Source organism: Phoenix dactylifera, chromosome 6 (genome assembly GCF_009389715.1).
Source record: "Phoenix dactylifera cultivar Barhee BC4 chromosome 6, palm_55x_up_171113_PBpolish2nd_filt_p, whole genome shotgun sequence".
Lineage (NCBI taxonomy): Eukaryota > Viridiplantae > Streptophyta > Magnoliopsida > Arecales > Arecaceae > Phoenix > Phoenix dactylifera.
The window spans coordinates 13,738,219-13,881,713 of NC_052397.1; the positions used below are offsets into that span (position 1 = coordinate 13,738,219).

At 39.0% G+C, this 143,495-nt stretch overlaps 11 protein-coding genes across 23 annotated transcripts in view; 6 read left to right on the plus strand and 5 right to left on the minus strand.

Moving 5' to 3' along the window:
- The first annotated feature begins 4,652 nt into the window (after positions 1-4,652).
- On the plus strand, positions 4,653-6,287 carry LOC103707365 (3-oxo-Delta(4,5)-steroid 5-beta-reductase-like). Its single transcript, XM_008791819.4, has one exon. The coding sequence runs from the start codon at positions 4,809-4,811 to the stop codon at positions 6,009-6,011; it is 1,203 nt and encodes a 400-aa protein (XP_008790041.2). The 5' UTR covers positions 4,653-4,808; the 3' UTR covers positions 6,012-6,287.
- A 13,742-nt stretch (positions 6,288-20,029) lies between these two features.
- LOC103707390 lies at positions 20,030-22,294 on the plus strand. Its single transcript, XM_017842861.3, has 2 exons — positions 20,030-21,938; positions 22,023-22,294. Exons 1-2 carry the CDS (start codon positions 20,108-20,110, stop codon positions 22,088-22,090), a joined length of 1,899 nt encoding a protein of 632 aa, XP_017698350.2. The 5' UTR covers positions 20,030-20,107; the 3' UTR covers positions 22,091-22,294.
- Positions 22,295-27,935: 5,641 nt separating this feature from the next.
- Positions 27,936-37,339, plus strand: LOC103707391 (pentatricopeptide repeat-containing protein At5g02860). Of its 8 annotated transcripts, XM_026804778.2 has the most exons (4): positions 27,936-30,804; positions 34,560-34,693; positions 34,799-34,920; positions 35,001-37,339. In XM_026804778.2, exon 1 carries the CDS (start codon positions 28,072-28,074, stop codon positions 30,577-30,579), a length of 2,508 nt encoding a protein of 835 aa, XP_026660579.2. In that variant the 5' UTR covers positions 27,936-28,071; the 3' UTR covers positions 30,580-30,804; positions 34,560-34,693; positions 34,799-34,920; positions 35,001-37,339. The 8 variants fall into 8 exon arrangements, with proteins under 8 accessions (XP_026660579.2, XP_038983408.1, XP_026660576.2 ...); XM_039127480.1 differs by adding an exon at positions 34,295-34,438 and having other exon boundaries at positions 34,524-37,339; XM_026804775.2 differs by adding an exon at positions 34,295-34,438 and having other exon boundaries at positions 34,560-37,339.
- A 1,620-nt stretch (positions 37,340-38,959) lies between these two features.
- LOC120111081 (vegetative cell wall protein gp1) lies at positions 38,960-40,895 on the minus strand. Its single transcript, XM_039127481.1, has 2 exons — positions 40,089-40,895; positions 38,960-39,310 (listed from the first exon to the last, which is right to left on the minus strand). The coding sequence occupies exons 1-2, from the start codon at positions 40,812-40,814 to the stop codon at positions 39,236-39,238; spliced, it is 801 nt and encodes a 266-aa protein (XP_038983409.1). The 5' UTR covers positions 40,815-40,895; the 3' UTR covers positions 38,960-39,235.
- A 5,840-nt stretch (positions 40,896-46,735) lies between these two features.
- LOC103707367 (protein TRI1-like) lies at positions 46,736-52,197 on the plus strand. Its single transcript, XM_008791820.4, has 2 exons — positions 46,736-47,171; positions 51,829-52,197. Exons 1-2 carry the CDS (start codon positions 46,854-46,856, stop codon positions 51,946-51,948), a joined length of 438 nt encoding a protein of 145 aa, XP_008790042.2. The 5' UTR covers positions 46,736-46,853; the 3' UTR covers positions 51,949-52,197.
- A 6,205-nt stretch (positions 52,198-58,402) lies between these two features.
- Positions 58,403-61,181, minus strand: LOC103707369. Its single transcript, XM_008791821.4, has 3 exons — positions 60,349-61,181; positions 59,773-60,120; positions 58,403-59,646 (listed from the first exon to the last, which is right to left on the minus strand). Exons 1-3 carry the CDS (start codon positions 60,847-60,849, stop codon positions 59,032-59,034), a joined length of 1,464 nt encoding a protein of 487 aa, XP_008790043.1. The 5' UTR covers positions 60,850-61,181; the 3' UTR covers positions 58,403-59,031.
- A 26,453-nt stretch (positions 61,182-87,634) lies between these two features.
- On the plus strand, positions 87,635-107,464 carry LOC103705263. Of its 5 annotated transcripts, XM_008788915.4 has the most exons (10): positions 87,735-87,865; positions 89,286-89,352; positions 96,597-96,652; positions 96,738-96,853; positions 99,683-101,183; positions 101,377-101,823; positions 101,902-102,096; positions 102,974-103,030; positions 106,819-106,881; positions 106,985-107,068. In XM_008788915.4, the coding sequence occupies exons 3-10, from the start codon at positions 96,626-96,628 to the stop codon at positions 107,066-107,068; spliced, it is 2,490 nt and encodes an 829-aa protein (XP_008787137.2). In that variant the 5' UTR covers positions 87,735-87,865; positions 89,286-89,352; positions 96,597-96,625. The 5 variants fall into 5 exon arrangements, with proteins under 5 accessions (XP_026659745.2, XP_008787136.2, XP_008787137.2 ...); XM_008788914.4 differs by having other exon boundaries at positions 87,690-87,865; positions 96,597-96,853; XM_026803945.2 differs by lacking the exon at positions 89,286-89,352 and having other exon boundaries at positions 87,754-87,865.
- Positions 107,465-114,903: 7,439 nt separating this feature from the next.
- Positions 114,904-115,870, plus strand: LOC120111082 (peamaclein-like). The gene is made up of 2 exons (XM_039127482.1): positions 114,904-115,098; positions 115,352-115,870. The coding sequence occupies exons 1-2, from the start codon at positions 115,011-115,013 to the stop codon at positions 115,540-115,542; spliced, it is 279 nt and encodes a 92-aa protein (XP_038983410.1). The 5' UTR covers positions 114,904-115,010; the 3' UTR covers positions 115,543-115,870.
- A 5,053-nt stretch (positions 115,871-120,923) lies between these two features.
- LOC103705329 (FRIGIDA-like protein 3) lies at positions 120,924-126,135 on the minus strand. Of its 2 annotated transcripts, none has more exons than XM_039127484.1 (4): positions 125,913-126,135; positions 122,365-123,450; positions 121,976-122,142; positions 120,924-121,723 (listed from the first exon to the last, which is right to left on the minus strand). In XM_039127484.1, exons 2-4 carry the CDS (start codon positions 123,419-123,421, stop codon positions 121,109-121,111), a joined length of 1,839 nt encoding a protein of 612 aa, XP_038983412.1. In that variant the 5' UTR covers positions 123,422-123,450; positions 125,913-126,135; the 3' UTR covers positions 120,924-121,108. The 2 variants fall into 2 exon arrangements, with proteins under 2 accessions (XP_038983412.1, XP_038983411.1); XM_039127483.1 differs by having other exon boundaries at positions 120,924-121,720; positions 125,913-126,017.
- Positions 126,136-131,202: 5,067 nt separating this feature from the next.
- Positions 131,203-139,115, minus strand: LOC103705260 (protein RBL-like). The gene is made up of 5 exons (XM_026803941.2): positions 138,627-139,115; positions 138,369-138,467; positions 131,927-133,017; positions 131,593-131,854; positions 131,203-131,464 (listed from the first exon to the last, which is right to left on the minus strand). Exons 1-5 carry the CDS (start codon positions 138,643-138,645, stop codon positions 131,241-131,243), a joined length of 1,695 nt encoding a protein of 564 aa, XP_026659742.2. The 5' UTR covers positions 138,646-139,115; the 3' UTR covers positions 131,203-131,240.
- A 1,218-nt stretch (positions 139,116-140,333) lies between these two features.
- Positions 140,334-143,495, minus strand: part of LOC120111083 (metal transporter Nramp2-like) — a 5,255-nt gene continuing 2,093 nt past the window's right edge. The window contains exons 3-4 of the mRNA XM_039127485.1: positions 143,045-143,495; positions 140,334-141,025 (exon numbers count right to left, since the gene is read on the minus strand). The exon at positions 143,045-143,495 is cut by the window's right edge and continues 202 nt beyond it. Coding sequence (XP_038983413.1) covers positions 140,819-141,025; positions 143,045-143,495 — 658 coding nt within the window. The 3' untranslated portion in view covers positions 140,334-140,818. The remainder of the gene's footprint in view (positions 141,026-143,044) is intronic.

The window sequence follows — 143,495 nt, forward strand, 5'->3', positions numbered from 1 at the left end:
GTCGCCCTCCAGCTACAACCAGCGTACCCAGATGATCTCTAATCATAAAGCTCACACCTCCATGTGCTCCGTTCGCCGACCAGCTACCATCGAAGTTCACTTTAAGATGACTAGAAGATGGGAGTACTCAAGAAACGAGGGCAAAATCAGGCGTCGTAGCAGCGGAGTGAGTATCCCAAATGTCCCTAGTCATTCTGGAGGTGAACAACGAGATAGTCATGATGATCTCTGTTGCATGGCGGCCCTGCCCACCACAAAACTCGGTGATGATCCCCTATCCTCAAACATGCGAGCATTCTTGTCCGACCAAATGTAGTAGGCCACGTATGCCCTCATCATGACCCCTGCCTCGACATCCGGTCATACCCTTTACCGTCCTTTATATAGTGATCTGTGAACTTGGTTTGCCTTCTGAGTCATGGATGGGGTAATTGTATGAATTATGTGGCTGTGGAAATGGAAGAATATGAGTGCAAAGCTCTTCTTGGCTGCGTCATTGGTGTTATGATGTATTCGTGATGCTAAACTCTTTTTTTTTTATTGTTATTCATGATGCTAACTCATAGGTAGTGAACCTTGTTGTTTGATTCGTTGGATATTTCAAATGACATAGTTTATGGGGTTTTGATGCCTGTGATGTAAGTTGATGAGTGGTGAGATAAAAAAAACTAAAAACTTTAGTTGCCTTCGCCATACTCCGTTACAGGGCATGTTTGGTGTCACTTCTATTTCGAGTCCAGAGTTGGACGTTTGGATTGGTGGGCTGTGTATAAATGTATGTTGATATCAAAGAGTAGCGAAACAAGCGTTACGAGGCTGGAGAAACACTTAGAGAATATTATGAAATATTGGATTTTTTTAGATTAGGTGGGACTCCACTCTATTTCCACCTCGCCCCTTGAGGGCCAACACCAACAGAAGCTAGCACCCGCCTTGTCACCATTTGGGCAAAAGATGATACCATTCTAGCAATTGCTCAGTGGTAGATATTGAATTTTTAAAATTATATATTTTATGTGGTTGATACAATATCCTTTGTTATTTCATTTTTATCTAATCTTCTTCTTCTTGTTTTTTTTAATCTAATCTTCTTCCCCTTCCTAATTTGATAGGTTATTCTTTGTTATTATTCTTTATGTAGAATCCTAGTAAATATTTCTGTGGGAGAATACTATTTGATTTTTTTTTTGTGATAGAGAAAAAGGGAAGGAGATACACCCCATATTCTGGAGGTTGCACCATCCAAAACTTGAGCCCATAGCCTTTGGTTTCTAACCAAAGAGATGTGAGGCCATTAAGATAAAGCCTCTGTTGGGGGGAAAAATGGACCACCCCACATACAATTAAAGCACTCAAATTCGACAACAAGGCCAAGGTCATCCAGGCTGCCGAGCTCAGAAGGCCGAGCACAGTAGGCCGAGACCAGAAGGCTGCCGAGCTTAGAAGGCCGAGCACAGCAGGTCGAGCACAGAAGGCTGCCGAGCTCAGAAGGCTGCCGAGCTCAGAAGGCCGAGCACAGCAGGCCGAGACCAGAAGGCTGCCGAGCTCGGAAGGCCGAGCACAGCAAGCCGAGACCAGAAGGCTGCCGAGCACAGAAGGCCGAGCACAGAAGGCTGCCGAGCTCAGCAGGCCGAGACCAGAAGGCTGCCGAGCTCAGAAGGCCGAGACCAGAAGGCCGAGCACAGAAGGCTGAGCACAGAAGGCTGCCGAGCTCAGAAGGCCGACCTCGTCGTCTATATGCTACGGCCATGCCCTGCAGCAGCCTCACCGCACCATGCTTTACTTGCCGGCCACACCACGACATATTAATCAGGGACCATACCCTGCTACGACTGTCAACACCTCACCATTTCCATGAATGTACTGCACTGCGCGCCACAAGCAAGCTCTGGCTACATGCCATCTCCTTCCATGATAGGAACGGGCCATCCATGGCAACTCATTACTTCACACGCCCACGTCCAATCGTGACGGTAACCTATCAATTCGCCCAGTCACATCACAGGTAACCCTGCCACTCTCCCTATAAAAGGGGAGCTTCTCTCTCTAAAAATGGGGCTGGAAGGCTTCTTCCTCCCAAGGAAGGCTTCGGACTTCTACATACAGTCCCTCTCCTTCTCTAAAATTAAGCCCCTCTCTGACTTAAGTATCGGAGGGCCGGCGCCGGAAACCCCGGCCACCGGCATTTTGCAGGTCTCTTGGAGGACGCCGCCCGCCGACGGACCGCCATCCGCCATTCTCGCACCGGAGCTTCTCCTCCTCAGCCGACGGCCGCCCCCGGGTCCAATTTCTAGCAACAGCCCCAGTTAACAAAAATGTTTGAATACTTAATGATGCAATAGTGTCTATACTATGCCCAAGCATTGGTTTCTAGTTCATTCCTATAAAATGTATATACAGTAGAGATAATATGATTCCTTTTCTGAAAACCAAATGATGGTTCAATAAAACAAAAGTGGAACCTCACATACCGCACTGCACTCAGTAAATATGAAGAACCAAGAGCCATGTATTGAACATTGAATTAGATTCTTCACAGATAGGAAACTTTCTTTCAAATATTATCCAAATCTTATTTGATATTAATTAGGAACCCTTTGGTTTTTAGGATTAATATAACATCAAAATAGTTTAGAAACACTACAACAAAAATGACCTTAGATTTTGGTAGCGGTTTTCAGGCCACTACTTATGGACAATATTTGTAGGTTTAGACATTAGTCTTTCATTACGCAGGCTTCATATTGTTTAAGCAATGGTTTCAAAAAGTTTTGCACAATGGTTTCTTGATTATAGACGTTGGATTTATTTGAAGTTTTGACAGTGAATTTTTACATTTAGGCAACAGATTCCTGCCATTATATATCCTATTCTAAGCAACAATTTGTAACCATTACATATTCCATTTTTATGTTTATACAACATTTTGCAATAGCTTTAGCAATGACAATATACTATTGCATATTATTTGCTTAACAGCCTATATTTTCCAAATATCATTAAATAATAATAACATATAATGATTGTAGTTATATTTGAAAATCGGTTCATCACAACAAAATTTTAACAGTGTACAAACACAATGTCTAATCTGCCGCTTAACATACCATCAATATTCAACAGTCAAAGTCATCAAAATATAAGAAACAACATTCAATAGTCAAAATCTCTTCGCAAATGATCTTCTCCATACTATGATGAGTGATTCTTTATTCGTGATGGTTGTTATGAAATATTTTAGATTGCGCATCGTATGCAGTATAAGATAAGAAACACTTGAGAATAGTATGAAAAATTGACTTTTTTTTTAGATTAGGTGGGACTAATCCTCACCTACCACTCTATATCCACCTTATCTCTAAAGGGTCAATACCAACCAGAATTTAATACTCACCTTCTCACCACTTGGGTAAAAGATGGTACCATCCTAGCAAGTGCTTGATAGTAGACATTGAATTTTTAAATTTATATATTTTATGTGGTGGATACATTTTTTTTTTTTTTCGTTTTCATCAAATCTTCATCCCCTTCCTAATTTGATAGGTTGCTCTTCGTCATTCTTTATATAGAATCCTAGTAAATATTTTTGTGGGCGAATACTTTTGATTTTTTTTTTTTTTTTTTTTTTGTGCGTGAGAGAGATAGGGAAGGATATATACCTGTATCATATTAAAGCCGATATGCCGGTGGTTGCACATCCAAATTTTGAGCCCATAGTCTTTGGTTTTTAATTAAAGCAATGTGGCCATTAGGATAAAGCCCCAGACTTGAATACTTAATGATGCAATAGTGTCTACCATGCTTATATATTGGATTCTAGTGTGCTTGGTAAGAAATTATATTCGGAATACTTACGATGACTGTCATATAAGATTATCATGGTGCAATCAAATAAGTGATCTTGTCATCTCTACCCATATCATCCTTTATCTTGGGGTCATCACTCTATATCCAACACCACCATCGGGATGAAGTGTTTAAAATAAAAATTGTTATAATGTTACAAGTGTCTATTAGAACATTATAATTGTTATTGTTTCAGTTGTTATAATATTATAATTAATAATCATTGTAATACTTTTGGACCCATTATATTTTATTAATAAAGAAAAAAATAATATATAACTTAGCATTATAATGGTCCGTTATAATATAAATAAATATTGTTATTTTTTTTAAAGTTCAAATTTTTATTTCTTTCTTGAAGACATTGTGCAATATGAAAGTAATATTTTTCTCAAGTGAATAACAAATAAAAAATAATGCTATTCATTTTTTTGTTATTGCTGTTATATTTTAGTATAACACTATTATTAAAATAATTATTTAATATCTAAAATTTTGAAAGCCATGTTAAAAAAACAGAGCATCTTATTCTCTTCTGTCTTTATTAATAATAATAAAATATTTTAAAAATGAATGGAAAAAAAGTCCTAAAATTTATTTTTATAATATTGAATAAGGATTTTTCCTGGGCCCATTGTAATAGGAAAGTCGTTACTAAAACTTTGAATATTCGTTTTCTTTCCGTGGGGAGAAGCTATTAAGGAAATAAAGCAAAACGACAAAACAATTAGGTTCTAGCGGAACGCGAATCACTCACCGTTCCTTCTCACCCTGAAGGGTTAAGATGAGGAGACGAACACGCACGCTTTCCCTCCCTCGTTCCGCGCCGCTTAACGAGATCTTGATGGGCCTTTGCTCTCGTCTGCTCTTCTCAGACACCGTCCTCGCTCTCCTCGTGTCCATCCTATAAGTCTCAGCGCTCCTACCACCCGAGAAGTATTAATCCCATAATAAACGGAGCCATGAGCTGGTGGTGGGCCGGAGCCATAGGCGCCGCCAAGAAGAAGATCGATGAAGACTACGGCGGTGGCGCCACCGCCCCTAAGTTCCAGAGCGTCGGTCTGGTGATCGGCGTCACCGGCATCGTCGGCAACAGCCTCGCCGAGATCCTCCCCCTCTCCGACACTCCCGGCGGCCCCTGGAAGGTCTATGGCGTGTCCCGCCGCCCCCGCTCCGTCTCTTTCGGTTCCCTCAACGAGGGCCTCGCCGTCGAACACATCCAGTGCGACGTGTCCGACCCCGACGACGCCTTCGCGAAGCTCTCTCCCCTCACCGACGTTACCCACGTCTTCTACGTCGCGTGGGTGAACCGCATCGTTGAGGCCGAGAACCGGGAGGTCAATTCGGCCATGCTCCGCAACGTTCTCGCCGCCGTCCTCCCCAACGCCCCAAATCTCCAGCACATTTGCCTCCAGACCGGCCGCAAGCACTACCTCGGATCGTTCGAGTCCATAGGCAAGGTGAAAGCCCATGAACCCCCTTTCCGCGAGGATCTCCCACGGCTTGACTGCCCCAACTTTTATTACGACCTCGAGGACATCCTCTTCGAGGAGGTGGCCAAGAGGGAGGGGGCCGTGACGTGGTCGATCCACCGCCCGACAACGATCTTCGGCTTCTCCACGTGTAGCCTCATGAACTTCGTGGGGAGTCTCTGTGCTTATGCCGCAATTTGCCGGCGGGAAGGGGCCCCGTTGAAATGGCCGGGAAGCCGGGTAGCTTGGGAGGGGTTCAGCGATGCCTCCGATGCTGACCTGATCGCCGAGCACCATATCTGGGCGGCGATCGATCCGTATGCCAAGAATGAGCCATTCAATTGTAGCAATGGGGATTTGTTCAAGTGGAAGCATTTGTGGCCGTTGCTGGCGCGGGAGTTCGGGGTGGAGTGGGTCGGGTACGAGGGAGAGGAGCGGCGGTTCAAGCTGGTGGATGCGATGAAGGAGAAGGAAGGGCTGTGGGAGGAGATGGTTGCGGAGCATGCGCTTGCGCCCACCAGGCTGGAGGAGGTGGGGAACTGGTGGTTTGTTGATGCTGTGTTAGGCGTGGAGGAGGTGCATCTGGACAGCATGAACAAGAGCAAGGAGCACGGGTTCTTGGGGTTCCGAAACACGGTATCTTCTTTCATTTCTTGGATCGATAAGATGAGGGCTTACAGGATTGTTCCTTGATGTTGCTTTTATATGTTCCTTCTATCCGCCATTTAATCTATTAATTCACCTTGCTTGCTTGGTTTGCCTTTTGTTTTCATTCATGAAGGATTGGTTGTATGATTTTTGTGTTTTTGAAAGTGATAGAATGAAATGAGGATGCATGTCCTCATTTGCGCTATTAGTGTTGTGGTGTTTTGTTGGCTTTAGAGAAATTTATTTGTGTCAGCCAAGTTAAAGATGGTTGCAATGTTACATCAAGAAGTAACAAAACCTTCTTGTTTGATCTATTTAATATATCAAATGGGACACCTTTGGCATTTTTTAGCTGCTTCAAGCATGCCTGCATCCTGATCATTCTGTCATTTAATGTCACTCTTGTGGATGGGTTGATGGGTAGAGAAAAGGATGGAAGAGTAAAGTGCAAGGAATTAGCAGAGTGCCGATCTCCTGATTCTAGGTTTTATGGAAGCTGAAACCCTTTGAACAAATGATCTTCAGTATCACGAATCTTTGGATTGCGGAATCTTGCTTTCCTTTAATCCCTCTGTTTCCATCCTTTTGCTTTATTTCTGTACTCATAGTAGATATCACATAAATAATCTGGTTCGCCATCCGGTCAGCCTAAGTGCAGGCAGGGTACCCGGTCAACTTAAGTGCAGGCAATACTCTATACCACATGTATCGATTAGATAAATGAAAAAAAAATAAAGACTTTGATTGTTTTATCAATATTTGCTTTAAGAGCAAATATGTTTGGCTCTTGGATTTGTTGCAACTTCAAAAATAAGCAACTGCCTTAAAAGTTCATCTTGATCATTTTTCTCATTTACTAGGGTATCTGGAAGCATACAAATAAACATGTGATATGAATATTCTTTCAGTACAAGACATGCGCTATGGATATGACATGATACGAATATTGCCAATACGGCAAATTTTGAAAAAATGGGATAGGATACAGCTAGGATATATCAATAAATATTTATGTGCATTCTATACCATACCATAATGCATGCATTATTATGTACCACACATATATGTATGTAAAAAAGAATCTCAAAATCTTAGTATGCTATCAAAATAATGTAGTCCATACTTACATGGTAGCATCAAGTTTTACAAGCTCATCATTTGATCATCATTCAAAATCATAGACTCAAATTTATACTTCATATTTTAATATTAATTTTATAGACTCCAAAGTTGACCATTAAATATTAAATGGTCAACACGAGGGAAAGAAAAACACATGCCGTTCCCCCTTATTTTTGGAGGTACCAAGAAGTATCAAGTGCATCTGAGAAGTATCTGGGTTATCTTTTTAATTTTCAGAAATAAGATACTTAATATAAGTATCAGACTTGTATCCAAGAAATATGCAACAAGTATTAGTATCTAATACATATTGGAGACTAATGTGACATGTGATTTGAAGTATTCTGTTCCTATCTGAGGTATTGCACTCTTTCTCTTCTGTGAAAGTCGAATCATATGTATAATTCTTCCTTCTACTGCTGCCTAATACAACTTCACGGAACAAATGATATTCCAAATAGCATGAGTGTTTAGAACTTCTACTGTAACAGAATGCTCTGTTACACAACAAATTACTAACCTTAGTCATCTAATCAGCTGCAAAACACTAGATAACCTATAGCCAGCCATTTTTCGTCTCTTCCCTTTCTTTATCATCCTTCTCCCTCTCTCCATTTAAGGTCACATATGCAACAGCATTAGTATCATATAGCTACTATTTGTAAAACCTGAAGACTGTAAGACCAGGTTTGAGAATGTTGTTGTTTGGGATCATTGTTTCGATCCTTCCTTGAAGCAGGTTTTGTTTTCTGTCAAGAACAGGAGAAAAAATACCATTAAATTGCTCATTATTCCCTCATTATCAGTTGTTAGGGCAGTTGTATTTATAATTTTTTTTGAAAGAACAGATGTAATTGTTTTAGCGAGAGATGCTTGTTTGACAACTTTCTACTTCTCTTGCTTTTTTGCCATTTTGGTTTTCCTTTCTTCTTTTCTAACATTTTTTTTTTCTCATGTCATGAATTATCCACCGGTTTTCTTGTGTATCTAAACTATTGTGATATCAATGCAATCTATTGTTCTACTAATAAAAAAAAAAGATTGATAGTCCATCTTATGAATGCTTTATTTGATTATATCCTTGTGAAGTGTCACCTCCATGATGTCAAAAGTGATTTGACATGCAAGTAGCTAACCACATTTTTACTTTTAAACTTTCTCCAACAAATGGTAGACTGGAGAACTTTCATGTGCCTTTTTTTGTCGCATTTTGCTTTATCATTTGGGAGCAGTCTGGATGCAAAAACGCACTGTAACTTTTAAGAATTTGATATCATAGATATATAAGTTATTTGTTCTTCATGGTATTAAGAATTTGACATCATTGATATATAAGTTATTTGTTCTTCATGGTTATGGTGTACTCCTCAACCCCCCCAACACCCCCCCCCCCTTTTTCTCCTTCCAAAAAAAGGAATTCTAGCCTTCCAAATAATACATCTGCTCTTGTAACTATGATCAGATTATTTCTCTTACATATTTTATTCAACCTCCTGAATGACCTCCTGATTTCTTTACCGTTGCTCTCTAAGTCATGCCTGACTTCAAATATTAGCATGGCCAAAGTGGATACTCAGCAGCTTCACCAAGATCATTTGACCCTATCGGCAAGACCATTTCAAGAGCTAGTCTCTCTCTACGTGCAAACTTAGAGAAAAAACATGCCTGTTGATAGCAGAATATTTTCTTTATGAATCAAAGGTAAGAAAGGTGGAGAGCAAGGAGGAGAATCTTACTTCATCTTTCTGCAGCCATTGCACAGAAACAGAGGGAACAATGAAAGAGAAGATATGTTGGTCCGTTAAAAAAAGGAAAGAAGATTCTATTACTGAACAATATGATGTTCAATGAACTTGCCAACTAGCCCTTCTAAGATTCCAGTGGACTCTATTGCCCAATGTTGTCTTGATCGTGAAAACAGGCACTGTTGGAGCTAGGATGCCAACTGGTGATTACAGAATTTTCAGAATTTGGGTGGATCATATCTTGAGGAGTAAAGCAAATACTATAGAAGGGACAAGGCATGTCGGTCTTGATTGTTTTACAATGTAATGCAGTTTGAAGATTTTCCTTATGCATTAATCATCTTAGAGTTTATTTTCATTTTAATTTTATATCTGACCGTTTTGAAAGCGTAAGTGTTGTTTTCTTGCAATTTCTAATCAATTAAGCAATCTTGGAAATGACATTGTGTGAAGACCAGGGAATAATAACCCAATCAACAAAATTAATTGAGATGGTATGCATTATATGCCAAGGGAATCAGATTTCTGCAAGATCACAAGACAAGCCTTTTTATGAAAATGAACTTCAAAGTAATGTTATCACAAGTTTTTGCCTAGGTGTCAAGGCATCCCCATTGCCTAGGCACTTATCACATACTTGTTCCCTGGGCAATATAGTCATTCCAAGCATTTAGGCATCTAATGACCTCTAATTAAACAAAGTAGCCACTCAATATGGTAAATCATGTTTGATAATTGAAATTTGTAAGCTAGTTTTTGCGTTATCAAATACTTTGATGGGTGACGTGTTTCTTCCTCTCTTTGATGTTACGGATTTCTTGCTCTTGATACATGGAGGCTTCCATCTTTGATTTCTAGCCTCATGAGATGTGCTTCTTTACAGAAGTTGATTTGTTCAAGTTAAACCTGGATTGTTTCTTATTAATTGTATTTTTTTCATTTTCGGTATTTATACCATTGCCATGCTGCTGTAGTGATGATATAGGTTTGTTTGTGGTAGCAACGCTAAATACATTCCCAATACTAAGTATTAGTTTGCTACCAGACTTCTACAGTATAGAACTGCTTATTACGGAGTGATACGATCCAGTACAGCGAAACATGGATATTCCTATATGCATATTTGAGTTTTTGTGTAGAAAAATAATTGATACAGTGGGTTACTGTTAGGGCCACTATCATGGTCATACTTGTGAAGGCACTGGATGAAATCTAAAGACCAATGATGGTTGGCCTTGGATCAAGCATAAGGATAATATGGTGTTACTTCTTAACTATTATGGATATAATGTTTTTATTTATTGTGAAAAATGTGAACTTAGATTAGGTGAAAAGGCCTTGAAGTATAACAGATTCTACAATAGCTTCTATAACAATGTCAGTGGTAAAATCCTTCGCTTGTCTGTAGATGTCCTACTACCATGGACAATTCTTAAGTTAGAATCTTGAAATAGATTGTTATGCTATAACCACTTTGTTTTTTTGGATTGTAAGGGAGGCAAGAAGCCACCTGATATATAACTACTATCACTATCTCACTCTAAATATAACTATTTTCTGTTACATATATTTTAGGTTTCTCCTTTAACTCTGCATTATTTTTATTTTTATCGGATGTAGATTGTTCCTTATATTTTCATTATGATATAATGTTAATCTTTGCAATCTTTGGCTCTTGTACTGTTGTTACAAGCAGGATGATAATGTCAGAAACAAATGAAATAATTCTTCTCTCCTTTTTTGTGACATGGCAATTTGATTTACCTTTAATATACCTAATGATTTTGGCTCAAAGTTGGCCATCATTTCTTTCTGATGAGTGAGTCTAATTATTCCTTTTAAGATTGATTTACTCCTACATGCTAAAACTTATGTTCTAGTTTGTGATTAGCTCTCTGTTTCATATGATGTCTTGATGTCTTACTGGATCACAGAATTTTCTGAAATTTGTCGAGATGAACTTTGTAGTTCACTACTTTCTGAAATTCGATTGAAGTACGACTTTAACATATATCAGGATTCTTTTTGTACTATCTGAGTTTCAATTTATTTTAGCTATTTTTTTCTTAGTTTCATTGTGGTGGATGTGTTTGTATAAGACTAAACATGCGTCCGTACGGATTCTCTCATACTTTCTCTATTTAAGTCATTGGCGTCCTTGTCAGGCTAAGAGTTTAAATATATTCAAATCTAATCACAAGTACCACGATCGGCCTGTGGTCGATGCCAATAGATCCATGCTGTATGTCCCCTAATTTACGTAGATTATGGGTCGAGTCTGTTCTGATATTATTTGTAACAATCTATGACCTCGCCTTAAATGGCTAATCGGAAGGTATTATTTGAGTTCTTTAATTTTATATAAGTACTCAAAATCTATCAATGAATAACCGATAAATAATCGATGTGGGATTGAACACACACCCATATGGATTCTCATAGTATTAATTTTGAAACCATTAGAGGATCCATAGTTTGTGAAAGCAATTGTCACCTCCAGAAGCATGAGGTTTGGAAGTCTTTAGTCACATCTTTTCAATATATGTTAGACTCAACCCTATCCTTTAGAATGAATCCTCAAGATTGGTTTCTGAAAAAAAATATCCAACTGTTAATTGAAGTACAATGTACGTATATATTACTTTCTGAGCTGAACTGGCATGTCAACCGTACAACCTAATTGATGGGTGTCTGAGATGAAAGTTGATGTTAATTCTTCATAGTGTATATATATATATATGCCCATTTATAATTATAAGTGGCCTGCATTATATTTTTGCGCAATTTGTAACTTAAAATGTATTTTGGGCACATTCCTTCTCCTTCCTTGGCATTGCAAGAAAGATTATTTTTTTTTCTTTTTTTCTCAGAGGAGAGGGGATTAAAGGTCCGAGAAAGAAGTAATTCAAATATACAAACAAAGGATGGTAGCATGGAAGTTAGCCTACCTAATCAATGTGCAAAATTTATTTTTTTATCGAGCAGTAGGGATGTAACTGCAATGTCGAAAAAGCTTTTTAGGCATCAACACCAACAAAATATATCTTTATCAATCCATAATTCTATATATTTATTAAATTAGTTGAGAATAATTTTGATAAAGATTTGAAGAATCATTCCAATAATAATTTGGAAAGCACAATCTCTATGACACATAACAGGCATGATAATTCCATGCCGTTTAAATGGTTCTGACGCCCATATTTGTTGACCACTTCATCCAGTCGAAGCCGTCCGAAAAGCTAGCATTCCTCTTAACTTTTTTTTTTGACGTCATCATGGATTGCTTGGCTTCATTCTCTCCAATGATATTTTTTTCTCTCACCTGATGGCTGAGGTGCGGTTTTTTAATAGATTAAAAAGCATCTGGCCGAGCAATGGCCGACCATTCCCAACCTATTTTCTCGGATCCGGCCAAGCAGTGGCCGACCTAGGTAAGTCTCCCGTTCATTTATCCTACTTCTTGTCCCACGGTTTCTCTTGGATCTCCAACAACAAGGCGACAAGAAATGCTGGATCGCTCCTCTCTCTTCTAACATTCGTTGTTCTCCTTTCCGACCAACATCGATTTTCTTCTCTCAAAAATCCCTCATCCCCTCAAAAAAAAAAAAAAAAAAAGGCATGCTGCGCCTCCTTTCCGTATGTGGTAATGCAAGATTTGCAAAATCTATTGGGATGTGGTTTTTTGACAGAATAAAGGTAATCTTGGTAAGGAGATGGTGTTAAGTATTGCCCTCATTCAATTCTCTTGTTCTTGAGAAGTGCCATCTTGGTTTGGCAGGAATTGCTCAAATGGTTCAGGCACTGGCAGTTTATGAAACCCCCGAACCTGTTCCATTTGAACCACCAACTTCTCTGAGTATTCTGTTGACTCCTGCTTGAGGAGCTTCGCTTGGCTGAGAATTCTGGGGTTGACAGGGAAAGAACCTTCAAGTATGATTAAGTGGTGCAGGGGAGTTCAACTCCTGCATGCCAAAGGCCCAATTGTGGCTGAAATAGCTAATGCGCAGTAGGTGTAGTGAATGCTGCGTGCTCTGGGCTGAGAGTGGAGATGAGATGGAGGAGAAGCGTAAGAAAATATAAAATATATAAATAAATCTATCTTATTCTATTAACTTAAGCTTTTGGGATAAGTGGTGATTACAATATGGTATACCCATTAAAAAAAAAGTCCGGCTCATATATGAGGAAAGTGTAAGAAAATATAAAATATATAAATAAATCTACCTCAAGTAGTGATTGTAACAAGAAGCTTTCCATAATCCCACCTAGTCTGGGCCCATGGAAGCTGTGAAAGCTCCTGTCAGAGGAACCTTTATCGGGGCTTCTCTATTTCTTTGGCAATGCAATTACTAATAAATTTTTTTAATAAATAAAACTTAAATAGTTAGAGATAAATTATACTTACACTCAATAGTTTGCAAAACTTACATTAATTCTTCTGAGATTTATTTTATTCAATACTTTAACTCATAACTTAATAGAATATTAGTCAATTTGTTAACCCTAAGTGAACCCAAATGCTATATAAAAAATTTTTAGAATGACCAAAATAATCTTAAGTGACATAACATATCCTCTTCTCCACTCAAGAATAGTTTTGATTTTTCATATGAGATAAATGGTTTCACCAACGTCGTGAATTTAAATAAATGTAACTGTAGATTTTACAAACTATTGGATGTAAATATAATAAACATAAATTATACGAGGTTTTTGTTTTTTTTTTTTGTGGAAAAAAAAGAGGACATAGGAACAAACTTGATCAATTTTAACTTGTACAATTTCTTAAATGGCATAAGTAAAGGATTCTACAGATGTAGGCATGGGATCTTTTTCATGCACCAATGATATCGTCAAACATCCATATTATTTAAAGATATTGGTACAATATTTCCAAATAACTTGCACACCCTCTCGAGTAGAACGGTAAAAAACTATTAATAATGGTCAATATAGTAACTATTTATGAGAAATTATCGTTCAAAGATACTGGTGTTATTGAAACTGAATGTTGCACTCAAAGAGGCAGTAGAGTGCCTACAAAACAATTCTAATAAAGAGAGAAATCAAGAGCTTGATTAGATTGTTTATCTTGGTAGCTTAATCCAATGAGCAAAACCCATATGGCAATTGTAAAAGGTGCACTCCACTTGGTGTTTGCCAGATGAGTAATGTTGCCCCATTTTAAGGTTTCACAGACCATTTTAAAGACCATGCAAGTGATATTGAATTAGCCAAAAGTGATGGAACTCTTGAACAAGGTTTTAATGATGGTAATATTCCATTAAAACCAACCTCTACCAAAATTATTATTATTGGGTATTATAACTGTTATAACACTTGTTACTTGTCCCATAATGTGTGATTTCGAATTTTCAACATCAAAATAATAAATAATAAAATGATAAAAAGATAATGATATTATTGTTCACTTAATTTAGTAAGAATCATCTATGCTTATTTATAGAAGTAACACTTTCATCCGCTCTAGTTGACATGAAAGTAAGGTGATACAAACGCTCCTGAAAGGAATTTCTAATAAATATGAATTTTAAGAAAAAAACATTTCATAGAAAATAGTAATATAAATATGAATAATACCACTATGTGTGATTTTGTGATATAAATACATCATTATAATACTACACAATACATTATTGTGAACTTTTTCTTTCTTAATTTATTACATTGTATTTTGATAATTTACTATATTACTAAAGACAGCTTCAACAAGATATCTGTATCTCCTCGGCATTAAGACAATGTTTCAAGCTTGTTCATCCATCATGGTTACAATTATTAGAATATGGCACATGCAATGAACATAGCCTAAATAGTAGGATGTGATGAGAAATGAATCTATATACACACACGCACACACACGCACATACCTATATGCAATAATTTGGAAGTAAAAGAATAACTTGGCCATCATATAATAGAAAGTAGGGTTTGACTGGTGAATGACCTCGAGCTCCTCATTAGTTGGGAAAAACTCCTCGTAAGGAAACCTCTGGCTAGAAGATGAGAGAAGCCTAACTCACCATGGGGAGTTAGGCATATGTTTGTCTCCCAACAAAAGATCTCAAGAAAGCCTTGAACACGTTAGAGACCCTTAGACGTACGCTCATGGTGAGTCAGGCACGTGTTTGTCTCCCAACAAAAGATTTCGAAGAAGGCCTTGAACACGTTAGAGACCATTAGACGTACACACTAATGGTTTGGACGCCATCAAAAAAATTAACCTTTTTCAGCTCAGCTCTGTACTAGGCTATGACACTATTAGTGAGTATTGAAAAGAACTGTAGATGTAGATATTGAGAAGGATTCTAGATATAAAGGCATTATACTTGATTGAGAAAGAGTTCTAAATGGAGAGGCAATATTGTTGACGAAAACAAAGAAACGTCTCATTCCAGGGAAATGTGGAGGAGTTGACAACACGAGCACCTCAAGCAACTTAAACACCAGATTGTGTTAATTCTATATAATAGAACAGATATATTGTATGAAGAACCCGCTTCAGCACAAAAAAAAAAAAAAAAACAACAGATATATCGTGAGGGAAACCAAGTTGCTGAATTCTACCTGTCACTGCTGCTCAGGCTCAGCAACCCAAGTTTTGGTCTTCTCATTTTCCTCAGCCATCATAAGAGATTGTTTGGGCTAATGCAGTGGGTTGCGTCTCTATGACAGTGTAACTTGGGACATACCCCTTAGTCCTTACCAAAAAGAAGAATAATAATTCATAAAAAAATATGTATAATAAGTCATATTTGCAGAGATATATATGGAAAAACTGAATTAAAAACCAGCGATCGATTCCATTGCACATAAGTACTAGGAGCTGGTCAATCCTTTAATATCCACCATTTAACCTTTGATGCATTCATAAATAATTTTTTTTTCCTTTACCCCCTTTATTTGGTGCTGTGTGCAGGGTGTTGGACACATCTCTATGCCGCCCATATGGTTTAGTTGTTGGATAACTTTGGGTGATAGGTAACTACCTAAGAAATGTAGTTATGCCAAAGGTAGTTTCTTTGATGGAAGGAAACCGATAATGTTTTAGTTATCTGATGAGGACCCCAAGGCTAGCCTACTTTTTAGCCTCTAATACCAATTGGTTTTAAGACTTTTATGAAAGCATAGATTAGAAGACTCCTTCTTCCTCAAGTTTTCTTATGGATAGAATCTAATCAAATACTTGAACAATTTCCAACAACAATACGCATCACCAATATTATCGCCGCATGAAATTATTTTGCTTGTGATAATTTTTCACAAAGGGATCTTGCTTATGCCTTGCACAAGCACTGATTCCAGGCTAACTTATGGTACCCTCTCTCAGCTTTCAATGTTTTGCTATGCGGACAAAGGAATATCATGCACTCATGTTTTAGAAATGAAAGGTTATTTGAAAATTACTAAAACCATCCAGTGAAGGAAAAATAGATTTAAGGAAGAGCTAGTTCAAACGATTATGAAGTTAAACAAGTGATTTAAGCTTTTTTTTTTCCGAAAAAACAAAGCAGTGGTGGAAAGATGTGCGTGTTTGTGTGTGTGTTCATGTTCCTAGACCAAAATAACTCCTAAGAAAACTAGGATCTCTCCTTTTGGTTTGAATTAAGCAACCATGGATGATGCAAATTTATATGGTGCATTCTCTCTAAACCCTCAGCATTAGCATTATGGTAGGCATCAAATAAAAATATTTTGGTGGCACGCGTGAGAACTAAAGCTGCTGAAGGCAAATGGCGTTGCACCTAATCCTTGGAACTTACATAAGCATTGCCTGCTAAAAGGAGGTGGTAACTTCCTTTTATCCTAGTAAAAAACTGCCAGCTCTCGCATGAGCAAACTCTTTTGGAACTTGAAGTTGATGTGCTGAGAAATGAGCACAACCCCACGAGTCCCCAAGTGCTGATGATAAAAGAGATGAGAAGGACCTGGACCCAGCAAAACCGAGATATGCAAACCATGATCAAAACAAAGTATGGACAAATGGTACCATAGTACACATCATCATAGGAGAAAGGTTCTTGGCAAACAAAAGGGTTAGGGGACCACCCATGGCCGAGTTAGGTTAACAATGGAATCCAGCATTAAGGCTACTTCGGCCTCTAATGTTGCCCCTAGATTAGCCATTTGTTTTGAACTGAATGGCAAACAAGAGTTCACATGCTATTTCATTACTCAGTTTTTTGAGAAGAAAAGGCTGAAACCTTGAGGTACCATCTTAATTAAATAGAAAGCTACATGTCCTAAGAAATTTCTCTGTCTCGGAATCTAATTAGATTTTATGGATTTCGTGCAGGTTTAAGTAAATGACCTTTGATGATGATGCTAACCTAGGTCTCTTTATGTAGGTACTGAATTCACCATTTGCATTTGCTATGAAAAAAAAAAAATCATCTGCCAACGCATTGCATGTGCATAGAAATACGCAGGCAGGCATTTTTCGCAAAGCATTTTCTTCTAATGTTGTCTCAGTGGAGATCATATGGTGCCTAAGGTAAACGTTCGAACCCTAATTTCCTACTGCAACGGCATGCACCTACTATTACAGCACCCAAAATGACCGAAATTTGGAGTTTCTAATCTCCTGTTTTAATTTTTCGAACAAAAAAAAAAATAATTGTCTCAGTCTCCTTTCTTGAACCTTGCTTGTACCTTCCAAAGTCGAAAACTAATCTCTTTAGGTTGTTTCTTAGGAATAGAAAGACCATATAGTCATATTGGTATGTATCTTTGATATATCTAGTGGTTGTACGCTGTCACTAGGCATATTGCTGTCCCATGCCAAGTACTTGCCTGCATGGTTGAATGATTGTGAGAATTATAGGGGTAGAAACATAGTCCAATAGCTTTCTGATTATCCTTATTATCCTTGTACTACAATATCCATATTGAACCTTTATTTTTTAAGAAAGCCTTTTTTTAGATTTTTTTTTCTTTGGTTCGAAGAAAGTCTTACATGAAACTCTTTGTTAGCATAATTTTAAAAATTATGTATTTTTTTTGTTTGCACACGGGTATGTATAACACCTGAAATATATTGAATAAGCTGGAATAGAGAATGCTTTTTTTCTATAAATATTTCAACACTTTCGAACACTTAACCTAGTACCCGTTCGCCATTAAAATGATTTTTGTCATAATACCCCACTACCAGCAAACCTCTCCTCGCTGAACCCAAGTCCTTTGATTTCTAATCTAGTATGATGTTCTTTGGGTGTTGAACATTTGATAAAATCCCACAGGCTATATTTTATGCATAGTCTGACAGATGTTACTGAGGGAACTCAGCCAAGGCCCGAAGACATGACTACGTTCATTGGGCGGGCCGTCAGTTTGCTTTGCTCGAGTCATTCCCCACCCAATCTTTATTTTGATTCCTTACTAAGTACTAAAAGGGGGCCTTTTTCTATCCATATAAGCAATAAATTCATGATCCTGTCTTGAAGGACCACATCACCTTTGTGTAGTGGGAATCACTTTTGCAAGGGTAGAAAGGAAGCAGAAAGCTTAATTTAAATGCAGTGATGAAGAAAAAACGGCCACAAATATCACAGGAGCTGACACATAGAACGAGGAAAGCCAAGCAGTGATGGTTTATTTACTCCTATAAGTAACCAAAGTGAAAGGCTATTTGGTTGTTTAACCCTTAGATCAACAAGAAGTAAACAAGGGATCATCAACAAACCCTCCCTGCGCCGCAACTTTAGACTAAAAGCCATGCAAATTGCATGGTAATAAAGCATAATCAACATCCACATGAAGTTAGAAATCACCAAAGCACATGCCACGAAGTCTATCGGTCCCGACTCTATGTCTGAAACACTCCTAATATTATCCGAAGTTCGTAGCTAGATAAAATTGGGAATCCAATTCCAGTGTGGGGGCTAGGGAGCACTTCTGCTCTCCAAGAGGTTAAAGAGCACGAGATAACATAGCATTTATCTACATTTGAAAGAGTTAAAAAAAATTGATGTTTTCATAAGGAAATGAATAAAATAGGTAATTAAGAACATGAAAAGAGTGAAAATGTTATCATCTGAGACAATAATGCTATCAGGCATTAGTACAAAATATAAACTTCTTGGCGCAAGTGGCCCTCATGCTGTAGTACAAATTGTACAACTTATGAGTTAGCCAACCATAATTTCTCAGGAGAAAATGATTTAGCCTACCATAGAGCCATAAACACCACCACTATACTAAGTCCAACAGCACGTCACTAGTCCCAAATGTCTAAATCTCATCAATGTTTCCAACCTAAGATTTTTTTTTCTTAAAAATTCTCCAACATAAGATAAATCATGGTGCAATGGTGATCCCTTGTCTTTTAGCCCCGGTAGGGAGCTGCCTACGTACTCATCATCGTACCTGGAGACCATTCAATGTACGTACTGTTCTAGTTAGCATGAGTAGAAATCTAAGTTAGCATAATGGGAAAAATGGCTCTGGATTTATCCTCTTTCCTTCAAAATTTCTAGACATCACAAGAGTCTTTCAGATCGAAGATGTGATCTAAGACATCTGTTCAACTGGCCCAAGTCAATATGGATTGGGGTATGAATATTTTTTGGCTAGTCTTGCCGTTATAGGTTATATGTGTTTAAGGTGGACTTGATTGAAATATAGCATCTACTTCTTATTACACAGTGCCGAGCTTAACTGAGTTCTTAGAGTGAGTTTAGGAAACATGGCTTAACTGTTTGCTGAGATGAGTGGAGATTATAGTTGGGATAATCAAAGGCATAATTAATATGGAGAGGAGTCGAACCCGCAACTTTCAACAAATTTGAACTCTGATATTATATTGAGCAATCCATTAATTTTAAAAACTGAATTTGAAAAGAAAAATGATCAAGAATTCATGTCAGGTTTTAGAACTCAATTCAAAAACGTATCTTATATATATATATATATTTTATCTAATTTAGTTTAAAGAAAAGTTTAGAAGAAAATTAGACGTTCACCAAGTTAGATACTAGGCACTCCGTCTGGTCCTGTTCCGGTCCCTAAACGGATATGCTGACAATCAGAAGTACAACAGGATTTGCAACACCCCAAAACCATTCGCTAACTTGCTTACTCCATCAAAAGCCGCGACCAAATCCATCATGTCACCCTTCTCATGCGCCGCTGGGTGTCATCCCCTCCTTCCACCAATCTCCTAGACCTTCCTCCTTTCTCCACCTTCTCCCATAAATCTCCCTCCCCCCTCCTCTCTTCTTCTACTGCTCTAAATCATAGAAAGAAATCATGGATTTAAACTGCTGCAACAAAAAGCAGCTCAACAAGAAGACCAGCAGCAGCAGCAGCATAACAATAGATGAGGAAGAGGAGCCCTCATGCTACAACTCCAGTTTCTGCTGCTTCTTCTGCGCCATAAGGGAGCCAAACCCCCGGCTCCGGCGTTCGGCGCTCGCCACCTTCTTCCACGAGATGCCGCACCGCGACGACCAGTCGCATGTCCTCGTCATGAGCGCCCTCTGGAGCATCGCCATGAACCATCCCGTGGACCCCGAGCTTCCCATGGCCGGGGCCCTTCGCTGCATGTCCCTCCTCGTAACCAAGGCCCTCGCCGACCCCGCCTGGCTCCTCGGCCACCAGAACATCTACATCCCCTACTACGCCGCCCACGTCCTCGGCTCCTACACCATCCGCCTTCCCGCCCTCGCTGGCCTGGCCGTCGAGGCCGGCGCTGTCGCGCCGCTCGTCGGCCTGCTCCGGGGATCCATGACCTGGGTCGAGCAGCGGGTGGCCGTCCGTGCCATCGGCCACCTCGCCAGCTACGACACCACCTTCCCTGCTGCTCTCCGGCACGCCGACGAGCTGGTGCCCCTCGCCATGCGTGTCGCCTCCACCTGCCTCGACACCGTCTACAACCAGTTCGTCGGCGTGCCGCCAGACGAGCGGGAACAGTACCACCGGGACCTCCTGACGAGAGGGCTTGGAGGGGCGGAGATGGAGAACCGAAAGGCCGAGGAGTGGGCCAGCCAGCTCCAGTGCTGGTGCCTCTACCTGCTAAGCTGCTTCGCCGTCAGGGATAAGACATCCCATGATCTAATTTGCCGGGACGTTGGTTTCTTGAAAGATTTGTGCCGGATGTGGGGAGGGCTAGTTAATGGCGACTCCCCGGCGGGGGTCGGGCTGATGAGAATACTCTGTCGGAGCGAGGTCGGGAGGGAAGCCATAGCCGGGTGCCGAGAGGTGGTCACGAGCCTCTGCGATCTCTCTAGATCCTCCGATGACTGGCAATACATGGGCATCGACTGCCTCCTATATCTCATCGAGGATCTCAACACTCGCCGCAAGGTCATGGAGGCCGCCGCGCCATGTCTCGTAGACCTGGCGGAGCTCCGAAGCCTGGGTGCGAGGAGAAAGCTCGGAGACAGGATCACGAAGGCACTACTCCTTCATTTTGATCATGAAGTTAAAGTTGGCGGGGAGGCGGAGAGAGCCATCAAAAGCATGTGGGACTTAAAGGTGGAGAGAAAAAAGAGAGAGGAGGTGATGCCAAAGGAGGAAGTCATAGAGAGACAAGCCTTGGCGGCCATAAAGAAGCAAAAAGGGAACGAGAGGTTTTGGTCGGGCGATGTCGAGGAGGCCATGGTTAGGTACACGGAAGCATTGGAGCTGTGCCCATTAAAGAGGAGGAAGGAGAGGCTAGTTCTATATAGCAACAGGGCGCAGTGCTACCTCCTGCTGCGAGAACCCGACGCAGCCATCAGCGACGCGACACGGGCTTTGGCTCTGGCACGCCCCGTGAACGGCCATGGGAAGAGCCTCTGGCGGCGTTCGCAGGCGTACGACATGAAGGGGATGGCGAAGGAGAGCCTGATGGACTGCATCATGTTTGTGAATGGGTGGTTCCATGGGAAGGAATACGATGAGAGAAGGCGGCGAGCTAAGGTTCCATACCATGCAGCCCGTATGATCAACAAGCAGATGAGCAAAGCTGGGCTCTTTGCTAGCTTGGCTACGTCCAAGAAGATAAAGACCAAACCTGGGAATTATGATGGTGATGATGATGGTGCCGGTGACGAGAGGGAGGAGGAGATTGGAATTGGTTCTGGTTCTTCTATGTCCGGTAATAATTAATTAAGTTGCTATTTTGTGAATCTTCTTTTGTTTTAGAACTGTTAACTAAGTTGGTTTGGTGTTGATGTTGCAGGCTTGGGTTTGCCAACCATACTGGAAGAGCCCTGGTCGAGGAGAGCGAAGAAAGGGTTGGACGGATGAGGGAGAGAAGAGAGGCTTATTACGTAGGACTACATGAATACTGTTAGCTTTGGGTCTGGAGTTCTTTTTTTTATGGCTTGGATCAAACACCGCATAATGCAACGACCAGGCTTTGTCAAAACGAGGTGGTAACGTTTCTACTGTATTGTTACTATTGTACGTGTGACGAGCTCAAATTGCTTGGGCTTTTTTGATATTGCGATTTGATGCAAACCAGTAGTAAGCGAAAGTAGGAAGTTTAAGGGGAATTCAACAGTAACTAAAGTCGCAACTATTTTAACTTAGATATATAAAGTAGGATCAAGGATTAAGAGGAAGGAAGAGAGAAATAGTTCTGATAGAAGGATGAGAGAGAAAAGATATTTGTGGTTTAATTTTAGTTTTCTCAACATAAAAGGCATTTATGATTTTAAAAAATAAATTTACTGGACTTTGGATGTCTAGTATCGTGGAATGAGAGACTTTTTGGAGCGATTTTTTCTGAGTTAATGTGGCACTGCTATAATTAGTAATTAGAATTAGATGGTGGATAAAATATAGCGAGTAGGTTTAAAGAAATAAATCAACAAATGAATTTTTTTTCAGATACCATGTCTGCAACTATTTTAGTTACATATATACAACCATGGTGTCGTGAGATGGACAATATGTACCTAATGTTTTCCTTGACAACTTCCGCCTACAAAGCTCCATCAACAATGTTCATTAAGTTTTTTTGTGATATTAAATGACCTTATCGGCCTCATACTCCAAGGCAAATATCACATACGATGAAGGTTAATTGTTTAGGTAACAGATTAGCCAGTCCGATTTGCCTAATGCTTAAAAATCAAAATAGGGAGAGAAGGACAAATTTAGAATTTATATTCGTTAGATCATCATGTGTGATTCATATATAATCACTAGTTGCAAACTAGATTTAGCTTAAATGGCTAGCATCACATTTCATGTGGAAATTTAAACCTTATTGGTGGCATCCCAATAGTATTTGTGAAAGATTTAAACATGGACAACAAAAAGCTTACTTATCTCTATACCTTTATAATTAATATAAAAAAATTAAATATTTACTCCTTTAATTATATTAAAATTTAAATCTACTCATATATGTAAAAAAAAACTGTTTATACGGAGTATGAATCAATGAAAACTCCATAGCATGTGAGCCTCCTTGTAGCTGATGATATCCTTCTTTAAGAAATATATTTATTATTCATGGTCAGATGCTTAAGTGTGCATGTAGATGAAAGAAAAATTTAAACCATGTATCTTGAAAGAAAAAAATATTTTCCTTTATAACAAATTGAATGTCAACATGCAATTTTAGTGTTAAAACTGTCCTAAAATACAATTTCAATATCGAGACCTCAAAACCATAAATGTAGTGGAAATGATGTGATTAAATATTAAGAATATAAGTGACATGCGCCCAAAGATTATTTTGATGTAATAAATCAATTATATATCCAAAGAGAGACTATACCTCAATATTGGCTAGAAAACACATAAGCCATTATACCTCAATATTTCAGATTTGGCCTGAAACCACATTTTATCTAGTTGCTTAGACCTAGGCCTGACCCATTAATTTGCCATAAGCTTAATATTTATTAGTTTCATGATAGCCAATTGAGCCTTTTAGCACTACCTAATTTTGTCATGGTACTCTGCTAGGGAATGAGAGAGAGATCTCATAGGGTTGCAACTTGATCACTTTTGGTATGTTATCTTGTATTAAATTGGATACAGGAAAGGTCCAATCCAACGAGCAACTTGTGTTGGTGGCTTTAAATAAGCCATCTAACAATTCCATTAATATTCATATCGTAATGTCTATATTTGGCCTCTCATTGTTACATGAAACATACAACTTAGCCTTATCTATATCTCCAGCATCTTTTCAATCTTGCGTTGCATATGTTCATATCACACCCATATTGTTTCATATTTCAAGTTCCAAAACCTTCTCAATGTTCTGTCATGCACATGAACTTAAGTTGAATCAAGGACTTCTTCCTGGAACAAAATGAAATAGGATAGACCTAACAACCAAGAAAAGGGATGGATCTACAATTTTTTGCTCAAAAATAAAAGAAAAGAGAGGGAAAAAAAGATTAAAAAAAAAAGGGATTCATCCAGGTGGAGAATGGTGCTTGATGAACTAAGCTGTGGTTGGTGTGGGCCACATGATCATAATATCTACCTAAGTTTGAGAAATATTGTTTTTTTTTTTTATTTTCCAAAAAGCAGTTATAGGGCATGCCTAACTTATTTGACCATCCATTTCTTGCAAACTTTGGCTTACTATGTTAGAAGTGACCTAGCACCATCTTTTGCTTCATGCGCTCTTGCACACATTATCTTTGTTTAATACCACCCTAATACCACTTAAGGCATGTGTGAAATTTTTATTCTTAGCTAGCTGTTCTTAGAAGATTAAAATGATAGATAATGCAAAGTGAATGTACCTTTCAAACACAAAAAGTCATTTAATCAATTAATTAGGACATGGCTAGCCATCTTTCTTATTGGTTGATTAGTTAGGCTTAGTCTTTACATTGTAGGATATCATTAACTAGGTATCCTAGTGCTACTTTAGATTTGGTGATGCCTTAATGTGGAAATTTCTAAAGTCCCACCAGCCATGCTAGCTTTATTAACAATATTAGCAATTTTTATATTCCAATGAGGCGTGTTTCCAAACTTTTTGCATTTTACTTGACGCACTGCACAAATCAGCAATTAATTTCTTGCCTTGTGCACATGCCTTTTGGATATAACCGGTGCAAAAGAAGCCATCACCATTGTAGAGCTAATCATGGGCCGGACCTCAGGTCAAAACTCTATTCATTTTTACTTAGGCTTCAGGCCAGGTCTATGTAAAATTTGATATTTTCTGTGCCCAAGCCCAGCCCATGATCAGCTTTACACCAACGTCACAAAAAATATCGCTACCTTCGTGTTTCAACATAAGCCATTTTAATTGTCCTGGCATTGTACCTTCGATTGGACTGTGCCTCGCCCGAAGAATGGACTAATAACCATTTTATGCTCAACAAAAGTTGATTGGGCTGGTTCATATATTAAGGAACATTTTCTGCTAATTGTTGTCTTCTAACTCCAAGCGCATGTGATGCTCATGAGGAAGAGGAGTGTTTTGATGGTCCACAGAGGCCTATTTAGCATATTGATATATTTTGTGTTTTTGTTTCTCTACAAATTAGTGAAATATCGAATTTGTATAAAATTTCTGCCATTCCTTAAATTTTTTATTTTCACTCTTTTTAAAAGAAAAATCTTTGCTACAAAAGCTCTAAATATTTTTTAATATTTTAAAAAATTAAAGAATTTTATCATATATATATTGTTCAGTCTAGTTCATTTTCCTACTTGGATTTTGAAAATCAAAATAAAAAAACAAAAGCATTGGCGAATGGGTCCTACATATTTTCACACTTTACCTTTGAGGGAATTCATATTTTTGTTCTCTATGAGAGAGATGGATGTCTCCATGGATTCATTTCATGAGATATAGAAGTGAAAACAGGTTGAGAAACAAAGAACAAAAGAAACAAATACAAGATACGAAGCAAAATGATCCAAATCAAAGGATAATTTGGAAGCTGCATGCAATAGAAGCCCAATCCTTTCAATATTTAGATATATCAGTAACAAGATCTCTAAAATCTAACTCTTCCATTAAAATTTCCTATTGGCCAAATTCTCCACCCTCTTGTAGATAACATAGAAATAAGGACGAGGCCGATCCCTTATTATCAGGCTGTGTCTACAGTTAAAATTCTTAGCTTCCAACTCTTCATAAATCCCTTCAAAGAGACACCTCCAAAGTTTAAAATTTTATAGAATGACCTCACAGAGAAATCCTGAAGAGGGAGTAAAGAGTTCACAAGGAAGTAGATATCATTAGCCACCGGGTCAATAATATTCCATCTAAAAGAAATATTCCAGAATCTTATTCCATAGTTCAGAAACCAAAGTATCAGGTTTAGAGGCAATGAATAGGGCCGAGGCAAAGAGCGCGTTGTTTTATTACTTATATAATTCAAAATTTTGTTATTTATAATAATCTCATATTGGATATAAATCTAAACAAATATCTACTTAAATATAAATGCTTATCTTAGATAGCCAAACAACTTGTTCTACTCAATGGATAATATTTAGTTTTATCTTTATTTCTCTCTCCTCTCTTAAAATCGTATTGATGTACCTCTAATTATTGTACTTAGATGCACCAGTAATTATTTCTCATGTAGATTTTCATCAATCTACTTTACTGATTTTCATTGTTTCTGGATTAGCTAGTTTGAGTTCGATCTTGATTCTCCTTTGTTAGAATGCACTTCAAGGAGAATATATAGTGGTTTGTTGTATCTTCAGAGTACACTGTCATCAACTATAACCTTAGATAATTATCCCTCTGCAAAATCAAAAAAAATCTCTAGGCAAAATTTATGCTATTGGCAACATCAGATGTGCTATTGGCGGAGCCTTTTAAGATTATATTTTGTTATTACAAATCCTAATTCTAGGTAAAGGAATTCCACTTCTACCACTAGAGATTTAATTACTATCACTACGACCGCTACATAATCACACATAGAAAAGAATTTTATTTGTTATGGTAAAATTTTATCCACACTTTCTGATACTCTGTATGCCCCATCTCTATCGCACGTGAGTTATAGAATATATTAGAATAAAAATATGGTAAGAAAAATAAAGGTATATTATAAAAAAGTTTCAAAGTATAAGAAGACTAATAAAAAAAATTGATTGTACAACAAACTCATGATTTGCAAGCTTTGATTCATGATATGAATCAAAAGAGAATCAATCTTGATTAGAATCTCCAATGTTATCTCGCCCCCTCTCCCCTATCCCAACCAACTGCCCTAGCCCTCGCCTCCCTTCTTCGCTTACTAATCCACCCACTTGCCCCCTAGCCTAACCATCTTAGCTCTCCCCCTTCTGCCCACTTCCTCCTTCCTCTCCACCCTTCCATCTCCCTCCCTCTCTCTCTCTCTCTCTACCCCTCCCTAACCGCCCTATCTCTCCCCCATCTTCCTCCTCTCGCCAATCCTCCTTCACCCTTGAATTCCCCCTCTATCTCTCTCTCCCCTCCCTCTCTCCCTCCCTCCATTCAAAATCTCCCCTCCTCTCATTCCCCATCCCAACGGATCACCATCTTAATATCGAGGATGGGTCAAGCTTGACTGAGTTCAATTTGTGTTGAACTTATTTGGGCTTTAGACCAATCTTGGATATAGATCCTGATTTGCTCATGAAAAAAAATTCATACTTCAGCTCAACTTGAAACCAAAAAAACTTATCCAAATTAGGCATAAGCTCCATCAAAATCCGACTTGACTCGGTCGAGTTCCAACCCTATCTAAAATTCAAACGACCAACTCCTCTTTTTTTTTTTTCTTTTTCTTGCAGATTTGGTATCAATACTATAATAATGTAGTGGCACATGAAGAAAAGAGCAAAGAGAATACATGGATTTTGAGGACAAGATATCTCCTACTTCTCTCAAAGAAAATAAGTGAAAAAAAATAATCCCTCCTACCCTAAAGAAGTATAAAGAATTTTCTAATGTATACATATTAAAATACACTTATAGACAACATAATTAATAAATTTATATTTAAATCTTTTTTAAAAATTGAATTATTGATTTAATTATTGATTGATTCAATTCCGTTCTTAGAATGTGAGATTCAACTGGAATTAGGTTTTTCCATCAAATAATCTTGGGAAATAAACCGACTCGCAGCTTTGGCCCCATTCAGCGCATCCATATCTACAAGTCACTGATCTTGGAAAGCCCAATTCCAATCCTCGCCTCCTTTCCATGGTAGATATTGGATAACATTGTGGAAGCTCTTCACCTCTTCCTACCATTTCCCGAAACCCCTTCCATCCCCCGACTAAAACCCCTGACCTTCTGTCCTCTCATGGCCGAGAAGCTCTCCTTCTCCATCCCTCTCCGCGTCCCAACTCCCCCTCCCTCCAAAACGCCCTTCCAAGACCTCCCCGCCCCCTCTCCTCCTCCTCCCCCCTCCCCTGCCCGTTCTCCCCTCACCCCTCTCCTCCAAGACCTCCTTCCCCACCCTTCCAGCCCCAAAGACGCCGCCTTTCCCACTTCATCCGCCCCCCGCTCCCTCCGCCGTCGGCGGCCTCCGCCCACCTCCCGGAAGCCCCGCCTCGGAAGGTCCCACGACCCCAACCGCGGCAAGCCCTGGGCCGTCGACCCCTGCGTCTCCCTCCGCGGCCACCATGCCCTCTACTCGCTCCTTCGCTCCTCCGACGACCCCCGGGATCTTGATGAAATCCTCCGACCCTTGGCCCCCTCCTCCGACCCCGACGCCGGCGGCGGCGTCGTCGTCGAGTCTCTCCTCACCGACCTCCTCGGCATCATCGAAGGCCTGGCGTTCCACAAGAAGTGGGAAACCGCAATCGAAGTCTTCAACTGGGCCCGCCGCACCCACGGCGACGCGCGGCTCTTCTCCGGCGGCAGCGGCCCTGTCGTACCCGTTGTCATCAGTATCCTCGGCCGAGAGGGCCGCCTTTCGGACGCCGCCGCCCTACTCCGAGCCCTCCAAGACCTGGGCTGCCCTGCTGATGTCTACACCTATACCTCTTTGATCACTGGGTATGCCCGAAATAGGAGGTTCCGGGAGGCGGTTTTGGTGTTCCGGAGGATGGAGGAAGAAGGCTGCAAGCCAACCCTCATCACCTACAATGTAGTTCTTAATGTCTACAGTAAGCTCTTCATGCCGTGGAGCAAGGTCGTGGCCCTTGTCGATGCCATGAAGAAAGATGGGATTTTTCCTGACCGATACACATATAACACTCTCATCAGCTGCTGCCGCCGTGGCTCGCTGTATGAGGAGGCCGCTGATATCTTCACTGAGATGAAGTCGATGGGTTTTGCGCCTGATAAGGTGACTTACAACGTGTTGCTTGATGTTTATGGGAAGTCTCAAAGGCATGAGGAGGCAATGGATGTTCTTCGGGAGATGGAAGCAAATGGCTTCCCTCCGAGCATCGTAACCTACAATTCGTTGATATCATCTTATGCAAAGCATGGGGTTTTGGATGAGGCAATGGAACTCAAGGAGCAGATGGAGGCAAAGGGAATCAAACCTGATGTTATTACTTACACCACTCTGTTATCAGGGTTTGAGAAGGCAGGAAAGGATGAATTTGCCATGAGGATTTATGAAGAGATGGAGAGCAAAGGGTGCAAACCGAATCTGTGCACCTTCAATGCTTTGATCAAGATGCATGGCAATCGGAGAAAGTTTGAGGAGATGATGAGAGTCTTTGAGGAACTTAGGTCTCGTGGCTTCTCACCAGATATAGTCACTTGGAACTCACTGCTGGCTGTGTTTGGTCAGAATGGGATGGAGTCTGAGGTTTCAGGAGTGTTCAAGGAGATGAAGAGAGCTGGTTTTGTACCTGAGAGGGACACATATAATACCTTGATCAGTGCCTATAGCCGATGCGGCTCATTTGACCAAGCTATGGAAATATATAAGAGGATGCTTGCTGCTGGCATTGGGCCAGATCTTTCCACTTACAATGCTGTATTGGCTGCATTGGCTCGTGGAGGACTTTGGGAACAAGCAGAGAAGATACTCTCTGAGATGAAGGATGGACGTTGTAAGCCCAATGAGCTCACTTACTGCTCATTGCTGCATGCTTATGCCAATGCAAAGAAATTGGATCGAATGCATGCTCTGTCAGAAGATATATATGCCAGGAAAATAGAGCCACACAACATGCTTTTGAAAACACTTGTGTTAGTCAACAGCAAGAGTGATCTCCTAGCTGAAACAGAACGGGCTTTCTTGGAGCTGAGAAAAAGAGGTTGTTCCCCTGACATAACTACTTTAAATGCAATGGTATCTATCTATGGTAGGAGGCAAATTGTTGTGAAAGTAGATGAGATAATGAAATTCATGAGGGCAGGTGGTTTTACACCCTCCTTGACTACATACAATTGCCTGATCAATATGTATAGTCGGTTAAGAGACTCTGAGAGATGTGAAAGGATTCTTAGGGAAATCAGGTTGAAAGGTGGGTGTCCTGATCTTTATTCGTATAACACCGTCATTTATGCCTATGGCAAGCAGGGTCGTATGAAAGATGCCTCAAGGATATTCTCAGAGCTGCAGGCTTCAGGTCTAAGGCCTGATATTGTAACCTATAATACTTTTGTTGCAAGTTATGTAGCAAATTCTATGTTCGTAGAAGCTATTGATGTAGTTCGCTATATGATCAAGCATGGCTGCAAGCCACATGAGAGCACATACAACTCCGTAGTAGATGGGTATTGTAAGCAAGGGAGGAAGGATGAAGCAAACTCATTCATATGTAACCTTCAGCAGCTCAATCCTGGCATTTCTGAGGATGAACAGCATAGGTTATTGGAACGATTGTCTAAAAACTTTTCTTGATTTTTGATGAAGTTGGAATGAGAATAGATGCACATTCAATAGAATAGTTGATGTGTGCCTTAAGATGGGCAAAAGGATGGAATGGCTTTACTTATCCATCACTCTCAACAGCTAGGTCCCAGCAAGTTTGAGGATGGAGATTACGGATTATCTAAGCATATAGGAGGACTGCAGGAGCCACTTGGAAGTTGAGTCAAGGATGCGCCCTGAAGCTTTTAAAGCATTGTACGTATTTGATCTTCTCCATGTATAAGTTATTTGCATGCTATTTATTCTGTATAAAGATATTCTTTCTTTAAGTTGTATGCTCTTTACTTGTCTTGCGCTAAAATGTATATGATACAGGAGATGTGCGGTTTTTTAAATTTTATTGACATGGTATTCTTGATATGGGTTCTGTAATTTGTGACAAAGTACACTGGATCCAGTAGGAATATGCACTATCATATTAGAGGCATTACCTCAATCTTTCTTATATTGTTAGGTTGTTGCTACTTTTCTCTTATTTGGTAAGGATTTTGAATTGTAATGTTAACTTGTCGGATGCCTACCTAAATTCATATATTTCAAAATTATGATGTCCGTTAGATTTCCAATATAATCATTATTTATAAAGAGAAATTCTAAGAGCGGTTATGTATTTAACAGAGTGCAAGCCTTGTTAGATGTCCTGTGGGACACGAGAGTTTTTAAATGATACAGGAGATAATTTTTTAAATTTTATTTACTTGGTATTCTTTATACTGTTCTGTAGTTTGCGACAAAGGACACTGAATCCAGTAGGAATATGCACTATGATATTAGAGGAATCATCTTGGTATTTCTTATCCCGTTAGGTTATTGCTACTTTTCTCTTGTTTGGCGAGAATTTTGAACTGTAACGCTAACTTGTCTGATGTGTTTCTAAGTCCTTATATTTCAAAATTAATGTCTGTTAGATCACCAATATAATCATTATTTTTCAAGAGAAAATCTAATGGCAATGATTACCCGTTATGTATTTAACAGAGTGCAACCCTTACCAGTTGTCATGACACAAGAGAGGTCACTTGTTCAATGCAGCATAGGGTAGCATTTTAACTCTTTTCCCTTTTTTTAATTTTTTTGTTTTTGTGTAGATTTTCTATAGGTATAGCATGTACTTATCAAGTTCCATTAGGATTCTTAGGTTTCAATTTTTTTTATAATGTCTTAGTCAAATGGTAAATTAAAACTGAAAGTCGTCTACTTCCTTTTCCTTTCTTTTAGATCCTCAATTATATGTTTCATGGATTGTGGTTCCTCCAAAATCCAGAAATTGATATTAAGATGTTTCACTGATCCAAACTGCTATTTGTTCTGGAGTTCATCAAAATTGATCTCTGTAACCAAATTATTTTTTATACGGGATGTTTATGCTAGCGTCTGTATTTTTTCATTTCTTGAAATGTTGGTAATAATTATACTTAGCTTTTGCAAGCATTAAGAAGATTTGGAATTATCAAGGAAGTTAGATTCTAAACACATTTGGGGGAAATGTACATCCTTTTGATGATTCTTGTGCTCTTTACATAGGCAATTTTCATTGTCATTCTTAGGTTTCTTTCAAACAATAATATGAAGAAATGATGCATAACAGTTTAAGCATTTTAGATGTCTAGACAAGATAGAGTTATGTAGAACAATATCTACATTCACCCTATTTAAGTTCATATTTTTGGCTTTCTGCATCAAATTCATCTCAAATTTGGCAGTATAGCTGAGACCATCAAACTTTGGAACCAGTGATAGTTTGATCTTGCTGAAATTGTAACAACCTAGGATTTTGCCCAAAAGGGCTAGCTGGAAGTTATTATTTGGATTTCATGGCCTTGAATCAATATCTAAGATCTACCCAATGCATAGCCGACGTGGAACTAAATACATGCCTACACGGGTCCTCACATACTATCCCTGTTTAAGCCCTAGCATCCTCGTTAGTATAAGGGTCCAAGTCCATTCAAATCTAATCACAATGGGTTTGTGCTGCAGTATTTGCTAATCCACATGGGCTATGAACTGGATTTGCTTTGATACCATTTTGTAACAACCCAAGATCTTACCTAAAAAAGCTAACAGAAAGTTATCATTTGGGTTTCTTGACCCTATGTAAGTATCCAAGATCTACCCTTGCATAGCCGATGTAGGACTAAACACGCTCGCATGGTCCTCACCGAAACCAAAACTAAGAGTAAGTTTTTAAATTTTCAGTTTATGCAGAGTAATAAAGAGTTGGTTAAAGAAATATGTTTCAACTAATGGAGTTTCATGTTTTCGCTTTGCAGTGGATTTTTTTACCCCCAATCAGACCGTATACTCATTATAAACTCCAATGTTAGATACATTTCTATATCCATGTCTATTATTGACAGATAGTTACAAGGAGAAATAATCATTATACCTAAATTCATGCCCTTTTTGTTGTGAAAAGATGTGGAATCATTGATAAGTCCATACTTTTTGCAAGTAAATGGCTACAGCAACTGATGATATGCATATTTGTAAATTTTTGTTAAAAAAGTTATTAGGACGTACTATCATTAGCATGATACAAGACATGGTGTTACTCCATAATCAATTGCGTAAGTATAGATTGTGTTTCCAGCATCGCTAGCTATTTTCCTATACCAGCCAGCGCATTGACCACTTAAACTTTTGAACTTTGAAGGATGGATGATACTTGGAGATGTTAACAACAATTTTCCACTAGTTGCAAAGTTTTCTGTAAAAGCTAGTGCCTTGGTTATTAAATTGTTTGAGTCATGACTTGGACTCAGTGACAACTATAACAGTTTTCTTTGCTGCCATGTAAAACACCCCAGTGTCTGTCTACTGTTAATGCAAACTAAGGCTGCTCCATTTGCAGCTTTGACATTCATTATAAGGACCATTGCCCATTTTGATGGACCCTATGCTCTTTAAAACCCCAACCCACTCGAAATGATATAGTCTTCTTCTTTTTTTCTGAGTTGGTATAGGATATTAGAAAAAGGAGGGAGTGGGACTGTGATTACGGAATGGATTCGAAAACATGTTTGAGAATCCCTGCTTCTGAAGATAGACCTATGGGAGTTGATCTCCAAACAATGATTTTTGAGGGGGTAGTAATTTACTGGGAGCCTTATGGGCTATGGCAAAGGTGGAGCCCTAGCTGGGTAGTCTAAGCAAACTGTTTGAGTTACCAATTAAGGATTATGAGTTTGTAATGTGGTATCCACTAATTACTTCAATTATCTACATTGTTTGCTAGTTTCCCAAAATCTCTACTGAAACTAAGTGGGTTTAAGTTTGCAGATATCTTGTTTGTTTTTCTTACATTGTAGTCCCTGAAATTTCTTAGTTTGCATATGAAATTCTCAACTATTTAAATTTGCATATGGATCCATGCTATTACATAATTTATTGCATGTGAGCCCCTGAGGTCTAATTAATCGCATCTGGAATAAGTATTCACCGAATATTCTCTAGTAGAAGTTTAACTTTTCTATAGTTAAAATATCTCAGCAATTTTTCTTGTAATCAAGTAATGGTATTTTGTGTATTAGTCCCTCCAGTCTTTTTTATCTTCGCATATAATTCCCATTTGCATATATGGCCCCGTAGTTTAAGTTAATAGTGGTTGGAATGAATATTTCTATTCATTTATATGGTGAACTCTCTATCCCCTACACATAATGTCTAATAGATGTAATTTTAGGGATCGATATGCAAATTTAAACCAACGAGGGATTAATCCACAAGCAAAGAAGATTTCATGGAATAATATGCAAGAATATGCTGAACTTTTTATGCTGGCTTGCATCCATATTTATGATCAGGTTGAACTTTCAAATTATTTGTGGTTACTATCCCTTTGATTTGTTTCAATATAGAATTTATCTCCATATCTGGCTAAGTATAACAGCAAATATTTGACTCTACTATAGTGTTCAAGGTTAAATTGACACATTATGCTTTCAAAGGATGCATGTTGGGCATGCCTATCATCGAGTGGAGGCTTCAGTGGGCTGAGTGTGCTAGTATGCTGTAGAGCATTCAGGAGCGGCTTGAGGGTTGGCAGGCTACATCTTTATCTATGATGGTCAGGTTGATTCTGGTGAGCTCTGTCCTCAACTCTATGCCAGTCTATCTTAGGTCCCACACTATTTTGCTGAGATTCTCTCTTATGAAGTTTAAGTAGATGTTTCGAAATTTCTTGTAGGGTTCGCATAGTGGTGGGGGCGGGGTACATCTAGTTGCTTGGGGCTTAATCTACCAATCGTTGTGAGAAGGCGGACTAGGCATCCAATCCTTGCTGGTCAGGAGAGAGGCCTTGATAGCTAGGTATGCTGCGAGGTATTTGCTTGAGACTAATAGCCTCTGAAATTCTCTGATGAGGACTAAGTGCGGCCCATGGATTTCAGCTGTTGAGATTCAGGTTGGTTGGAGTAGCTCCTTTATTTGAAGGAAGATCTGCACACATGCCTCGACAATGATGGCCAACATGAGATAGCTGATTGGGGACGGGCATAGTGTGAATGGAATGAGGGACACTTGGGTGGATGATCTTCCTTTGAGGTAGTGGTTGACCACAGTCAACACCAAGATGGAGGATAGCATGCAGGTTTGTGCACGATTTTTGTCCAGAGAGAGGTGGTGGAACACTAGCTTGGTTGTCCAGCTGCTTGGGGAGCAGTTAGCTGAGAGGATGTGGTCCCTTGCTATCCTAGACACAGTGTTCCCGATGTGAGGGTCTAGAGATCTACTTGCAGTCAAGGGTGAGGGCCAGGGATCTTTATGACCTCTTTAGAGGAGAGCCTACACAGAGGCGAGATTGTGCTTGGATTTGGAGGCTTGGTGTCCGCCCGAGAGTAGCCCTGTTTATCTGGAAGGTAACTTGGGGTCGCCTTTCGACCAGGGATATTCTGAGTAAACGAAGATTGAGCATCCTGCTAGCCTGCCCCTGCTGCGAGTAGAGGAATCTATTGACCATGTCCTCTTCCATTGTGGGAGAGCAGTGCGGGTGTGGAGACTAACTGGCATCCCTTAGAAGGTGCTTCAGTCGGCAACCCCAGTTGATACCTTTCTGGTGTACCTGAGGACTAGCTCTAACAGGTCGCCCTCCAGATCTATCACCATTATAGTTGCCTATCATATCTGGTTGGATAAGAATGCCTGAACTTTTGGGGATAGCAATTAACCGCCCAGATCACCCATTCCTATATTGTTCGAGAATCTTTGATAGCTCGGGGCACCTGGGACTCTTCTTTAGCTCTTGCAGCGATGCAGACGACGTTCATCATTTGGGAGTCCCCATCCTTAAGTTTCCTCAAGGTCAACTTTGATGGCTATGTGATAGACGACGACAGTAGAAGCAAAGTAGGATTTGTGATCAGAGGCTCGAACTCTAGATTCATAGCAGTTGGCAGAAGTCCGATCTTCGATACCTCAGCCCTGTGGGCAGCTTAGGTAGGCGTTAGTTATACATGGCACTCTCTAAGAGCTGACTTCATCTTGGTTGAGGGTGACTTTGCTATGGCAATTGGATTGATCCAGGGGCAGGTGAGGGGGTGGGTACACACCCCTTGTTGTAGGATTTTTGAGTCTGGCAAGAGTGGGCGGCTTCTTTGTTGCAAGGCACATCTACCATGAGGCAAACGGGGCTACGAACTGGGTGGCCTCCTTCATGGGTGACCACTTAGATGGTGTGCTATGGACTGACTTGACGCTTGCTCCGAGGGCCTTTCGAGGCACGTTACTTTCTGACTTTTTTGGATGTATTTATTACTAGAACAATATGAATCCCCCGTCTTAGCAAAAAAAAAGGGGATGCATGATGTGCTTGCTCTTGGCTGGAGACTGAGGTTTAAGCTTAAAGAGCTGGAGATTGAGGAGCTCTTTTTCATGTTTCTACTTGAGGGTGGTTGGATAGAACATTTGTGTAGATTAATAGGTGCATTGTTGAGAAGTTCCTTCTCTAGAAATTGAGATACAATTCATCTCTCTTGGCTGTGGGCTCTTTATAGAACTCTAAATATATTTTGATTTCAAAGCAAATGATTTTCTTTAACCAATATGGCTTTCCTTGTTTATAAGTTGAGAGAACTTATTGTTTACTTTTCATTGTAATTCCACATTGGAGATCTGGAGTGACAGTTCGAGAAATTTGAGGTGGAATGAGTGATTCCACGTTGCATAAAATGCCAATTCTTTGGTTTGGCTGAATTGTTATGTAGCTTTTCTCTCTCATACATTGAAAGAGCCAAAAAAAAAAGGTAATCATTCTACATTAATTATATGATAGTATTGGTTCATGGAAATAAGCTAATGACTTCAATTTAGTATTCAGTAATGGGCATGATAATAGTACAGTAGACAAATATGGAAGTCCTTTTTCAGACACTAGCTATTTCACTCTCTCGGAGTAGGTGATTTTTTTTTCTCTCCTAATTACTTGTTAAGTGTTATATGCGTTCAAATATTATCTGCATTTGTTTCTCCCTAATTTGTGAAACAATCTGTTACTTTCAGTTCATATTTTCTTGACTATAAAGTAAACTTGACACGGCGAGCATTATCCCTAGCATTATGTGACTCGAGCTTCTACTGGACAGTCTCATTGTACATCTGAGATTCTGGACATTAAAATGGATTAAGTGTGGAATAATTGATTTATTTCTAAGCATACATATGAATTTGCTGTAATGTATAAGAGTTTGCTTTCAGTCTTGTAGTAGCTGTATATTGATTTCTTGATTCTTCATATTCTTACTCGCTCTTCAATAAAGTAGTGTCATCAGAGTTGACGGCATTTCTATAATAAGTTGGCTTCTCTGTGTGCTATGCTTCATTTAATTATGTCAGCTGTGATATGTAATTAAACTGCAATTTTTGCACTTCTTCTTGTTGGTCAAATATTTCATGTAATCAAGTTGAGACATGATCATGTTCCCCTGATAGTTTCTCACTTATAAACTTCCTTGTCATCATTTATATGCATTTGAATATTTGGTATAATGATCAAACTTCTTTCTTCAGTTTAAGAATTCTGGTGTTTACTATTCAGTTTAAGGATTAGCATCATCCAAAGAATGAAATGTTTCGTGGCTTTATGTGATTCTGAACTAAAATACATTCATCACATTGGTTGTGTTTCACTTTGTCTAATAGACATACTTCAAACAAGGAATCTTGAGCTTTATTCATTCATCCAGAATAAAGAAAAAGAAGATGCCTTCCGATCGCATCCTGAAGAGCCTTTTCAGCTCACCAGCAGAAAAAGAAGAGAAAAAAAAAGAAGCTTATCTAAGTCAGGAAACCAAAATGCATTTAAATTTGTCAAATCCTCGATTGACTTGGTGAATGGTCTGATAAACAGAAAGCTTTGTGCTAGGTTACCCTGAGACGATATTCATATAATAATGCCAAAGTACGTGAAAACAAGACCCAAGCAAATCGTCGAACAGGTATCATTTGGGTTCTGCAAGGAAACAAGTGGGCTACTTACAATTAATAAAGTCAACTAATGCTAGGTAAAGATTCACCAAGTCATAGCTTGCTGTTTAGGGTTCCGGGTTCCTGCAAATACCAAAACAATCAAGGTTGCAGGACCTTAAGTTTCTTTCAACCTTTCCTTCTATGAATTCATCAGATTCCAGTCTTTCAGTTTCTTCCCATTTGGTTGGAATAATGATTTAATAGCATCATAGCATACAAGTATAGAACATCAGAACTATGGCAATTAATTAGCCGTATTATGATGTCGAACATCTCTGATAGCTTTGCTTTTTTTCTTCTAACGCCAGTTTTATTAAGAGAAGTATAAGAAGATTATATAGGAAGCAAAATTAAAAGTAAAACAAAACCACCAAAGGTGAAAAGTTGCAGATTCGGAGAAGGATTAGAAGTTGAAGCTGCCGACAGCAGATATAAAAGCTTCATCAACGTGTCATGACTTAAAACTTTTTTTTCGTAAAACCAAACAACAAAAAGGTGGTGCTGAGTTACTGCTAGCGTAGAAATAAACTGATGCTTTAGGCTAGCCATGGGCTTCGGAGTCCACCGTAGCCTATAAAACACTAAAAAATAACATCTGGGAGTTTTGGAACAATTTCAAATTGTTACATCTTCAAATGAAGGACAGAGTTTGGTGCCTTCATCAATTAATTAGCCAAAGTTCGTACCCAGCAGCACCAGCTGCAACTCATAAAATTTTAGCAGGGAATGAGCTGTGTGCCAACTACTCCATTGTTTATAACCATACTACTCTCAGGAGAAGATTCTCAAGTGCGTAAGTATAAAAATTCTTACAGAATGGCTGCTAAGTTATAACACCCATGAACGCATATAACCATAACATGATGGGGTTAACATAGGAATGAGATGGTCCCAATCATGAGACATAGCCAATTATGAATTGGATGCAACCAACCTCATAAATTATCAAATAAAATCAATCATCTTACGTACAAGCCTCGCCTCATAAAAGTAAAAGAATCTAAGTGAATGTATAACCAGGACCAGCCCTGGCCCATCCAATCAGGCAAGAGAACAAGAGATGGACCACCACAAACATAAAGAAGATCAAAGAGAATAAGGACAAAAAGAAAAAGAAATACATAGAAGACAGAGAGATTATTTCTATATCATGGCTTCGGATCTAAGCAAACATGGCGATGCCCAGCAAAAGAGCCCATCCCGTGATCAGCATCTGCTTCAATGTCCCAGCTCCGTTCTGCATTAAAAAAAAAAAACACACAAAAATAATCATATTAATCAGTAATCATGTGATTAACTTTAACTAAATGTGTACTTAAATAGATATAAAGACGAGCCCACAGAGAAGGACAGGGAACAGCTGGTGATGGTAACCCTGCTGTTGTTGTCTCTACCTTGGCTTGTAGGCACCCGTGTTTCTGATATTGCCACCCGACCTTTTCCGTAGCCCACGCTCGATTTCCAACTATATGGGTAAATAATCCTGGGCATGTTACTAGGATGACAACAGCGGGACGCTACGTGGCTTAATGAACCACAGCCGCGTGTCCAAAGGGTACCGGTAAAAATTGATGCCGCGAATCTCGAGGTCTTCTGCTTATGTCGAACGGGAAAGATTGCTTTATGTGACATGGAGGGGATAGGTTCGGGGACGAATGTGATGGATGTCCGCGTAAATATTTTAATGCGGACGTCGGATCTGCCGTTAATGGTGGCTCTGAGAGCCATCTTACCGCTCGAGTATGGCAGGGGACGGAGGTTGGCGTTTTCGCATAGAAATTTCGGTACGTTAGCATGTTATATTTTGTTCTAAGCGGATCCTAACGGCTAAATTTTCTCGCGGGAGATCGACGCGGGAATCCGGCGCACATCAGGTGATCTCCGGAGATCGCTAAAATGCGCCAGAAGAAGCGGCCCTTCCGAATCCAACGGCTAATGGCGCAAGTTAGCGCCGTGAAGCGGTGGTGGGGAGGGGTGGGGAGAGAGAGAGAGAGAGAGAGAGAGGAAGGCCATACCGTTTCGTCGGCGGCGACGCTGGGCCCGGGGGAAGCTGCGTCGCTGCCGGACGGCGAGGATGCCAGCGGCGCTAGATGGCTGGAGGCCACCGGAGCCGGGGCTGGAGCGGCGCCCTTCTTCTTCTTCTTCTTCGGCTTGGACTTCTTCGTGCTCGGCGCCGGCGCGGGAACCTCCGATGGCTGCGGCGGGGCGACGGCGGGGACCGGCGCTGCCGGGATGGTGGGAGGAGAGGCTGGGGCCGGCACAGGGGGCGACAGCTTAGGGGGAGGGGTGGGCGGGGACTTCACCGGGACGGGCGCCGGCGGTGAAGAGACCGGGGCGGCTGTCGGCGGGGTATTGGTCGGTGGAGCCGCGGCAGGGGCCTTGGCCGGAGCTTCAGCCGGGGCCTTGGCCGGAGCTTTAGCCGGGGCCTTGGTCGGGGCTTTAGCCGGAGCTTTAGCCGGGGCCTTGGAGGGGGCTTTAGCCGGGGCCTTGGTGGGGGCGGGGGTTGGAGGGGCGGAGGCGGGGGCGGGGGAGGTGGCAGCGGCGGCGGGGGAGGTGGCAGCGGCGGCGGGGGCTGGGGTGGTGGGCTTGGTGGGAGCGGGGGTGGTGGGCTTGGTGGGGGCGGCGGCCGGGGCCTTGGCGGAGACGGGGGTGGTGGTGGGGGCTGCCGCGGGGGCTTGGGCCGTGGCGTTGGAGGCGGCAATGCACAGGAGAGCGATGCACAAAATGGCTCGGCGATCCATTTCGCTCGTAGTAGAAGAAAAAGGAAAAAGAGAAAGAAGAAAGAGAGAAGAGAGAGAGGAGTGGAGTAGTGGGGGGAGTGGAAGCGGGGAAGAGAAATAAATAGAGGCGGTGTGGCGAACAGAAGCGAGCAATAGACGCGGTGGGTGATGGTATCTGGCGCCGGATCACAGACTGGCGGTGGGGTCCAAGGGGCACATGGGCGTGGGCGAGTGGCATTCGCAACGGAACGATTCCGGTCGGCAGGACGCGTCCGGCCAGATGGACACTGTTCGGTGGCGCCAGCTTGGCCTGTGTGTCCGTGTCGGACGTTTGGGGCCGGGAGACATCACTCTACTGTGCCTCGTAAAAAATTTATCACCCGCTCTTGGATGCACCATCGCATGCTCGGAAACCCCCTTCCATCTTCGAAGCCTTTAAAAAAGCTCACAGTTTACGGCTCCCGTGAGGCTAGCTAGAGAGAACTTAAATTCACCGAATCCAGGCACCATCTTACCATGTGGGACCCATGAATCCTGCTACAAATCACTTTTTTATTAGTTAGATTATAAGTTTTACATGGTAACCAAACATTGCTGCAGTACATGAAAAGATAGATAATGTTGCTCAGGAACTCAGATACTGTTCCACTAATCACCAACTTGAGTATGCGTTGGGTTTCTTCAAAGAAACTGTAGAGCCTTGGATGAGTGGATTGGATCGTAGAGAACTTACTCTCTCTCTGTCTCTCTCTCTCGAGAGGTGCATTGGATGGGTGGACCTGGTGATTGGTGGAGGAATGCCCGGGGGAGCGGGCTGCCTGATTGGTTCAACGGTCAAATTTTCCGGATGGATGTGCATGGGGGTGTACGGTGTACCTACCACTTATGAACTGGTTTTCTAGCCGTTGGGGCTTTCTTCACGGGTATCTAATATATATTTGCGTACCTACCGGAATTTCAGCTGTAGAATAGTACTCCAGGAAAAATGTCTTGTTACCGTTGCGGGTGGACGTTCGAGATTTCTTGGAGTTCGTGGGGGAAAAAAAAAAAATCTTTCAGGGTTCAGTTAAACATTATCTTCTGAAAGAAATCTAAAAGGTGCAGTCGGGTGTCTCTTTTTTTTTTCTTGAAAGATCACATATCAATTATCATATATTGAGTAGCTCAGAAAGAGCTTGGGATGCCAACTTGGTATAATTTATGAAATTTAATTCATTAATTCACTAAATTCTCGCTCTTTTGGTGTCAAATTGTCTGACGTCTAAAGGCATGCGTCATTTCTCCTGTTCAAACTCAGACATCAGTTCTATCTATCAATTCAAACTCAGAACTATCTTGATCAATATAAACTAATATATCATAAGATTTTTGTTAATACACCATCAATGTAGCGGTCGAGACTTGATGGACAAGTAATATGCTGAGGAGATCCAGAAGTTCTAAAGTTTATTATGTATGTGGGCACTGAGCAATTAATATCTCTTAATTTCAGCATTTAAATGGTTGTCGAAGAATGAATTTTATGTCAAGGACAAAGACACAAGGAGGTGGGGGGCCATGGTGAAACCTCTTATATCCTTCTGTTGGAGAATAAGTGGGGAATATCACCCCTAAATGAGGGATATCTTTGATCTTTCCAAGCAGACTTAAACCTGGGATGAACAGACTTATCTGATCAATGTAAAAATTGTGGAGTTGAAGACGACATTTCTATTTGATCCTAACAGAATTATTTTTCCATCTAATTGCTATTTTGTCTCTGACCTCTTTAATGCGTTGTTCTCTTCATACTTGGCCTTTGTTTTAATAAAAGAAGAAAGGCAATTTCATTCACCTTTGAAGTATGAACTTATCCCTCCAACTATATAATATTGTCTTTATTCCTCATGGGATATTCCATGCGCAATCAAACGCACAAAATTCTATCTCAGAAAACTAAACTTTGAATAAAAAACATTCCTCCCAAAAAAAAAAGAAGAAAAGGAGTCTCACCATCAATTGTTCCCATAAGGAAATTAATGAAATCAATACAAAATAAAGAATATCACTAAATTATAAAAAACAGAGGGATTTACTTAAAAATTAATGCTTGTTTCACTCTAGATGGTGCTAATAAAGCCCAACATGACCAAAGTGACTTGAAGCTGATTCATATGCATGCATTATGTATGATCATAAATAGTTACAACCTTCTTAAAATTTTCATATACTGAATTATCTTCAATTTTTTGATAAAAGAATTATCATTTAAATTTAATTTTTTTATATATTACTTATATTAGAATCTAAAATAAAATAAAATCTATTTTATTTTTCACTTTGGTTTATGTTGTATCACAAATAAATTTTGAAATTAAAATAGGTACTTATCATCAACAACGTTCCATATTTTTAAAAGTACATTATTTTAAACTAAGGTCATCATATATACCCTAGTCTCTGTGTCCCGAGGTCTTGGAAGCCAATTACAGGGCTCAGTGGAGAGCTGAACTAGCTCTTCGAATCCTAGAGGTCGGTCCCGTTGGTTACTTCTGTTCCAACTGGACTGGGAGAACAACAATCAAGTGCACTCATTGGATGCTGGAGCCAATGTTCTACACATAGAAGGACTGCACACCATACTAAAAGGTCAAAGTAAATACAAAGTACAAAATGATTAAAAAAACAAAAAAGGTTGGCCAATTAGACCATTAATTGATGTACAGACTAAGCATGATCAATATTAAATTTCATTGGTTATGTATTGTATACTTTATGATAATAATAGAATATTATTTCCAAGCTTGCATAATTTCTTTTAGGTTATATGGTATAGAATATCAGAACCATATTTGTTGTATATTTGATTTAACAATTGATAGTGCTTTTTATCCCAACTTTTTCCAAACCAATTGTCATGTGATGGCATGAAATAGCCACTTTGATGTTAATCAAGTGCAATATCTCTTTAAAATCGTACATATACAGTTGATCAAAAAGCAATGTAAATTGCATGCAGTACCTAATCGACATAAGCATGTTAGAAATTAATAGTTTGTGAGATTTCCAAATAACAATAATGGTTGTCTGTCAAAAAAAAAAAATCAATGACTTGTGAGAAAAAAATTGAATGTTTTTGGACAATCAATGCTATTCTATGAGTCATTAGACTTTTCAATTAATATATGTTAAAATTGAGGTACTTTACATTGATGCGTCATCAAAATATATTTCCAAAGAACATTTTCATGTAGGTACTTTTTATTTTTTGAGCAAGGAGCTCCATGTGGGTTCATTCTATAGTATGGTTTGGTTAATGTACAACCTACCATTTATAGAAGATGAAACAATAGCCATAATTTAAAAATATATCCCTCAATTTCCTTAAAGTTTATTAAAGAATGTTTATATTCTTTTTAACTATATAATTTTAGTTGTCATGCATCAGTTAAATAGTATTCAATGTCCATAAATTTGTTCACAAGCTAGTTCGGTGCCACGGGCTTGTTATATCCTCAAGCAGTTATGCAGCACTTAGAAGCTTTGCATACCTTCAATCACCTCTAAGTCAGCCTCTTAGAAAGAGGAGAAGACCATGCAAGAGGAGAGAGTTTGAGGGAACGGTTGTTCTACTCGAAAACTCCTTGCCCAGTGGTTTGGCCAATGAAATCTCTCTCTGTATTATGTACAATAAATGGTTAAATTATGTACCATGCTACAACTCTAATGGTTGGGATCATTGTAGATCTTTTTGCAGAATATTGCCATCTAGCTTTGTTGCTAAATTTGTAGACTTTTTAAAGAATTTTGTAAATGTTTGGCTCTTTAGATAAGGAAATATATGCACTAAGGACATGTTTGGTTCATTAAAAAAAAAAATTACGGAATATTTTTTTTGAAAAGATAATTCTTGAAAATATGATGCGTAAGAAAATAGTTTTGGCATATTTGGTTGATCATGAAAAAAGTCGCTTATATTTAGTTGTGCATCTATTTTTCTAGAAAATTTAATAAAATACTTATTATATCCATAATAAAGAAAAAACTTTATCATGGATTTTAACAGCTTTCCAATTTTAAATGAGTAAAAAAGTAGTTTTTTTTAATGTCCTCAAAATTTTTTCTTTTTTTTTTAATGAAAGAAGAGATTTTTTTTTACTAACCAAAGGGTCCTAAGTAATTATAAACATGTACGAACTACTTGGATCTTGACTAGAGATGGGCATCGGGCCGCGCTGGGCCGGGCCCGGCCCAGGGTCCACTGGGCCACAGACCAAACGGGCCGTGCCTGAACCGGCCTGTTACTAAACGGGCCGTACCTGGCACGACCCACTTAACCTAAAGGCTAAGCCCGGCATGACCCTAGGCCCGTGGGGTGGCGGGCCATGCTGAGCCCGGCACGGGCCGTGCCTGGCATGAGACGGCCCGTCTATCCAAAAAAAATAACCATTATGGGTGGCCCATAATGGCTATTTTTTTGGCCCATAACGGCTATTTATAGCTTTTTACCCATTTTGCTCCTCCCAACAGGCATAAAACGGCTAATTTGAGGGGTATTTTGGGGAAAACAATTGAAGTCCTATAAATACCCCTTTCCTCCCTCATTCTCACCACACCAAACCAACTCTTCCGGGCTGGCCCGCGGGCTGTGCCGTGCTTGGTCCATGAATCGTGCCAGCTCAGGCCCTTATGGGCCGTGCCGGACTCGGCCCGCGGGCTAAAAATCCTTAACCCAGCTCGGCCCCTTTTTATGAGCCGTGCTTAGCACGGCCTGTTACTGTAGCAAGCGGGCCGTGCCTGGCACGACCCGGCACGAGGCACGGCCCGCTTCGTGCCAGGTCGTGCCGGGCCAGGCCCAATGCCCACCTCTAGTCCCGACATGGGGCAGTAGTTTTGATGGGCCTCGTACATAACACTAAAGCTAGTGTAATTGGATGTTGGATCTTTGAAACCATAATCATGCATTAAAAGTAAGTATTGTTGTATTCACCAACCTCACAATGTGAAAGCTCCAGCTGACAAAATTGATAAAAGGGACAACAAAAGGGTCACGACTCACGACATACTTCAGAAGATGGGCCATCCTTACCGCCTCACCCTCACACGGCTGAGATGCCGGTGAAGGAGAGCCCGACAAACCCCAAGCCAGCCCAAAAGAGCTGACGACATTGGAAGCCCACACGTGGGCCAGCCACAAGGCTCTGAGCCCAACCTTAATACAATGGCTCATAGCCCAAACTTTAGCCCGACACGGCCACAGCCGTACTAGCGAGCAACCAAAACTAAAATTTTCTTGATCAAGCTTGCAATACTCTTCCGGACCACCCATGAGCACAGCCGCCGGAGAGGAGGGGTCCAAGACTATCACTGCATGCCGGACATACCAGTAACGCCTCTCGATGGGATCACTAGAAGCACATCAGCTCACTGCTTCTGGAGAAATTATTAGTTGGACCAGTTCGCCATAGACTGCTAATAAATTCATCTTAATACTTGTTGCTATTACACATAAAAAGAAAAATGATGAGGATAAAAGAATTATTATTGCACGTGTTGCTTTTCTGGTTGGACTGGTTCACGATAGACCTGTTCGAACTCGTAAATTTTTCTCAAGGAGGTATCACCATACTTAGTTTGATGTCTAAGATTGCAGCTCATCTTATAGATGAGGTGGAATGAGCCCCTCAACAAAATAATTGTTCAATACTTTTCTCATGCAATAAATAAAGAAACAAATAAATAGATAATTGAATAAATAAATAAATATATAAAAAAAAAGTCGCCGAGGCAGTCCAAAATCTAGCGATAATAACTCATGATTTCCTCTCCTTCCGCAGCTTCATGCACGATAATGGACGCACGTCAATCAAGACCGTCCAATTTCTTCGCTTCAATCGGCCAAAAAGTTTGCCTCATCGGACGGTCTATAATTATTTACGAGTTCATAATATGTTTAATAGGAGCAACGTCTGTATCCCTTATGATCGCGGCGGGGAGCATTTGAGGCGCCTCTTCCTTTCTCGCCCCCTCAAACACCAAACCCTTGATTCTCGCGCTCTCGTCGGCGGCGGAGCTCCGACCATGGCGGCCATAAGCTGCTTCTCCGCCTGCATCACCCGCGAGCCGGCGCCGGCCGTGCTCCCCCGCCCGGCTCTGCTGCCCTCCGGCGTGCTGCTGTCGAGGAGATGGCGGGCGGCGGTCGTGCTGCGCGCGGCGGCGGTCTCCAGGACCACGTCTGCGGAGGCAGAACCGGAGGCGGCGAAGAAGAGGCAGCCCAGGGGCATCACCAAGCCCCGGCCCGTCTCCCACGAGCTCCAGGTGCTGCTGGGCGTCAAGGAGATCCCTCGCACCCAAGCCCTCAAGCAGATATGGGCCTACATCAAAGAGAACAATCTCCAAGTACCTCTCTCTCTCTCTCTCCTAACCCTTCTCTCTTTTTAAGTTTGAATAATCTTTAATGGTGCAATCTGGTATTCAGAATTGGATAATATTTGCTTGCATATTACTTCTCGCGGATGCTTCTTATGCTTGTGTAGTTGACTGTTTATTGCTGGATAATGGGTACAAGTGTTGGGAGAATGTAGTGAGAGGTTAAAGATTGAATTTTGAAGCAAAATTTGCTTTTGCTTGGGGTTTGGTTATTACATAAAACAAATTAAGGCCATTTGCTAGTGACACATGTGGTGCTGGTAATGTGCAAAATGTCATCAGGTTTTCTTGGAGAAATTTTATGCAAGTTAATTCCGGAGACAGCAGATTCGTAAATGTTTTCTGGCACTTCCTCTGTGCATACATTCAGTAAAATATTGTACTGTTGGCCTTAGAGTTCCTCCCCCGAGACATTTCCCAACAATGTTATCATTGTTGTAGCCCAAGTCTTTTCGCATAAACATGGGCCTCCAATGGAGAGTGAATTCAATTCAATAAGGCTCTACAGAGTCATTTAGCGGACTTTCATAGCCAGTTGTGAACCTGAACCAATCCTCTAAGTGAAATAGTTATCTGATATGCTTTGAGCCCCAGGCAAGCCAGCCATCGATTTAGAGGCTACTTGGTACCTAAAGGCCTTACTTTGGGTTATGTAGTTTGAATATATGGAGATCTAGTTATACTTATTCTTATTTGCTTGGACTCTTTTTGCTCAATGTTCTAGGGTTACAGGCCTTTTGTATCATAAAATTGTCTTTAAGTTGTCAAGAAATGCATTGGCCGTGCAGCATCAGAAAGGCTATTTTCACGTAATTCACTCATCTTTGTTTCTATTGGGTATGATGTTTTTCTTTTCTCTTTCATATAAAAATACAAGATATTGATATAATCATTCCGTTGTATTCTTTGCTCATCTTGTTTGGCACGTTTCTTCTAATTCAACTGTACTAAAACTACATTTGTATATTCTGGTAGTATTCTATTGAATTTTGTGTCCTTGTTCCCCAGCAATTTTATGAATAATCCTAATTTAGTGCTAAACTTTTTTTAAGTCAATAAATTTAGTTTTCCGTCTAATAATATATATGTGGTATATTATTTTGTTTATCAATAACAAGTTAATACTCAATGAATGTATAGAGATGTGAGCCCAATGAGTCTTGGCTGATATCTTCTCAAAGCTGCTTTTAAATTATTGTTACATGTTTTTGAAAATCTTAATGTACCGTTTATCCATGCCTTTCCTTCCTGATGCCCATTACACAAAGCAATCCCTCATAGAATCAAATGTTATCTTTAAATCAACTATGATAATTGGTTGCTCAATTTTTTATTAAGCCTAAGCACAAGAATAGATTCTGTTGTTAAACTTGTTAAACTCTAGGTTCTATCTAATAGTGAAGAAGCTTAAATTATTGTTGGGATGTAATAAATTATCAGGTGTCAAAACACATCATTCTTAAAAATTTAACAGTTCAAATTTGAAACAGATGGATTTTCGCTTTATTAGAGAGCTTAAAAATAATATGGTTTAGTGTTGATGCACTCCATAAATTGGATAGAGATTAGACAACCATGGGTCATGATGGAGCATTAAGTACAAGATTTTTTGAGCAATAACTTTAAGAATCATAGGAACCCATAGAACATGATGAAGGACTTGAAAACCCATGGATCCTAGTGAAGCAGCATTGCACTAATGTGGAAAGTCTTGGATGCCCATAGAACATGTAGATTTTAAGAGAGAATATTGGGGTAACACTTCATGTAAAGTGACTAGATTGAGTTGAGAGGTGCAGAAGAGCTTCCCTTTCTCGTGAGCTATTGGAATCTCCATGTCTACATGATCATCAGACTAGTCGGTACATTCTCAAGGTTTGCTCCTTTCACCTTGGTTTAACTATTGGCTAGTTACTAATGGTTCGCCGATTGTTGAAACAACTAAAGCATTCTTTGGCTAAAGGGTCTTAAAATGTTTTGGAAGCAAAGGAACAAGAATAGACAAGAGTGGTTCACCATACAAATTTATTGTTTTGATAGTCAAAAATCTCTATTTTTCCCCTTGGAGTAGACAAGAATGGATAAGAATGGAGCATGCTCAAAGATTGCATTTACCAATCCACTATGAAGGACTATAACATTTTATTTCCTTTCCACATACAAGGATGCCTAGGGAAACACGATTGCATAAACATCTTAAGTGATATTCCTTTTTTAGGTTAAAACACATTTGCTTGGTACCAAAAAAAAAAAAACTAAAAAGTCAAGAATAGTGACCCATATGTGCCAGTTTTGGTTTTTTCGCCATGCTCTCACATAGATACATCATGACATGTGTGCCATGAGTGTGGCGTGCCAGCTACGCCACAAGGTTATAGTTCCCATGGATTGCCCTATGAAAAATAAGAAAGAAGTAAATTGAACCAACGGGGACATCCCAATCCCTATCTTGCCCAAGCAAAGGAAGGAAATTTACTTTTGGTTTTAAAGGTTGTTTGAAGAGATCACATTCGATGGTTCGAATCTTCATTTTGGAACTCCAATATTCAAATTTCATAAAACTGAATCTAGCCTCAAATTTGATCAATCTTGTTGTAGTCTCTTACTATATAAACACACAGGACATAGGCATACAGACACACACATATAGAGAGAGACTTGGCTACACTTAGTGGATCTCTACCTAGATCCGGTTAGGTCTAGATTGGATGATGGGGCTCCATTCTTTTTCGATTCATCTCTGGAGTTGAATACAAGCTGTTGGATGATTCAAGCTGTTGGATGTGATTTACTGTCTCTAAATAACTTACGTACCAAAAATCTTATGATTTGGATACCCCTCGCGTATGCATCAAAAGTCAAAAAAAAAATCTACAGTATAAATAACATTAAATTATATTTTAATCACTTGATGCATATGCTCGGGGTCTCCAAATCACATGATTTTTTTATATAAGCATTTTAGAAGTAATAGATCATATCCAACAGCTTGGATCATCAATGTCGAACCTCCATCATTCAATCTGGACCTGACAGAATCTAAGAAGAGATCCACTCATGTAGCCAAATTCAGCTCTCTCTCTCTCTCTCTCTCTCTCTCTCTCTCTATACATATACACACATATTTACATATACACACATATATAGATATGCACACATATTTACATATGCACACATACACATATACACACATGTATACATATATACACATATATATACATATATATAGTGTTTTTTTCTAGAAGCCATCTTAGGAGCGAGTCCAAAATCATTGAAATACAACATCTTTGTGAAACGTTATATCTTTACAAAAATCAGAAGAAAATCATCACTAGAGCACAGGTATAGCTTTCAGGCAGTTTTTTCCCCAAAAACCATTGGAATGCTATTAAGGAAAATGAGATATCAATTGTAAATCTCGTAGAGTTCTTTCCAAGAAGTCTAAGAAATTTGATATTTCTCTAAAAAGTAATGCTTTTTGAAAGATTGCTTGTCCATGTAGAGTATAGCTGACTTTAACTGTTTGATCTAGCAGATCTCCAAACTACAATTCTAATATGAATTATAATGTAGTTATAATTATATACCTTACAATTATGTGATAATTGTAATATAGTATAATGGAGTATCCAAGCCTATGTAATGCAATAATTATTTATCGAACATTTTTAGTTTCAAACTATAAATCTAACAAGACTATCTTATGTAATATGATTTTGATGAATTTTGATAATTAGGTAACAATTAGTTGTAACATTTTATTATATCTCCCCTCTTACATGTGCATTTTACACATGTACTTTTACTAGCATATGTACATATATACATTTATGGATATATTCATATACACATATATATAAATACGCATACATATAGAATCCATCCATTCTTCTAAATATTTTCCTTTTCATCTGCATTTATTAGCATTTTACCTAATGTTTTCAACATAAGCAAGGTAGCAACTTAACATTACTGACTGCCACACTAATGTCAGTACTTGTAAGATTCTTATAGATTATTCATGAGACAAGCTGATTTCATATAAGAGGAATCCATTGTTACCCCCCATCTCCCCCCCCCCCCCCCCCCCCCCCCCCAAAAAAAAAAAAAAAAAAAACCCAACAAAAAAAAAACAAAAAAAAAACAATTTTTAGAGGATCTTAAATGTTTCTTTTGTGGGTTGACTTGCCATATTTTGTCTTAATTCATTATCAGTGTTCTATTGATTGTCTCTGTCAGTGCTATAATATTTTTGTCCAAAAGGTATCAATTATCTCTCATTCAATATTAGTGTAAACTCAAAATATGCATGTATAATTATCCAAAAGCATAGCATGTTTATTTTGTAGAAATCGGAGGATCTGAATTCTCTTGCTTGTGTCTAACACTGAAACCAGTTGTTGCATCCAGATAAGATAGATTGTTTATATGAGTTATCATGCTATGTAAATTGCTTACTAACGTTCCTGTTACAGGCTCTGTAGCTTTGTTTTTCATATAGCATTTATTAATCTTTGTATGTCGTTCGTTCTAGATTACTATTTAGTTAATCTTTGTACTTCCATCAAATCCTATAATTCAGTGACATAGGTCATTGTGCATTTGTTTTTTGTGTTCTTTTTTACAGGATCCGGAGAACAAAAGGGTAATAGTTTGTGATGAGATGCTGAAAAAAATATTTGGAGGAAGAGATCGTGTTGGCTTCCTTGAAATCTCAGGATTGCTGAATCCTCACTTTTTGAAATGAAGAATCTTCTAAGGATTTGGTTTCTGTACATGAATAACTCCTGGTTTGTCACTATTAAAGCAGGATCCTCACTTTTTGAAATGAAAAATCTTCTGAGGATTTGGTTTCTGTACATGTACATGAATGACTCCTGGTTTCTCATTATTAAAGCAGGTGAAATACAACTATTGTCACACTGTGTAATCTAGTTTAGCGTATTTCTTACTCGTGGTTGGTAGTGGTTTAATATTTTGCCCTGTATCTGCTACAGACTCCAGATTTTGTGGTCCTGTCTACTTCTTTAACTGTTTGTTTCTCAGCATACCAATGCTATGAGTCGGCTGTGTATATGCGTGCAAGTGAACTTGATTACGTATCTATTCATGGATCCTCTGTGCCGAGCTCAGTCACTCGGGTACTCAGCTTTATGAATTTTTCAGTCTTGGTCTCTTGGAAACTGAACTTCTTTTTAGTCTTTGCTGTCTGAGTTGCTTTTCTTCCAAGGATTCTTTTTTTCTGGCAGCACAGGCATTATGTTATTTCATAACCTTCTCGTTGTTGTAATGTGCAAAAGCAGATGTATATGTCGATGCTTCAAAACCAGACCATGTTTTATTCCTTTATTTTTTTTTTCATTTTTACAAAGTTGCTGATATCATTGTATTATCGAAGAATTATGGCTGTGAAGTCATTTTTAACCAACGGTAAGTTTCAGGCATGAGCTTGCTGAAATTCAGTGCAACAGGTAGTTCCTTGACAATGTCCACACAGGAGAGATAATTTTTTTTAAATTGCAATTAAAAATCCCAGCATTAAACAAGGGGAAAAAAGGAAAAAAATGACAGGAGGCTACAACTTGATTCCGCTAGATGCACATGCAAATGACTTGTCAAAAGCTTCTTACTGAAATCATACTGTGGCAATCAGGCATTGATTGCTCTCCAATCTCTCTTCTGTAGAGTTATTGATAATGGTGTAACAGAATGGCTGGTTTCTTCAAACATTACTTCTTTTTTGTTTCTGTGCCCATTTGTTTACAACACAAATGCATGAAGAAGGTCTCGACTATCGCTGGTTTTTGGAAACTCCTGCTAAGACCATGCCTGATAAATAAAAAACCTATAAGGAGCGGATTTGAAGTCATCTGATTTATCTATGCTGCTTGGTAATGTTGTTGCTCTTATAATGAAAATGTAATTACTATTCCGAAAAAATCCTGTGTTTACAATAAGAGATGTGCTTTTCAGCCTATTGCTTCACTACAAAAATTTACACTAAACTTGCATAGGTGTATCTACCATATCTTGTTGATTGCATTCGATGCTTGCATATTCCATTACTGGTATTATAAATCATGATACAGCTTCTCCTTGCAGTTCACTCGATACAGATGCAAATCTTTTGTTTGTTAATATTAACTACCCCTTTCTAGATTTCTTCTTTCTTTCTGTGTCACACATCATTATGGAATACTCCTGTAAATGATCCAGGACTGTGAGCTTATAAGAATGTAGTGCTCGAGTGAACTAATTAAATTTGACAGGATGGCCCTGGTCATATGTTATGGAAGTGAAACAAGGAGCCGGGCAGGGGGCTATAATTTGAAGGGGAATTTCATAAATTACCATTATGGTAGAGGCTTAATAGATAATATAAGATCAATCAAGATTCGAGGTTTTTTTTTTTTACCTCAACAGTGAAAAAGGGTAGATTGTGTTTTCAGCAAAGAAAAAAAAGAGAGGGTAGATTGTGTTATTGCACAAATGTTCATCAATGAAAAGGAATAATTTTGCTTGAAAAGGAATTATGATGATTATATTCTCATTTTCTTCAACTGAAAGAAAAGAGATGGAGTTCCCTCCTTTGGAGTGGATTGAGCAACAACAGAGCAGAATTAGGTCGGTCTTTATACTGTACGCTTGAATGATGCATTTACCTGCATCTCGTTACAGTAAATCTGGTACTGCCACAACCTTGTAGAGATCCAGTAATTGCCTCCTGTTAGGAATTTAACTCTTGGAACAATGAAGCGTTTTAGTAATTGCCTGTCCTCATAGAGCTATTGAATCTAATTATCTATTTTTTCCCTCTGTTCACTGAAGGATGAATTACCATACGGTCATAAAAGATAGAAACTTATATAGACTGTGTCCAGCACCTGATAACTACGCGCAGATATTGCAGACTAGGACTCTACCTTCCCTTTTCAGCAGAAGGCATTATGTATATGAGTGCAATTCTTTGTATTTAAGGACATCAAATTGTCTCAGCCAGAAAAAAGACATCAAATTTTCTCAGCCAAAAAAAAGACATCAAATTTTCTCAGCCAAAAAAAAAGACATCAAATTTACTCCAGCGAGAATATTTTGCTTGCTTGTACTAAAGCTTAAGCTTGTCCTCTTCTCACCAAAATAAAAAAGCAAAAAAAATTACCTTCTACCTTTCACTATCCCCTATGTGGAAAGTGAGTTATTTATTGCCAGCACTTAACTTTTGGAACAAGAGCATGATAAGGAAAATTTACTCCTGTTTCTGCCCTTTCTGAGATGGAGAATTTGGCTGTCAGCACACTTGGCTACAGATAAGGATTTTTTAGATAAGCTGAGTGATTTGTTTTTCCACATTCATATACTAAGAAATACATGTGGAGGTTTACTTGCAAATGCTCCACCCATTTGCTTGCCTGACCTATATTATATTAAGTACACCCTTCTTATAATGCCAACATGATGAAAGAAAATGGGAGAAATCGGCGATGAGCAAGACTTATAAGAAGTTCATTTTCATAGCAAAAGTTTAATTTATACGTAGTGGCACAATTATAACGATAGTGACTTCGATAATTCAGATATCCTCAACCGATGTGCGCCATTCATATTGCTAGGATAAGCTTGTGGGGTGAAGGACTAGAATTATGAATTTTTGAGCTCATCATTGATGATATTTATGGTGTCTATGAGGCAGTCTTGTCTCCTAATCCTAATCTAGATCATGAAAACCCAATGATGGATAACTGTGTGATAACAAAGAACAAGTTCTGTAACTGGAAGGAGTTGTTTGTGTAGTACTAGAAGACATAATTGTGTTTCTGTTTCTGTTGGGGTGTCCCAGCATCATGAGAAACATTTCTGCATCATATCATGGGATTTGAGATAAGAGATGACAGAATTCAGTCATCTGTCTCCCGACCGACTCTCTTTTCTTTATGTCTCTCTTTTTTTCTAAAAAGAAAGAAAAAATCTTCTTCTTTTTTTGTTCCACCCGAATGCTTAGCTGAGTTCAATGAAACAAAACAGTGAATCCATTCCGGTAGTATCTTATGGGCTGGGGATGGAGAGCTACCTCGGGAGCTCTGTGATATTCTGTTTTCTGATTTTATTGAATGTATTCGTATACGTATTGTGTGAGTTACTTGCTTTAGCAACAAAAACAAAACAAAACAAAACAAAACAGAACAGTGAATTGTTTAGAGTAACTTCTTGTGATAGTGAAGTAACTGAATATGGGATTGTTCGATTTCTCGATTATTATATCTTGGGCATGTCCTTCGGGTAAATCCTGCATGAGATTAACCATGCAATTTTGACATTATATGATTAAGGTCTGATTTTTATAATTTGAATCTGCTATATAAGTTGACAAGCAGTCGTAAAAAGCGTGTCAAATTATGACAGATCCAAATTCGACTCTCATCAATAATAGGACTTTCTCTGTTGCCAATGAGGACTCATCAAGACAGTCTTATACGGAAGGATAAGACCGGATGGTTATGCTTACGGTCATGGTATCCTTCAAGTCGTCCTACAGATGATACTTTCTTTGCAACTGTACTTAATCTCTTTCAGGTCTTCTTTGTTGCCTCTGACATTATTAATGACTTTCTTTTATAAATAATTACTTGCATTGGATCATTGAAGAAATGATCTTTAAGATGACCATCAGATATTGTTTGAGACTGCATTGCATGTTAAGACAATGGTGAGTATCTTTATCCAACTTATTGAGTTTGTTCATCAAGATTTTCTATCCAAAAATTACATGAGTATAATCTATATCTTCGATCAATTTGTGGTTCATGCAGAGCCAGTTGTGATATTCTCCTAGTGCATTTGCTTAGCTCACTACTTACTGATCAATAATCATCATTACTTGCAGTCTCCCCTGTAGAGTTTAGATTTGGAAAGAGCATGATATGTCCATGTAGACTATTTCATGTGGAGAACTCTCTTAGTTATGTTTGGACAGGGGTCTGGTGAGGTGTAAGTTATATTATGAAGCTGTGGCGGAGAATACGGCTAAGGGAGGACTCTTGTAAGGAATTGGAATATGGACCTGGTTTCATGATAGGAGATTGATCATATACAATTGATAATAAAATTCAGAAAGATATTCACAAGAGAAGTAATGTTATACCCTATTTTATTTTTAAGTATAAAATTTTAAGACAAATTTTGCATGCATGTGAATAACTGTTTCCGAGAACTACTTTGAAAAGTTTTATGGTATTACAGTTGATATGCAATTGTTTTCAATTAATCGAGATAGGAGAAAGATACACTCACTACAAAGGTCTCTCAAGAACCACATCCAAAGCATGGTTTTATCCTAGTGGCAACCCTAGATAGACTGGTTCAAGCTCGTTGTTTTCGCTTACATTACCTATGTCAATATCAGATTCATTTAGGAAAGTCATACGAACTGCCTGTCGGTGCTTTCTGAATGCTTGAGCTAAGATTTTAACTTCATTATCTGACAATTTTTACTACCGGACAGGCTACATGAGGAAGCCACTTAAAGACTAAAGCCTAAAGGCTTAAAGTTCTAAATGCTAAGCTGCATAATAGTTGGTGGTTTATCTATTTTCTTCACATGCTTGGTTTCTCAAAGTTAAAGAGAAAGAAACCAAGTGCATGTGTTCATCAACTGAACCAAGGGCTGCTTCCTATGTGAAAAGTATGCCACTTCAGATAAAATTTGCCATAAACGAGGAATGTTTGGGAGGGAGGTAGCTTCATTGCCAAGGATATGTTGGAGATAAACATATTGAAAGAGGACTTCCTTAAGGGAACCTCATCTTTTGTGGGAGAGAGCAGTACAACCCCCTTTATGATCACAAGCTCATTGTGCTCCATTCCAGCTTGACAAATTGTGAAGGCCATTAAGTTTGCTAGTCCAGTCTAATGACAACGGAGAACTAACCAACGAATAAATGATTCGGGTTAGCTCAGGCTAGGTCAGATTTTGCGGTCCCGAGCCCGAGTCGATGCGACACTGTGGTGGGTCCATTTTCAGCATCAAGCTTATTAAAAAGCTGGGCATGGTTCAGGTGTAGTCCCTCCCTGCACTAGCCAATTTTAAGTCCTCATCTTTGGTCAAGGGACTGTTCATGTGAGCATGGCCAGAACTGCTGTTGGTCCAGGTCTTGGTTTTCATGCACCTCCTAACCAGAGCTGTCTGCCTAGCGAGAAATTAGAAGATGCAGTGGCTGTCAGCAATAAAACAAGCCTGCAGTTTGGAGGAATTAAAATGAGAGGCTAGCAATTAGATGAGACACTGTTCTTGGGTTGCTAGATGGATCGAGCAGCTTAGCACCCCAGTTCAAGTAAAGGACAAGGTGAGAGCTACCCCTCAACCAAAATTTACAGGAGTCTCACAGACCAAATAAAGAGCACTGGTCAAGCAGGTCCTCAATCAGTGAAACACAAAAGAATCAGTCACAGAACCCAATCTCCAAAGGAATTAGATCACTTGAGCCATTGCCCTCCATTCATTTGAGTTTTGCATCAGACCCCAAGTTGCAAATATACACTCAACTAGAGAAAAGGATGAGATGATACCCTCTGATACCACCTCCTTCAGGATGGTTGGAAGCTTTCGCAAAAGGGGACTTAAAACCATGGTGTTTATTTCTTTCATTAATGGCTCCTCCATTCCCCAAGGTAAACATCTCCCATCAAACAAATATATATTTCCCCCTTACAAGCACGGTATGGTAATCATGGAATTGACTTGGAGAGGCATCATGATGTGGAAGCTTCCCATTGCCTATAAACAAGTCGCCCCTCCAAGATAACAATGACTGTAAAAGCTGAGTGACAACATCACACTCATACAATATCTCAAATTAAAAAAAAAAAAAAGAGAGAGAGACCCAGGCAATGAATGAGATGAGAAACCACATGGGGGCCTTCAAACCCCCCATGCCCTTTGGTGTCATGATTCTTTCACTCACCCTTCCCCAAGGCAATGCAGAGCCTTGGGCCCTTGGTCAATAAAGGTGAACCGAAGCCTGGACAGATGCCCACCACCCCCAATACATCCCCCTCCCCACCTGAAGATGAGCTGTGTACCTTCTTTCCCAGTAACCAACCATTGGATGCTGTCATGCAGCAAGAGAGAGGAAGAAAGATAAAGATGATCTCAGCATCCAAGAGGAAGAAAAGTTTGAATGTACAGTTCAACTAAGACTGTAAAGAGAGCAAGAGAGATAACATGTAAGCCTTCAATATCTGATGGAAGTTTGTTTTACATCGACTCCTCTCCCAATTAGGACTGACACATACATCCAGATACTAAAAGACACAAATTTGGTTACAGCTTAAGGCAGGGAGGAACGGGTAGCTACTTCCCAAAACTAGCTTCTCCTGCAACATGAACAAGAGTTTTGATAACAAAGAACAAACAAACACACATTACAACTTAATCTGAAAGGCCGTCGGAGCTGCGACGCGCCGGCCGGCCAGGCCAGTGAATTGCTGTCGCCGCCCGCAAGGCGAATTAGTACTAGCTCCAGATCACCAGCACAAACAAGATCCTTTGGGCATGGAAGGAAGAAATCCACTCCCCATCCCACAGGGAGGTGATACTTCTAACCAATCCATCTGCCAAGAATTCTGCATCCAGAGAATAAAGATTCACCCAGGCCCTGTGAGAAGTAAGACCTGTGAACAATTATGCTCCTATATACAGAGGACAGCCCCCATTTGGCGAAAACTCCAAATTATCTATCTCGAATCAGTGTCTACCAACCTACATTTCATGGTGAGTCAGTTAACTGGAATAACGTCTACTAGTATGAACAATGCAATACACTACTCCTAAGTATTAGACTTCGACCCTCCAAACGATCTTCTCGCCGGCATCCTGCGGCTTCTCCACCGCCGCCACCCTTGCCCGGTGGACCATGCTGGTCTTTGCCCTCTCGCCGCCGGGCAGCTCGCAGGTTTCGCTAATGGAGCCGCACCTTATATCGGCTGGAGGAATGAAGCAATCCGCGGAGAGGCCAGGGACATTGAAGGCCACCTCCTCGATGGTCCACGCCTCCTCCATCCTTGTCTTGGTGTGGCTCATGGCCATCTCGCCGAAGCGGAACAGGGTGACCACCGAACGGCCCGAGTGGGCTATCATGACGCCTTCAACCAGGCGGTAGTCATCGAGGAAGGAGTTGATGGTGGTCTCCCAGTAGACGGCATCGCCGCCGGCGTTGGATTGGATTCGGGTAAGGTGGGAGTCCTCCATGTGGAGGAGCAGCCCGGTTCGCTGGCTGAAGTAGCCGAAAAGGACATGTCTTATGATCTCGGCCGGGCCTTCGCTTCTAGCTTTCAGTGTCTGTGGATCAGCACAGAGCTTGAGAATGAAGCAATCCTCCCCGTTGACCTTCTTCTCTCCAATGCACCGGGCATTGGCAAACATGCTCGCCGTGGTCAACGGATCGAGTCCCTAATCGAACATTTAGCTCAGTTAGCTTCAGACAATGGAAAAGGTCGCGGCTTTGGCAAGGAATCCAGTAATTAAGAGGCAGTGTGGGGTGTTGGAGATTCGTTAATTTGTTGCCGTTTCCGATACCTGGAGGGCTCGGCGGAGGGGGCGGACGGGGCCCTTGGCGGCGTGGGCGCCGAGCCAGGGGGTGTGGCGCCACACGAGCTTGCCGTTGGAGCCGGCGTGGACCTTGCTGCCGCCGACGGCGAGCTCGACGTACCACATGTCGGGGGCCATCTGCCAGAGGACGAAGCCGCCGGACTCCACGGACCGCGACGAGCCGCGGTTCTTCATTACCTTGGTCGCCGTCTCGAACTCCGACGCCACCATCCTCACCTTCCCCATGGCGTACGCGTTACGGATGGAGCTCTGGAGCTTAAGGCCTCCCGACGCCGCCGTGTACTGCTGCAGTATGTACTGCGCCGACGAGGTCTCCTGCCGAGACGAAGCCAAAGAGTGAACCACGGAAGAGAAAAACAAAAAAAAACGCACCTGTCTTGGGTTTAACCTCGGAGAATGGAGAAAAATCCATGAATGCAAGGGTAGAATGCATCAAAATGTGATATTTTTTCCATAAAGTTCCGAATTTTATCCAAGAACGTGAAAATGTAGTGGAGAAAATGAGTGGGGAAGGCAAAAATGGAGGAGATTGGAGGAGCTCACAATGGGCGTGTCTTTGATGCTGAGGTGGGGGAGGGGGTCGGCGGAGCTGACGTGAACAGGGGCTAACGGGGCGCCCATGACGCCCAGGAGGAGGCGGAGGTCGGAGCGGCGATGGTAGGAAGAGGAGGAGGCGCCTCCGCCTCCGGCGCCGGAGGAGACAGAGGGGGCGCGGGAAAGCTGGCCCCGGACCCAGTGGCCCCAACCACCCTCCCGCCGCGACTCCCCGCCGCCGTCCGCGATGGCGTCCGGGTCGGGCCCCTCCACGAGCGGGGCTAGCGCCTCCCCGACGGGCCGGAAGCTGCCGGATCTCGCGATCAACGGCTCCGGGAGGTGCGCCAGCGAGTGGTGGCGCCCGTTCCCGGCCTTTCGCCGCCGTGGCAGCAGCAACCCCGCCATTGGCGACGGGCTCCTCGCCGGGCTCTTCGCCCGAGACCTCGCCGGCGAGAGGCCCCTCACCACCTCCTCCTTCAGCGATGCGAAGAACCCCTGCTTCTTCTCCATATCTCCGAAGCCTTCTCTCCAGAAAGAGAACAGAGCAAAATAGAACCGAGGGAGGAGAGAGAAAGAGAGCGAACTCCCTTAAGAGACAGGAGTATAAGAGCTCATGTACTGATCCCAGAGAATTTCTTGAAAGGACTTTGATGCAATTTTCAAGGGTCGGGAGGGACTAAAATGTGATTTCCATTCCTTTTGAGGGGGTTGAGAGGGTAAGGAATGGAAGAAGGGAAGAAGAGAAAGAGGAGCACTGAGAGACCGACCGTCCACTGGCTACACGGAGTGTGCTCAGAGAGGAAGGGGAAGGTGGGAACAAGGAGAAACATAAGGGGGGGGGGAGTGGGAGAAAATACCGTTTGTGAGAGGGATAGATGGGGATAGTAGTATAATATTAAACAAGACCGGGTGATAAATATAAAAGGGTGGCGACAAATGCCCCCACGACAGAAACGACAAACGCCTGAATAGGGCTATTTTTTTTAATAAAAGGTAAAAGTTTAGATCCCCTCACCACAAGTTAGATTTACCCTTCCTTCACCGAGTCCGCGTCCGTGGGCTGCTGGACGGTGGAGAAGCTGACGCGGTTACGGGGCTCCTTTGGTGGTGAGGTTACGGGAGGTGGCAGTAACTACGATCCAGGACCGGAGGCAGCTAATTTACCACGCGGCGCGAAGGGACTGGGTATCAGCATGCGCAGGTCCCCCCCGTTAACGGCGCCGTTAAGAGAAGGTTCGTTCAGAACTTTGACCGGGGTTATGTGACGGAAAGGAGACGGCGGGAGTGCGCGCCGGACGTGGGACGTGACCGTTGGGGATTATATTCTCATCAATTAAATTATGATAATTAATTATAATTACCAAGGGAGGAACAAAGCGAAGAAAGTGTTGGGGTAGTGACCTAAACAAAGATAAATGTTGCATCAAGAACCACGAGATTTTGATCAGACGGATATAATCACCCGACCGTTACGAAACAAGATCCAAGGATTTCATGACAGGGATGCACAAAACTTCGTCGGCTAGCTATTTCTAGAAACACGGAGGAGGAGTGCTTCGAATATCTATCACGGCCGTCCAGTCACGATCCGTCGGCTGTTGCTAGGTAGGCATTCGATGAGGCGGACCACTCGAAAGTGAGCGAAGTGGGGTCCATCCGTGGACGGGCTTTGCCATCTTTTTCGGGCCGTTTATGCTCCCGGGGAAGCAACGTGACAGGACAGGGTGGGGAGGGATGATGAGAGCCGTCCGCACGGTGATCCCTGTCCTTCCGATTAAAGTGGGATCGGACGGTGGTCTCTCACCTACCCACAGTGGCATCTACCCATCTTCTTCCTTTAATTTTTGTGGAGTCAGCTTTTCTGGACTTCGAGTCCATGGCCATGTAGGGAGACAAGTGCCAATGACATACCAATTTGGTCTCTCTCTCTCTAGCAACTAGGAGTGAAGATTTTAGGGCTCGTTTGGTTCGCAGAAAAAAAAGAGAAAAAAATATTGTCAACGAAAAAGTAATAAAATATGTATTGTTTGGTTGGAGTTTTTTTAAAAAAAGAGACGATCTTTTCCATGAGAAACATAGAAAAGTTACTTTTTCATGAACCGGAAATCACTTCATTTTTATTTTTTTCTAAAAAATTCTTCAACATTAAAGAGGTATTAAAGACCTAATTTTTATTAAGGGTATAATAGGAAGTGCACATAACTTTTTTCAAAAAAGTGAATAGTCAACCAAACATAAACATTCTGAACATTTGCCAATTTTTCATTGTCAACTAAACATGCTAAAAGTACTTTTCCAGACATCTTCTTTCCAGAAATCTGCTTCCCAGAAATCCTAAGAGGAAAAATGCTTCCTATGAACCAAATAAGCTTATAAAAAGTACATCAAAATGTATTGGAACAAATTTGGGTTATATTAAAATTAAAAATAAAGTTCTTAAAATTGTTATACAATTATTCATGCACGAAGAAGTGTGGAAGTTATAAAAATAATAAGATTAGCATAAGTAATACCTATAGACAAGATCCGCCATCTCAGTATTGAACTCCGTACCGATGCCACACTAGCATAGTATTGGTATAGTACAATATAAAATTTTTTTGGCGTATACAGTATCGGTGCACTATCTATACCGGATGCCGATACGGTGTACCATGTCTATAGATGATGTATATAGTGTCATTGTATGTTTCATAAATAATTAAGGTTTCTTGAAATTATTTGAAAGATTTATGGATGATCAAAGAGTTTTAAAAAGGGTGTGATCAGAGAACTCTTGATTTATTCAAGTATGTAGAATGGTCTGAAGCATCATTCAGCCGAGAGAGTAATTTTAGAATTCTTCGATAATCTTAAAAACGTAGCCATCATGAGATTCGAGTAGATAGCTTTTGAGAACAAACAATTGATATATTTTTGATTAATTGATAGTTCCTCTTTCATGTTAGAAGTTACATAAAAGTATTTCAGCTCATGTGCTTCTCCAAATCGCAGCAATTACTGCATTAATATATTATATAAAAAAAAAACGAAGCAAGTTCTTGCTAGGGGTTAGGTGGCTAAGCTAAGCCTTCACATTAACTCTTATTGAATGTTAACTTTAAGTCACAACTTTGCGTGGTCTTATACATTTGGCTGTGTAAAAGTTGATGTATCACATCCAGGGACTATGAAAAAAAGTAACATAGGAGCAAGTTCTTGCTGTGGGGTAGGCAACTAAGCTAAAAATTTCCCTTAACTCTTATGGAATGTTACTTTAAAGTCACAACTTTGTGTTTTTTTTTATATATGTAGATGCGTAACAGTTGATATATCACATCCAATGAAGTTAGGTGTGCATCATTGTAGGAGGTCCAAGAAGCAGAAAAAGTAGCTGAAATGCTATTAAGCTCATTTAGATAAGCAAGGTGCAATAGTTGCAGCCACATGTTTTCAACATAGTCTTATTGTTAAATGATAAAAGAAACCCTAACATGAAAAGCCATGTCAAATATATACAGCGCAATTATATTTGTGCTGCTATTCTATTTTCACCTTTGTCTACATTCACTCAAGAAAATTCAGGTAATGGAAAACTTTGTTCTATCAACTTGTTCATGTAATAGGCTTATAGGCTTGGTCTGTATCAAACAATCTATCAGTATCCTTACCTTTTTATATCAATGATATCTTGAAATCATTTGTTTCAAACTGTCTTTTTCTATCTGTCTTGGAGTATAATGTAAGGAGACTATAATCATAAATCTCCACTAAAATTAAAATCTCACTAAGCAAAATTATTCATCCTTTAATTTTCTTAGGTGTTGACATTTTCAGTAACCGCGGAGGTCGACTCCATGTAAATCCTATATTTTTCCTTGGAGTCAAAGTTTGGACTTCAATTCCAGTATTACATATTGATGTGAAGATCATAGCCTATCCACTGATGATCACCACTCAGTTTATTTGGGATGTAGCAGTCAAGATCGATACCAAGCATAATAGGGTTAGTGATATTGGTTGGGCTCTATCTAGCGCTCATAAATTGACTGATGATGAGAAAGAGATGATCTATAACTTTTCCTAAAAAATAAATATATATATATATATATATATATATATATATATATATATATATATATATATATATTATTTTCTCTTAAAAGAGAATGGTTATCTAACTGCAAAATCTTGAAGGCATGGAAAAGGGACACCCTTTGGTGGGACATTGGCACTGGACCTCACCAAATGGAGCCCCAAGTGTGAAAGAGGGTGTGGAAGTGGGTGTTCGAGGGAACGAGAGTGGGTCCTCAAATGTACGAGAGTGTGAAACGGGTAGCACGAGGGTGGACGGGCAGGGAGGAAATCTAATGGGTCGGGAGCAGTTGAAATTTATTGTTAGATTCTTACTATATTCGTGGATGATTTAATGGCCTTCCATGAATAAGGGTGACCCCATGTTTGGGTAAATGAGACCTTTTTAATGGTCCCCAAAAGCAATAGGTTATGGGGATCGCTTAGTAGGAGAAAAAGAATCTTGCATGTGGTGATCCACAAATATATTAAAATTTTGATTAGATAGCTTCTTTTTTTTATAATCAAAAAAAAAAAAAAACTGGGACCATATGGTTAGCCAATAATTCAGTTTTCATGCTATGATCCATTTTCTATATGCTTGTGATTTTTTTTTTATTTATGACATATTGCAAGATGCGTTATTAGGAACACAGATGATTGAAATATTGGTTTTTTTCTCAAAATCGACTAAATGTAAGTCATATGTGAAGCCATCATAGATTTGGTATAAATGGAATCACATGGAAGATGAGAAATAAATAGGTCATGAGCAAAAGCATGCCTTCCAAGAAAATGGTATGTATGTGTATGTGTGAGTTTCGAATTAATGATGCCATTATCTAGAAAGGAGAGGTGCCAATAAGCTAGACTTGGCTTCATTACAAAAAGACTGCATAATATCTGAATACTAATTTTTCTAACTCCAGCACATTATATGTCAAAATATGTATTTCAAGTTTAATTTGTAGATATAAAAGTGCATGCTAAAAAATTATTCGATTGATTTGGCACTTTTTTTGGGACTAACAAGGAGCAGGATGTTGCAGAGAGAATGCATATGAAAAGCCAACTTGGTTGAGTCAAAACCGCATGATTTTTTGAGTTAGTAACCATTTTAAAGTGTAACAATTAATGCAAGATGTGGTTCACAAAGTTTGCCCGGTAGGGAGTTAATAACCCACAAACTGGGCTTGCACGCACGGTTTGCATGGGATCGGTTAAGAGAGAGATTTTATAAATCGGTTTTCTAAGATTGGAATAGAAATCGAACTGACCTAATATGAAAATCAGTTTAAATTGGTCCAAAAAAAGAGCTCGATTCGGCTCAATTTATTGGTTCCATATGAGGGCCCCCATGGCTGAAGATGGTGGAAGTGGATAAGAAAAGAAAACATCAAAAAAAATATATTTTAGAAGTCAAAAAATTATCTATAACCGAATACAAAGTAACCAAGTAGATAAAAGCTAAGAATTATTAGGATTTCAAAAGACCAAAGGGATTAGGATATTATCTTGAGAGGGACAACTCCAACAAGGAATCAACGGCTAGGAACAATTTGAGGTGTGCGGAGGCAATAATGCCGTGGACAACATCAATATTGAATCGTAGGATCTCATTTCTAGCACCGAAGTTAGCAACCTAGAGATCCAAAAGATGAGAAAGAGAACGGATTAAAGCCAAGAAAAGAGAAGGGGAGAAAAGCAAGAGGCTTTGGGTTAGAGGAGGTGAAGAAATCACCTAGAGAGGAGGGGAGCAACTCTTCTTGATGGTGTGGGTCTAGGGAGAAGGGTTTTGAAACACGCTATCATAGATCTATGCATGGCAGTAGTGGCAGTGGTGGCGATGGTGGAAAGGGGGCCCAGCGAGAACGCCGAAAAAAATGAGGATAAGGCGAGAGCACGAAGGGCGGCTAGGGTTAAAAACTTAAGTGAACATTTTTTTATATCAGGGTCAGATAGTCCATATATGGCTATTGATGATTAATCAGAGGTTTGAAAAACTTAAAGTGCTAGTTCCATTTAGTCCTATATCAACTATTTAGATGATGCTTTCTCTCTTTAAAAGAAACAATTTTCATGGGTTTTATTTTCTTGCTTGGAGGCAAAAATTGGGGCATTTGATATTTAGGTGTCTAGATGTTCTAGGTTTGGGTGAGACTACTGCTCCGAGCTAGCTTGCCCATTCCAAGTTGGATAGTATATATATGAGTCAGTTTGATTTAAGTTAGATTTGTTTTTAACTTAAATTGAAATCGGATCGATTTTTTTGATTTCAAAAAAATCCCAAACCAAAATCAGACAGAATGTAGAAAAATTAGATCTAAACTAAACTGAAATAATCAGTTCGGGTCAATTTGTTGGTTTGCTCAATTTTCTTACATACCCTATTTGGTAATTTTTCTTTTTTTTAAAAAAAATAGAAATAAGGAATCTAATCTAAAAGAACTTGTTTAGTTATTCTAGCTCTTTTTTTAATAATTTTTATTATTTCTGAAAAAATGGAAAGAAAAAATAGAAATAAGGAATCTAATCTAAAAGAACTTGTTTAGTTATTCTAGCTCTTTTTTTTTAATAATTTTTATTATTTCTGAAAAAAATGGAAGTAAAAAAATCACTTTCTTTTTCTAAAAAAGTGGATCTTCACCCCTTTGTCATCCCTTTTATTTTATTTTTGTTAAAGCAGGTATTTCATACATTACGAGTACAGATACACCCAATATAATCAGCAAACAACAAGTCACAAAGTGTCTTAGGCAACTCCCCCTCTCCAGCCCACAGGGTGCATCCTGAGTAGCTGGCCACATATACTGCCGCCCAGTCTGCCACTCCATTGGCCTCTCGGCATACATGCTTAGCCTGAAAGACCACTCCATCGCTCATCATCGCCCAAATATCTCGAAGCAAGGAGTGTACCCTCTTTACCCAACCTTTCCATGATCTCTACCCAACCTCCTCATGTTTGCATCAAGGACCCATCCCTGGAGTAAGAGAGCCTCTCCAGCATCACCATCATCGAGCACATCAGCCTCTCAAACCTAGTCGACGGCTAAATCGAGTCCGCCACCGACCTCATCTATCTTTTCTATCTCCCTTGCTCCACCTCCTCTTATACCCTGACAAGCTCCTGCCAATGGCAACGATGATATTGCCTTCGATGAGATCTCCATCACCAATATAGCCGAGTGGCTCCACTCATTGTTAATATAAAAAAACAAACATAGTTTTTACTAACAAAATTTTAAAAAAATGAAAATAAAATTTCTGACCAATAATGCCAAACAAGCCTAAAGCTTTAGATATGCGCATGCCTGTAGACCAGTCACAGGCAATAAAGTTTTGTCTCCATCCTGATGGTTCTTCCACATTATTTTGTTCCATGAGATCTCGTCAACCTGCTACGAGTTGGACTCTAACTATGCATGGACTACTGATATAAAGTGCTATACGATATCAAGCTTATTAACCAATCCTTCTTCTTCTTCGTGCATCCCCTAAGATTTCAACCGAACATAAGACTTTTGAGGCTGGACAAGGTAGAGGCTTTTCAGGTTGGAGAAGTACCCTCTTTGTACTACAAATTAGCTGGCTAGCCAACTCCATTGCCTTGATGTTCTTTAGTGCCAAGCAGTGACCCATGACAAATCTGTACGTTGATCTCAAGCAATTGGATCTATCTTATGAGACAGACTCTGAATCAAATAATGCTCGTACATCTTAAAATGTTGATTCTAGCTAGCAGCATCTCTCTTTCTTAATTTCCTAGAAGCCAAATGAGAGTCATAATAATAATAATAACAATCAATTGATTGCGTGCAAACATCAAAAGTAACAGTGGTGACATGTTCATGAATTTTTTGCTTATACATATACCCCTTGTAATGTATATTTAAATATTTGCTCGAAAGATAAGATGATGGTGCACATTTGCTTCTTTCAATAACCTAAGATTACATATCTATCCTTCTTCTTATGTTTATATTTTACTTCAATAGGTTTAATTTTGGTTTGGTTAGTTCCAAATAACTTAGAAAGATTTTTGGGTGTATATTGTAAAATTTGTGCCAACTATTTATGGATACTTTTCATTTTCTAAAGAGGTGAATAGATAATTAAGCACCTTTAGGAGAATGTCTGTCAAAATCCTTGAATTGATAAAATGATAAATTATTCATACCTATATTTTTCTTCTTTACTTTCTTTTTCAGGATTTATGTCTATTTGGGCTTCTTTTAATCTGTGTGTGTGTGTGTGTGTGTGTGTGTGTGGTTAGGGAGGAGGAGGGGATGCAGTTCATTTGGCAACCAGCCAAATTCAAATTGTTGAGTTATGACACAATCAAACATGAAGGGAAAACCAAATTATACTATAATTATCACTCATTTATTTTTCAAACATTTTAATTGAATAAAAGACTTGATATGGTTCCTTTGCTTTTTGTTTGAATACTATCATTTAACCATTAAGGATATATAGATATATCTGTGCGTGCGTGCACAAGAAAATCATGTACGTGTAAAGGACTTAGCCTTTACGTCCTAAGGGACATGCAAGCTTTTGGAGCGGAAAATATGTGCTTGTTGAAAGATGAACAACTAAACAAACACCTTTTGAAGTGTTATATATAAATTTCTATATTTTTTTGAATAAAAAAGATAGGGAGGAAACCCGCCATACATCCAGCTAATAAACAATATATGCACACAAAAAAATGAAAAAAGGAATAAGAAAATAGGATCCACATACAAGAGTCTTCTTATAGAAATTTAAGGTGCATAAAACCCTAATTACCTCATCATCTACTCAAGATAAACATGAAGCAAGACTTCCTTCAGATCTAATTAAAACTATCCTACTCTTTTTGCGCCTTATGATTTCCCAAGAGTTCCATCGAGTAATTGTTGAGCCCCAAATTTGATTTGTAGACCTTGCCTTGTCCAAAAATATTTCGGACTTCCATTTTCTCGGATCCCTGCGGGTCTAATTTTCATAGGAATCTATCATATACCTCTACATTTTATTCATCGATCTTGAAGAAAAAAAACATACCTCTCGTTCAAGGTTATTCATTTTTTTGATGGGATAGTTTAAAGTATTTCATGTTAGATTTGGAAAGCTTGTAATCTAGAGATTCTAATTATAATACATGGCATGCCACATATGATAAATTATATATCATTGAGAGAAGAAAAGTTGGGAAGGAATTATTCAAAAGAAGTAGTTCTCATGCTGTCATGAACTTGACCTCATAAGCTCAGAAGGGTTGACACAGTGACACAGAGTTTAATCTAGAGTTACAAATTGAGGAAAGGAGGAATATAAAGTATGGGAAGTTTTAGGCAGCATGTGAACATGTTAGCCTGGTGGGGATATCAAAGGCTCTACTTTGACTTTCATTTTTTTTTTTTTAATTTTTTGGTCATGAATGCGTGGAAACCAATTAGATTTCGACATGTTGGCATGGTTTAGGGAATCATTGTTGGTGGACAGCAAGGGAGAACATATCATTGTTCTCATAATAAAATTCTAGGTTGGTTGTGTCTTTAAATTAATCTATAGTCTTAAGCTGGTGTCTCTATTAGCTTATGTGTTTCTCTATAAACTATTTCCACCACATGTTTCTCAAGAATTAAGGTCAAACCACGTTAGCTAGCACATAATTAAGATAGAATCTTGGAGGGTGTAGACTCTTATGCTTGGAGTTGGTAAATATTTGACAAAATGTAAAAGTTAGTCAACACGTATAGAACTATTTAATTTGCAATGGAATAATGCCATATCCACATATCTAATGGCATTAGATACTATTATCCTGTGTTTGGTTGGAGTCATGAAAGGGAGGACGGATGTGGTTGGAATGATGAATGGCCTCCATCCACCGTCAGGTCCAAAAAATTTTAGAAAGGATGGATGAAAAGGAGGGATTATTTGTCCCAATAATTTGCATTCTCCCAAATTGGAATGAGGCAAAAAAAGATAGATGGAGTATATAAGCGATTGGTTTCTATATCGACAAAATTACTCATTATTATTTTTTTTGACAAAATTTTAATACTTTTTCATTTTTTTCATTCATTCATTAATATATATATATGCGCGCGCACACACACTATTAACCCTATGCCAGGAAACTTGCATAATTTTTATAATTATGAGTAAATAATTAGAATTGTCTTCTTCTATTTTTCTATTTATATGCACTATTTTTTTAGTTAACTATTTATATAAAAGTATTTAAATATTTAATTTAAATTAAAAGATAATTAGTTAATTATATAATTAATATATATAAATAAACTAATTCATATATAATTAATTTATAAAATTGTTTATTAAATTAATATTTTTATAATTTTTTATATAATTATAAATTATAAATATTATAAATTTATATATTACCTTACTTCTTTAGTATAAATAAGTGTTATAAATTGATAATAATAATATTTTTTTATTAAAGGTTAGTTTAGTAAAAAAATATCATATAAATATCATCCACTAGGCTTTTTTGTTCTTTCTATACCAAATAGAGGAGGGAATCATTTCCATCCATTCTTTCATATTTCACCAAACACATGGAAGGATGGATAAAAAATCCATCCATCCTCTCCCTCATCCATCCTTCCTCTAATTTATTCTTCATACCAAATAGTTATATAATTTCGATCCACACTTTGACCACCAAATAGTTATATAATTTTCTTACTGATCGGTAATAAGCAAAGATTTCATGACATCACCTTAGAAATATAACATTAGCTTGAAAGTATTATCAGCTATCATACTGAATTATATCAGAGATACTTCCGAATAAACAATATGAAATGCAGTTTTTTTTTCTTTCTTTTTGAGAGAGAGAGAGAGAGAAAAGGTAGCTCCCCCATATTATAATTTATCTAAGTCCACCATTCATAATTTGAATCTAGAGCCTTTCCTTGTTAGAGAGAGTGCCTATAAATCTAAAAAAATAAAAGAATTAATGAATTGTTCAAGTGGTTGTTCCCTCTTTTTCTTTTCTTAAAGTTAGCCAAGGCCTAACCGGATTTTATTCAGAAAATGGTCTCAACTTGTTGTCCTCCTTGGATTACATATACGTACTACCAATTGACCCTTATATCCATAGAAATCTGAACATCTGCAATTATGCTAGTGTTAATAAAACACTGATTGACCTGTGAAGTTACTTTTTTATTAAGAATTATAACTTTGCAAAAAAAAAAAGAGAGTATTATTTTTAAAAAAATAGCATCTGCATTTCTCCCTCGTTAAGGGAGGTCGAGCAGCCTCCAAGCGTGATTGCGGGTATGGCTTGTCCTTGTCTTGTGACTCCTTTGCCATCATGGGAGATTACATTTGACAAAAGAAAAAATAATAATTAAACTTGTAGTTGAAAGGTATATATAGTGAAAAATGCTTCTGGTACCTACACAGTAGAACAGTGATCGATTTTGGTAACTCTACAGTAAACACGTCATGCCTAACACTAAAAAGTTATGGATTGTACCAATCCGTTCTTGCCACCTGGCAATATAATTGTTTATATACATTATACGTATAGATCGCACGACTGTAGATGCACAAAAGATTATTGATACATGTACAAGAGGAGATACCAATAAAAAAATTTAACTAGGACACTGAGAGGCTCATAGCTTTATTTATTGATGTATAAATATGGTTCTACGAAAAATAGGGATGTATGTATCTCAATTGGGTTGTATAGCAAATTTTACATTGTTTATTGGCTAATATAATAAAAGGTTTTAATATCTTCAACTCAGACCATGCCTATATGCATTCTATTTTTGAAAAAAAAAATATAGACTCTAATACTACTTGTATACTTTTTGAAAACTAACGAGGGTCCAATACCCAACTTGACTGGTATATTTATGTTATACGAGATGCATCAAATTATGTAGAAAATTATATTATGGGTACTCATAATAATTATATGATTACGCAAAGAATTGCTTGAAAAATTTAATTGAAGTCGTGAAACATGTAAAGAATCATAATATTCGTGAAGTGTTTGATTATCACAATAATAATATCTATTCTTAAAAATTACCTTATGTTGAATATTACAATATTTTACTATTAAAAAAAGAAATGTTGCACCCCAAATTAAACATAAATATTATGATAATTTTAATAGTAATATTATTAAACATTTCTTTAATAGTAGAAATGAGGCTATTATTATGATTCATAAATCATAATAATAGTTGCTTCATAAATCAAATTATCAATAGGTTAGCTTAAAAAAGTTGCTTCATAAATCAAATGAGGCTAAAGATTTCAACCTTAATAAATTAGTCCTGAAATTACAATAGGTTAGCTTAAAACACCATATTCTTTTAAACCAATGGGCTGCCCAATTTGTAGCCTTTACTTTTTTTTTTTTTTTTTAACGCTCTCACTCAAGTACACATCTTGATATTGAAAAGAAATAGATCGAGATATTACAAAGCAAATAGAGAGAAAAAAAAGAACGCAAAATCTATGGCCTACATCCACGAGCGGGGTCGATCAAAGAAAGCTGCAATACCAGTACCTAAGAAAGTATAAAGAGGAGAAAACCCTACATAAAAATCCTCGGTTGCACAAACAATCAAGGACCCCTTAATGCAGAGATGTAATAGTTAAAGCTTATATGCCCATGGATACCTCTAAAAACACGACACCGTAACAAATCTAATACACAGACCGATATGCTTGGATCAACGGGAGAAGCTCATTGGATCACATTGATGCAGCAACTAAGAACTAGCATTATGTACATGAAGATGGTTGTTTGATTAATTTGTCATCACAGCATTTATAGGATCAAGCAATTTTCTTGTGTATTACTGGCGCCCCAGAGCATTTTCCTTATGCATGTTACATGGTAATTGGAGCCATAGGAATGCAACATCTCCATTTATACTACGCTAACATGAGTTTGCATCAATATAACCAAAGCATGCATCACCCATGGTGAAATTCCCATGAAGGCCCAAGGACCACCCATAGGCCGTCACATCCAATTCCTTTTTCATAGATCTAATAAATATAGAACAATGAAAGGGACCGAGCACAAAAATTTATATCATCCGTGAATGTCCTATTTCTAAGATTACGAATCCAAGAGATCTATGTCGCGTGTCAAGTCGGATGTCAAACTAGATCCCCGGTACCACCCCCTTCTGGGGTAATGCCATCCAAGGGCCAGGATCCTATCATCCCATCATTGAATGGTCCATGATTAAGCGGGGCCCCATCTAGGGAGTTCGTTCGTACGTTCTTGAAATCATTTGACGTAGGAGATCTCCGGTCCAGGTGGGCCCGGTCGGGTTTAATGCCTGGTCCGGGTCGGTCCAGTTGCCACGACCTCCACGTAGAGTTGGGCACTGAGCCGGGCCGTACGTGGAGGGCACTGAGCCGGGCCGCCCACGGCCCGGCACGAAGCGGGCCGTGCCTGGCACGGCCCGCTTGCTACAGTGCCGGGCCGTGCCTGGCACGGCCCATTTGAGAGGGCCGTGCTGGGTCACAGGGTACTGGCCCGCGGGCCGAGCCCGGCACGGCCCGCTTCGGGCCTGGGCCGGCACGGCCCGCTCTAGGCCCGCGGGCCAAGCACGGCACGGCCCATAAGGGCCTGGGCCGGGCTGGCCCGCGGGCCTGGCACGGTCCGGGCCTGGGCCCGGCCCGGCCCGATAAAAATTAATGCTTCATAAATTTCCTAAAAAAATTAATAAATATTGAAAACTAAGGATTTATGAATATAAAGCCACCTTAATGGTGGGGGGTTTGGCATAGACCCCTACCAGTTTATTAATTTAAATCAAAATGGTACATGAAGGGAGGTTTGGACCTTGGTCTGACCTCTAGAATACAATAAGAAACTAAGAAAGGGCCGAGGTTTGGACCTTGGTCTGACCTCCAGAATACAATAAAAATGTACAATTATAAAAAATTAAGAAATCTTACTAATCATCAGTGAATCAGTATTCACTCTTCAGTCTTCAGTCTTCAGTCTTCAGTAGTGTTTGTATCATCATCATCAGAGGATGTTGTATTATGTCCACCTTTATCTTGAAGTCTTGCCTCAGCATCCAACCAATCCTTGAAGCAGAGAAGCATCTCCACCGTTTCGCCCGTCATCCTACTTCTCTTTTCGTCAAGAACACGCCGACCTGCACTAAAAGCGGATTCCGATGCTACCGTGGACATCGGCACAGCTAAAGGTGGACATAACAGGATATTGATTTCTAACACTCTTCCACCAAGATAATACATCTAGATTCTCTATTTGATTTTCATCATATGCAGACTGAAGATCATTTTGTAAATAAAATTCTAGTTCACTACTTAAAGATGAAGAAGATGAAGAGGAACTTGAAGCATGTGTGTGTCTTCTCTGTGCAATGAATGAAAAAATAGATGACGAACGAGAACTACTAGAAGAAGAAATAGAGGTTTGTATTTGTGTTCTAGATCCACGAATTTTTTCATCATATATAGCATAAATATCATAAAGAAGTTGTTTTACCTCATCTTTAGCAGATTCAGAATCTTGATTCATATTTTCAGAATATGCATCAAGTAAAATTAGCACGCCATTTAATTTAACTCTAGGATCAAATACAGCAGCTAAGTTATGCATAGGACATATCTTGTCCCAATACTCATTCCATTTAGATTCCATTAGGTCAATAATAGGCATTAAAACATCATCATATCTATGTTCTGCAAATTTTTGACTAATTATATATGCTTGTTGTAAAAATGAACATGAAGTAGGGTAATAAATACCAGAAAGAACATTGGTAGCATTATAAAAACTAAGCAAAAAATCTTCCAAAATTTTTCCTTTATTCCAATCAGTTTCAGACAATGTAAAGCCTAATCCACGATCATTAATATATGCACTTAATAAGTTTTTATATGGGTATGCATCATGTATCATGCTATATGTGGAGTTCCAACGAGTAATTACATCAAGTTTAAATTTTTTAAAACGTTTACCATGATTTATGCATAATTCCTTAAATTCTTGAAGTCTTGATCTTGAAGCATGAATAAAAGAAACTGCATTTCTAATTTTTGAAATCACATCTTGAATCATGCCCATGCCAGCTTGAACAGAAAGATTTAAGATATGACATGCACATCTAATATGCAGTAAATTTCCATCTAATATGGGATGCAATGAGTCTTTTAATAATGCAACAGCAGAATTATTATTAGATGCATTATCAAAAGTAATAGACATAATTTTATCATTAATATTATATGAACATGCAGTTTGATAAATAATATTTGAAATTTGTTGCCCAGAATGTGGAAAATCAAAAGCACGAAAAGCAAGAATACATTTATTTAATTGCCAATCATTATCAATATAATGAGCAGTAATGGCAATAAAACAATTACTACCTACAGATGCTGACCAAATATCAGAAGTTAATGAAATTTTTACATTTAAAGTAGAAAGTGTTTCAATTAAATTTTGTTTCATTGCTAAAAAGTTGGTCATAGCTACTCTTCTAAATGTACGCCTACTAGTTCTTTTGTAAGCAGGTTGTAGGTTTAATTGAACATATTCTTCAAAATTAAAAGATTCACATAAATTAAAAGGTAATTCATCCTTAACTATCCATTTTACAAGTGCTTTTCTTTGATTTTCATGATTATATGCAAAATTACCTACAAGTAATCCCCCTTGTATATTAAGGGTACTTTGAGTTTGAGCATGAGAATCATGCATCCTATGACTCTCTTGATGTCTTTTTAAATGCCCTGTTCCCCCACTACTACTACAACTATAAAGTTTGGCACATTTTTTACATCTAGCTTTCCAGACTCCATCAACCATAACTCTATCAAATTCATTCCATACAGCACTAGTCCTCTTACGAGAAGAGGTTTGATCTTCACTCGGTTCACCAGTTCTAGAGGAACTAGGAACATGGGGTTGGGGATTAGTTTCTTCTCCCTCAGAAACAGGAATGCCAAACTGACTTTCCTCAAAAGATGACATATCTATGATTAATTCAAAAAATAAAAACTAACCGCAAGGAGGAATTGAGTAGAGGGTCGGAGGGCAGAGGCAGAGCCGAGATTCCGAGCTTCCTCTTGTGCTCTCAACAGAAGCGACCTTCTCTTCTCAACAGGAACCTCCTCTTGTGTAGCACTTGAACAAACTAAAAATTAAATTGCTAGAAGAGCACTTTAGAAGAGAGAAATAATAGCAGTAGAGAAGGAGAGAATGAGAGGTTTGGTGTGGTGAGAATGAGGGAGGAATGGGCTATTTATAGAAGCCTAAAATTTTTTCCCAAAATACCCCTCAATTCAGCCGTTATTGGACTGTTGGGAGGGGTAAAATGGACTTTTTCCCGAAAATAGCCGTTGGAAACGGCTATTTTCCTCCCCCTCTCCAGACGGGCCGTGCCGGCACGGCCCGTCTGGAGCCGTTGCGGGCCGTGCCTGGCACGGCCCGTGGCGTGCCGTGCCCGGCCCGGCCCGCCAATAGACGGGCCTGGGGCCGGGCCGGGCTGGCGTTCCGTGCTGGACGGGCCGTGCCTGGCACGGCCCGCTTCATAAGCGGGCCGGGCCAGGCACGGCCCGTTTAGTCCTTTGGCCCGGTGGGCCTGGGCCGGGCCGGCCCGGCACGGCCCGTTGCCCAACACTACCTCCACGGCAGGTTGACTGGGAGTACCATAAAGGCTCGAAAAAACCAACGATGTGTGCGGTCTACTCTAACCATGTCCGGCTCAATGCCGTACGTGAACCGGTTGTTAAGCAAAACTGATAGGTTCCAAAAATAAAATAAAATATAATAATAATAATAATAATAAATTTAGGACAATAAAAATAGATTCAATTATAAAAAAATGATTTGATTGAATATCGAGAAGCAAAAACAAATTCAGTCCGAAATACCAGAAAGTAGTTTGTTTTTTTTTAAATTCCCGAAGAAGTGCATATCTTCTCGAGATCTTCGTTCATAATGGTCCGGAACAATAGTATTACTGGAGTAGATACTAGATACACAACTCATTTTTAAATACAAAAAGCCGGGTAGGCGGATCGGTCCGAGTGGAGAAAAAAATATTAAATTGAAAAGTTTTTTCGAAAAAATTTATTTTTTTAAAAAAATAAATAAGATATCCAAGCACGGCGGCATTTTGATATCACTATAGACGAAAAAGAAATCTATAAAATCAAAAAAATAAAAAAATTGTGCATGATGGAATGAGTATTAAGAAGGTCATTTGTATCATACTAGAAGGCAACATATACTGCTAATTATATAGAAATTATTTTATTTTTTTGATTCATACAAATTATTTTTTAGATGAGTATTAATAAATTCGGCTTTATCTTTTCCGAAAAAAAATATATAACTACACTATTATTGTCGACTATGGAGTAACATTTCATTAATTCAAAGAACGGTAGGATTGTCCAAACTACAAACGCTCAAATCCAAATAGCATGAACTCGGGTCAGATACCATCAGATTTTCCGAGCACCTTTCCTTCCGCACCTAAACGTTGAGTTGGTGAGAAATAAAGGGCCAAGAAGGTGACTAAAGGCCTGGATCAACATAGCTTTGCTCCAATGAGGCACATTCATCTCCCCTCTCAAGGCTGGGGAGCAAATTACACTTGGCTATTACTATCTGCACCCTTTGGGCTTCTCCTATCCTCTTTGAGTCTTGGCACCCTTTCATCTGAACTCTATCTACACTGGCAGCAAAGCAAAAGAGAAAATGGAAAAGCAAAAGTGCACTAAAAAAAGAGAGAAGAAAAATAGGAAAGCGAAAGAAAAGCCTATGGAGAGAATGGCACTGGTGATAGAGACCCAAGCTTGCATGCGCTTGGTTGAACATCGATGCTTTTATGGCATGGAGGTGGTGGAGAAGAATTTGATGCCTGTGAGATGTCTCCAGTTGGCTACTGCTACAACAAAGAAGGGTCATCATGGACAATTTGTACTTTACCCTCGTTAAGATTCATTGCCGAGTCTTAATCTTATTAGGGTTTTTATTGGTTGGTGAATAATTCTAATAATTTTAGGATTCAGGTTCATGTTAAGTTGGATTGAAGTTTGTTTTTTAGTTGAAGTGGAACATTGATATTTTTATTTTTTGATAGGAGATTAGTGAGGTGAGGCATTTTGGCGAGCCACGAGGTTCCTTGAAGTCAAACTTATTATTTTGATCTTTATTTTTTTTGGAATAATTTTTTCTCTTCTAGACTTTTTTTTAATCACTATTGCCGATTGATTTAATTGATGCTCGTTCTAGATTTTGCTATCTATTAGACTGATGAACACCAGAATGAGCATGCTTAGCCGGAAGTTGGTTGATTAAAGCAAGTGCTTTTCGTATGGAGCAACTAGAAGAGCTGCAGCAGCCTGTAGGCAATAGGAATAGAAAGTATGAAATAGTTGGAGTCGTTATTGTACTATAGTGTAACATAAGAAGATTTTTTTATGTGTAATTAGTTCTCCACCCTTCGAAAGACCATGGTATAATAAAAAGTCTCTGTTGACCATAACTTTTCTTCTGTATGTGATAAGCGATGTCATGAGGTCTTTTACAGTAACTAAATATTAGAGAAGAATCCAGCTAATGTAATTGTTAACCTGGAAGAATACATTCTGGCACCTTACTTTTCGAGAAAAAATTCTGATCTCTTTATTTGTCAGGTGCATTTGATCTCTTGAATTTGATTAGCATCTGATATCTTAATGACCTATTTATATAAGCCGGTTCCTAGTTTGTTAATAGGCATGTAATCATGAACGCACACATATTTATATAGTTGTCACCTGCACTCATACTTTTAATCCGAAATTTCGAATGGCTAAAATATAAATTTGTTACACGCTGCATAGTGCGTCCTGTCTTCAATGTAACCCCTAGAACATATCTCGTCTGATGGATGGCGGAACTTCGGTCTTTGATATTTTAGTACCTGGGGCGGAGCTGAGAGCAACTTAGGTCAGTATCATCTATGCAAAATAGGTCTTGAGAACGGACTTTACTGCCATTAAAAGTGACTCAGTGACGATTATTTGGTAGATTTGGAAACAAACAGAAATAATAATCATTTTCAGCGCTTGTATAACATTTTGAGGAGCTCGAGAGAGTGTGCATACCTACTGGCCAGATATATTTATAGAGAAGCTAATAAAGAGGCGGACTGAATTGTTTCTTTTGTTGCACAATACTCTAGTGAAGTTTTATAGATCATTGTATTATGATCCGTCACGGTCCGTGAAATTTTTATTTTTTAATTTTGCTGAGTGTATTTATGCATGGCCGGTCGGTCTCTTAAAAATAATATATATATATATATATATATATATATATATATATATATATATATATATATCTCAAGCCTATCTTAGAACTCTTACCGTACAACAATGAATGCGCGGGTTTCTACGTGCAGCAAAATGTATGCAATGGGCTTCATAGAATTCCGGGCAAAGGATTTGCGGTTCGTTTCATGTAATTAAGCGAGATTCTGTGCAAGCCAACTTGCAGCCTCGGGAAACTTGGCTCAAACCTCGACGGCACGTACAAATAGAAGTACATATCCCTAGCTAAATCTTTGGATCTCCCATGATAGTCTGAAAGATTACAAATGAAAGAAGGACAAGCTACTCGAGAGAGAGAACTAAAGTCTCTATTTTCGAATAATAAATAAATTAATTGTGGTGTTATTAACTTCTTAATAAAACAATATCATTCTGCTGATATCCTTGTGGATTGACTTGATAACGTTACTAATATGCTGAACTGTGCAATTTTCGTATCCTATCTTGATTCCAAGCCTTCTGATATTCTTCTAGAAATTCTTGGATGTAGCACAGAAAACATAAAATATGTAAGCTTTATTGAGACTCATACGACAGCCAAAGATTTTTTTAAATTATTATTTTTTTCAGAATAACCATTAATTTATTTGAAAGAATTGATGTGAAAATTACTAAAGTCAAAGAGCTTGGATGCAAAAGAAAATATAGGGTATTGATAAATATTGAAAAGTTACTTATCAACTAGTTTAACATATGAAGGGAAATATGATCGGTATATTCAAGTTGATTAATTGTTGATTTGAAGAAAATCTTTCACTCTTTCATTTATAAATAACAAAACCAACATAGAGATATCAGAACATGCAGTCAATTTTTTTTTTCTTTTTAATATATTGCATATGCCTGATTATAACATCTATTTACTTCAAAACTAATCCGAACAATATTTCATTAGAGAGAAATAAGAACCATAAATTAAGAAAGTTTATGAGGTGCCACTATGCGGCTGACCTATCCTGATCAACCCTGGCCGGCTGGAGAGGTATAGAGTTTGCAATCTGTTTGCTTTAGGTGGGCGGGCGTAGAACGAGGACCTCGTCCAGCAGGTTTTTGGAGAGCAGCTGGCTGAGTGGGTCCTATCCCTGTCGATTACTATTGCAAAGGTTGCGGACAGGAAGGTTTGGAGCGTGACTGGAAGGTCAGAAGTGAAGGCCCGGGATTTACTTCGAGGGGTCAGGAGGACTACGGCTCGACAAATTGATGGAGACTGGATCTGGAGGCTTCGCATCCACCCATGAGCTGCCTTGTTTGTCTAGAAAGTGACATGGGGGTGCCTGCCTACCAGAGGCATGCTGGCTCGGTGAGGGGTGAGCATTTCACTAGAGTGCATGGTCTACCTGGAGGTGGAGGAGGTTATTTTTCATGTCCTCAACGGATGCCCGCAAGCCGCTCAAATTTGGGGTGCGCCTCGAGCCCCCCGACCCTCGGCAGGGGTGGGCGTCGATCAAAGCCTTCTTGCACTTCTTGGAGATCTCCTCATAAAGGCCCAACTATGAGGAAATAGGGATTGAGACTGCCTACCTAGTTAATCACTGTTGGCTAGATAGGAATGCCCGAGTCTTCAAGGACAGCAAAGCGCATCCAACAAAGCTCTTTTTCATGTGACGGAGGTCATTCGCACCACGATGTCATCGTCTCTTGGGACGGCCAGAAAAATGTGGGGCTCTCTTTCTGCTCCTGCAACCTCCAAAGTTGTGCTGGTCTTCTGGAAGCCCCCACCTTCTGGCTTCTCAAGATGAACTTCGACAGTAGTGTGGGCAAGGATGGGAGCACGGGAAGTATGAGATTCATCATCAAAGATCATGATACCAGACTGATAGCAGCTGGGGGTCGGAGGACTTTCGACACATCTATAGTCAGTGCCGAGCTCAGGCTGCATGGGAGGGCATCACCTATGCGAGGCATATGTTGGGTGCGGACCACATCCTCCTCGAGGGTGACTCAGCCATGGTGATCGAGTGGATCCGAGGTTAGGAACGCGATGCTGGTTCCGAGCCGCTGCTCCACAATATCCGTAGGCTCTTAGATAAGTGTAGTCTCTATTGGGCCACACATATCTACAGGAGGCACATAACATTGCTAATTGGGTGGCCTCCTTTGCGGCTCACCATTCTGGAGGTTTCATTTGAGAAGACCTCGTATCTGTGCCCTATCCTTTGTATCATTTTTTCTTTTCTGATTTTGTTAACGGCACCCACATCCGTCGCGTATGAGCTGTCGTTGTACAAAAAAAAAGTGGCCATGTGAAACATCTCGTAGATGGTTGGCTTAGCTAATATTCGAGCCTGAGGCAATCATCAACTGGTCTTATTGTGCATCATCTATTTTATAATAAAGTTATATAATTAAATACTTTCTTTGGGATAAAAAAGAAAAATATCTTATTTTTTATTAAGAAAAAACCTATGACTCAATGCTTTATTTTACATATTTGATGCTTTTCTATTTTTCACATCACGCTTATCAATTTTTCCAAAGTAACCTGAAGGGGGTAGAATGCTTGTTTGTCCCATAACTGAACCCTACAAATTATTTTGAGTCCATAATTTTTAATGATTTTAGTGATTAATAAAACATTTTAACAGTTCTGAATTCTTGTCTTTCATTTATCAAAACACTGTAAAATGCTAACTCTAAAAAATTATTTCTGCGTCGGGTGCTAGGAATGATGGAGACACTTCGCACAGAACAAAAATGTGGAGTAGGCATCAGAAAAAAATATATAGGACATACTTCTTATTTTACTATTTTTTTAATACCCATCTTAAAGTTGAAACCTAAAGCCAAAGCCTCCTTTTACTAATGGTGTTGTTAATCCCATAATTAAAAAAATACGACATTCTCTTTCTTTCTTATTTTCATAATGTATTTTTTATCAGTACACACTACATGACCAGATGAGACATACTAAAAATATTAATCATCTAGCAAATCAATACATACCTCTGGATAAATTGATATACAGTTTTCAGGACATAGTGTTCATCAATATACAGTAAACAACTACGTAATACACACTTAGTAAATTAGACAAAGTCAGAAAATTGTGTATTGTGTATTGGTATTAATAAACACCATTATCTGAAAACTATGTATCGATTTATTTAGAGATGTGCACTAGCTTATTAGATGACTAATTTGCTTGATGTGTTTTACCTGCTATGTAGCATGTACTGATAAAAAAATATGTTCCAAAATTATGTATCAATTTATCTGGAGGTATATGTGTCACCTAGCTATGTAGTACGTACTGATAGCTAAGATTTTAGAAAACTATGTATCAATTTATTTGGAGATATGTATTGGATTACTAGGTGACTAATTTACTAAGTATGTATTATTTGGTCGTGTACTATATATTGATGAACATTATATTATCGAAATTACGTATTAATATATTTAAAGATATGCATTAATTTGATAGATGTTTAATTTATTTATATATATTATTTGATTATATAATATGTATCGATAAAATGTATGTTCAGAAAATAAGGATGAAAAATGATGCCATGATTTTTTTCGGCCCCATATGTTTTTTGCTCCTTCCGATGGGTAAAGGTCTCGAGATTTCCCTGCGACAACTCCAACCATCCAAATCTTGGGTGATGTCATGTGATCCACCTCATTACGATTCCACTCGCTCTCTTTCTTCTGCCATCTCCTTAGGATGTTCAGCAGGTACATCCAAACCAGTAGAAGCACCAGCTTTTTATTTCCGTGTACCAGCGAGAACTCCAGACCGTCTGATCAGTGGTCCTTCGACGTGACGTTCTCTGATCCGATCTCCTTGATAACAAAAAGAGAAAAACCTTCTTTATTAGACCTATATTGTGAACTACAAAAGAGACTCACGATTAAAAATAACCACTTATGGTCCATTTATCGCGATGTTATGGGAGCCACGTGGGATTGTTGGGTCAGGGTTCCTAGTTGAGTGCGGTTTCCCCGGCCTAAAAAATAAAAGACAGCGTGTGATGACATAGGAAGCGTGACCTTGGAACTCGGGATGTCCTGGCTCCTGCGTCTGAGTCCCGACTCGGTCTCTAACTCGCATCCCAAGGGCGAGTCAAAGGCAGGGTTTTCCTCTTCTTCCCCGTCTTCCAAGACAAGCGGTGGGTCCCATATCTGCGCCTATTTTTTTTTCCCCCGCATTCCATGGTGAGTTACGGCAAGGTTAATCCAAGCCTGAACAATTTTGGGCCAAGAGTATAGTGCCATAGTAAGCCCATCTACTAGGCCCATTATTTACCTTTGTATAGCCAGTGAGATTTTTTTTTGTAGGTTAAAATATGCTTGTGTATTTATGGAAGGATAAGCAACCCTTTTTGAGAGAATGGAAGCAGGTATTGGTGTAACTGCAAGGAATCATAGAGGTAATCTTATTATTACAACGATTGAATTAGGTGAATCGTATTGAAGTTCGGCCAGTGTGACAAAATATTTTGTTTGGCCTTAGCATAGATCTCTGAAATGTGGGTCTAGAGGGAGATTCTTTAACATTTATTCATGGCTTGCAGAACCAAGAACCAAACTACTCATGCAGGTATATTATGGATGATGCTAAGATTTTCAGCTAAAGCTTGTAATAAGCATAGCTTTACACAAGTGCCAAGATATGGAGATCTTGTGGCGCACTTTAGGAATAACAATTCGATTTTTTTTTTCTCTCGGGAACAAAAATTCGATGGTTTCGAGTCAAAGTAGTATGGATTGATGATCCTCTCGAGTTACTTCATATAAATTTTGTAACCATATTACCTAATGATATTTCTTATCAAAAATAAGAATATAGCAGCTTTATATTTAGCTAACGCCTCTAGTTATATATGCATGCACCGCACCCATTTACCGAGAAAGAAAAAACAGATGCACACAACTATTGTATCAATAGAGATAATTTTCTATAAAAAATTTAGTATCTTAATCGATTTAGTCTTTTCGTAGTTGTACGATATATAGTCAAATATGTGATATTTAATTTTTTGGAGTTTAAAAGTTTTTGGGAGAGAGAAACCTTTATGCTATTCCATATTTGTGAGGACCCGTGCAGGCGTGTGTTTAGTTCCACATCGGTTATTCGCTGGGTAGATCTTAGGTACTTATATAGGATCAAGGAACCCAAATAATACCTTCCGGCTAGTCATTTTGGGTGAGGTCCTGGGTTGTTACAAATGGTATCAGAGCGGACCCGACCCATAACCTATGTGGATTAGGGGACACTGCAGCACGGATCCATTGGGGCTGACCACGGACCAATCATGGTGTTTGTGATTATATTTGAATGGATTTAAACCCTTAGCCTGGCGAGGACGTCAGGATTTGAACGGGAGGAGTATGTGAGGACCCGTGCAGGCGTGTGTTTAGTCCCACATCGGTTATTCGCTGGGTAGATCTTAGGTACTTATACAGGATTAAGGAACCCAAATAATACCTTCCGGCTAGTCATTTTGGGTGAGGTCCTGGATTGTTACAATATTATTCATCGTGATCATTGTAGTGTGAGAACACTAGGTTGTGATAGAGGGACTCACAAGAATTTCTTTTGCACATTTTCTATAGTGATTCTTGGAAATGCTACAGTTGACGAATCACAATTGCAATGAAATGTATGGCCTATTGAAAAATGGGCTGGACTTAGCCGTTGGGTCTATAAGCTAAATTTAAGGCTGCAAATGGGTCGGGTCGACCCGTGACCCGACCCGACCCGACCCGCGTAGACCCGACCCGACCCGAATTTTAGGACTCGCGGGTCCGGGTCGGGTCCTAAAATTGGACCCGAATCATTTTCTGGGTCGGATCTGGGTTTACCAAACGGATCCGATCCGACCCGAATGGACCCGAAGAGAGAGACCGCATCCTGCGCATCTAGCACCTACTCCCACAATCTAGCTAGCATCTAGCCTTCCCCCAAATCTACGTCATTACTCACCGTCTCGGCTCCATCGCCTTGCATGCCTAGATTACTCCACCCACTAATTACCCATGCATTCAAGTGTCCAATGACATGGCCTCTGTCGTAACTCCTCTCTCTCTCTCTCTCTCTCTCTCTCTCGATATATATATATATATATATATCTACCCAGTTAGAGGCCTCCTTGCGCCGACCTTTCTCTGCTGAGCTCGTACCCCGTTTCGCCCTTTGGGAAAAGCCCAGCCCAAGTGGCAGCTTTCCCTGATACAAACCGACTCCCTTTGCAGCTCCTCTTGAGGTCAATCTAATGGGCCGACAGCGACACCAGCCCATCCCTACGCTCGTGCCAGCAGTCCATCCTACCCTTCGATCTCTTTCGGCTCCCGTTCCTCTTCCCATTTATATCACGGTGGCCTTTGGCATTGGATGAGGCACTTGAGAACAACTGCACCACCAGCTTATGGGAACCACGACGCCATGGCTTTGGCTTCCGGGTTGGGAGCCGAGCTCAAGGAATGGAAGCAATGGGAAGCGTTTTGGGTTGAAGAAACCTCTATTCCATAAGCACAAAAAAATTGGACCCGATCGGATCCGAACCCGACCCGAATCAGACCCGGACCCGACCCGAACCCGACCCGACCCAACCCGATCTTCAACCGGGTCGGGTCCGGGTCCAAAATTGGGACCCGAACAAAAAACCGGGTCGGATCGGGGTCACCTAGGACCCGACCCGACCCGACCCATTTGCACCCCTAGCTAAATTAGGACATGAACATATAATTTAGACATGAATTGGGATGAGATTTTAAACCTTGTTTATGTGTACTATATTCTTGCATAACTTTATAAGAGGGGCTGGACTTATGCTTGCTGGCCGTCCTCTTGTAAATTAGCTTGGAGCCTCAAGTTAGAGTTCTCAGTCAAAAAAGATTTTGAGTTCTGAACTTGTACAAACTCATTTCATATCTAGTTTGGATCCCCTCAAGTTTGGTCCTCAGCAGAATTACAGGATGGCCGTGATGCATCGGGCCATATACATATATAATATAGGCCTCGATGTCATTTGGCAATACATGGATGACCATGAATGCAGAATTTGATCGTCAAGTTTGATCTCCAAATTTGAGAGGATTCGCTCGTTCGTTATAATGTGCTGAATAGGATTGAGCAATGTGCTTATCCATGCTCATTTTGTAGATTAGGATCATGGGCTAAAATCAGGTTTGAATCCAATCTAATGCGGTTTTGCCCACTAACATCCTTTACTCCTCAAACAAAAAGAGAAAATATTAAAAAGCAATAGGTCGGTCAACATTCAAGTCTGATCCAAATCTAGCCTTAATAATTACTACTAAATTCAGTTCTATTACTTTTTTAAGATACATTTTTCAGCCTGGCCTAACCTAAACTACTATGAGTTTGTTACTCGATATATTTCATTCATCGGACTTTACTACCTAAAACTTGATCTTGAGACACACATCATAGGCGCAACATCTACTATATCTTTTTGCCAAGTTCGAAGACTAATCACACTTTTGTGCCTCAAACTTGAGCTTAGGTCTTGCTTAACTACCTTAGAATAAATGCCATTAAGCATCGGCTAATCATGGAAAAGGCTTCGTTCATCAGTTGTAACAAGATAAGAATTGCACATTATAGGCACAACCACTACCCCTAGTCATTGTCTTAGATAGTGCTTATTGCTAAGGGTATCGATCTAATGTTTTGAGGGGAAAAAAAGAGAGAATATACTGGGTCTTCAAGGTTGTTTCAAGAAATGGCACCAAACCCTAGCCCAGTCTAACTAATTCGATTGCACCATGCCATGCGGTATGATAAGCGGCTCAGCCAAATCGATGAGTTGGTCGGGTAGGTCCGGTCACTCCAATGATGACCTAAAATTCGGCAGACCCGCTTCGGCCGTTGTTCTCCGATTAGCGAACAGTTCACGTCGAGCTCTCGGTACTATTAGAATTTAGAATGCAAGAAAAACGCCTAACGAGATGCTTTCCTCTCTGCTTTTTATCCCAAGAACTGCGAAACTCGCGAAGGCACTCGTCGCTGTTCGCCATCCATTTACCTCTCCGGCCTCCCCATTTCTTCACGCCGACATCTCTTCTTAGGGGAGAGGAGAGGTGGGAAATCGGCCATGGCCTCCGATGTCTCCCAGTTGGCAGCCAGGTAGCTCATGAGTCTCTTATCTTATTCATCCCTACTCTTTTTTTATTTTTTGGCATTGGGTTTCGATAGATATTTTGCTTCTGTTGTTTGTTTGAATTTCTCGAGATATTCACTGTGGAAAATAAATCGTGTAATTTTGTTTAAGATTTGTCGATTCCATTGTTTCTTTTGGAAGAATTAATTGTTTCAGAGGATAGGGTATGGTTTTGTTAAACAATGATGAAAAAGTGTGATTTTTGGATGAATTCTTGATGGGATGATTTTCCCGCAAGGAATTGTTGAGAGAGATTAGTTTTTGATGAAGCAATATGGTAAATTGGAAGATAACAAATGGGGAAGAATTCATAAATGATGAAAAGACGTCTTGTGAGTGCAGACAGAAATTCTGCTGCATTTGTTGATGCATTTCTTGCGAGTCTGTAGACATTGCTTTCATGCTCGGTTTCTTCACAAGCTTAGCAATCATGTACATGCCTGGCCACAAAGAAAGGTGAATGCGACAAGAGACAGATTGAAAGGATTAATTGAGGATTCATGAGGGAGCAAACTCACTTAAGGGCCATTCTTTGGGGAGCATGAAACTTACCCGGGAATGTGTGAACTTTCCCATGATATTTTACCCCCAAGAACGCCCTAAGTGAAATCAAAGACAGAGTTGTTTAATATGGGTCGTGTTGAACGTTTTTGTACTTAGAGAATGTGTTGGATTAATAGGATAATGGGAAAATTCCCACACGAAAATGGCTGGAATTTCACAGGAGACTTATATTGCTGCCGCAAAACTCTATATTTCTAAAGTAGATTTCTACAATGGAATGGATTGTAGTTGTATCAATTTTTGGAATAAGTTTGGGGGGCATTTGGATGTCTTGCCATGGCATTCAAGGATAGCATGCACGGCCTTGCCAGTGCCTTGTTGTTGGCAGCTTATTTAGTTGTTCAGTTGCATAAATGCGCTAATATACTATTTCAGAATGTTACTCCTTGTTTTAAAATATTTTTGTGCACAAGACAGCCCTCAAACAGGTTGTATGTTGATGTTGATGATTAATTTTGTGTTTTTAATGGATTCTCTTTGACGAGCTGTTGCCAAGAACTCTGCTCTTCCATAATAGGATGTTAACGCCTTCTGAAAAACTAATGATGAAAGATATATCTAGCTTTATGCTTATCTCTAGGTTTTGTGAACTAATTTTATGCCCAGATATATCTAAACCTTTTTCTAGTGCTTAAAGTTTGGAATATACAAGTAAATTACATTAATTTAGTATTGACTTCGCTTAGCAAGTTTCACAACTTCGCTAGTTATGATAATATAACTTTTATGTAATTTATATATTTGCTGTAAACCATTTTCTTATCAATCTTATGCTGATTTTGATAAGCTTCAGATTAGTTAACTCTCCATGTTGTTCTTTAGGTACCTTAATGCTTGTAGGAAGCGGGAGGTTCTACCTAATTCTTCTATTTTATCGAGTTTCTTGAAAGTAATTTTCTCATCATACAGAACCTTATTTATCTCCATTTCTTTTGGTTGAATACTTTGATCATCATGACTGTTTGCTTTATATCATAAAGTTCTACTTTATTCTATTTATTGAGGTTCTTGAACGTAATAACCATCGCATCCTATATCTTCATATCTTTTGTTTGAAATTCTCCTAGCATTTTATCCTATCTCCATTTAATCATAAAGTCATTTTTACGAGTTAAGACACAAAAAAAATGACATGATATATATCAGTGGTACTTTAAAATGCAACACTTTTCATTATATCTTGGCTTATTATTTAATTTTGGTGTGGTGCCATAAATTATGTAGTTTGGTGATTTCAAGAACTAGAGGTGCATATGAAAACCTTGGGAAAAAAGTATAAGAATGAGAAGCTGCTGGTGCACTGACTGTGCTGTTCTGTGGGAGAAACCAAAAAGGAGGAAGCTGACAACTTATATGGATACATTGTGCACCAAAAGCTGAGCTGGTCATATGCTGAAAACCAGAGGATAAATGTTATCTGGTTTTGTATCTTTCTATTGATCCGTAAACTTTGATATAACATGACTTGACCTCTAGGCTGACTCCATATGTATGGAATAGTGTTGCTGAGTAAGGTTCATTGGGGTGACATCTTCTTCTTCTTCTTCATTTTCCCCCCTGCGGCTAGCAGATAGTAAGTATAGGGAACTACAATCACCTATTCTTATGACTCCTAAATATGATAGGTGAAAGAAAGGGAATAATAACTGCAAGGGGCTTTTTACTCCCCCCTCCCCCCCCCCCCCCCACCCCCCCCCCCCCCCCCCCCCCCCCCCCCCCCCGAAAAAAAAAGGTTCTGTTTCCGATCTCTGAAGATTTTGGATGATCATAAGTTGTTTCTGTATTAGAAAAAGCTCTTTTCTTCGTGATATTCTGTTTCTTGAGTGACATCTAAAATATCTTTTGTGAAAAATGAACTCACGGATTAGTTTCCCAAGAGGAAGCTCTTATTTTTGCTGTTTTTTATCTTTGAATATTTTGCATGATCTTAAATTGTTTCAACATTAATCTAAGTGTTGAATATTTTCTTCTGTAAATAAGCTATTTTCTGTTTTTGTGGATCTGAATTTGCACGTTGTGCACTGGAACCCTGCGTTTTGTTTTAATTTTAATTGAGATAGCTTATGATGGATGCCATGAAGGTTCAGACATGTAAGTTCTGAGTGATGCCTTCAGTCATTGAGTCTCTTCACATGCTGAGCTAAGTTGAGTGCAAGTTTTTGCTGCAAGATTGAAAAGAAATAACTTTCAACTTGGAGAAGTTACAATAATGTAAAAAAACTAATCATGTGATTGTTATATTAATGTTTCATGGAATTTCTAATCCTTCTGCGTCCCATTTTGGTTGGGGGAAAATAATTGTTGATGGAGAAGGAGATTCTACTAGCGATGCAACTTAGCAAGAGGTGAGGTGTATATTCCTTCTTGCACTTCAGTTCATTAGCTTGAACTAGGAGTTCTATATGTATTAGGAGTTAGCCTTTAGAAAGTCTACTGTGAGGGCTCTCATTGACATGTTTCTTTGGTTCTCCATAAACCAAAAGCGAAGCTTTGTCCACATTAAACTAAAGTTGGCTACATGTGCAATTTAAAACAAAATGTTTCACCAAAGGATTCATAGTGACTTTTCAAAAAGCTGTGACTAGATGCTAATCCACTACTAATCTAGAGCTATCGAAAAGGAAAGACAAGAACACAGTGAATAAATAGCAGTAAAACCAATGGCAATCACAATTATAGTAGATGGATCCATGGAAATAATAGTGACAAATGTAGAAAATAATCGAGACATCAAACATATGTACTGAACATAAACACCACTTGCACTTAACTTTGCTTGGTACTGTCCTATCTTCGTTATCCTATTTTATCTATTTTATCATGAAGATTCCGGAAACCCCACTACTTGGAATTGAATTGGACTTCCTGCTTCATCTTGTATATCTATGAAAGAGTAAGTCGGTATTTAAATTTGGCCACAATAGATCGTTTTGGACCAGCTCCACCCTTGCCCTACGAGCACATCCACATTTCCTATTTCTTACTTGTGCCTCCTATGTAATTTGTTGTATATAAGCAAGCATCCTTGTCTTGAAATTCAAAATCTTATTATTTATTTTTGCCTCTAATACTTGGTATTGTGCGAGTCCATCTCAACATCATCATACCTGCTGCATCATTGTTTGCATATATGCACTTTTCTTTGTTTCTTAACCATAGTTGTCAAATGGCTCAGGTGGCCCTAATAGATTTTGCCTAAGTGGCTGCCTAGGTGCTATTATTTCATCTATGTTATTAGAGTTTTGTATTATTTTTATTAATTGACATTTTGGCACACCTTAAGGCATACATGGTGAATGTAAACAATTAAAATCACTTTAAAGATACATTATAGTTTATATGGCTTATGCCAAACGATTGAGTAAAACTAACAGAAGTATGACATGTATCACCTACTTAAGCTCAAGTGGTAGAGATTGTTCTCCCCTACTGATCAACCTTGCTGGAAGCTAGGTTTGGTCTAGGGTTTTGATTAATTCACATCTCATGGTCCCTCGTTTAAAATTAAAGTTTTGGTATATTAATTATTTACTTGTTTGGTGGTCAGTTTGATACATCCCACTCCCTTATTAGCATCCACGTCATTTTTGTAAACAAAATAGTTTTATAATCATAATTATCTACCCTTCCTATATATACTCCCTTATTAGTTTTATATTCCCTTATGTATGTGTCATAGTCATAATCATAATTATCTAGCCTTTTCCCGACTATTTGTGGTCATCTTTATGTAGCTTCATTCACCGAGTATTTCTATCTAGGGCCACCTGTGATGTTACTCTTAAGTTTTTTCATATCTTTTCTCACAATCTCCATCCATATTAATTTAGGCCTTCCTATTCTTTGTTTACAACGTCAGCACAAACTAGAGTACCTCTCTTTATAGGAGTCTCCAAAGATTTTCATTATTTATGTTCATGCTATCAATTCACTTTTCCTTCGTTTGTGCAACTTTTACAACTCCTCTAATATCTTCATTTCTTAATCTATCCTTCCTAGTCTATATGCATGTAAGTACAGTATGTAAATGTACAGACACATGTGTCTATGTATTTATATATATGAACATATGTATACAAGAATGTTGTGCATATATATTCATATTCATGCATTTATGTCTACACATGCATACCAGTTGACATGCAAAAATAGATTTATGTATATGATATACATATATAGGTTCAATTTTTATATATGTATCTATGCATAAGGTCTTGGAGAGTCTTGCCTAGGTGTTCTTGCTTTATCAACTACCCAGGTCACCACCTGTAATAATTGTATTTTCAATTCTATAGTTCAAGAGTTATTGTGGTCTTATAACCGGATTTTGGATGACCCACTATCATTGGAATTTTTTCAACACCAAACTATTTGTTATCATACTATACTTAATATCCACATATCTCTTTAATAGCCTCCACATAACATAAAATTAACAAACACCTTATTCTTTAGCAATATTTTATCATTTTTTTTCTACAATTAAAAGAAAGCCTTATGAAAGTTCTTCATAAACTCCTCAATTCTGCACACCAATTACCTCAGAATGAGATCATCTTGAATAATCGGTCTTACTGGTTTGGAACTAAATTAGTTCATTGATATGTTGTGTGAGGACTAAGAAACCCAAAATATATCTTCCGGTTAGTCTTTTTGGGTGAGATCCTAGGTTGTGACAAAAATGGTATCAGAGCGAACTCGACCCATAGCCTATGTGGACTAGGGGACACTGCAGTACGAGTTCATGGAAGCTGATCATGGTGCTTGTGATTAGATTTAAATGGATTTGAATCCTTAGCCTGACGAAAATGTCAGGGCTTAAACGGAGAGAATATATGAGGACCCGTGCGAGCATATGTTTAGTCTCATATCGGTTATTCGCTGAAGAGATCTTGAGTACTTATACATGACTAAGGAATGCAAAAAATACCTTCAGGCTTGGGTGGAGTCCTGAGTTGTGACAAAAATGGTATCAGAGCGAACTCGATCCATAGCATATATAGATTAGGAAACACTGCAACACGAGTTCATGGAGGCTGACCACGGGCCGATCGTGGTGCTTGTGATTAGATTTGAATGGATTTGAACTCTTAGCTCAATGAGGACGTCAGGGCTTGATCATGGTATGTGAGGATCCGTGCGGGCGTGTGTTTAGTCCCACATCGGTTATTTACCGAGGAGATCTTGGGTACTTATACAAGACTAAGGAACTCAAAAAAATACCTTCCAGCTAGCCTTTTTGGGTGAGGTCCTAGGTTATTACATGTTGATCATCTATTCCACAATTTTATGTTAGTTTGATCCCTCAATAATTTGTTTAATCTTCTATGTCACTTATGTTCTTTAAATCACAACCACTATACTTCTCCAGTTATCATGCAGTTAACTATTGTATAATCTTTTTGAGAAAGTGATTAATCAAACCAATCCTTTTCTAACAATTTTTGCGCATATCATTTACTAATCTAGTTCATCCCAAAGCCTCATCCCCATCTTCTTTTCGAAAATGCTATTACATTTTACTGATAGTCCAATGATTTGTTGCAACACCTGCAAATTATCTAAATCAAGAATCTCTCATGGAAATCCCCCTTTTCTCAATGTAGGTAATTACAAACCTTTTCATGACTTTACTATTGCAAGTCTCTTCTATGGCTACCATCTAGCTTAAGATACACAAAAGGATCTAACTTTTACTTCTATGGTAGTAGCTTCACTACATACTAGGGGTGGCAATTGGATCGGGTTGGTTGGATAATTGGATGTAGGTTAGGTCAAATATTTGTCAACTTGAATGAACTTGTTTATTAAACAGGTCAAAAATTCAAATCTGAACCTGACCTGCTTATTGAACCGATAACCAGATCCGATCGCATAACTCATTTACTAAATAGGCTGAGTCAGATTAAATGGAATAAACAGGTTAAGTGAGTTTTTAACATATTAAATAAATTTAAACAGGTTAAATAGGTTAAGCAGGTTAAGTTAAATAAGATAGAAATGAGCTAATCAGGTTTTAAATGGGTTAAATGGGTCAGGTCATGACTTGACCTAATTATCAAATGGGTCAAAACAGATTAAATGGGTCAAACATCTAAACTTGAACTTGTCCCATTTAATAAATGGGTCTAGACAGGTTGACCCATTTATGACCCAAGCCTATTTGTGTCAAACTTGAATCTGCTTAAAGCAGGTTGTTTGCGAGTCGGGTTGACGGGTCGAGTCATAAATTGCTACCCATACTACGTACACCAAAAGTGCTTTCAATCTTCTAGTACTCCAAGTCAATAGGCTTCTCACTCTGAAATATGGTAGATAATTAAGTGAACTACACAACTTAGCAAGTACCCAAACATGGTGAACAACATAGTACAAACCAAAATAGAACAATAGAAATGATAAGGATACATGCTTATAACTCAAATAGTTAATATCTAGCTTATAGTACATATCCATAAGTACACTTTGTAACGTAACATTATTTTGAAGCATCAAAATGCTTTTAAACAACTGGTATCATCAGAACCCGTGCCTTTCGTGCAAAACTATGAAAAACACTCGTTGTAGTGTAACATCGAGATACACTTGAAACACTTGAAATACATTGTGGTACACTTAAAAATATATTAGAATTCACCAAAACTTTGTAACTCACGATCGTTTTAATTGGTTAGTGATCAACTATTACACTTGCTGATCAGGGGTTCATGGATCAATAGGCCCATTAGTTAAGGATTCACCGCATCATGTCTCCACTGAGAACACGAAGGCTAACAACTTAGCCACTGCTGGCCAGTGTCACTGCATCATGCCTCTGTTGAGATCACGAAGACCAACAACTTTCCCTTTACTGGCCCGGGTCACCGTATGGTGTCTCAATTGAGAACATGAAGGCCAGCAACTTTCCTCCTGCTGGCTAGGGTCACTTATCACAATATTATTGACTAGAAGTTTTCATTTCAATTTGTAACAAATGAAAGTTTACACTTTCAGGCGATATAATGATTAACGAACTCCTTTGAATGACTACAGTCAAAAGAATCCCCTTTGATATATTAACATGAATTGAAATCATGAGGAGTTAATGCTGATAAATTTGGATCTCCGATAGTCGTTCAAGGCACACATTTTTTTCAAAATTCACTTTCCAAGACCAGAAACTTCTGAAAACTTTGATCATTTTCATATAAGAAGGATATATAACATATAGTAGTATTCTTGTAACCAAACACAATGTTGAACTAGAATCAATAAGCAAAACAAGGATTGTAGACGATTTATAAACAGTGAAGAGTACAAAACATAATCTGGTCCATATAAGTTTCACAAATTAAGATTCACTGTTTATGGACCAGATTCTGTAATTTATAAGATAATGATGCCTTACAAATTATTGTGAAACTTCATTTATGGCCATTTGATGCCTTACAATAAGATAATGAACGATCAGAAAGGAATTATCTCTATCTACCTTTCCTGGCTACATCATCCAGGATTATGCATATATGCAGGGGCATTAGTGCGATAGCATAACTTAGCGACCTCTATCTGTGAATTCTGAAACTGTAGTAGATTTTTTCTTCTGTACAAGCAAATAGCGTATAAGACTTCTATGGAACAAGTGCTTCTTCACTTTAATTTTGGAATAATATTCACTGCAATGCCCATCATACAGTGGCATTCTTGTTGGAAGCTAGCTAAGATTTATGTTAAATTCATGATTTCCTCTCACAGAATGCTTCTATCTGCAAATCACTGCACTGCTTCTAGCTAGATATACCATTCTGAATCTTGCAACTAGTTTGCAGAAGTATTATATTGCTCATTACAAACTTTTAACTTATTTTTTTCTTTACTGTACATGTAGAGTTGTGAATTCTCTGAGACTTGAAAGACTTAACTTTTAATAAGTGCTGATATATGAAATTCTCATATTTGATTTCTGGAAAGGAATTGAATACATAAGTTATTTTTTAAAAAATTTGACTCTATGAAGTTACAAGTACTAATTGTCATCTAAAAGAGATCCAGACTTTAAATATACTTTAGCAACGTATTGTGATTAAATCTTCTTCTACCTTTTATGCTTGCTAGCATTTGAAATATAGTTTCTGATACTACTGTGCTACTCAGGTTAAGCATCAGAAGTCACGTGCAGAAGAATGCTGTTTGAAAATCATCATAGACCAGTTAAAGAGCTCTGATTTTCCTCCGCTTATAGATGTTTTATCTATGTCCAATTTATCTGAGATTGATGCAGTTGATGTATGGCAGAAGTCATCTTATATCTTGTTAGATGGAGAATATGTTCTGTCTTTGCTTCGTGCAGTCAACCAGAAGCTTCGGATGATTGATCTCGTTGATTCGTCATCCTGGAAAGATGTTTTGCAGTATGTTTCACTATACTTCTTAAAATTTTCTTTGGTTTTAATCTTTCTGTTCAATTCTCAAACTATATTTAACTATGCCAATTCATTAACTCCATCCTTACCCGGTCTGCTAATTTGATTGCTGGAAAGAACTAAACTCCTTGTCTTTTTTCTATCCTTCTCCTAAGAATATTAGACATGAATTTAAACCTTCTATATCTTACTTTTTGATACAAATGATGGTTTTTTCTTGTAAAAGAATTGAGGACAAGGAAGTAATCTGCCAAGCAAAAATTACCATGTTTAATTTAATGAGATGCATGTGACCTGGTCACCAAGGAAGCCTGAAGACAAATAAAGGTGCTGCCAGTGCCATGGCACAGGGAATTGAAGAGCTGGTTCGAACTGCAAGTTTTATTATAGATGCTATGTTGCAATTAGATTTGTTACCTCTGCTGTTTAAAAGTTGAGAGAATTTTAGCTTTAGCACATCATAATGCCCAACCTCCTTATAGTAGTTTCAGTGAACAAGGTTATATTGCGATGCGTTCAAGAAACACAAGATGGTGCAAAAGGTATTCTTATATATGCTGAGGTGGAAAAACTAGTGATTGGAAATACAGTTATAAACATTGAGGAAGGAGTTCTGAAATGGTTACAATAAACTGATAATTAAATAATATATATGACTTAGGGGTGTAAGAGATGAGGGAAAAAAGTATTACTCTTATTACTTTGTATTCTATTGCACTCATCTCTGGCTGCATACAGTTGATTATGGGGCTTTTGTAATGCACCATAAAAAGGAAAATTTAAAGTTGCACCCTATGTTTGGCTATATAATTCAGATTTTCTTGCACGTAAGCTGAAGTGTCGTACAAGAACACTGAAAGCTTGGACTAAAAAGAAGTGTTGCTGCAGAAAAGGTTGTCAGGTAAGCCAGCTGACTCTCTACAATGGATAGAGTACTGGAGGGATGGAGTTCATCAGATCTTGCATTTTCATGGAGAAAGTTGTAATTTTAACCTGATTTAGCTAGGATGAACATGTTAGGTGGGCTGCTTGACCGATGTTTGATGCACCTTGGTTGGTTAAGAAAAACTGTGCTTGCGTATGTCAGTGCATGCAGCTTCCCTAGCATGTTCATCTCCTACTGATTTCAACTGGTGCAGCAGCCAAGTGCATCCTTCTTGATCAAGCAATTGTCAGCTGTATGCTAGGTGCCTAGGAAGCTAGAATAAATGAACTAAATAAATCAAGGAATAATATCCTTGAGTTTGAATCATTTTCCCAAGGATTTCAAGTGCCATTGTTACGGGCATGCAATGTACTGATGATTAAGCAGCAAAGGATGCAAGCTGACCATGACACACCAATTTAAGAAGGTCATGCAAATAAAGAATTATCATCTTATCTGCCGAAAAAATGAGTTGCAAGATTTAAAAAATTCGGTCCGGCTCGGCCTACCTTGCTCTTGAGTGTTATGAAGATTTAAAAAATTCTTCTTTTGTTTGGCTTCTGTTTGCATGGCAGAGTCGAGTTTTGCTGGTTAAAATTATTCCATAAATCCTTCTATCACAACTAGAAGAAATTGTCTAATTGTCTCAAATCGCCAAGCCAGGGATTGGTTCCTTTTGAGGATTTTTTTTGGATTGGTTGCTAATTTTGAAATTTTATTTATAGAGACGCTTATAGTGGTTTGGACTTTATACAAATTGTTAAGATAGTTTATGAGTTCTTAGTTCTTAGTCAAGTGCTGTTGGGAGAATTTGGTCTTTCAATATAACGAAATTGTCTTGATTGATCATGGCAAAAATAACCTGGGAAATGTTTGATGTTAGTGTGTTATAATTGTAGATATACTACTAATTCATGTATCATATTAACAAACGATGTGATATTGTCATGGCCTACTATATGAAGCTATAATATGTTTAGTAACTTTTTCTTTAAATTGATGGTTTAATACTGAGATCTTATTCGACAAGTGCGAGTATTGAAGATAATTCCGCCCACATTATCAAAGAAAATAAATAATTCTGGTTATGAAAGTGATTTTCGCCTTATAAATATTTCTTCTAAATTTCATAGTATTATTATTTTGCAGGCTACTTCTTATCTACTTATCGATGATTTTTCAGTATCACGCGTTTTTACTGTGATGTAGTCTAGTAGTCACCATATTCCTTCGGATGAATTGGAACTAAAATGCAAATTTAGCAGAAATCACAGATTGTAGGCTTACTGTTCATTGCTAATACACTAAATTCATCATAAGAGAGCATCATGGTTTTGCTGATTTGATTTTGCAGTTGTTGAAATTGGACAGAATTTGATCTGATTTTTGTCATTAAATTATGCGTTTGTCAACTACTGGTCACAATTGCTGCCAAACTACTGATGCCAATAGATAATAGATCAGTATTCTATAGCTTCACTCAATATCTAACATGTGCTTAGGATTCTCATTACAGTTCTACAACTTGCTCCTAGCTTCTTCTATGTTTTAAATTTATTGTATATATGTCTCTGAGTTCTTGTGGTATATTATCTAAACTTCCAGGATTATTTTGGTGATATGAAGAAATACCTTGTCTCTCATTCTTTTTCCCTTCCAAACTCAGTTGCATGTTTTTAATGCCAGATTTTTATCTTTTATTTTTTTATTATATATTTTTTCCATTACATGCTTTAGTTACTTTGATTTTTGTTCTGCTGGATACCATCAGAATTTGCTATTCTATTTCAGCTCTTCTTGATCACATATCAAGTTAAATGTAGTTCTGGTTGTGTTAAAATTTTTGTAATTCTGACATAATTATGGTCCTTATGTAATTCCTCTATTCCCAGTGATATTTACCAAAAAGGGATAACATGCCAGATTTTAAACTTGCGCTTCTCTCCTATTCAGAAGCTCAGCATGACCGGGAAATTCATGCAGCTGCACACTCTTAAACTGGACTTCAGTGTTCATCTGACCAGTTTCCATGCAAGTTGCTTTAGTTGCATGCCAAAGCTAATGCGGCTCTCTATGTGTGACACAAGAGTTACCAATCTTTGGATGACAAGTGCTGCACTATCAAAACTACATTCCTTGGTGGAACTACGTTTCCAGAGTTGTTTGTGTTGCTATGATACTGGGCCATGTTCTGGCAAGAGAGTGACTTCATATGCTTATGAGAAAATTGGATCTTCTTCACATCATTGTTACTCTTACCCTGAATCACTCTCTGTGACCAATGAGAACTTTCGATTGCAAAATATGCAAGAATCTAGCATCGATAGAAGTCCCAGCACTCTATATTCTGATGATGACTCCTTTACAAATCATGAATTGCATCAAAGCACATCTGAGGAATCATCAGCTGAAAGCGACCTAGATATTTCAAGTGATACACAAAGCATTGATAACTGGACAGACATATCCCAGGATTCTGATCATGAGTTGGATGGACGGACCAATTCAGAAATTTCAGTAAACACATCAGACCTTACCATATCATCTAGTGGTCATTCTTCTGTACCATCAACCATCAGGCTTTTTGAGGAAGTCATATATTCTAGTACAAGAATGAAAAATGACATTTGCAACACAAATATGTTTGAAGGTCTGAAAAATAATAGTTTAATTGTCCATACAAGTACAGATGAAATTTACAGTCAACTTAACCATAGGAATCGATTCTCTGCTGACACAATATTTATTGAAGATGAAGAAGGGTGTTCAAGTAGAGAGTCAAACTTAGAAAATACTACAGAGACTTTGGACTTGGCTCCAGAAAATCATCCTTCACATCATTCTTCACCAATTTGTTTTGAGAAATATTACAGAGAATATATGATATATTCACTTCCACAATTAAAAGTTTTAGATAATTTTCCTGTCAAAAATGTCGAGAAGGAGAAAGCAAAAGCAATATTTAAGAAATACTATGAGCATGTACCATACAACAGACAACCAAAAGAGAGTGTTGTCAGTATTTTGCAAAGGCGTGAAGTGGGGTCCAATGCTTTTTATCAGAAATATTCTCAAATAAAGCAGCCATATTGTCGAGAAAGTCATCATTCCTTCTCCAGGTCGCTTTCTGCTGCTAAAGTAAGTTCTGCTTTACAGCCCCATCTGCATCCAATTTCCAAGTTCAGAAGTGGGTCAAGGAAAGAAACTAGGAGTTTCTGTCCACGGCAATTTGAATATCATCCTAGTAACCCTGGTCTTATGGTCTTTGGTACAGTGGATGGGGAGCTTGTTGTTATGAATCATGAAAGTGAGAAACTTGTTGGCTATCTCCCTTCAGCTGGAGCACTTAATAGCATTTTAGGGCTTTGCTGGCTTAAGAACTGTCCATCCAAGGTATGGGACTACTGCAGAAAGCATTATCTGCTGCCTCTATTCAAGTTTTAGATAAATGTTTTTTTTAAATCCCTAATTGTGTGCATCTATTTTATCAGCATTAAAAATGTTGGCATTCTTGCATTATCCAAATTTGTTTCTGGAGTTCATATATCTTCCTGATTATAACTTTTGTTTTTATTTCTTATGGAAGCTCATTGCTGGCTCCGACAATGGTTCTTTGCAAATGTACGATGTTTGTCAAATGCGATCAACGGTTACTGACCAATATTGCAGCATGAATGCTTCTGTGCACACATTTGATGATTTTGAGCAGTTGACATCTGTTCATGTAAATTCAACTGATGAATATTTTGTTGCAAGTGGATTCTCAAAGAATGTAGCTTTGTATGACATAGGCAGTGGAAGGCGCCTGCAAATTTTTCAAGATCTTCACGGGGAGCATATTAATGTTGTTAAGTTTGCACACCATTCCCCTACTCTCTTTGCTACTGCATCCTTTGATCATGATATCAAGATGTGGGACTTAAGGCAAGGACCCTCAAGGCCCTGTTTTTCAGCTTCTAGCTCAAAAGGAAATGTGATGGTGTGTTTTTCTCCTGATGATCACTATCTGCTTGCCTCGGCCATTGACAATGAGGTACTCTTCTAACTAACAGGGAGTCACAATATGCATTCAAACATTTTCTGATGTTATCTTAATGAGCATATGTTGCAGGTTAAGCAGCTATTAGCTGCAGATGGAAGGCTTCACATGTCATTCAGTATTTCTTCCACTGGAAGTTCTCAAAATTATACTCGATCATACTACATGAATGGAAGGGACTACATTATCTCTGGAAGCTGTGAAGAGGATGTTGTCCGAATTTGCTGTGCTCAAACTGGAAGGCGGCTAAGAGATGTTTCTCTGGAGGTGATTTAGATCTACAACTTTTTTGCAACTGCCATCTTTATAACAATTTCAATTCATTTAATGAATTTCAATGCAAAATTGGACATCCAAATGAAAATTAATGATACATGTGATTGAAAAATTAAATGGTCTTAAAAAATTATTAACTCAAATTAAAGCATATGCTGCCTGAGCATATGAATGATTCAAATTAAAGCAGAAAACTGTGAAACTATGCTTTAGTTGTCTTAAGTTGATAACTTGATATAATTCAACAATGTCCATATGGAATCTGAATATTTAGTTCAGGTGGCAAATTACTGTTGCTCTGATCATAATAACGTTAATTGTTCTACTAATGTATCCAAGTGGACCATTAAATGTAATAGTTATTATATTTATGTGGTGTGTTGCAATGCTAAACTTATATTTTCAGCTTTGCTACATAGTTAGTCTGAAAAGAATATGATTTGAACAGCAAACTTAATAATATGGATTGGTGGGTTAGACCTTGTGAAGCAGAGGGGACAATTGCTTGGTGAAATGGTAAAAGGGGTTGACAAGCGCAATGGCACGGATATGGGGTTTGTGCAAGAAACAAAGCTAAAGGTTAGGTCTGTCCCCAGTTCGCCTCTCCCAGGACCCTAGGTTGCAGGGACAATAACTGGATAGTAACTTTTTTTTTGTTACCTTGTGAAACAGCACAAAGATTATCTATATGTTTCTGGTAGCAGTGAAAATAAATTCACCTCTGACTTCTTATTGTTAGCGATTACAATTTACTGAAATATAAAAACCTAATTCTCTATGTGAAAGAAAAGTGAGTCCATGAAACATTGATGTTATGTTTATTTACAGTCTATGTCCATTAATGGAATTGTGGCTTTTTTCCTTGCAGGGTAGAGGTTCAAGAAATTCTATGTTTGTGCAATCTTTGAGGGGTGACCCATTCCGGGTGAGAATTTTAATATGGTGCATGTCCTTGATCTTATGCTATTGGTTTTGCATATCTTGACTGCTTTAGTTTCTTCTATCGAGATCTCTGGTCTGTTTGTTGTCATATCTTTGGATTTTCTACCTTTTGAACATCTTGAACATCTAGAACCTGCTTATTTTAAGAACTGAGCAGCAAACCAATTGCGGATGAAGATTAGTGTCATCAAGTTGCAAGATCATATACATTATGTTGATTCAAACGGGGAAAGATTTATGGACATTCTTAAAATTTGCTGACTGCTGGAATTTGTTAAATCATCAGAGAATAACTTGATATCATTTTTATCACATTAACAAGAAATATGATTCATGTGCTCTTATCCAATTCTTGACTAAAATTTTGCATATTTCGCATTAGAAAGTAGAGATTATGTTGTTTTGCATCTGTACTATTTTGTGAGCAAATCGGCCTTTTCCTATCTTCTTGCATTAGAAACTATGATTGTATGTTATAGTTGCACTAGTTATTTTGGTGCATTGACTCATGCACTTTGTAAATTCTGCTTGTGAGTAGGTGGGTGCCTATGTGCTTGCATATTTATGCTGATTTGTTTTTTGTATGCGGATGGGTGAGCACGTGTATTGTTGTACAAAACTATAACAATCTTCTATGGCTTACACTCCAGAGGCGTTTTAAGGTTAGATTGTTGTGATACATTTTTGTCGTTTACTGATCGAGATCACTGGTATTCTCTTTGGTGTTCCCCATCACTCCTTGCCGAATCCTTTCTTCTGTTTTTATGTTGTCATCTTTGTCATCGTGGTTGCTCTCCTTATATGCTGCTCTGTTTTCTTTGTAATATAAAAAAGATTCTTTTTGAATTGCATAATTCTTCTTCATGCATTTGATGCTGAGCTGCTTCTAATTATCCACACCACTCTAGCTGGTTGCTGGATCATCCTATTAAAGTGAATGCTATCCATTTCGTGCTTATACTTTCAAAGACAGGTGCCCCAACAATTTGACTTGCAAACTGGGATAGGGCAAATATGATCATATTTATGGACAAGAATAGCTGCCAATAGGAACTTCATTTACAAATTGTGGGAGAGTATGCATGCTTTGTATCCTGGACAGACGTACTGCAGATGCATGTGCATTTTATGGATAACTAAGATCATACAGTTCTTGTAAATAGGAAACTTACAGCCACTGGCCTGCCTAAGCCCATTATCTTTTATTTAGTCTATTTATTTTACTTTTCCTAGGTTTTTATAGGATTAGGTCTTATTTTTGACTTAACCATCTTAGCCTATAAATATACAAGCTCTATGGTCTAGAGATTTGAGCAGTTTGTTCAGTGATATTGCCTGCGGGCTTTTGGAAGTTTCAATCCCTTTGAAGTGATCGAAAGTTCTTCATTCTTTTTGCTTGAAGTACTGTTGATAGGGACAGGGGTTCCGATCATTAAGTGCTGGTTATTGTACTTATCAATAATTAGTGCTTGGGATTTTTACACCAATGAACTTATATTTGTTTGTGGGCGCACACACATCTTACCTGCTGATACATTGTGCATGTTCTACCCACCCAAGTTATTGTGCGAGACCGCTTCACAGAATTACACTCTTCATTCTTTTTCCATTGAAGAAATGCAACCATCATGCATCTTATTTTTCATCTTTGTGAACTTAAACACGCCATCTTTGCTTCTAAACTTAAATTCTATCCAAATGCTTGCCTGAGGTGTTGTGTAGCTTTATTGTACTGCATCATCTTTACTGCTCTTTCTCGAAGTCCGTAAGGTTCTCTCACTGTAAGAAATAATACAACAAACAAAGTAAATAAAGGGGTTGATGAGTTGATCTTTCCCCATTAAGGTGATCGGTCTGTCATCACTTATTTCTCTCAAGTCAACCTTTTTCATGCCATATTCTCAGGCAAGTTGCAAATTCATATGGTCAGCTTTCCATGATAATTACTTCATTTGGTTATTTTCTCCCCTTGATTGGATGGAGGTACTTTTCACTTTTGGAAAAAAAAAGAAGTCCACCAGTGAAATGCCTACAAAAATACATTGATTCATCAGCCACGAGGTGTTCTTAGTCTGATAAAACTTAGGCTTTAAAGAGTTGCTAATCAAGCTATTGATATATGGATATTGTTGTTAAGGCAATCATTACCAACTAGCTGCATCTAATGGTTTAGGTTCTCCTCAAGCATTGTTTGCTCTGACAATCTGATCCAGGGTCCTATCTTATCACTCAGTTCCCCCCGTAGTTTCGAGTTTGGTTCTTTAGTTCCAAATCTGAGGTGTTGTCATTATCATCACTCAGTTCCTAGCACATGATCAGTCATTTTGATTAATTTCCCATCATTTCATCTTTTGTGACTCCTGTTACCATCATAATGTTTATTGTTCCTTCATGTAAACAGTACTTTTAGAATTATTTGTCCTTCCAATTTTTAAGAAGACCAGCACAAAATTTTCATTTCTGCCTACTGCATTGATCCATTTATTTGGACAAGAACCATTTATAGCTGTAGTGACGTGAAGACAAGAGTTTTGGAGAATTATAATGACCTAATGAATGCATTTATTGGATACAAAGGTACAATGAAGTTACGACGGCACATAGCCCCTGATGTTATTACACTTAAATGTGTTTACTGTGCATATAAATAATCAAAATGACTACCTATGACTATACAACTATATAGTCTGTAATTTAACTCCTAAAAGATGGTAGGTTATTGGCGAACTGGCACTGGTGTGTGGTAGTCTGGGCCTTCATGGAGAAGTTTGCAAGCCGCTAGATATGCAGGAGCAAGAGTGTTTTGATGAGTATTGTGTTGGTCATCAAACACAAATTTCTTCGCATGAAAACAAAGGGTTGCTATCTAGTTTCAATGCAGTTTTGATGATATTTAGATGACGTGATTCTCGACAACATGCTTAGGTCAGATAAGCCGGCAAACTCGAGCAACCCTGCTGAAATGTCTGTGATACTCTGCAGTAGGCTGGTAGTGTGTGAGAGAGTATCCTACTTATTGCTCTTTGAAGGGGTATGGAGCCCCAACGAAAGCACTTAAGCCAGTAATAGAATCTCTAACCTAACCTGAGCTCCCACCAGAATGAGGTGTGAAAAAACCAAAATGTTGCATAATATATAGGACATCAGCATATCGAGTGGAATGAGCAGCACTAACCAATTTTCTTATCAAATGAACCATTTGCAGAAGCCTTTGTGCAAGATTGTGAAGTGCACAAGACCATCCTCCTAAACACAGTACCAATTAGGACCACTGAAGGGACTCTTCTGTCTTGGAAGAAGCTTCATATGAGGTTCTACAGATGCATGACTAGCGTCCAGATTGAAGCTATGACACGCATCCTCAAGTAGAGATGATAATAAGCATATAAATTCAACAATATTAACAAGTCATGATTTGTATTTCAAAGAGATGATGATAGTCTATTTATTGGGCAAAGTTCTGTACTCAAGTCCCAACTTATCACTGTTAGGGGGACTCCTGAAGACTGAAATGGTGTAGGGCTTGTTAGCAGTGCTTGAGTGACAGAGTTTCCATAATCTGACTGCGCAGCCTTGAGGCATTTTGCTCACTTGGGCATGTACTTGCCTCCTTGCAACTTCATCAAATACTAAGATAGCAAACTAAACTGCATGCGGTGTCACCTTACTACAGTGAAAGAACTTTTCCCCCCCTTTTCTTGTTGTTGCTGGCCCTAATGCATGTTCCATAGATTCATGTTATACCATATAAACTTATGCCGTTCGATGCAGGCTTTTCATATGAGCATCCTGGCAGCGTATTGGCACCCATTTGCTAAGTCTGAGATTGTTAAGGTAGCTTTCTTTATTCATGTATCCTGGTGTCCGAAGTTTTACTGTTGCATCTGTTTTATGAGCTTGTTTATATAATTACCTATATTTGGGAATTCTTCTTCAGGTGAATTTATTGCAGTCCGATGAAGGTACTGAAGAGAACTCCCGTGCTTGTGGCAGGCAGGCTTCATCCAGTATGGGAGGTTAATAACCATGGCCCTTGTTTTATAAAAATGACAGATCTATGCCTTTATGGCATGCCTATGAATTCTAACTAGCTGGTATTCCCTAAATATGGATATTCAATTGGAATTTTCTTCATTTTATTTATTTATTTTTCTTTTTTTTGAGGGGTGGGGAGAGTGAGGCTTGCTGTTCAGTGCTTTATAGTAGTTATATGTTGCTTTATGAATAGCAGTCTCTCTGGACTGGGACAATCAACTCATGATGTCGCGGATGAGGCTGTTCAAATATCATTACTAGCAGTGGATAATTTTCTATGTTCTAAAATGAACCATGGATGATTTTTGTATTCGAATTTATGAAGTAAAATACCTTTTTTCGAACCCCTTCTACTATGAAATATAGTTGATTTTTATATTCAGATTTATGAAGTACAATACCTGATATCAAACCTCTTCTGTTGTTCATCCTGTCTAAGATTCTTCTTCTTTTTTTAAAATTTTTGGTCGGTAGAGGAATCTTGGAAAGCTGCTATGTTGCAGAACCACATTAAGGTTTCCTGTCGATCTACCGGTCCTGCTGGATTCAACCTAAGTTACTATATCTTACCGAAGGCTGTCGAGACTAGGACTTTATCACCACTAGCTTTGTATCTACCTTGATTCATACTTGACCTGACCCATCATCATATCTGGAGTATGAGATGCATACATGTACTTCTGGATGCATGATACACCAAGGTGCAGCATATCCTCAGCACTGAAATGCAGTGCATGTAAACTGTGCATTGCAAGAGGCAAAGTCCTACCATGCATTGCACGAACCCTGTGGCTTGCAAATACTGGTCAGGATAAACACAGGACTGCATGGAAGTCTTGACCTGCAGAAGGAATGAAGCTCTCTCTAAACAGTCGCAGTTCCTCCGTCTCCAGCCTCTCCTGTAGACCAAGACTGGCTACCTGGATCCTAGACTCCCAGCTTTAAAATAGAGATTTATTCAGGCTAACATAGAGATTCGGATTTTAAAATATCATTTTATTTGGATGAAGAACGAAAATATCAAATAATGAAGCTCATAACAAGATAATGCTCAAACAATAGCTGTTTCTAAATAATCAATCACCCGTTCAATATTGCTTTTGATTTCTCCTTTTGTTCTCAAAAAATTGTTGGAACCATGCTTATTTTTATTTTACTATCCGTGATACATCTTCCTTCTTCGATCATCTTTCCTTATTTTAGTGATGTTGCTTGAACCAAGTTTTCTATGAGCAAAAATTTTTTTGAGTACTTTTTTTCTGTTTCCTTTTCAACACATGCATGCATACTACCGCATATCCAATTTCTGTAGTTCTATGAGCATTCATTTTTTTATCTCTGAAAGATTCCTCTCAAGGAGGGAGGGGGAGAGAGAGAGAGAGAGAGAGAGAGAGAGAGAGATGTAACTACTTTTTTTCCGTTGTGTGCCAAGAGATACAACAAGGTGAAAACCAAGAAAAAGGTGCAGAACAATCAGGTCGCATGGCCATTGGATTGAAGCGAATCTTAGAGTTCTCCTCCACTGTTACAACTATTGCTTTTGGGGTGCTAATGACATTTATTTTTGGATATTGCCGGCATGCAATCGGAGATGCTCATAGCCTCAAACTCATCATTAGTTCTTTCGTCACATTCTCGACTTTTTTATTTGGACTAATCCTGATGTTGCTCACCTTGAATTTTCTCATTCTCAATCATCCCAATACTAGAAGAAAACAGGGAATGGTTGGATCTCTGGTTACACTAAAAATGTTTCCAATCTAGCCCCGTAAACCCCATATTAATGTTGGTTTCTTTGTCATCTTCTCCACCTCTTTTTGTCTAGCATTTTCTCGATATTGTCTGAAGATATTATTTAAGTTTTTTGGTTTTTTATAAGTATCCAAGATTTACTCAGTAAATAAGCAATGTGGACTAAACACACGTCCGAACGAATCCTCACATGCTCCCTCTGTTTAAACTCTAATATTTTCGTCAGGCTAAGAGTTCAAATCCATTCAAATCTAATCACAAGCAATATAATCGGCTCGTAGTCAGCTCCAATGGATCCGTGCTATAGTGTTATCTAGTTCACATTGTTACAATCCAAAATCTTATCCAAAAAGCTAGTCTACAGGTATTATTTGAATTCTTGATCATGTATAAGTACCCAAGATCAACCCAGTGAATAACCGAACTAAACACACGTTTGCACGAGTCTTCATAGATTTTGTAGAGGAGAAATCGTCCGTTTAATTTTCAAAAAATCCACAAAAAATTAGACTCGAACAAATTAAATCCAAGAGCTTTCGGCAGCAAGGAATGGTAGTGTTACGGGGGTTCCCCGAATTTAGTCCCACATCGACCGTGTAGCGGAAGGTCTGTGCCATAAGTAGAAGTCCAGAAGCTCCATACAATTACAAATGCTATATATCACTGATTGTAGAGACATAAAAACACAACAACAACTAGCAGTGCCAAACGAATCTAGATTTTCTTTGGTTTCATAGTTATGAATTGTGATCGGAGGCTACCATTCTCTGTGATGTAAGTTTCCAGTGGCCTGCACTTGGAACGAGGCCTTAAATTATTATTTCATGTGCACTCACGTTGGCGTGCACCAGTTTGGTCTTCCAGGGTCCAGTCCTGGTCTTGCAACAAGGACCCTCTGCATCCAATAAATATTAACTTCTTTGTTTGTTCGTTGCATGTTTCTGCGCGAGGCCAGGCTGGGAAAGCCGAAGGTAAGTGGCTACCCTTCTGGCTTCAATGTCCTTGCCATGGTTGTCTGGTCCTTTGTTCAGAAAAGAGTATATTATATATTAACATATCCACAGCCTAGGCACATGGAGACTTGCTTAACTACGAGAATATTATAAGAGTTTTACATGCAAACTTGAATTAATGATGCCTTGTTGAATTTATAATTCTTTTGGTATTACTCGATGGGCATCTTAAGCTACAAGTTTATGGCTTTCATTGCTTGGTAGGTGTTGAATTGGATGAGGCTTATGCTATAGCTGATTATACTTAGACGGCCGCAATCTAAATCTTGTTAAATTTTGTGTGCAAATTCAAATACACTGATAACTCAAAAAGAACTGTTGTAAGCTCGCAAAAAATTGCATCTCTATCTGAAGAGTTTTTTTTTAGGTTCTAGCTCTCTATACTTAGCTTAACCTTCCAATGGAGAGTTAAATACATCACACTAGATGATATAGAGTATAGTTATTTGAGATTCAATTCGGTATAGAAGTTTCAATTTGCCTTGTCTTCATAATGCTGAAAATTATACTTATTAAGTCTTAAGTTAATAATGCTATAATTTATATTTGTTTTATTTGCTTATATGTTTACATGCTCTATTGGCTCAATAGCTTGCTAAATTGTTATTTCTTTTAATTTTAGAAAAAGTTACAGCGGCGCTTTTTCAACTTTTCTTAAAATTTTTAATTTTTTCAATTAGACTTCAATATCTGATTTTTCGCTCCAAGGCGCTCCAACCATCCATCCAAGCTCCAACACCATTAACGACATATATGAAATGACTAGATTATTTTAGAAAATTTACCATGGAAAAAAATCAAATTTGAGGAGTTAGATGATTGCCACGTGATCTCCTTCCCTTCTCACCAAAAAACTAACCCCTCTTCTAATCCAGACGAGAAAAATATTATGTTTGGACTCATATCACGTGACAATTATGTGTTTATGGATAATCTATTCTCGATTAATTTCAATCAATTGATTTACCAAAAAAACAAAAATAACGAACCCAAGCATCTGGACTAGAGCGGGCAAAAGAATAACATACTCAAAAATTGAGAATTGGTCATTAACCAGATTTTGAGATCACAATCATCTCTCTCTCTCTCTCTGCTTAAGTGTATTTTTTTTTTTTGGTTAAAAATGGGTTTTCATACAATACGTGTACGAATACACCCAATAAAGTCAAAAAATACTAACTCACGGAGAGCCAGTGGTAGCTCCCCCTCCCCCACCCAAAGGGTGTATCCTGAATGATGAGCCGCGAAGGCAGCCACCCAATCGGCTGCCCCATTGGCTTCTCTAAATACATGCTTGGCCTGAATGGCCACCCCAACCCCACACGTCATCCCTATGTCCCGAACCAAGGGGTGGTCTGTGCCCTCACCCCTCAGCCCCTTCTGAATCCAACTGATAACTGTGGCTGAGTCGCCCTCCAAAACAATCGAGCCAGCCTGTAAAGCCTGCCTCGCATATCGAAGACCCGCCCAGGCAGCTCGTAACTCTGCCCCGGGGACCGACGTGCCGAACAACTGACAGCCACCTGCTGCCACCACTCTGGAGTGCGGGTCCCGTATCACAAAGCCCGCACCACCTCGCGCGCCTCCATCCAGAACCGATCCATCGAAGTTGACCTTGAGAAAACTCGGGGGTGGGGGTTCCCAGGTGAAGAACACCATCTGAGAAGCTGCCGAAGCAGAAAGAGAACCCCAGGTGTCCCGAGCTATCAGAGGTCCATCTGAAGAAGATATGATCTCCAATGCCTGTACGCGCGCTAGCTCCACCACGAACCTCGGTGACACCCTGCGCTCACCGAGGGTACGAGCGTTCCTTGCCAGCCAGATCTGATGTGCTGTGCAGGTCGCTCGAATAGCCTCCTGACATGTCCGAGGGCGGACCAACCACTGCTGCATCATCTGTAAAAACTGAGGCCTCCCATGCCAGACCTCCTGCGGGAACCCTGCCCACTGCCATGCCGACCTCGCCCACGTACACTGGAAAAGCACGTGGTCGACCGACTCCTCAACACTGCATGTCCCGCACTCCGCAGGGATCTCCCATCCTCGCCTACTCAGCGCTGCTCTCGTCGGGAGACGGTCCCATGCCACCTTCCATAGGAAGAGTGCAGCCCTCGGGTGAAGCCCTGACCTCCAGATCCAAGTGTAGTCCTGCCCTGGCTCATGCTCCTGCTGGATAACACCGGCGAGATCTCCCAGTCGGACCCTGGATCGACATGAGGTGTCCCAAACCCTAACATCAGGCCCCCCACAACTGGCACCGGAAGAGACCGGATCCTCTCAGCTAGGTGTCCTCCGAATAGCTGACGTAACCTGGCATCATCCCATGCTGACTCTCCTGGGGCCAGAAGATCAAAAACCCGCAGTCCCTCCGCAGCCGCAGCATCGATCATGGTCGGCCAGCACCTCAGTGGGACAGTGTCCACCCATGGGTCCGCAGTCACATCAATACTCCGCCCATCGCCGACTATCCACCTGGTGTTTGCCGACACCGTCGGCACATACCTCCCAATCTCACACCACATGAAGGAGACTCGCCGCCCACTCCATGCCACCTCTGAGCCGTCGCGTCCATATCTGGCTGCCATCACCTGACTCCACAGCCCGTGTGGCTCTAGCAGGAACCGAGCTGCATGCCGAGCAATGAAAGCCTCGCGACGCTCCAGCAGGGACTGCACCCCGAGACCGCCCTCACTGGTAGGCCGGCAAACGTGCTCCCAGGCTACCAGATGCACCCCGCGGCCTCCGCCATGTGACCCCCACAGGAAGCATCGCAACAGTCGCTCGATCCTCAGTAAGGTCGTCTTCGGAACCACAGTGTTGGCCATGAGATAAACTGGCATGGACCCCAACACTGATCTGATCAAAGTCAGTCTCCCCATCATAGATAGGGAAACTACTCTCCATCCCTCCAACCTGCTCTCTACCCGCTGCACCAGGCTGGAGCACTCTGCCACTCGTAATCTGCGGCCTGTGATGGGAACTCCCAGGTAGGTCAATGTCTCCTCCTGCTCAGGAATCTGCAGAATCCCACGAATCTCCTGTCTGACCCTGCTCTCCGTACTCGGACTGAAGCGGACAGCTGACTTTTGGAAGTTAACTCTCTGGCCCGACGCCATACAGTAATCTGCTACCACCCTACGGAGGACCCGTGCATCAGAAACCCGCGCCCTGGCCCCCGGGGCGGGAACATAGGCCTCCAGCTCCCTACGGGCACACACCCTCTGCAAATCACGAGACAAAATGTCAGCACAAAGAATAAACAAATAAGGAGATAAAGGGCATCCCTGACGCAGCCCCATGGTAGACTCAAAGAAAGGAGAAGGTGTGCCATTGACCAAAATCGAAAATTTTGGCCCCCTGACACACCCCAGGACCCAACCGATCCACTGCCTATGGAATCCGTACGCCTCCAGTGCCTGCTGAAGAAATCTCCATCTGATCCTGTCATAAGCTCTCTCCATATCCAGTTTAATAGCCATCAGGCTATGTCGCTTCGATGCTCGCTGAAGGTCCCACATCATCTCCTGGGCCAGCAGAACATTATGGGAAATGTTTCTGCCAGCTATAAACGCCCCCTGCTCCTGACTGATGATGCCAGGCAGAAGGGGCTTCATCCTTCGAACCATAATTCTGGCCACTACCTTATACAAGGTTGTACACAAACTAATGGGTCTGAAGTGGCAGGGCTCCGCCGCCTCCTGACGCTTCGGAATGAGCGTGATGAAGGTAGCCTTCCAATCTCCCGGCATCACCGCCTGGGAGAAGAAGCACTGAATGGCCTCTACCACCGCTGTCTGAATAATACCCCAATATCGTCGAAAGAAGAACGGGGGGAACCCATCTGGTCCCGGAGCCTTGTCTGGAGCCAAAGCCCAGACTGCCTCCTGTACCTCCTGTGCCGACACCGGTCGGACCAGGGCTGCGTTCTCATCATCCTCGATCCTCACATCCACCCTCGGAGGAGGGAGGGGGTTACTGTCGTCGGACTTCTCCTCCTCCGTCCATCTGGTGCGAAAGAAATCCAACAAGATCTGACGAATGGAGGGCTCACCTTCCACCCGATGTCCAGACCTATCTCGCAGCGAGTGGATCGTGCTCCGCTGCCTCCGAATAATCGTAGTCCGGTGGAAGAAATTAGTATTGCGGTCACCCTCACGCACCCACTGGACTCGAGATTTCTGTCGCCAGAAGATTTCGTGCTATCGTAGAAGAGAGTGGTGAGTCGCACTGCTTACGTGTATTGCATAAACAAATAAAGGAAGCGAACCTATGTCGGCAGCTCTTTACTCTTCACGAAGTATGAAGTCTCGCATTCACGACGAGTCACTAATATCCAATGACTAATGACAACTGGTTTTCCTCTGTCATGTACCTTTCTCAAGACTAAACAATCAATATAAAAATGATCCCATTTTTTAAATCTTGCACCGTAACGTTCCAGCGACATGAATGCTTCCGCTTCCTTGAAGCTAAACAAAAGATGGGGTCAGGAGAGGGGCAAAAACATTACACAATAACCAAGCAAAGAGCAAAAGCTTACTCTCCTTCGGCCTCATCTGGATTAATTCTTCCCCAAGTCTCATTCTCTAAGCAGAGCGAAGAGGAGGTTTACTTCAGGTTGGCAGTCACCTGAGCTACAGTTCTCATGCCGAAGTGCACCTCCTTTTGTTCATAAAAATACAAACACCCTGTACTAACGCCGATCTTTTAGGCCTGGCGCGCAGGGACTCGCATTCCAGTGCACCGACTCCATCGCTTGTAGGAGACTCGCATAAGACCTCCCCAAGGTCCCCACCACACGAACGGAAACTCCGAGGCTGCTTCCCTTCTGGCTTTTCCTAGTCCAAGAACGAGAGACGTCGAGAGCAATTAATATAGGCCAAAATGGAGCTATCTAGAACGAGACAAGTGGTTCTCGGAGCTTGCTTGGGCTGCAGTGCGTTTCTCCTTGCTTTCAAGCTTTTCCTCACCATCCTCTTAGATGCCAGCCCATAGGCCACTGCACCAAGTCCCACCTGCCACTCCCTTTGGCTCCTATAAATACCCACCCTTTCCCTCACCAAAACACAAGTCAAGTTCTGGTATTCTACTCCACTCTAGCTACAGACAATCTCATCTCCAAACATCTCCCAGTTCGCCCTTCTTTTTAAGTCTTGTAGAAAGATGAAGGTCCTCACTGCTGCATTGGCCCTTTTGCTGCTCATTCTATCATCCTCTTATCTCCAAGCTGTGCATGCCATGGCCGGCTCAGGTAACAATATCAGAACTCCTAGTGCCAAGCTCACAAAAAAAAAAAAAAAAAACTCCCTTCACCTTATAAACCTTTCAATCTTTGGCAAGAGTCACTGCATTTTGATAGGTGGGTGCCACCCCACCAGCAAGTCATGCTTCTTTCCAAAATGAGAGTTTGTTCTTCATAAACTATTTTGTTGTAGCATTTTTTTGGGTCTGGTTTTGATGTTTGATTGGGTTGATGGGGTGGTTTGGTTTTGTTTTTGTGGCAGCTTTTTGCGACTCCAAGTGCAAAGTGAGGTGTGCCAAGGCCGGGGTGATGGACCGCTGCCTCCACTACTGCGGGGTGTGCTGCGAGGAGTGCAAGTGCGTGCCCTCTGGGACTTATGGAAACAAGGATGAGTGCCCCTGCTACAGAGACAAGGTCACCAAAAATGACAAGAAGAAGCCCAAGTGTCCTTGAGTCTTAATGAGCTTAAATGCTACTTAGTAGAATCCTATTGGCAAACTTATAATCATAAATTGGTGGTCCGGGTCCTGTAATGTTATTGGTAATAAAGTATGGTAGCAGTATGCAAATCGCTTTAGAAGAGAGTATGTTGGGTTTCATTGAAATAAATAATGGAAAGTAAAGAGAGAGCCAACATGATATGCGACCAAGGGAAGTGTGGAGCTCTCTCTTCCTATGTGTTTTGCTCCATGGTACGTTTCCTTCTTGGAATGGTGTTGTGGAGATCATCTTGTTAATTGTATGGCCAATTGGATTCTTATATATAGACCAGATCTCTCTCTCTCTCTCTCTCTCTCTCTCTCTCTCTCCCTCTCCCTCTCTCCCTCTAAAAAGATGGTGAGAATACCAACAAAATTCTCCCAATCTTCTTCACCTAAATTACTTCATTTTATTTCTTTAGATCACTATATTTAAATTAGTCAATTTAGCATTATGAAGTACTGGAATGATAAAGCTTAGTGGAGAGTGAACGGTGCCATTTGGTGTAGTGACGATAGAAGAGACAAATGGCAAACATACGTTATGTATGAATTATTTTGTCCACAAGTCGAATGTAAATATTATATTACACAAAAAGCATCTATAAAATCAAAACTGTAAGAAAAATATGAAATGATACTAAAAGAAAAAAAAAAAAAGCTAATATCAAAATCAATGGATGACTATTTGAACATATTAGAGGTTACGTCTTTGATAATAACTATTGGTCAGGATGAGATAGAATTTCCTATGCAGATCGTATGTGGCATATAAGTTACTAAATATCTAAGGCATGCTAAACCCATACGAGATTGACCTAGTCGTTTAGGTCACTGGTTAGACCGAGTTTGCATTAAAATATTAAAAATAAAAAATTATTAAAATAAAAATATATAATATATTAATAAAACTTTACATTAAATACCATTATTACTCTTTAATTATAGCACAAATAAAATAATTATGCGTTATATATTTTCAAGATCTCGTAAGAAAAATCATATATAAGTGTAGGAACCCATAGGAGTTATTGATATTTTAAATATTTTTAAAAATAAAGTTTTGAAAAAATTGATATTTATATAAAATCAAAATTTATTCTAATTTTATTTTTGAATTAATTTAATATGTTATTATTAATATTTGATTATAATAGATAAACTTATTTACTATTATTCTATTACAATTTTATTTTTATCTATAATTTTGTTATATTTATTATTATTATTATATTACTATAAATATAACTATATGCGTATATATTTAGAATTGAATTGATTTAATTAAATTATAAATATTTTCATATTGAATGAATATTTCATACTGAATAAATAATTTGAATCAATATTGAAATATTAACAAATTTTTTCCTCAATTTGAATTCATATGTACAACTCCTATGATAACTGTTGTTGAAAGAAAAATCAAAGACTTTTGGGCTTTTCTCATGGATAGGTTATATTAATATAGAATAAAACAAAGTATATTTATTTTTTCTTTTCTATCAAAGAAAAAAGCAATTATTTTTATAAAAATAGCGAACAAAATATAAAATACCCTAATATACATCAACTTGTTATCTAGTTATCTGAAATTATATGAATAAGGAAAGTAAACTATTAATGTAAAGTGCTAAGCATGGTTGAGTAGTTCTTCTGTCTTCGGTTGTAGAATGCCTGCCGCAAGCTCTTCATATTTTTGGAAAAACTAGAGGAGGCCTGAAAGCAAGCCCCTAAGCTCGTAGAACCAGCAGGTTATATAAAAGGTATTTTGCATGTATACCCCTAAAAATGTGATCTTTCATATTCACTTCTTGAAAATCACTAATTTGGCATTTATACTTTTCAATTCACCATATTTTAGCAGTGTTCTCTCTCTGATTATATTTTCAGCTAACGATTGTTCACAATTATCCATTTTTAATATAAAATGACACTAGTTTTCATTAATACATTAAAAAAAATTAATATTAGATTTGCATTAGAAAGAGTTATTGTTGCATAATTTTATATTTAAAACAATTATTTCAACCATAAGCCAACAATCTAACGGAAAGGATATTATTGTGAAAACAGGATAAATTCAAGAGTATATATACAAATAATGATTTTCGCATAGTAAATGTGCAACCTATATATATATATATATATATATATATATATTTGTAGGGTAAGAGCATGCTAAACCCTTTTATGTGAACGTAAGCTGAAAAGTGGACCATCGCCATATGAAAATTGGAATCAAACTCCTGAGCTCTCATCTAAGAGATGAGAGGTAATACTGTCCCAGCTAACACCCAGTAGTGACACAAGCTCATCATAACAGCTGAGAAAAAGTTTGCTCACCTCAAGCCCTAAATCCATTGTAAAACATCCTATTATACGTTAGATTCCCATATCCATTATTATACTTTCTCAGTTACACTTTTTTAACAAAACTATCAAAAAAAAAATGTTTTGTATCACCAGCCCGGTAACAGTTCTTGGTCTTCACTACTGCATGGTTTTCCAACTCAGACGCACCCCTTTACAATGAGTCACTGACTTCGTATCCGTGGGTGAGCTTGTATTCCAAATAGGCTGAGGGCCAAACTCCTTCGACCAGCAACAAACTTCAGTATAATCACACGAGCCATTCAAGTTGACAATATTGTTCGTAAAGAATCAATACAATATTTGCTTCATTCAATAGCTATAATTTATAATAGTTGGAGTCAAAGTTCGTCGTCTCGGTACCGGACTCTATACCTGTGCCAAACTAGCACAGCATTGATACAGTACATGGTACGAAATTTTTTTGGCATATTGAACCGGTACAGTATAGTATACTCTATACCGTTTGATTTGAACCGACACAGCCATAACATCCGCCGGCTTGTATATTCCTGGCCCTCTGAATTTATATCTCCAGAAGTACCATAGAAGATAGATATTACGAGACTTTAAGTAATCAATGTAATGGCGTCAATTTTATAAATATCCTCCGTCTCAACAATTCGCAAAACAAAGCTATACATAGATGATGGATGGAATTTCAAATGAACCAAGAAGGAAGAGGATATCTAGAAATTAAGGGAGGTTGGTTTCTATGAAAAAGGTCAGGGAGAAAAAGATATACAAATCTCATTCCCCATCTTCCACTAGATCTTTCAACAAATATACCCCAATGTCATTCCATGTCTTCTACTATATCTTTCATCATAGAGTCCATGACTACAAGGCTAGGGAGGTGGACGTGATGTTATACATGAGCGTACAAGGATGGCTACACAAGGCAATTGTATGACTAAATTAAGCACCTTTTTAAAATGCTAATTTTTGTGCTTTGGTTGCCCAACTTAGCTCATTTGTGAAGGATAGTGTATCGAGAGACTCTAATATCTTTATAGGCACTTTGGAGTAAGAGTGTCGGTCGATGAGAGATAGGTATGTTTAATTTGTTGTTAATGTTGGGCAAAGTGGATGTATTTGTTACCCCATGCCGCACATTAAGCAAGAAATGTGAAACAAATAAACTATGAATCTTTGTGAATACTGCAAAGTTGTATTCTTCTTTGCATCCAATTACTTAGTTCAAGATCCATTCAGAACTTGTTCTTTCTCTTAGGGAAGAAGGAGAGATTCCATCGACTATAATTGCCCTTGTGATTTTGTATAAAACATTTTTGATTTTCTCCTCCTCATGCAAAGGAGCTTGAATTATATTAAGAGCATATTTGAATATCGGAAGATAATGACAGCCTAATAAAATTCTCTGATAAAGATTTCTTTTCTGACAACATGTTTAGGACTGCATGGTAGAAAGAGATCAAGGCTACTGAATTTGGCAACTGATTCTTATTTTTCAAGGATAAGTAATCACTTCTCTAAGGTGGTTTATCTTACCCCTGGCAAATTGGGATTTGGTACCTATCCAGCTAGTTCAATCACCATCAAATTCTTTGTTTCCATCATGATTTCAAAAGATCTTATTAGATTGATGAGATGCTTGTCATATTCATATAAGGTCTAACAAAACAAAAATAGATAATGGTGTATTTCTCTTTTCTTTTCTTTTCTTTCTTTTTTTCTTTTGAAAGGAGGGAGGAGTGAACCCGAGTCACTTCATTAGTGAAATGAAGTTATATCCGAGTAGTGTAGGCCTCAATGAGTGTTTCTGGTCTGAGGTAGAACAGAGAAAAGGCAACATAAAGGAGCAAGCACTTTTACAAGATTATAGAGGGATTCTAGAACTTTATCCTTAACTTAGTGATTCCAGGAATAGACAAGAGCCGAAACTTTTCTCAGAACCATCGATGGACTAGCTGATTCTTCCAAAAAATTCTTCTATTTCTTTCCTTCCAGACCTCCCAAGACATAGCTGTTATGAGGGTGTGAAGGGCTAGGTGAAGATGATTTGAAGAACAACTTTGAAAAATCCAATACTGTAGAATCTCCTGAGTTTTCTCTAAATAAATGCAGCGAAGGGGCAAAGTAGCAGGATGTGGTCTAATGAATCTGGACCAGCTTTGTATAGCGGGCAGCAAAAAGACATGGACCTAGCTTTTTCAATTTCGAAGCTCTCCATTGCTGAGTTTGTTTTTGAGTGCCAGCTACATAAAAACTTTGAAAAGGGCCAGGTATTAGGTTCCTCTATGAATTTTTTACAAGTTTTCTATAAAAATTAGATGATTCATGACTATTCTCTATCTATGCTACAATTTAAGTGTAGCGTAGAATATAAATCCATATGACTTAAAGAGCATTATTATATAAAATTATTGATATCTTTAATATTTTATTTTTAATTATATATATATATTTTAATGTAAATCCAGTCCAACTAACTGATCTAACAATTGAACTGGACCCAGATCCTTGGCTAGCTCGATCTCAGGTTCGGATTTAATAACTTCACCGTATCCTTATGTAAAAGCATGCATCTTGGATAGCAATTCTGTTCCCATCCATTACAATTATGCTATATACATTTATCCTCAACCTTAAGCTATATTCAATATTTAATATATATCCTGAGGTGGCGTTTGGTAACCCCAATGAAACCACTAAGATAATTTTAGATCACTGACAATCCTTATCCTAGAATAATCTGATCCTAGATGATCTAAGATCCCCTTCACCACCTAGCCAGATCCTGAGCAGCTGGATGAACAGCTTTAGAGCCTACCTGGGATGCCTGGTAAAACTGGGCATTGCATCACATAAAAGAAGAAGTGAGTTTCCGATTCCAGCAATTAAGCTGGCATTCCATCAACCCTTACCAGAGTGAAAAATTCTGTGGCTGTAGATCTCACTAAAACCACGGTTGGTGGAGACAGTCCTGCAGAGAGGGCAATCTGAATGTTCATACAGATCAAAACTCTAAACAAGATAAACTATGATAAATTTGTAACCATGGGTACAAAATACGGTAGAATGGATTCTAGGGTTAAAATGATAATAAGGTCTGAGTTACCCACTAGACATAAGTCAAATACACCCTCCAATTCTCACATGCTCATGGAGCAGCTAAAAGCAACCTACAGTCATTCAAGCCCATATTACATATAAGATTGGTGAGATGGCTGCAAACCACTGCCTGGATACATATAAGATTGGTTAGATGGCTGCAAACCACTGCCTGTATAGCTTCCATAGTTGGATGAAGAAGATGGGACTCCAGTGCCCATATAATTGCCATAGCTGTTTGGAGCAGCTCCAGTGCCTGTAAAGCTCCCATAACTTGATGCAGCATTATAAGGTGCAGGAGGGACTCTCTCGTCTGGGTAATGATATGGCCTCTGGGCATTCACTGGCTGACCATAGGAAGCATACGATGGTGGCTCATAAGTGGGAGGTGCATTGTAAGGGTACCTCTCAGGGTACCTTTCTGCAGCACCAGCATACAGTCCCCTCTCATCAAAAGCTGTAGGAGGGAGTTGCCTAGTTTCAGCAGCAAAAGCAGGCCTGCGAGGAGCATATTCTCCAGTGGCTCGAGGCTTTTTCGGTTGGAGCTTGGCAGCTTCCCCCATTCGTTTCTTATCATATTTAGCTTTCTCAAGCTGAGCAACCCGTTTCTGGAGAGGCTCAACAGGGTACTCTTCTTGTAGCTTGTAGTCTTTAATGCACCTGATGACTGCCCTTAGTGCACCAAGCTCCTGAGCATTGGGATCCTTCTGTGGCAAGTATTATTTTGAAAGAACTGGGTAAGTGTATCGATCAGAATGTGAGATTGACAATAAAAGAAGACACTATACACCAGAAGTAAATAATATTGCATAATGGGGGCAGGCAGATGGGTTCCAATTCTGCCACCAAAGACAAACATATAGTGGCACTTCAAGACTTCAAACATTTGTCCCTGAAGTTTTCTGGGAAAAAATAGTACATATTCACATATATTACACAAAAATATCAGATATACTAACCTGCACATTGCCAGTGCTTGTGCCCCCATTTTTTTTCGCATTTTTCAAGTCCTCTAAGTATGCCTTCAATAAAGGCACAGGCGGAAAGCTCTCAGTAAGCTGGAAAACATGTGCAAAATGAACAGCATCAATCTGTCTCCCTCTGTTAATCAAATCTTCAACCACATCTGCAACGAAGACAACGCTCTCAGAATCAACATACCAAGTAAATATAGAGCATTTCACTAGCTAATGTCCTAATTTCAATTTGTGACATTTTGTAGTTCACCTTCGATTGCTCTAAACAGGTATCCTTAGATCTCCTCTATGCCCGTACCTAGTGGGCACCCTAAAGAAAGAAATGGTCATGAGTCATTGGAACCCTTATGGTCAGTTTGTAGGATACCAACCTGGCATTTTTTGTGTTAATCCAAGAGAGCGGCAGAGCTGAGGTGCCTGCCGGCGACGAGAGACAGCAATGACGAGCTTGCAAAGTTCGTCTTCATCAAACCCTGGCGCAATGTTAAATGTTGCAAGAAGCTGTAGGAATGCTTGTGCTTCCAATGAATATCCATTAGAAGCATCTATGTCCACACCAGCCAACTTGGGCTTCCATTCATCAGCAATTGCCTTGGCCTGCTGCTTAATTTCAGAGCTAACAGGGTGATCAACACCTGGCTCAGTGATCCCCAAGAGAGGGGCGGCAGATTCCATCAATACAAGACAGCTTCTGCGCAGGCCCTGTAGGGCACTGTCCTCATTCCCTTGTAAATTAGATTGGTCCGGAGGGTACAATCCCTCCAATGAATCCAGCACCAATTGGGCTGGCTCAGGTGCATATTTTAATGCAAGAGAAAGTTCCTCACGTAGGGTGGCAAGGCTTTTCCAATTTTCTGAAATAAATTTCAGAAGGCCTTTTGCATCCATCTGTTCACAAAGTTGCTTCAATTGAGGACGGGGCTTAATCTCAACAGCCACAGCTTCAGCTAAATCACCTGATCCATTATCAGGATTTTTCTCCGCTGACGCAGGAGTTGCATTAGGATCATTGAGAGAAGTGCTTACCTTTTTAATTTTGCTTTCCCTGATATCAACTGGCTCAGGAGATGCCACCTTGTATTTCTTGCGTGCCTCTGCTATGGCAGAAACAGCAATATCTCTCAGTTCCTGAAGACGATCCAATGAAGATTGTTCTTTTGCAGCAACAGAAGCCTCTCTTTCTGCAATTAATGCATGAGTCTCAGATTGCTTTTCCTCAAACATCCTCTGTTTCTCTGCTACTTCATCAAACTTATTCTTTAATGACCTCTCCAGGTTGTGGACATGTTCTTCAATGTCGTCCCACTGGATCTTGTTTTGCAAAGACGACTCTCTCTGGGATTCCAGTTCCTCCAATGCTTTTCCAAGAAGTTCCAGCATAGATGTTGCCGATTCAATACCCAGAGTAACCTTTTCAATATCTGCCATAGCTATTTTGCAGTTGTCTATTAAACAACCTGCAGCACAGGTCATCCATGGTAAGCAAAAGGAGAAAAAAAAAACTAGCGACTAACTACTGCAAAACCAATTATTTTCACAACAGCAGATTAAGATGAACTTAAAAAAAAGATGCAGGTGCATGAGAGGAGGTGAAAATACCTTATGCAGGATAATTAACTGCTAACAACCGCATAAAAACATAACATCATAGAAGTTACAATAGCTCTGGTTAAACATCATTTAACTTTACAAGAATCGAAGACAATGCCCAATAGATATTCTGTTTCTTTTTTAAAAGAATTTCTGGTTGAATAGCACTTGATATTCATGTTATGATTTTCTTCAAAGGAAGGGTTGGGTTTAGATAGAGAACGAGATATGCTTAAAAATCCCTAGTCAACCAACTCTACAGATGCATTAACAACTTTTCGAAACTACCACGTGCTAACTATTAGCTTTGCTTTCAAATAACCTCTAGTCTTTTGCAGACTTCTGAAATTTCTCATAACTCAGTGACCATAAGGCAAATTCCACCAGCCCTGAAGCCCGAAACTCGGGGTGTATCGAGACTATTGGAGTTGGAACACTAATCTCATGCTTATGAGAAGGAAAAAGTGTATCACAATTACTCCTCTATTTTGTTCAGATATAGAGCTTTAAAAATAACAAGAATCAACTAAATCAGCATACTGTATCACAATTACTTCTCTATTATGTTCAGAAGAAGAGCTGTAAAAATAACAAGAATCAACTAAATCAGCATTCCTCCTTCCTGAGTTCTAAACAAAATGGACAAACAAAGATCACCGACCATAACTCAAAGGAAAAGGAAAAATGCATAAGAGCTGGTTTTTATGTAACACAGGTTCTAAAAGTTAGAGTCACGTTTTCTTCTAAATCAGCTTTCAGGAAGGTTGAAATTTTGCAACAAAATGTAAAAGTAAATGCAACAGTCTTCAGTGAAATTTTAAGATATGCTGTAAAACTTCATTATGTCTCGATTTGAATAAATAAGATGTCTACTCTATGCAATTCCCAGATGTCAATGAATAAAGTAATAACTGCTGCAGGTGGGTTGAGCGCCCAGATTGCCCAATCTGGACTTGGCTCAGACTCCGTATGGATCCCAAACGTAGACCGATATATTAAATCACATTAGATAAGGCCCCTACAACTTTGGACTTGGTTCAATCTATTAAGAAAAAAGTAAACAGTTTAGCAGTCAGTTGTAATCCATAAATGTAGACCTAACTTAAACTGGCTCATTAGGTTAACCTGCCTAAATAAATATGTCCTTCCGCTTTCCACTAGCTTGACAATGGTGAGCCTTGGCGTAGCAGTACAGTTGCTCCGTCGTGATCTGAGCATCATGGGTTCGAAACACGAAAACAGCCTCTTCGTATGTGAGGGTAAGTTTGCGTACATCTAAACCTCCCAAACCCATAGCAGCTGGAGCTGAGCTGCCTTTTTTTCCACTTAACACTCGCTTTAGACTAGGGGCAGCACAACCATCAAAGAGCTAGCAAATGCCCAGCCACTTTGCATCTCTAAAGCCAATTGGGAATGAGATGGATTTAGGTCAAGACCCTAGACGTAAAGCTAAAATTCATATAAATTTCAGTTTTGCCTGGATTTCAAATTAATCCATTGGACAAAAGCCCAACACAAAAACCTAAGACAATTAGATCTATTAAAATTTCTCTCTCTATCTATCTCTCTCTCTCTCCCCGTCCCACCCAAATCCATCCATCCATCCACCTTCCTCAATAAAAACACCATTCTTCCTCGGCTCCACAGAACACAACCAAAATTTTCGCCTAACATTGTAGAACGTATCAAACACAAAAATATTTCCTTAACTAGGTCTCACAATTTTTCAATTATAGACACAACACATGCATATTCAGAGACCTTTTTTTCATTTCTTCAATCGCAATGCCATATACCCAAACGCACTCTGAAAGTAGATAAATTAAAACAAACGGCAAGTCAATGTTACATTCAAGCAAAGAACTAAAAATTCACTTTCCATCGTACTGCAACGATTAAAAAATTAACACAATCAAAGAAATAGAAAATTCACTTTTCGGTGTTACTGCTATGATTAAAAATTATATTTAAGCAAATAAATACAAATGCGCATTTCCTGCTACTATTCTATTTAAAATATTCAAAAAACTCTAATTTAACAGGTGCCCATATCACAAGCAATCGGACGCCCAAAAAACCTCACGAGATGAAGCAAAAAGATTTTCATTAGGGCATCGAATCATCAGCTGAAAGGATAGAAGGAGAGCAAACTCTGATTCCTGTCCCAAATTTCATCAAAGAAAGATGGAACTGAGCTCACCAGAGCAACAAAAAAAAAAAGTAAAATAGGGCATCTTGTTTGGATTAAACGTATGTTGATGCCTTCAGAGGAAACCTGATTTCAGAAAAGCGGATTGAAATCCAAGAGGAAAGAAGAGAAAACCCATACCTTCGGTGATGAAAGAAAGAGGCGAAATGGAGAAACCCTTGAAGGATCGGGGCGGCGAGAAGCCGGGGCTGGGGGCGGGATGGCGGGGGGGGGGGGGGGGGGGGGGGAGTGAAAACCCTAGAAAGAACCGCCTTCGGGAGCGGCGCAAAGGAGGCAGGGAGTCCCGGTCGCGAGGACGGATATGGTGTTCCCGCGGGCTCAACGCTGGAGATATCGAGTTCGTTTCTCATCCGACGGCTAGGAACAGCTTAACGGTGGGCGTAACCTTGGTTCGGGTTTGGGCTTGCCATAACCTACGAACATTCTAGTCTCTTTTCTCTCTCTCCCTCATATCTTCTCTCTCTCATCTCATATTTTTTTGTTTTCTTTTGGCTCCAACCCATATTTCTGTTTTTTTGTTTATTTTTATCTCATCTCCTGAGAGTACCTCTCTCCCATTTTTTAATAAAAATATATATCTCGGTTGGGTGGATCTAGAGAGCACCGGTGGCATAGTTGAGTACCACCTCTTGCTTCGAGATATTCGGACTATGGTAGGTGGAAACGTCATTTTTTAGGTCAAACATATATATAGAGAGGCTAATGAAACTGCATATTGGGTAACCTCAAATGTGGCTGACCACTATGGAGCTCTATAGGTTGGTGAGAAGAAGTTGCCTATAGCACTCCGTGACTTATTATCTTTTGATTTCTTTAGGTGTATTCATACTAGAAGTGTACATGTCATCTGTTGTAGCAAAAAAAAAAAAAAAATCTCTTTCTACATCTCATATATTGTTCGTTGATGACTGCTTATTGATAGTCAAGCCGACAACCAAAAACTATCTATGCCTAAAAATGATCATAGATTTTTATTTTGCATTATCAGGATAGGCTATCAATGAAGCTAAGCAACCTATCACTTGTAGTCCAGCCACGCCTTCATCTGTCAAATTACAAATCAGGCGTATCCTGCAAATACACTGAAGGGAGTGTGGCAATACTTGGAAGTGCCCTTATCCTTCTAGCAGACTTCAATTATCTTTTGGAAAAGGTGGCAAATAGAATGCATGGATGGCAATGGAAGGCTCTATCCTCTTGCTCTAGCCAGTATTAGCATGCATCTACCCTTATATACTCTGTTTAGTGTAATAAGAGGTATTACTCGGTGCGATTGGACATGATTTTTAGATAGGAGAACTATAATGAGGAGGATGATAAACCCAATCATGATCTACTAAAAGGAAAGTAGCTTTATTGCTAAGTCTTCAATTTATGTTCCAAATACAGTTCTGAAAAAAGATGGGAAAAGAGTTTAGAAATTTCTTGTGGGGTCATTCCTATGAAAAGAAAGGTCTGCACCTACAAACTTTCCAGCAAAACAACATCTCTTGCTGACCAAGCTTGCTGCAGAGGTAGTGTTACAAAGACAAATCATTATGGAGTCAGGTTTTGCATGCAAAGTATAAATTTAATGGAAATTGGGCAACCTACATCAGGCCACAGAAGTGCTCTCTAATTTGGCGCAAAATATCCTCAACAGCAACTTATGTTCAGCATAATTTTATTTGGTTTTTATCTGATGGATCTCCAGTGAATGTTTTTAATGACCCATGGTGCTCTCCTATACCATTATATGCTTGGCTTCAACAGGTGTCCACAGGAGATCTTGGCCATTGAATTGCAGAGCCACCATCAGGTAACTCTTCATCATTCACATGGATCTGGAAGCTAGAAGTGCCCCTTAGAATCAAAACTCTCTGTTGGAAATGGTTGTGGCTTAGAATTCCATGCAAACAATTACTCTACAAGACTACAACTGGGGAATACTTCCTGCTGATAACAAGTTGCTCCATTACAGCTGATGAGGAATACCCTCTGTTTCTGGAATAGGATTTCAGCGAGCATAACTTCTTTTGGGCTTAGCCCCTTTCTTATGTACCCAAAAGAAAAGTAAAAAAGAAATTGCAGAAGAAGAGGAAGAGAAATATCTGAGATTATATAGTGGGCAACCTTTTTTTTGTTGCATAAATTGTGAGCAGCAAATGTGTCAAATACTAGTTTAAACATTAAATATTGTTGAAAAAAGATTATAATATTAAATATATTCTTCCTAATGTCATCCTCAGGACTCTCTGTCATGTGTTTGTTCATTTCAATGATGTTAAAACCATTTCTATTTTTGGGTTTTCTCTATACCAAGGCCCATAGGCTAGAAGCTACACAATCTTCCTCAAATTCCCCTAACCTAAAAGTGGCAATCTGTCGAGTCTGGTTAGGTTCCGGTCAGGTCGGCCTCATATATCAAGATCCATAAGGTTTGACCCGAACCCGACCTGACCTACCAGCAAGTAGCTCATACTACATAATTTGCTTATATGTATGCATGTACATATATACGTACATATGTATGTATGTGTAAATATATATGTGCGTGTGCATGTATATGTATGCGCGCATGTATATATGTATGTATCCTCCCTTCTATGACTCAATGGGTTGAAGTGCCTTAGTTCGAACTCAAGTCGACCCACTGGCAAGTCGGGATGGGCTAACATGTACCAGGCTACAAACCTAATGCGCTGGTTCTGCATTAGATCGGACCAGGTAAATGGGTCGGGTCAGAAAGTACCATCCCTAGCCTAATCCTCCAAATTCTAATGAAAGCAAGATTTCAACACAAGTCAGATCTAACTATCACAGACTTTACCAACTTGATAATCTGGCGCATTCTCTATTTCAAGAAAAAGATATAAAAGAGGTGCACCTTTCAAATTTTAATATACAGTCACAAAATTGCAAATACAATAAAATATACTTGAAGGATGCGGATCACAATCATCTATACTATGTGTCGCATGTATTGTACATCCCAAAATCTTCAAAAACAAACCTTTTAAAGTTGGCGGAACTAAAACAAATATATGCTCTAATTAAAGATCAAAAAGATAATTTCAACATTGATAATTTTTCATGCAGGGGCAATAGAACCATTCAACAATCATTGTATGAAAAGCTAAAAAATATATGCTGTTAAAAGGTTATTACAAATTCCTCAGAGTCATTGATGTTGTCCGCGCCTTCATCTTCATTGCGGGATGGAGAAGAAGTCCAAACCCGTGACAAAATTAGATGATTGTGCAGTTGTGCCACCAATATTTGAATCGAAAAGAGGTGCAGCGATGATGGATCCTACCATCTTGAACTTCGAGGACTTTCATTACTAAGATACCACCTTCTCGGAGGAGTGGTAACTATACTACTACGCTAAAAACGGTCAAATATAAGATAAATTAAGGTATAAAAAAAATATAACTAAAAATAAAATAGAAATATTGGTCATTTGATTGGCAAAGGGTCTTGTCTTTGAGATACATTCTAATATTTATACAATTTATTATGAATTACCAGAAAGCTACTTGCTTCCCATATTGACACCTGTCATTACGTATCTTCCACTGTCTTTTGGCGGTTACAACATTCAGTTCTAGTAACTCATTCCGCCTTCCATTCAGCCTACACAAGTCACAAAATCTGATTGACCTCAAGTCATGTACTTAATTTTTTAGATAGGCTATCTTCACTCAGCCTGTACTCTATCTTGATCTCCACTTCAGACAATCCCTTGGCTCGATTTGGCCAATGCTCTTTTAAATACCATTCAGCCTGTTGAATGTTACGTGGCAATTTAATTAGTTAATCTTCGAATCATTTTTTTTAGTTCATTCTGCCTACCCACATAGCTTGCATCTAACGAACTTTTAGAGTTTATTATTATAGGTTAGGATGCGGTATAAACACATATTGTGACTATGGTTGTAATTAATATGTAAAAAATGTGAAATGAAAAGTTAACAATTAGCCTCTTATTGTTTAATTATTCTTACACTTAAATGTGGCGCAAAAAATCACATGTTATTTATTTATAATAAAAATAAATTAATAAATCATAAATATTAGAAGGATCAAATCTTTGTATCTTGTGGTTAACAATCACAAGAAGAAAATGAAAACATGTGGATAGAAGAGGAATAGGAACAGGTAGGGCGAGAAAACGTATGGGACACCAAAAATAGGATGGAGACGGTCGAATATACCTCATGCATGAACACATCAAGGAAGTGGTGTTATATATTAGGAGATTTGGCATCGTATAATAGATCTATTTTTATTTAATTATTTATGCATCTATCTTCATAAGCATAGGATGGAGACGGTCGAATATACCTCGTGCATGAACACATCAAGGAAGTGGTGTTATATATTAGGAGATTTGGCATTGTATAATAGATCTATTTTTATTTAATTATTTATGCATCTATCTTCATAAGCAAACATTAAAGATCTTTTCACCAGGAAGCCTTATAACAAGTTACATGCATGTCCAAGTAAAAATAAATTAGCTTTTATAAATTAATTGTTAGGTTATTCATTTGATGGCCTATCTAAATGATTATAATATGCTTAGTATTGGATAAGTGTAGATTCATATCAATGCTAGATGGTGTACAACCAATTTTATATGACTCTTGCATTGTACTTGAAAACAATAAGATATGAATTGAAAACAATTTAGAAACGAAGGGAGATCCACCCGTGCTATAATTATCCGAGTCCTGATTTTCGAAAATGTATTACCTAACCGAACATGGAATCTCAAGTTGCTAAGCAAAAGATATAACAATTAGGGCGAACCACAATTTGCAAATATAGCATAAATATTCTTTAATGCAAATCTCTTAAATTAGTTATAAATAATCCATAAAATTTATACCTAGCTCAAAAACTTTGACAATTCTAGATTGGTTCATTTATAAAGAATAACCTCTGAAAGCCAGGAATAATTTGAGATTTTTTTTTTTCATCTGGAGAATATTGTAAGCAGCTGTGATTCTATTGCCCATAGCGCAGCATGGATGAATGCCTTGCCCTCTTTTTTGGTACAGAATGACTTGCCATCTAGTTATGTTATTCAGGTCCCTTGCTGCAGCTTTGGGGTGGTCCGGGTTTTGTGAGGCTGCAACGATGGACCTCAGTCCACTCCAGTGAAATTTCAGAATGCCTGATCGCTGGGCTTGGCTTTACCTGACCAAGCTTCCAAAAAAGAACATTAACTTGTAAAAAATTATATGAGACCAAACATAATATGACAAATATCCATGACTGTGAGCAGATTTTGTGTTGGTGGGAATCGATATTGGACCTTTAGAATTTTGTAAGCAAGTAGGGGTTTGCTCAGTGCAGCAAGAAAGAACTCCAATTTTGCTGTGAAATTTTCATCACTGACTGCAGCACACAAACAAGACAAACGCCAAAAATAAATATGGAATTGGAATCAATTAGAATTGTCTATAGATACTCATCAGTTACATCATCCTCGAATACAAAGCCATTCGTGTCGAGCCCATCCCCATGTTTGTTTTTGGATTTAGACAACTTGGCTGATGGCTTGATTTTTGTTAAGGGTTTCCGGCCCTTCTCTGCCTGCAACTCCAACCCCTTGGCTGATGGCCTCCTCTTCCTCTTTAAGCCTGTGGTCCCCATCACCTCTTCTGCAGTAGAATTACCCACCACTGCAAAAGAACAAAATCCATTTAGACTGCTAGATTCTGAAAAAGATTTTAAATCAGGTCCAACCATGTTTCATTTCATGTACAAAGAAATTACAACACTTTTCCAACCTAAAGGTTAATCGCATTACCTTCTAGTGGACTTGAAGTAGGAAGCATAGCCTGACCATTCTGTGCTGCTTCAATTGAAAATGGGGAGCCAGAATGATTGCTATCCTCCAACTTCGATGAGCTTCCAAAGCATTTGTCTTGTTGTTCAGGAATGTCTGGTAAAGGGATTGCAGGCAAGAAACACAGCTCCTCCTGTGATGCTTCAGAATCACTAAAAGCTGAATCCTTCTCTATGGTCACAATGTCAACTTCCTCGTCTTGATTAATGTCCAATTCTTTCGCCTGCAAACAAGCATTTTAGATAAATTCGAACATGCAAGAAGAAAGGCACCCAGTTGGGAAAGTTATTGTTACCTTCTCTGATTCAGGCATCAAATCAAATTCATCTTCTCTTTCAACATATTCTTCATTCTCCTCGAGTTCTTTGAAGTCAGGAGCAAATGCACTCCAATTTTCTGTGTAGTCTTTGGCCCAAATATACACCAAGCCAGCAACAGAAACAGAGACGACCAAAGGACGAACAGGGTGCCAGGCAAGATCTATAAGAGCTTCTTTAGGTCCTTCTAGGATTTTAACAAGATACCCAGCCCTGTCCCATATGTATAATTTATGCTCTCCTTTGCTAGCAGAAGCACCAATAACCCACTCACCATCACCACTAAAACATGGTGCTTTCCATTGTATCTTTGTCACCGCATCCTGAAACTCCCGAAATAGAACCAGGCACTTAGAGCCAACTACTTTCAACTTCTCAATCCCTTGAAATTCATCATCAAGGCTGCGCATTGCTTCAAGTTCCTTTGCTGCACCTTTCCGAGGAACAAGGTTTTCATATACTCTGATGACTCGGTCATTTGAATTTGTGAGCAGATACTGCCCATTCCTACTAAAAACAATATCCTTGACTACGGAACCCCCAGAAATAGGAATTATTGCATGTACCCTGATGTTCTTTGAATCTACAATGAGTATCTCACCTTTGGAATTCCCCACATATATTAGATCCCCATACCTGTTAAAAGTTGCTGCAGTGGGAGTGAAGGGTGGAGAACCATCAGAAAATTTATTACGTTGATGTGGAGCAGTAGTGCCATTTCCTGCATCTGACACCGAAACTGGAAGAACAGTGGAGCTACCAGTGTTCAAATCAACAAGAATAGGTGCAGAAGAGAGCGGACAAGCTAGGCAGACTGATGGAGTACAGGACCCTGGATGGAGACGTGCATGAAGAGTAGTTTGCTGAAGAGTCACACGAGCAATCTTCTCCCCATTAACAACATTCCAAAGCGTTAATGACTTGTCAGTAGCAGAAGCTAGCATATGGTGACCATACTTGGACCAGCAAACGCTTGTTATAGGGGCAATACAGTCTTTGTCCCGGAGCTCTTTAGCAACCCCCCTAGTCTCAAAATCCCATATGACACAACTCCCATCAGCACAGCCAGCTGAAAAATATAAAAACCATTTAGTTTCTAATCAGGAAGTAGCAAGAATTAAATAATAAACACAAGTAATTATTACAAAGAACTACATAACTTTTGACAGATAAGCAGGTAAGGTTCTGGACATTGAAATGAAAGAAAAAGGGATATGATACAAAATAAATATAAAGCACAAGATTATTTTGACATTGAAACAATTGATTATGGGCCCAATCTGGCTTACAAATTTACTGTTAGTTCGGCTAAACTAAAGGATAATCATTGTGGCATATTTGATAACCAACATGGGTGTATAAATATCTAAACATATGACATTCATAAAAAGATACAGCGTTACAATAGTGTCTCAATACTTAGGTACCTAAATGTCCAACTCAAACGAGCAAGGACTAGAATGTATTATAGAATTCTGAATTTTGAAGCGAAAAAATCAATCTATATGACAGCAGCTAATTGTAGTCACAATATGGCACTCGTGTGTGTGTGTGTGTGTGAGAGAGAGAGAGAAACTACTTCCATTTCCCCGATTTGTTTAGTTTTATTTTTTTCTAGTGTATAAGGTGGAGAGTTAGAGGTTACTTTCTAGACCTTGTGCATTTCACAGGGTGTCACAATGCTGTCTCTGGTGCTACAAGGGACACTGGACCTTATTTTATCATGGGACTCAAGACCAGAACAACTTTTAGGGCAAGGAGCAAAAATGCTGGATCAGATGAAGGTGATGAAATCAATTCACACATGCTTCTACCTAGCTGGGAGGTCATATCTAGGCATAAACACATGCAGACGCAGAAAGGGTCACTAAGATATGCACATAATCACACTCTCCATCCACAAGCATTTCAAATCATAACAAACACAAACCTGCATCCTATCTGTCACTCAAATTCAAATCCTCAAATAAGAAACATCAAGAAATCATCCTCATAAAACATAATTATTCATTTGCTTAATTTACTTATGAAAAAAAAACCCTGGTTTAAGGATTTTATGTCCGATTATTCATGTTCTTCAAAATATTTTCACTTGTATTAATTCTAAAGGTTTGCAAATTTAAAAGTAGATGTATTAATAAAATTTGTTGTGAATACTCAAGTAGCATAAGTAGTTATTTAAGTTCTTAGACGCAAAGTCTTTCAGTTTTTAACCTCTTATACCTCAGAGACATAGCTCAATTTTTTGTTGACTAATCTATGATAATTGTTTGCCGACTAATCTATGACAATTGTTTGCTAAGGTTCTGAAAACTGATCGGAATATGAATTATGCAAGAAACTAGAACACTTAATATTACCTACACAGTATCCAGGAGACTAGATGGGCATCTAGGCGGTTTATAATAAGGAGAGAAAGGGAGGATGTAGAAGGTAAGGACAATGAGAAGGCGAAGGAGGAGCGGCGGTAGAGATAGAGGAGGAAGGGGACAAGGAATAGGAGGGAGGAAGGCTTGGAGAATGACAAGAGGAAGAGGATGAGAGGAGAAGATTGGAGGCCAAAAAAAGTAATAAATAGAGTGCCACATTGCAATAAGCTGCTGTTGTACTCCACCACCATTTGATAAAGTTCATTGTTTGCCGTTCACGGCCAAAAGTCAGCTTCTGGTCCATAGTTCTCTCCTCAATGGTTCCTCCCTCTCGGTCTCTCGATATTTTATCTAAGGCTGGAAGATGAAGGATCACAGGCAAAGCAGCATTAAAAACGCACTTGACCTGCCCCACCAAGACCAAATTATACTCCACTTTATCCACATTTTCCAGCTGAACCACATATATCAGCCCAGCTTTCATAATGTCTAGGCCACATATGCAGGTTGCTTGGGCCTATACGGGCATCTAAACTAGGGCTATCTAGCCCAGCTGCATAATGGGGCCAATGGAGCCACCTGGATGCTATGTGAAGGACAGCCAGGGCTACATACACCTATGCAGTCACATATGAGGCCACAAAAATTGCTTTTCGAACAGTGTTTGCTTTTCTTGGTAAAAGAAGCATCTTGATGTAAGCTAAAATATGGATGAAAATTAGTTTATGCATCCAATTCTAATAGTATCTTCTAGTGTTTTTTCCTTTTTTCCTGTGCGGAGGATTAATCAGATGTTTTGTGCATTTGTGCTACAGATAGAAAACATGTAATTCTTGAGAAGGTTGTGCTTCACCTATTGTTCACAAGACTAATGATTGATGAAACTATCATGGATTAATTGAACTTCAAAAGAGTGTTGTCCATAAGAGCTTCCTTATTTTTCGTGGTAGCACACATGTAAATATTATTTTTAGATGTTTTCAAGCAGAGATTCCACTCTGCAAATTAGCATGATTCTAACATACACAGTTTCAGATGTAACTTTAGGCAACATAACTCCCATAAAGAAGAAAGTCAATTTTTCACATTAGAGCTTCTCCTCTTTTGAGGTCAAATGTGTTAGAAAAATTCAAAAATTCAAGTTGACTGGGTTGAAGGAATTCCTTCCTTCTCCCCAATCGGATCAACATTAAATAAACAGCATTCTCTTTATGAGGATATTGAATTTTGTCGTTTTTCCTAGGAAATACATACATCTGAATGATAGACATTCCAGGAAACAAGTAATCATGACCAAACCATTAACCATAGGCATTCTCAAGAAACAGGCAAATATAATGAAGTCGGCACCATCAGACATCCCCTCCCACTCATTTGTGGTCAGTTTTGTGAATCCATATCTTTCAATTAATCCATTTAAAGTTTACCTTTAATATCACTACAAGATTTTCCAAATCCTTTCTTCAGCTTGGGTCCATGTTAATTTGGCCCTTCCCCTCTTCTGTAAATGCAACAAAAGCACATTTGTCCTTAATAAAGCCTCTTTACACATGCCTGGAACATTTTATTTGATTTTTCATTACTATGTCCAATGTTCAGCTTCTATGCCTCCTCCAACATAGCCATTTCACAGTGTCATTCCTAGTTCTACTGCAAATTCATCTCCATGTTCTCATCTCTTCCACTTTCATCTTGATTGCTTGAACCTATTTCATTGCCCAACTTTTGAATTCTGAACTATGTAATGATTTGTATGTTATTGCCATTTATTGAAATTTTCCTTTAAATCCCAAGCCATGTCCTGGTCACATAACACCTTAAAAGCACTTCTCCACTTCATGCACCAAACTCTAATTCTTTTAGATGTCTTCACTCATCCCTTGCATGGTAGATCTAACAAATTGGATCACACTATGGTATCTTTCAGCCACAAATTCTGATTCGAGCATCATTTTCCTTTCCTTTTTCACTGATGTAACATTCTGAGTTCTTAGCTTCTGTTCCAGTAGTTCCATAGGCCCTTATATTCGAAGACTTTTCTTCATAACTCCAGTTTATGATTCAACCTTGTCATCTTGTTCCTAGTTACACTATACCTTCTGTTTATAACATGGACCACTGTGCAACTTCATAAATATTCATTGCAACACCATTTGCAACTGGTTTAGTGCTATTGTTGGTGCAACACCATTGTGACTAGAAATTTAGATATCTCAGCACAATAACCTGGCACTTGTTGCTAGCTATGAATATGTCTTGAACAATATCAATATGTCACTCACATGCCTTTTTCCTTAGCGCCAACCAAATTATATCCTAGCATACTGCATCACATGTCTCCTGCAAGTGGATAAAGACCATATGTACACCCAATTTCTTTTATCTAAATTTTCCATTAATTTCCATCGTAAAAAGATAACCACAAAAGGCAAATTTAATACCTCAAAAAGGATTTTTATGGACACTAATAGATCAATATGCTGAGATACTTTCACCAAGAGGTCCTGAATTTATCGATATATTCCTTCAATATTCCTTCAATATATGACTCAGGTTTCTGAAATCTGCTCAATAGGACCATGATATCCCCACCATACTTCATATTTAATACCACATGAGATTTGAAAAGAGAGAGGATATGACCCACATGTATAAAGTTACCGATCTGCTTAATCGAAATGCTTAAAGCAGTGTAAACCACATATATAACACGATCAATCAAAATATTTCTATCCTGCATCTTAGCAATAGTGTGTGGTAAAAAGGGGAGATGCTTAAAAAATTCCAAAAGAAAATGAGCTCCAAAAACAAATCTCCAGCAAGAAAAATGCAATTTTTCTCTTAAATGTCTAACGGTAGCATTTGCACAAAAATATTAATATGCTATGTAATAAATATACAGATTCGATAGATGCCCAGCTTCATACTCTTTCAAGAAATTTATGTGATTTTCAGACTCAAGCAGCTATTACAAACTTGATGGCTTTCTCAAGTATCTCCTATAGTAAACTCTAAATAATTTGAGGAAGTGTTAGTACAGCTAACTATTAATGAAACCTATAAGGCATATGAACATTTGAATATATATGCACTGTCATTGTGCATAATTATCTTTAACTTACATATATTACTGGTATATATAAGTGAACAAGGAATAGATGATGTATCATATACCGATTTTTTCCTTATCTCCTCGTAGATTTGAAGAATAAAAAATTCCAGCACATATACCAAGCAAACATTACAAATCTTATTGTCATTCCTCAAGCAAACTTTATCTATATGGTTTGCATAAAACACAGATAATTCCCTATCATCACCCTCAAAGATGCAGCCAAAATCACGAGCAAATCAGCAAGTGCATACCAAGTTTTTAATATCCTCAGTGGAATAGATCCACAGGCAAGCAATATGATATTGATAAGCACATACTGCTGATGACCTAACAGTAAGCAGCAGAATCAAATGAAACCTAGATGCAAGACAATGCATTCTGACAATAAGGTAGGTTAAATGCTTCATCAAATAAAAACGTGAATTTGTTCTTATCTTTTTGCCCTCTCGATATGGCTGTCATAGAACCAGTAGTTGTACCAGTTGGGTTCGTTTATGAACATCAAACAAAGCCTCTGGAATTTTAACAAAAGAGATACTTTGTTGCTCCACAATTTTTTCTGATATAGATTTCCTACCATCAACTAAGATACAGCTCTTCAGTTACTGCATTTAGCACCATTGTGCACAATTTATGTTGGAAATGATTTATGTTCGGCAGTTATGGACACTACAACCCAAGGTGTTGAGTTTATATTCTCATGCAAAGCAACAGAAATGATTCTTGGATTCGATTTAGTGCACGTCAAAACTATATATCAAACAAAAAAAAAAAAATCTTTTCTTCCAGGAATCACCCAGCATTGTCAATTTGATCCTCCAGAACTCAGGCCAGCATGACAAAATTAATTCTTTCGGTCAATTTTCGACTCACAAGAGGAAGAAGATAACAGCCAGCAACTAACCAAGGAAAAGTGAGAACGAGATAGGCAGTTACCAGCAAGAAGAGTTCCTCTCCGATTGAAGGCGATACATTTCATGTTCCCATGCTGCAGATACTCCTCTATCACCTCCGGAAAATCCCCTTGCAACGGATCTTTACCCGCCCAAATCCCCAAAACCCAAAGGAAGGAGAAAAAGGTTACTTCTTTTCCCAGATTCCTCCACATAAAACAGAAAAAAGTAGACACAAAGACGAAAGAAAGAAAATTTTCGCCTTGGAAAGAAATAGAAGCAAAAAGAGAAGAAGCCCTACCAATAATTGGGACGTTCATGGTTTTCGACCTCCGGAGCTCCTCTGAGCTCAAGAAACCAGCCCCAGTCGAAGGTTTTCTACCGCATTATAGCTCCAACCGGATCGAAAAACCGAGAGAGAGAAAGAGTGATCTGAATCAAAACCAAGATCGAGAAATCTCCGGGACGTCGGCCTTCGGCCGACTTTTCTCCGATCGCGCGAAGGAAAAGGATTCAAAATCTCTCGCAGAGAAGTGATTGTGACCGCGAGCTATTCCTTTCCCCCAAGATGAGCCGGACGAAAGCCTAATAGAAGCCCAATCCGAGACCCAGTCCGACTTTGTTTCGAACACCGGAATTAAAAACCCTAGCCTCCGCCAGTTTCGAACTCTCGAATGCCGGAATCTGAGTTAAAAAAGACAACCCTGGCTTCGGCCGCCTAAGATTAGATTAGCACTTAATAATCCTTCTCGGCGCCCACGTCCTGGGAGGCTAAAAAGGTTTTAGCATATGGAGAGAGACCAATATCATCCATTAGAGGGACAGCGTTCTACTTAATTGGATAGCCAAACTTTGGCCTCGCACAAATCTTTGAGCTATAAAGAGAAAGCACCACGATCGATCCGTGGTCAGCCCTAATGAATCCATACTGCAGTGTCTCCTAATTCACATAAGTTATCAGCCAAATTCAGAACCTAACTAAAAAAAATTAGCCAAAAAATATTTTTTAAGTTGGTTGATTCTGTATAAGTATCCAAGATCTATACAGCAAATAACTGATGTAGCACTAAACACACGCCCGCACGGATTCTCATATGGCAGAATAAATTGGTTCTGAATTGATTAGTTTTTGCTGCAGCTAGAAATAGAGCAAGAAGAATGAATGCCACTTACAACCTCGCTTTCTATTTTCTTGCCGCTATGATAGTGTTTGGTACACTCAGATTAACCTTATAGTTATCAGTCGATGCCGAGGAAGGCCTCGGAGATATGGCAGACTAGTCATAGGAGGCAAACTCAACATTGATGACATATTGATGGATCCTGAGGCAAGAGGTTTATTTTCACTTGTTGATGCATCCACAAGGCTTCTATGATTGACTGGAGGATGGAGGTGCATTCCTTGATCAGATAAGTATATCCTCTTGACATATTGAAAGCCATATAAAAAGAAAAAAAAGAAAGAAAAGGGGAAGAATTCAAGTTGATTCAAATGTGTTGGAGCCGGTCCAGATAAACAGGAAAGGACCTGATCTACTCGTGGACAGAGTCCTTGCAGTGCTTAGTGTGGCTCAGTTTGTTTACCAAGAGAAGAAAAAGAGGTTGCAGATGGACTTTCAAGAACACCATGCCCAGAGAGAGCATGGAGCATGAAAATATCTCCCTTGGGCCCAATTTCGGTGGTCTTCTTCCTGAAGTCCCTCGATAGCAAAGGTCAGCTTAGCTTCAAGACCTTTGTCATCCGCTCATGTTTGCTACTAGCTTTCTTGTTTTCGCTTATATTCATTTCATCATCTCAAGGAAATGAATTGATGGGGCTCCAGGGAAGAAGTATGACTCCCTCAGCTAGAAAGTTCATCAGCTCATGCAGCGAGACTGGAAATGAAACGCCGGTGCAAGGCCATAACATAAAGTTACAAGCACAACAGCTTGCGGAAAAAACCAGAGACCGGGCCAAGCAACCAAACAAAAACAACCGTTAACCATAATTGAAGACAGAGCAGCTAAATAGAAGCTTAGACGAAACAAAAGTTTTCAATGAGAAAAAGAAATGCGAACATAATAATACTAACATTCCATTATGCTGCCATTCTAATTTTAATGTATCATACATACATCAGACAGTTTACTTCCTACTCGATCTGACATCATTTTTCCTCATCAGATATGAACATTAGCAGCAGGTGAACAGTTACTTTTCTATGGAGTCCAACTGGAGAGGAATTGCTAAAGACAACCTTCCAATGGAGGTAGGCAATGTACAGCCCAGAAGCCTTGTTAGAATGCAATATCCATAAACTTGACAGCAGCATGTTTCTTCAAGCAGAGGGGCATACGGTAGGCTTGCTTGTATACAACAGAGATGTGATGATAAAAGTGCAAGATGGTAATTTATTGGCAAAACAAGAAAAAACCCCTTCTAAATCATACAACTTTACCATAAGCTCATCTCCTACTGTTTGCTTGTGAAGACAGAGCGAAACCATTTTTTGATCAGTTGCTGGAGCTTGAGAAATTCTTCTGCCGAGAAAACAAAGCACAACTGCGCAAGATGAGATAAATGACAAATGCCACATACACCACCAAAGCAGCTCCAACAGAAGACTCAAGAAATGGCCCCCTAATTTCAGCAGAGAAGAAATCCACCAAAAGGTAACCATTGATAATTATCAGAAACGCGACGACAATCCAGGATACCACCTAGAGGGAGCGAGGGAAAACAGAAAAATATATGAGAACATTCGATAGAAATAATAATGATGATATTAGTGCTCATGAGGTTTGACCCCATAATGCAACGCACGTATACCAAACAAGAAACAACAACAACTCATAACTTACGAAATCTGAAGGATTTGTTTTGTTAAAACTGTGCCTTTCTATTATTTTGTTCTTTTGCAAATTTCTAATATAGCATGAGAAATATGTAGGTGGTAGTACATATTAAATAGCAATCCAAGCCATTTATTTATATTGAAATCACTTCAAGACTGAAGAAAGTGGCATGCAATATGACTGCTCATAACTATAACCATAACCAACAAAACTTACTTTAATAATTTGGAAGTAGCTTTGTAAATATTTCTCAGCAATTCACTCATACAAAAAGCAATGGCGTCCATCCATGTTATTATTGTCTTTCCTTACTCTTTCCTAACCCTTTATATCCAAGCCTCTAATTACTGAGCAAGCACTCCTCATATCCACATGGCACATGCGCATCAAAGTTCACCATTGGTGCAAATACTGCACTTGCCATAATGTAGCATTTCTCACAGTTCATCAAGACTTCTGCCACATATCCATGTCAGAATGATGATCTTTATAAATTGTAATAAACTTTGATTATTATTTAAAAGATGTCACTTGAATATAGTTATAATGTTTGTTTATGTCGTACTACCATATTATGGAAATAAGAACATCTACCTAACCATTTGATTGCTATAGCTAGTCAAAACATAATCTTTCATAGTATATCTCTGGAAAAATATGTTCAGAATCTGCATTAACTAATATGTCTGGTCCTTCCAAAATTTCAAATCTAGATTTCCACTCCTTTCAAACCATTAAAAAGAAGGAAAACACATCAATTTGGATATAGGCTACACAGATCAAATTGGTTCATCATTGGTCATAATCCAACATCTAATCCCTCAACATACATCTGCTATCTTCATATCACCATCTTAACAATTCTTCCAGGTCCTCATGACCACCCTTTTTTTCCTTTCAGCGATTTGGCCTATACAGAAGACCCTCTATGGACCAATTGCACATTCCGTACCATCTGAAACACTTTTTTTGCCTCATTTGATCCTCTATTATGTCATTCCTGACTTTCATCTATACTTATCTCTAAATTTCTAGATCTAGCCATCGCAATTCTACTCATGTGCCCTGAATAAATGGATCTTCACGACACCTTAGACCCTACAGAACACCACACAAGATAAAACAGATGCCACATTCTAGCTTTAAAGGACTTGTAACAGAGTCAAAAAAAAAAAACAAAAACATTTTTAAGCATACACCTACCTCCATCATATGAGCATCAACTAAATGTAAGTACAGATCTCATTTCTGGACCACAAGGTACCAGAAAACCAGCTTGGAGAAATTAAGAAATTATGCAACATAAAATCAATAAAGTGAAGGCAAATGACAAACGGATCATGTTAGGGAAGATGTGGATTTGTAATTGAAGAGTTATCCTCTAGTCAAGCATGTTTGTATGTCAACCACTCCGAGATGTCAGTGCTTGCAATACATCTTTTCAGACTGTTTCATGACTACTATGAGACAGTTCTGCATGGTGTGGAAAGACAAAGAACAGCAATCTAGCTTTTAGTATTCAAATTAGTAAAAACTGACTGGAATTGTGCATACATGCTAATAAGATCTGCAAGTTTTTCTATTGAAGCTTAAAACTAAAAGAACCCATGGAGAATGATAGAAATCCTGCTCTCTCCCCCCCTCTCTCTCTCTCTGAGGGCAGGTGAGGGAGAGAGAAAGAGTAAATACACGTGTGTACATACATTGTGTGTGTGAGAAAGAGGCAGAGAGCGGATATCTAATCAGGCTCATTGTATTAAGGATTCTGCGCAGATGAATACGAAATTTAGAAACAATGCAGAAACAGTAATGCAAAAAGGCAACAAACATGCAGCTGCAAAGGTCACAATAGGGGTTCAGGTATTAACTAGTAATTTGACATACTTTGGTAATAGGACCAATCCTGAAAGCTCCCATAACTTGTTCCTTTGAGACCAAAGTAAGGAGTGGAATGAGTGCAAATGGTATTTGAACAGACTGAAGCACATTGAGTGACTCATTCAGAGTATCCATAGTAGAATCCTCGGTATCAAAAAATAAAGCAACTATGATGGTTGGCACAATTGCAAAGCTTCTAGTAATCAACGACCGAACCCATTTCTTCAATCGAAGATTGAGAAAGCCTCCCATGATAAATTGTCCAGCATAAGTGCCAGTGATTGTGCTGCTCTGCCCGGATGCTAACAGACCAATTCCCCATATATAAAGAATAGGAAACAGCATGGTCCCATATTTCTCTTGCAAGAACTCCCCAGCATTCTCAAGGCCTATAGTGCTGGCTACTTGAGTACCATAAAATCCTTTTGCAAAAACAGTAGTAACACAGATATTGATG

What these genes read in the sequence shown, in the direction of transcription:
- LOC103707391 (XM_039127480.1), top strand. Translation starts at nt 28,072, where the DNA reads ATGGCCGAGAAGCTCTCCTTCTCCATCCCTCTCCGCGTCCCAACTCCC.
- LOC103705329 (XM_039127484.1), bottom strand. Translation starts at nt 123,421, where the DNA reads ATGGCAGATATTGAAAAGGTTACTCTGGGTATTGAATCGGCAACATCT. An exon ending in ATTAACACAAAAAATGCCAG is followed by an intron (nt 122,143 to 122,364) that starts GTTGGTATCCTA and finishes TCTTCGTTGCAG; the next exon opens with ATGTGGTTGAAGATTTGATT. An exon ending in CAAGCACTGGCAATGTGCAG is followed by an intron (nt 121,724 to 121,975) that starts GTTAGTATATCT and finishes TACTTGCCACAG; the next exon opens with AAGGATCCCAATGCTCAGGA.
- LOC103707390 (XM_017842861.3), top strand. Translation starts at nt 20,108, where the DNA reads ATGGATTTAAACTGCTGCAACAAAAAGCAGCTCAACAAGAAGACCAGC. An exon ending in TTCTGGTTCTTCTATGTCCG is followed by an intron (nt 21,939 to 22,022) that starts GTAATAATTAAT and finishes TTGATGTTGCAG; the next exon opens with GCTTGGGTTTGCCAACCATA.
- LOC120111081 (XM_039127481.1), bottom strand. Translation starts at nt 40,814, where the DNA reads ATGGATCGCCGAGCCATTTTGTGCATCGCTCTCCTGTGCATTGCCGCC. An exon ending in GCGTCGCCGCCGACGAAACG is followed by an intron (nt 39,311 to 40,088) that starts GTATGGCCTTCC and finishes TTTTTAATGCAG; the next exon opens with AACGGAGCTGGGACATTGAA.
- LOC103705260 (XM_026803941.2), bottom strand. An exon ending in GAGAGGAACTCTTCTTGCTG is followed by an intron (nt 133,018 to 138,368) that starts GTAACTGCCTAT and finishes TATATTTTTCAG; the next exon opens with CTGGCTGTGCTGATGGGAGT. An exon ending in TACTTCAAGTCCACTAGAAG is followed by an intron (nt 131,465 to 131,592) that starts GTAATGCGATTA and finishes GTTCTTTTGCAG; the next exon opens with TGGTGGGTAATTCTACTGCA.
- LOC103707369 (XM_008791821.4), bottom strand. Translation starts at nt 60,849, where the DNA reads ATGGAGAAGAAGCAGGGGTTCTTCGCATCGCTGAAGGAGGAGGTGGTG. An exon ending in GCATCAAAGACACGCCCATT is followed by an intron (nt 60,121 to 60,348) that starts GTGAGCTCCTCC and finishes TCGTCTCGGCAG; the next exon opens with GAGACCTCGTCGGCGCAGTA. An exon ending in CCCTCCGCCGAGCCCTCCAG is followed by an intron (nt 59,647 to 59,772) that starts GTATCGGAAACG and finishes ATGTTCGATTAG; the next exon opens with GGACTCGATCCGTTGACCAC.
- LOC120111082 (XM_039127482.1), top strand. Translation starts at nt 115,011, where the DNA reads ATGAAGGTCCTCACTGCTGCATTGGCCCTTTTGCTGCTCATTCTATCA. An exon ending in GCATGCCATGGCCGGCTCAG is followed by an intron (nt 115,099 to 115,351) that starts GTAACAATATCA and finishes TTTTTGTGGCAG; the next exon opens with CTTTTTGCGACTCCAAGTGC.
- LOC103707365 (XM_008791819.4), top strand. Translation starts at nt 4,809, where the DNA reads ATGAGCTGGTGGTGGGCCGGAGCCATAGGCGCCGCCAAGAAGAAGATC.
- LOC103705263 (XM_026803944.2), top strand. Translation starts at nt 87,665, where the DNA reads ATGCAAGAAAAACGCCTAACGAGATGCTTTCCTCTCTGCTTTTTATCC. An exon ending in TTAAGAACTGTCCATCCAAG is followed by an intron (nt 101,184 to 101,376) that starts GTATGGGACTAC and finishes TTCTTATGGAAG; the next exon opens with CTCATTGCTGGCTCCGACAA. An exon ending in CTAAGTCTGAGATTGTTAAG is followed by an intron (nt 106,882 to 106,984) that starts GTAGCTTTCTTT and finishes ATTCTTCTTCAG; the next exon opens with GTGAATTTATTGCAGTCCGA.
- LOC103707367 (XM_008791820.4), top strand. Translation starts at nt 46,854, where the DNA reads ATGGCGGCCATAAGCTGCTTCTCCGCCTGCATCACCCGCGAGCCGGCG. An exon ending in TCAAAGAGAACAATCTCCAA is followed by an intron (nt 47,172 to 51,828) that starts GTACCTCTCTCT and finishes TCTTTTTTACAG; the next exon opens with GATCCGGAGAACAAAAGGGT.